The sequence below is a fragment of the Theropithecus gelada genome, chromosome 6, assembly GCF_003255815.1.
Source record: "Theropithecus gelada isolate Dixy chromosome 6, Tgel_1.0, whole genome shotgun sequence".
Lineage (NCBI taxonomy): Eukaryota > Metazoa > Chordata > Mammalia > Primates > Cercopithecidae > Theropithecus > Theropithecus gelada.
Window position 1 is genome coordinate 337,588 of NC_037673.1, and position 136,289 is coordinate 473,876.

At 52.3% G+C, this 136,289-nt stretch overlaps 2 protein-coding genes, 1 long non-coding RNA gene and 2 pseudogenes across 3 annotated transcripts; 1 reads left to right on the forward strand and 4 right to left on the reverse strand.

Annotated features, from left to right (window-relative positions):
- Positions 1-25,774: 25,774 nt before the first annotated feature.
- LOC112625741 lies at positions 25,775-26,382 on the reverse strand (annotated as a pseudogene).
- An 8,436-nt stretch (positions 26,383-34,818) lies between these two features.
- CEP72 (centrosomal protein 72) lies at positions 34,819-70,571 on the forward strand. The gene is made up of 12 exons (XM_025388166.1): positions 34,819-34,987; positions 42,062-42,189; positions 43,479-43,671; positions 47,874-47,982; positions 52,911-53,089; positions 55,428-55,640; positions 57,374-57,675; positions 58,827-58,962; positions 60,118-60,314; positions 63,900-64,026; positions 67,209-67,320; positions 70,010-70,571. Exons 1-12 carry the CDS (start codon positions 34,906-34,908, stop codon positions 70,173-70,175), a joined length of 1,944 nt encoding a protein of 647 aa, XP_025243951.1. The 5' UTR covers positions 34,819-34,905; the 3' UTR covers positions 70,176-70,571.
- An 8,469-nt stretch (positions 70,572-79,040) lies between these two features.
- LOC112626318 lies at positions 79,041-80,463 on the reverse strand. The gene is made up of 2 exons (XR_003119863.1): positions 80,265-80,463; positions 79,041-80,231 (listed from the first exon to the last, which is right to left on the reverse strand). It is a non-coding gene; the product is annotated as an uncharacterized LOC112626318 (long non-coding RNA).
- Positions 80,464-80,612: 149 nt separating this feature from the next.
- TPPP (tubulin polymerization promoting protein) lies at positions 80,613-108,903 on the reverse strand. The gene is made up of 4 exons (XM_025388284.1): positions 108,786-108,903; positions 95,066-95,380; positions 83,283-83,436; positions 80,613-82,668 (listed from the first exon to the last, which is right to left on the reverse strand). Exons 2-4 carry the CDS (start codon positions 95,374-95,376, stop codon positions 82,474-82,476), a joined length of 660 nt encoding a protein of 219 aa, XP_025244069.1. The 5' UTR covers positions 95,377-95,380; positions 108,786-108,903; the 3' UTR covers positions 80,613-82,473.
- An 11,219-nt stretch (positions 108,904-120,122) lies between these two features.
- LOC112626643 lies at positions 120,123-121,180 on the reverse strand (annotated as a pseudogene).
- Between the last annotated feature and the right edge of the window lie 15,109 nt (positions 121,181-136,289).

The window sequence follows — 136,289 nt, forward strand, 5'->3', positions numbered from 1 at the left end:
TTCAAAGAAATGATCTAAGATTCCACTTTAAGAAGTTTTAAAAAGATAAGCACATTGAATCCAAACTAAAGTCAATAAAGACAAAAGCTGTTTTTTGAACAGGTTAGTAAAATTGATAAAACTACGACAAGACTGATCAAAGAAAAACTGTAATAATCAACTACCAATAAAACTCTGACAAGACTGATCAAAGAAAAACTGCAATAATCAATTACCAATGCCAGGAGAAAAGAGAAGACATCACTACAGACCCTACAGATGTTAACAGGAAATATCATAACATCACTAATTATTTTCTGCTGATAAATTTGAGAGCTTATGTAATGAATTCTTCTGAAAATAAAACTTACCAAAATTGACACAAAGTGGAATAGAAAACTTGGATATTCCCATATCTATTCAATAAATTAACTTGTCATCAAAAACTTTTCCAGAAAGAAAACTCCAGAGCTAGATGATTTCAATGATGAATTTTATCAAATAGTTGATGAAACAACATAATGTCAATATTTAATAAAACATTTCAAAACTTGGGAGAAGGAAAGAGAAGAGAACCATTCCTAGCTTTTTATGAGGCCAGCTTAACTCTGATGTCAAAACATGGCAAAGACATTATAAGACATGAAAATTACAGATCAGCATCCGTCATAAAGATAGATCCAAAAAATTGTAAACAAATTATTAGCAAACTGAATCCAAAAACTTATAAAAAAGATAATACATCATGACAAAGTAGGGTTTTTCCAGGAATGCAAGATGAGTTTGGTGCCTGAAAACCAAACCAATGTAACTCACCACATTGATGGAATAAAGGCGTAACCATATGAAACATCAATAGGAGCAGAAACAGCTTCTAATGAAATTCAAAATCCACGTGAGGCAGAAGCTCTTGGCAATCGAAGGCATCATGTATAAAACCTACACCCACATCATACTCAATGGTAAGACACCAGGCGCTTCTCCCCTAAGACCAGGGACAAGGCAAGGAAGTGTACTCCATTTCCACACCACCATTTACTCCAGATTGTAGCTGGACAACAAAGGGAGAAAAAAGAGGAAGAAAGATTGATTGGGAAAAAGTAAAATTATCTCTAATCACAGATGATGCAATTATTTACAAGGAAAATTTTAAGGAGTCTTCAGAACTACTGGAACGAATGTGAGATTCACAGGGTCTCAGAACATAAGATCGGTACAGAAAAATCAGTTTTGTGTCTATATACTAGCAGCAAATAATCTGAAAGTAAAAATTTAAATTATTCAGTTTGTAATACCATCAAAACCATAAAATACTTATGACTAAATTTAGCAAAAGACATCATCTATAAAATGTTGCTGAAAGAAATTAAAGACCTGAATAAATGGAGAGACAGCCAACACAGATTAAAACATTCATTACTGTTATGATGTCAAATTCTGCCCAGATTCAAATACAGTTTCCAGACAATCCCGAATATGATCCCAGCGGGTGAGCAGAGAAGGGCTGAGTCCAGAATGGGGAGTTAGATGAAGCTGGGGTGAGGGTGAGCAGAGAAGGGTTGAGTCCAGGATGGGGAGTCTCAGGTGACCTTGATTTTTAAAAACCAGTCCTTTGAGAAGAACAACTCATGGTGCCAGGCAGCGCTGTAGCTCCTCACGGCTCAGCCTGGGACCCCTGGCACCCGGGGACTGTGGCCACCGCCCTCACATAAGGACACCGAGGCACCGAGAGGTCATGTGACCTGGCCAGAGCCGCACAGCCAGATGGAGGCTGGGCTATGCGGGGACGCCACAGCGTGCTCTGACTTCACACACACAAATGTCACCACTTACATTTTTATTTCCCTGTCACTGTCTTGTTTCTCAAAGGACTTAAGGAGGCTCATGGCAGCGCAGGTAGGCAACTATGTTGAGTTCTCTGGCTGATCTCGGCCTGTGGCCTCTCTGTAAAGATCCAGGGTCCTGGGAGTGGCTGTGGTAGCATCTGAGATGGCCCTGGCATGGGCCGCCTCAGATGCTGGCCTTGGCTCAGGGGTGGCACTGGCCTTGGCTTAGGGGTGGTCCTGCCCTTGGTTCGGGGGGTGACCCTGGCTTTGGCTCGAGGTGTGGTCCTGGCCTTGGCTCAGGGGGGCCCCTGGCCTTGGCTCGGGGCATGGTCTTGGCTTTGGCTCGGAGGGTAGTCCTGGCCTTGGCTCAGGGGTACCCCTGGCCTTGGTTCGGGGGGTAGTCCTGGCCTTGGTTCGGGCGGTAGTCCTGGCCTTGGCTCGAGGGATGGTCTTGGCTTTGGCTCAGAGGGTAGTCCTGGCCTTGGCTAGGGGTGACCCTGGTTTTGGCTCAGGGGGTGGTCCTGAGTGCTCCCTCCACAGCCCTCTTCCTGATGTGGCTTCAACCTGCCCAGTCCAGGTTTGGCCCCAGCTTCCCGTGAGCTCCAGGGTAATCCCTGTGCTGGCTATGATAGGGACATCTGCCCCAGTGGCCTCCAAGTCCTCCCCTGCCCAGAACTCCTCACTTGGTTCCGGGGAGCGCTGCACACCCTGTGCCTCCAGGCAGAACAGGGTTGTAGGCTTGCAGGCGGCCTCAACCCAGCCTGGAGCTCCTCCACAGCAGCAGGGCCACGGCCCACTTGTTCCCTCACACCCAAGGCAGAGCTGGGTGCACAATAGGTGCTCAAAGGTGGCTTCGCTTTGCAAATAAGAATCTTTGGCAAAGCCCCAGGATCCGTGCAGGGGCCCGCCAGAGTTCACCGCATGAGAGCACAGGTGTTAACCCAGTGCGTGAGCATCCTTTTAACATGATCCTTAAGTTGGTAGCAGAATTTCCTTCTCCGATAAGCTCTGCCGTGTTTTGAATTTCGTCCTGCCTCCCGGTGTGTGTTTTAAAGATCTCTTTACGTTTGCTCTGCCCAGGTAGAGCATTCATGGAATGCCAAGACCAAGGCGCTTCCTTCTTTGCTCTTAATTCTTAAATTTGGCTGGTATTTAATATTTTCAACTTTCAAACATTCACACGCGGATCTTTACTAACCTAGATCAGATTCATTTGTGTTCCTGGTTCCTACAGAATTAGAAAAACAGGAAGAGAATGAACAAAGTAACTCATTTCCGGGGCAGATTCCCCAACCCTGTCTTCACGTTTCAGCTGTGGATGGCAGGGCCTGTCTGCGTGGTGCAGACCCGAGCTGCCCAAGTCACCTCAGAAGGCGAGAGGATTCCGGACTTTTGCGGCCACAGCAAGGACACGGGTGGGCGGGGAAGCATGGGATTTGAGGAGGGTGAACACACGTACACCATGCGTAGTTGTAAGTTTTCAGCACGTTTACATCCAAAGTCACTTAGGAAATTAGTAACTTTGTTATTGGAGGTAAATGTTCAAGCTGCTGGTTGGACCTGGCATTTTGTTGTTGAAGCTCTAGATGGAGGCACAAGCAGCCGGAACTCAGGGACAAAACCCTCTGCCATTTTCAGTTCGTGAGGAAAACAAGCCACAGACAGACAGGAAAATGCAGCTTGGTGCAAAAGGAAAAGAAAATGAATACAGAGATGAGCGCATACCAGACCTGTTTCTGAAAGGAAGAGTGAAGAGCAAAACCTTGGCAGGGCTGACCTGGCCAGAGGCTGGGCAGGTGCTGCTGGTTTCTCTTCATGCCTCCCTAGGTTGAAGCTCCTGGTATCACCCACCTGCACTTGATTACTTTCTAGAGACACAAGCAGAAGTTTTATAAAGAGTGAGGTACTGGTCTACTTTTTGTTTTCTCTTTTGTACCTCTCTGAGTAAAGGACGCTGAGCCAGCATCCCCACAAATGCTGAACGTATACTGAGCCAGCATCCCCACAAAGGCTAAATGCATGCCGAGCCACCTTCCCCACAAACGCTCAGTGCATGCCAAGCCACCATCCCCACAAACTCTGAATGCATGCCCAGCCAGCATTACCACAAATGCTGAATGCAACACACACCTCAGTTGGTAGAAGCCATTAGTCTGCATTTCCGGGACAATGGGAAAAAGTGGGTGTGGCCTGGGGATTGGCTGATGTGAGGGAATCGTGCTTGTTTGGGGCCTACCGTATTGGGCTCCATAGGAAACAGGACTTATTCTTTAGAGACATTTGCTCTGCTGAGTTCCCAAGGGGTCTGATGGCATGCTGTCTATAAGTCGACCCGGGTCCCTCCACCAAGATAATAGGTGAAGTAAACACGGCCAAATGTGAGTGTGTTAGAGTGGCTGGGTGCGGGGTGGGCTGGCTCTCTCTGCCTCCGTGTATGTTAGAAACTTTCCATAATTAAAACTTTCTGGCTGGGTGCAGCGGCTCATGCCTGTAATTCCAGCACTTTGGGAGGCAGAGGTGGGTGGATCACCAGAGGTTAGGAGTTCAAGACCAGCCTGGCCAACAAGGTGAAACCCTGTCTCTAGGAAAACACAAGGCATGGTGGCAGGCGCCTGTAATCCTAGCTACCGGGGAGGCTGAGGTGGAAGAATCGCTTGAACCCGGGAGGCGGAGCGGAGGTTGCAGTGAACTGAGATGGCGCCACTGCAATCCAGCCTAGGGGATGGAGTGAGAGTCCATCTCAAAACAAAAACTTTCTTTTGCCCTCTGTCCAGTGGATGCAGCCAGACCCTGGCATAGAGGCTGCCTCCCTCTGTCCCCTGGTTCCCTTGTGTCTGGAATTGGTTCCTTCCAGTGGGTTCTTGGTCTGACTTCAAGAATGAAACCGCGGACCCTCGTGGTGAGTGTTACAGTTCTTAAAAATGGTGTGTCCGGAGTTTGCTCCTTCAGATGTTCAGATGTGCCACAGTTTCTTCTTTCTGGTGGGTTCGTGGTCTTGCTGACTTCAGGAGTGAAGCTGCAGACCTCGTCAGTGTTACAGCTCTTAAAGGTGGCGCCTCCAGAGTTGTTTGTTCCTCCCGTCCTCCCGTCCGGAGTTGTTGGTTCCTCCGGTGGGTTCGTGGTCTCACTAGCTTCAGCAGTGAGCCTGCAGACCTTCACCATGAGTGATACAACTCATAAAGGTAGTGCGGACCCAAAGAGTGAGCGGCAGCAAGACTTACTGCCAAGACCAAAGAACAAAGCTTCCACACCCTGGAAGGGGACCCTGGCAGGTTACAGCTGCAGGTGGCCAGATGTTATTCCCTTATTTGGCCTCAGGCACATCCTGCTGATTGTTCCATTTTACAGAGTGCTGATTGGTCAGTTTTACAGAGTGCTGATTGGTCCGTTTACAAACCTTTAGCTAGATGCAGAGTGCTGATTGATCCGTTTTTACAGAGTGCTGATTGGTCAGTTTTACAGAGTGCTGATTGATCCGTTTTTACAGAGTGCTGACTGGTCCGTTTACAAATCTTTAGCTAGATGCAGAGTGCTGATTGATCCGTTTTTACAGAGTGCTGATTGGTGCATTTACAATCCTTTAGCTGGACAGAAAGGTTCTCCAAGTCCCCACCTGATCCAGAAGCCCAGTCCGGTTCACCTCTCACTACCTTCTGCAGTTTCCCACCATCGGCAGGGCTGCACGTTGACCACCAAAAGCCCGGGCTGGCCACCACCGCATCTCATCCCCTGCCTTTCCCGCCACTTTCCTTCACCCACACTCACTTCTTAATTGTGCGGCTCTCTGTGTCTATTTTGCCTCTTCAAATGCTTTTGACAGCTAAATAAAAGTATGTGTTTCCTATGTCAGCTTTACCCAAGAAGCACCCACGACTGGGGATCACTCTGCCCTTGGTACAGGTGTCTCTGGCAGCGGGCAGCCCGCCTGTTCAGGGCCGGCAAAGGCTCCAGGTGTTGAAGTGGTAAAATCATGAAGCTGGCCGGCCCATCTCTTACCCCTGCTCTCCTGTGCCGCTTCCTCCTCAGGCCACCCCAGCCAGCAGCCTTGCTATAAAGATTTTCCGAGGGGTCCAGCAAGACTGTGGCTCTCACTCAATTACTTCGCGTTGCCCACTCCTGGTGCCCTTGGACACCTGTGGACAGAGAGTGGGAGAGGCAGTCCTGAAGGAAATTCGAGGAGCTGACACCAGGAAAAAGGCAATGGATGCTGGGCTGGCAGACACAGCATGTGTGTCGTGATGGTGAGGGGTGAAGAGGAGTCACTCCAGTGTGAAGCACATTATCTGAGAACTCTACGAGTGAGCACAGGGCTGCGGGGGGCTGGGGTAGTGTGTGGGAGGTGGAACAAGCAGGGGATGTGTCAGGAGCTTTCCCTGCAGGTGGGCAGTAGCAACTGACGAAGGCTTGCAAACAGAGGCAAGTGTACATGCTGGGGAGGTCACTCTGACTGCCAGAAGTTTATAACATCAGCAAGTGTGCAAAGCTTGGCACCTGGTAAACCTTTAATAGATGGATGAACAGAGAGGTGAATGGGTGGGTGAGTGGGATGGTAATGAATGGGTGGATAATGGATGCATGGATTGCATGGATGATGGATGGATGATGAATGAATGAATAAATGGGTGGATAAATGGGTGAGTGGGTAGATGGGTGGGTGGGTTGGTGGATGGATGAGTGGTTGAGTGGCTGGGTAGATGGAAGAATGGGTGGGTGGGTAGATGGCTGGGTAGCTGGATGGATAGGTGGGTGGATGGGTGGGCAGGTGGATGGATGGGTGGCTGGATGGGTGGGTGAGTGGGTGAGTGGATGGGTGGGTGGGTGGATGGATGGGTGGATGGTTGGCTGGGTGAGTGAGTGGATGGGTGGACGGATGGGTGGGTGGCTGGGTGGGTGGATGGGTGGATGGATGGGTGAGTGGGTGGATGGATGGGTGGATGGTTGGCTGGGTGGGTGAGTGGATGGGTGGACGGATGGGTGGGTGGCTGGGTGGGTGGATGGGTGGATGGATGGGTGAGTGGTTAAGTGGGTGAGTGGGTGGATGGATGGATGGATGGGTGGGTGACTGGATGGGTGGATGGATGGATAGATAAATGGGTGGGTGAGTGAATGGATGGATGGATGATGAATGGGCGGCTGACTGGCGGGGTGAGTGGGTGGGTGAGTGGCTGGCTGGCTAGGTGGGTGGATGGATGGGTGGATGGGTGGGTGGGTGGATGGATGGGTGGCCAGATGGATGGGTGGCTGGGTGGGTGAGTGGGTGGATGGATGAGTCGCTGGATGGGTGAGTGGCTGGGTGGNTGGATGGATGGGTGGATGAATGGGTCACTTGATGGGTGGGCGGGTGGATGGATGGATGGATAAGTGGGTGGATGGATGGGTGGCTGGATGTGTGGGTGGGTGGATAGATGGATAGATGGATAAGTGGGTGGATGAATGGGTGGGTGGATGGGTGGCTGGATAGGTGGGTGGGTGGATGGGTGGATGGATGGGTGAATGGATAAATGGGTGGGTGGATGGATGGATGGATGGATGGATAAGTGGGTGATTGGATGGGATGGATGGATGGATGGATGGATGGATGGATGGATCGCTGGATGGGTGGGTGGATGGATGGATCGATGGATGGATAAGTGGGTAGATGGATGGGTGGCTGGATGGGTGCGTGAGTGGATGGGTGGGTGAATGGATGGGTGGCTAGAAGGGTGAGTGGATGAATGGATGGCTAGAAGAGGGAGTGGATCAATGGATGGCTAAAAGGGTGAGTGGATGGATTGGTGGCTAGAAGGGTGAGTGGGTGGCTGGATAGGTCAGAGAGTGGGTGGGTGGGTGGATGAGGGAATGAACAGGTTGAATGGTTGGACTCAGGGACGGATGAGAAGGCAGTGAGGCATGAGGAGACCATGGACTTTGACAACATGCTGATTTGACCCTGGCCGTGTCACTCACTGGCTGTCCCATCTGAGACAGACCTGCAGCTCTTGGGTCTCCATCTCCTCATCTGGAAAATGGGATAATATGGCCGGGCGCGGTGGCTCAAGCCTGTAATCCCAGCACTTTGGGAGGCCGAGACGGGCGGATCACGAGGTCAGGAGATCGAGACCATCCTGGCCGACACGGTGAAACCCCGTCTCTACTAAAAAATACAGAAAACTAGCCGGGCGAGGTGGCGGGCGCCTATAGTCCCAGCTACTCGGGAGGCTGAGGCAGGAGAATGGCGTAAACCCAGGAGGCGGAGCTTGCAGTGAGCTGAGATCCGGCCACTGCACTCCAGCCTGGGCGGCAGAGCGAGACTCCGTCTCAAAAAAAAAAAAAAAAAAAAAAGAAAATGGGATAATATTTCTGCCCTGGCAGGACTTGATGTAAAGGTAACGGGGTTATGCAGAGCCTGGCACCCAGCAGGTGACTGAACACGGGGGCAATGGCACTCCAAGAGTGCTCTGCTCCAAACGCAGCACTGGGGGGTGGGGCATGGGGGGGAGGTCAGGGTGTGTCCCCGCTCCCCCCCATCAGCTTCAAAGGCAGGACCCTCAATCACACAGAACTCTAGGGAAAGAGCCTTGGCCGAGATCCCCTCCATCCAGAGGTGCTGAGGCTGTGCCCCTGAAAACACACATACTGAAAGTCAATGTTAGAGGTGGTCTAAATCTCATCCTGAAAAAACTCCAGTCAGGCGTGGCAGCTCATGCCTGTTATCCCAGCATTTTGGGATGCTGAGGTGGGTACATTGCTTGAGCCCAGGAGGTTGAGGCTGCAGTAAGCCAAGACTGCACCACTGCACTCCAGCCTGGGTGACAGAGTGAGACCCTGTCTCAGGGAGAAAGAGAGAAGGAAAGAAAGAGAAAGAGAAGGCAGGAGGGCAGGAAGGAAGGAAGAAGGGAGAGAGGGAGGGAGGGAGGAAGGAAAGAAGGAGAGAAGGAAGGAAGGAAAGGAAGGAAGGAAGGAAAAGAGAAAGAGAAAAAGAAGGCAGGCAGGCAGGCAGGCAGGCGGGCAGGCGGGCAGGCGGGCAGGCGCAAGCTCCATGCAGTATCATTAGGAAAAGAAAAGGTGAAGCGTAGTTTGTTGTGTGAAATCTTTTGTGTAAGATGGGAGGAGGGTGATGAACTTGCACAAGCGTTCACTTGCATTTGCAAAAGTAATTCTGGAAGCCTGAACATGAAAGCAACAGGCACAGAGTCCAGAAGGTGTGAGAGCTGTCAGGGGATGGGGCGGCAGTGGGAGTTAGGCTGCTGACTGCATAACTTTTTACTGTTTGATTATCAAGTCACACAAATGCATTGCCTTTTGTTAAAATCAAAGAAAATTAAAACCGCATCTTCCATTTGAGGGAGCAGTTAGCAGGGGTTGAGCCACTAAGGCACGGTTCACTGCACTTTCCGCTGAGCCCCTGGGGTCAGGGCCCTTTCCTGGCTGATCTTGCACCACCCCCTCAGCTTCTGCTGCAAGGTGGTGGGGGTGGGGAGGGCAGCGTGTGAGGGTGCGGGCAGCTGTGACTCACTGTTTAGAATCATTTCTCCATTGACACCCTCACCTTCTGCGTCCATCCTGATGTCCAGCTGCAGCAGCTCAGTGGGCGCCTGCCCCTTCTCTGTAGCTCCCACTGGCCCAAGTGCCCTCTCTGTGCCCGCTCTACAAGGTGCTCAGCCCTTTGGCTCTGCAGGGGCAAGCAGAGCCTCATAAATGCTGAGCTGACTGTGGGCTGCACATTCGACAGCATCTTTTTGTCAAAGATCCTGGTTTCATTGGCCAAGTGGTGCCCAACAGGCCCCCTGCCCTCCTGGTGGATGGCATTTGTGGTACAGGTGCTGGCTGAACATCCTCAAGCTGGCATGGTGCCAGGCCTTGGGGGACAGAGTCCTGCCCATCCCTGCAGAGACCTGATCCCGGGGCAACCAGACCACGGGAGGTGCCCTGGACAGCCTGACTGGGTCAGAGTCCTGGGAGACTGGCTGGGCACCGTGCAGGGTCTGCGGCACCTGGGGCTGCTGTGTGGCCTCTGGGTGCTGCAGCTTTGGGGACAGCTTCACCCCTGAGACCCACAAGGCAATGACATCACTCCATAGGTGTTTTTAGAAAAATTAGTAGACTTTATTTTTAGAGCAGTCTTAGGGTTATGGTGAGCAGGAAGACAGAGGTTCCCATGTACCCCTCCCTCCCTCCCTCCCTTATTAAATCTTACGTTTGTGTGGAATGCTGGTTAGACGGATGAGCCAATATTGGTAAATTATTATTAATAGACATTGCACCTTATGCAACAGTACACACTATTCTGAGCTAATGGGTGCTCTTACTTCCTGGGCCTTCCAAGGCTGCAGCTTCTCAGGGTGGGGTGGGGCCCTCTCAGTACCCCACCTTCCTGGAAGAGTGTCTCAAACATGGAGACACAAGCGTTGAGCAGACTCACCTGATCAGGATGCCAGGCGCCCGGCTCCTGCCCCGCCCCCACCTGCTTGTGAACTTACTCTTCCGGATCCTTCCAGGCCACCTTGCAGTGCACAGAGCAGGCCCTGACACATGGAGGTGGTGTGTTCCATATGTGGAGGTGGCACGTTCCATGTGTGGAGGTAGCATGTTCCACGTGTGGAGGTGGAGTGTTCTGTGTGTGGAGATGGCATGTTCCATGTGTGGAGATGGCATGTTCCATGCCAGGAGGTGGTGTGTTCCATATGTGGAGGATCTGTGTTCCATGCATGCAGATGGCATGTTCCATACGTGGAGGTGGCCTGTTCCATACATGGAGGTCCTATGTTCTGTATGTGGAGGTGGTGTGTTCCATGCATGGAGGTGGCATGTTCCATACGTGGGCTTGCCTGCAGAGCTCTGCACAGTTCACACAGAGACTCAGGTGCATCCCTTGCTGGTTGGCTCATCCGGACAAGGCAGTGAAAACCAGGCCCTGGATTTATCAAGAGGGTGGGAGTCCGGGGTGCGGCACAGACCCTTCCGGTCTCGGCCTGTCTGTCCTTCCAACATTTGTCAGGCAGCAGACAGGGCTGTTATGGGAAAGACGGAAGCATGGTCTTGCAGCCACCGTGTCCAGTAACAACCTCATTCCATCACATTTGCTGGAGAACACGCTCCTGTGAGTTGCCCCAGAGCACAGCGGTGGGTACAGCCAAGATTCTAGCCTAGTTTTACATCTTGCCCCAGCGGCCAAGCCTCCTGATACTAATTGTTATTTTTGTCAACTGTCTTACATTGTTTTTATGGACGCATCATTCACACACGTGTCTTCCTGCAGAACACCTGCCAGTGCTGTGCTGTGTTTCTGCGACACGTCAAAATGTTGTGTGGGCAAAAATGAACTGGTGACAAAGATGTTCTGTTGAGGTTTCCTATGAAATCTTTGGGGGAGGGCACAGGTGTGAGGCCTTCTGTGTCTGTCAAGGCATCAGGGTCAGAAATGATCATGATGTTTTCAGTCTATAACCTTGAAATAAAAATGAACAAGGAATCATACCTGTTCCCAAATCCACAGAATGCCCCAGGTTGCTCCCTGCACATGTGTGAAATGGAGCCCAGGCTGTGCCTCGTTCTCTGAGCAGCAACCCTGAGGTGGCAGTGGACTCACAGCCCATCCAGGCTGGAAAGTAGAGGGTGTGTGTTATTCTCGGCACCCACCATGCCCACAACTGTCAGCACATTGGGGGGTCATCCTGCAGTTCACCAGCTCTGGAATTTTCTGCCTCAGAAAGAGGAAAAGCATAACTCCACACTGTCTGACACTGAAGCCTCCAGGAAGGCATCCTCAGGAGTGCCAGGCTCAGCAGATGCTGCTTTCTCAACCATGAATTCGAGTCAGGTGTTTTCTCGATTTCAGGATGCTGTGATCTATGTCCTTGTCTTGCAGTGACACCATTGCCTTGCTAAGTCATAAATAATGTGATCGGGAACACATTTTGGCTTTGAAGACAGAAGCTCCCAAACCATCATTCAGATGCAAGAGGGAGAGGAAGGCATCAGCTGCCCACATAGTTCACGCCTCCACCTCGGCTGCACCCTAACTGTCCTGTTGAAAAGTGTATCCATTATCCATGGCTGTGTAACAAATCCGCACAGCTCAGCAGCTTGAGCGACAAGCACTCACCATCTCACAGTTTCTGTGGGTGAAGAAACTGGGAGTGGTGTAGTTGGGTGGTTCTGTCTCAGGGGATCTCACATGGCTGCTGTCCAGCTCATGCCTGGGGCTGTGGTAATTTGAAGGCTCGACTGGGGCTGCAGACCTGCTTTTGAGGTCTCTCGAATGAGTTTGGCAGGAGGTGCTATTAAAATATCAAAAATAATGGCAAAGACTGCAATTAGTTTTGCACCAACTTAATAGTTTCTCTCCTTAAGTATCTCCCAGAGCCAGTGATGTGAGAGTGAGCGTGGAATGGAGCCATGGTCTTCCACAGCCTGATCTCAGAAGTGACACCCACCACATCTGCCACTGTCATTTGGCATGGGTCCAACCTAGTGTGATGAGAAGTGAATACCAGGGGGCATGGAGGCATCGTCAGGTTGTGGCACCATGGAAGCTGCTAGCACCAAAGTGGGCATATTCAAATGCATTTCCTCTTGAAGTGGTTTTTTCTCATGCTGCTATAAAGAACTGCCTGAGACTTGGTAATTTATGAAGCAAAGAGATTTAATTGACTCACAGTTTCACAGGGCTGGGGAGACCTCAGGAAACTTACAATCATGGTGGAAGAGGAAGCCAACATGTCCTTCTTCACATGGCAGCAGCAAGAAGAAGTGCAGAATGAAGGGGAAGCCCTTTGTAAGACCATCAGATCTTGTGAAAATCACTCACTATCATGAGACTAGCATGAGGGTAACTGTCCACATGATTCAATGACTTCCCCCCAGGTCCCTCCCATGACATGTGGGGATTATGGGAACTACAGTTCAAGATGAGCTTTAGGTGGGGACACAGCCAAACCATATCACCTCTGTTGTAAACATTTACTGGCTGCCTGATGTATTTCTAACGTGTTGAATTCTATAGCAAAAAGTCATATATCTGACAAGACCTGAACAATTATGCTGTTTAATTTTCCAATTTTGCTGCAGAAGGAACTTGCCTAAATAAGAGGAACAGTGACTTGCCCAAGATACAAGACACAATTAGCTAGTGATAGAGTTGTTATCAGAATTTTTGTCTCTAATTCCCATTTCTATTTCAGTCCACAAAATTCCAAAGGAAAAAGCACAATCCTTGCCTTTAAGAGTCTGAAAATATTCTTAGGATGATAAACGCTTTTTAAATAAGTTAATGAATCATGGTTATAGTGTTTTCCATAAAATCTCAGAGTTTCCTGTAACCAAACAAGTGAATGTTAGGTATAATTAGATATGTTCCCCCAATATCCTAAAAGAATTTTCTTTTAAGAATGTTGATGTGTTGTCATGAATATATTATTTATATTAGAAAATATAGATTACCATTTTAGTCAATAACAGGTTGTCATGAACCCCACGTATCAGTGAGGGCACAATCAAGAGACAGAAACCACAGCAATTATTTGAGCGCAGAAAACTGAAATGAAGGATTGTTAAGCAGGCTTGGAGTTTAGCAGGTAACTAAAAGATATCTTGAAGGCAGAGGCTACTAGAGGAAGCTACTATGCCTGTGGCTGGGGGAACAAAGGGAAAATATTGGAACTACTACTGTTTTAAAACCAAGAACTCTGACAAGGGGCACCTGCCAGCTTTAGCTGTTGTCTCTGGGTTCAGAAGAGGGGCCCATGTCAGGTGGAGGTTGCATTTCATCCACGTTTCCATGGAGGAGACATAAAACTGACCATTTTCTGAAAAGATTGTTTTTTCCCCCTACTGCTTTACCAGCATCTTTGTGGTTCTCTCAGTTTTGTTTTATTTTGTCTTTGTTATAAAAATAGCTTTATTTTAACTTTGTTCTTGAATAATATTTTTACTGGGTGTAATATCCTAGGCTGGGAGTTATTTTTTCTTTTTCACACCATTTAAAGATTTTATTGCATTGTCCTCTGGCTTCCATTGTTTCTGCTGAGAAGTTGGATGTCTATCAAATTTTTGCTCCTTCTAAAGTAATCTTACTTTGTATGCTGGTTGCTTTTATGATATTTATTTTTATTTTGGCTTTCTGTAGTTAACTGTAGTGTGTCTAACATGTGGATTTCTATTTATGCTATCTATTTCACTGGAGATTTTTCCCTTCAAATCTTGTATCATTTTTTAAAAAAATTCATAAGTTGGACTTCACCTTTCTCCAGTAACTCCTTGGTTAGCTTAATAATAGACCTTCTAAATTCTTTTTCTGACACTTCAGGGATTTCTTACTGGTTTGGATCCATTGCTGGTGAGCTGGCATGATCTTTTGGGGGTATTAAAGAATGTTGTTTTGTTGTATTACTCAAATTGTTTTTCTGGTTCCTTTTCATTTGGTAGACTATGTCAGAGGGAAGATCTGAGGCTCAAGGGCTGCTGTTCAGATTCTTTTGTCCCACAGGGTGTTCCTTTGAGGTGGTGCTCTCCCCGTTCCCCTAGCGATGGGGCTTCCTGAGAGCTGAACTGCAGTGATTGTTCTGCTCTTCTTGGTCTAGTCACCCACTGGAGCTACTAAGCTCCAGGCTGGTACAGGGGAGTGACTGCACAGAGTCCTGTGACGTGCTCTGTCTTCAGGTCTCTCAGCCACGCATAGCAGCATCTGCGCTGGTGGAGGTGTCAGGAGAGTGAAGTGGACTCTGAGGGTCCTTGGTTGTAGTGTCGTTAAGTGTGCTGGTTTGGTAGAGGTTGGTCTCCAGTCAGGAGGTGGTGCTTTCAAGAGTGCATCAGCTGCGGTTTTATAGAGAAGATACAAGTTTGTTCTAGAGCCTGCAGGAAATTATGTCCTTTGTCTTCAGCTACCAGGAACAGTAGAGAAAGACCACCAGGTGGGGGCAGGGTTAGGCATGTCTGAACTCAGCTTCTCCTTGGGTGGGCTTGCTGCAGCTGCTGTGGGAGATGGGGCGTGGTTCCCTGGTCAATGGAGTTATGTTCTCTGCTGTGTCAGACAGGTCGCCAGGGAAGTGTGGGGAAGCACTCAGTGACAGGCCTCAACCCACTTCCACACAGCCAGCAAGGCCAGTCTCACTCCTGCCACTCACCCCCACCCCCAACAGCACAAAGTCTCAAAGTCTGTCTCTAGGCAGTGGGTGAGCAGGGCTGCAAACCTGCCCCAGGCTACCTGCTTCCCAGCTGAGAAAGTAAGCAGAGTTTTAAGGCTTCGTGCCTCCCCACCTAGACACACCAGCGGTCTGGGAACACTAACCCAGCATCAGGGACGGGGTGTCCTGGAGTTCCCAGATGACTTGGAGTTGGGCTGCAGCCCCTGGCAGGCTGGTTGACCTCAGTTTACTTTTTATGCCCATGAAGAGCTATATAGGTTCTCTTCTCAAGCAGGGGATACAGAGCAGAAACTTTATTCCTCCTGGGTGTTTGTGCCAACACTTGTCCCCTGACCCCAAAGTACTTTCAAAAGGAAGGTGCTGATTTTTAGCCACTGCTCCTGGAATTGGCATGGCCCATAGAAGGCATGTCCCCAGATCCCAGGCTCACCCACCTACAGTCACATTTCTCTTCCCTCGCTACAGGCCAGGCATCTCTACACTACTTGGTTGGTTTCCAATGCCTTCAAGCATATGGTTCTATTTTGTCCAAGTGTTCCAGTTGTCCTTGGCATCTGGGTGGGTATAGATGACCTAGACTTCCATTTTTGGAAGTGGAATTTCCTGGGTTGATTTGTTTTCCAGTTTAATATATAAAGAGGCACTGTGGGCCATGTGCGGTGGCTCACACTTGTAATCCCAGCACTTTGGGAGGCTGAGGTAGGTGGATCACCTGAGGTCAGGAGTTTGAGACCAGCCTGGCCATCATGGTAAAACCCTGTCTCTACTAAAAATACAAAAATTAGCCGGGTGTGGTGGTGCGTGCCTGTAATTCCAGCTACTCAGGAAGCTGAGGCGGGAGAATCATTTGAACCAGGGAGGTGGAGTTTGCAGTGAGCTGAGATTACACCACTGCACTCCAGCCTGGGTGACAGCGAGACTCCGTCTCAAAAACAACAACAACGAAAACAAAAAGACACACCATGCATGTCCCTGGCCCAGGGCAGAAGTCACAGCCCAGCCTTTTGCCATTAGACACTCTGTTCTGCGACATGTCCCACTAGTCCCACACATTGCCCAGGCCAGATCTTTACTGACCACTGGAGCCACCTTATGGCTGCAGGATGTGGCTTTGCTGACGTTCCTGTGGAAGAGGCACTGCCCCATCCATGGGCCACCCTGTGCTGTGATGGGGAGCCTGGCAGCTGCACTCACACTCAGGGTGGAAAGCAAAGCCTGACCCCTCATTTAGCTAGTGGGACTCAGGAGCAGACCATTCACTCATTCAATTCTGTCCATGCTGAAGAGACCCCAGACCTCTGGCGAGAGGCTACAGAGCCTCTTGCTTCCCTCAGAACCTCTCCTGGGGACAAGTTCCTGCTGTCCCTAAGCCAGCAATGAGGCTGAACCAAAAAGCAATGTGGCCAGGCCAGGGAAACCTTCTCTTCATGACCAAGAAGTGGGAATCTGCATCTTTGGCCAAAGCAGGCCTATGGGATTTAAGGACAAAGAAGCTAAATAAACAAAGAAAAGGTGTGTGTATGTGTTTCCTAGGACTTCTATAACAAATTATTGCATACTGCATGACTGGAAACACTGGAAGTGTATTCTGTCACTGTTTCAGAGACCAGAGGTGTAATTCAAGATGTCCACAGGACCATGCACCCTCCAAAGGCTCCAGGGAGGAATCTTCCTTGCCTCTTTCCCTTTCTGGTGTTGTCCACAATCCCGGGTTGTCCTTGCCTTGCAATAACATCCCACTATGCTGGCCTTCCTTCTCTGTTTGCCTGTGTGTCCAAATTTCTCCCTCTTATAAGGGTGTCATCATTAGGCTCACTCCAGTCCAGTGTGATCTCATCTTATTTAATGACATCTGCAAAGACCTGATTTCCAAATAAGGCACTGGGAGTTGGGATTTGGACATACCTTTTGAGGAGGGACACAATCGTACCCACAATAGCGTGCCTCCTCTTTTGCACAAGCTGGGGAGTGGTTCCCTCTCTCTGGACCTGATACTGCTCTTTCCCCAAAGGTCATTGATAAGTCAACATGCTCCCTGGGGCTCATGTCAGCCAGAGAGGGCAATTGATTTCTAACCACCTGTCAACATCTGCTTTACCCCCTGGGCTGAGAGCTGAGTTTCCCACAGTGACAAGTAGGTGATAAAAGACAGGTGTCCAAGTGTTTGCTGGAGAAAAAGCATTGGTTTAACTTATTTAATTAGTTCCAGAGAAGCAGTCAGACAGAAATGACACATCCTCTACAGGGCACAATAATCCAGACTGCAATTTCTCATCAGATGCTGTGCAGACCAGGATGTGGAAGAACATTGAAAATGAGAAACCAAAGGAAGCACCAAGCCAGAGTTGTGCATCTGCAAGAATTTCAGAAATGGAGGAAAAATCGACATGAGAATACCCTTCAGAAATGAAGGACAAATCGAGGCGAGAATACCCTTTGGAAAAGGACAAATCGAGGCGAGAATACCCTTTGGAAAAGAAGGAAAAATCGAGGTGAGAATACCCTTCAGAAATGAAGGAAAAATCACCCTTCAGAAATGAAGGAAAAATCGACATGAGAACACCTTTTAGAAAAGAAGGAAAAATCGATGCAAGAACACCCTTTGGAAATGGAGGAAAAATCAACGTGAGAATACCCTTCGGAAGTGGAGGAAAAATCGACTTGAGAATACCCTTCAGAAATGAAGGAAAAATCGAGATGAGAATACCTTTCAGAAAAGAAGGAACAATTAATGTAGGAGCACCCTTCGGAAATGGAGGAAAAATCAAGGCGAGAATACCCTTCGGAAATGAAGGAAAAATTGATGTGAGAACACCCTTTGGAAAAGAAGGAAAAATCAAGGCGAGAATACCCTTCAGAAATGGAGGAAAAATCGACACAAGAATACCCTTCAGAAATGAAGGAAAAATCGAGGCAAGAACACCCTAGGAAATGGAGGACAAATCGAGGCGAGAATACCCTTTGGAAATGAAGGAAAAATAGACACAAGAACACCCTTCAGAAAAGAAGGAAAAATCGAGGTGAGAATACCCTTAGGAAAAGAAGGAAAAATCAAGGCAAGAATGCCCTTGGGAAATGGAGGAAAAATCGAGGTGAGAATACCCTTGGGAAATGGAGGAAAAATCAAGGCGAGAATACCCCTCAGAAAAGAAGGAAAAATCGACTCAAGAATACACTTTGGAAAAGAAGGAAAAATCGAGGTGAGACTACCCTTTGGAAATGGAGGGAAAATTGACATGAGAACACCCTTCAGAAATGAAGGAAAAATCGAGGTGAGAATACCCTTTGGAAATGGAGGAAAAATCGAAATGAGAATACCCTTTGGAAATGAAGGAAAAATCGATGCCAGAATATCCTTCAGAAAAGAAGGAAAAATCGACGTGAGAATACCCTTCAGAAAAGAAGGAAAAATCAACACAAGAATACCCTTTGGAAAAGAAGGAAAAATCGAGGCAAGAATACCCTTCAGAAATGGAGGAAAAATCGACATGAGAACACCCTTCGGAAGTGAAAGAAAAATTGACGTTCTCCAGTGAGGATGCACTAAGATAATTTGTAGCCAGGACACCTGGTTTAAAAGATACTAAAGCAAGTACTTCAGCCTGAGGGAAGATACCAGAGGAAAACCTACAACCCCAAGAAGGAAGAAAGGGCAAGACAAACAGTAAATATCCAAGGAAACACAGCATACTATTGTTCTCCTCTTTACCCCGAGTGACTTTCTTGCTCTGAGTCTATTTTGTCCAACATGAATAGAGCTGTTTAAGGATTTTTGTGTAACTGATGTTGGTCTGATAGGTCTTTTCCCATCCTTTTACTGTGAAACAGTCTATATCATTACATTTAAAATGGATTTCTTGTAGACAGCATGTAGATGAGTCTTTAAAGTACATATGATTGTTGAAAGTGACAATGAACAACATTGTGTGGTGGAATTTTCAATATGTGCAGACGTGATACAATGACTGTGACAAAGGGCACAGTGAAGGGGCCTCGGTGGGGACAAGATCCCAGCATTCCAGCCAGAAGTGGTAAAATATTAATTCTGCATAGACTGGAAAGGTGAGGAGGAGTTAGAATGTATATTGCAATCCTTAGAATGATAATACACAGAGATAGAATTCAAGGAACCATATAAATCAAAATGAAATACTACAAAATATCCCAATAATCCAAAAGAAGGCATGCAAAGGGGAAAAGAGGAAAAAATCAGAGGCACCAAATAGGGGACATGCAAGAAATGCTGGACCTGAATTCAGATGCATCAGTAATAAATATAAATGTAGATGATCTAAACATACTGACTAAAGGCAGAAATTATCAGACTGGGTAATGGCAAGTCTTATCTACAGGCTGTCTACAAAAACCCTCTTTAAATACAACATATAGGCAGATTAAACGTAAAAGGATAGAAAAAGATATGCCAAGCAAACACCAATTAAAAAAACTGGAGTGACAAAGCAGATTTCAGAGGAAGGAAAATTACTAAAAGAGGGACGTTGCATAATGACAAAGGGTCAACTTCCCAAGAAGACCTAGTAATCCTAAATACATAAGCACCCAACAACAGGGCTTCCAAATACACAAGACAAAGATGGTAGACCTGAAAGCGAACAGGCAGCTCCACACTGGGATTGGTGACCCCAACATTCCCATCTCAGTAGGCTGGGACTGCCATGTCAAAATACCACAGACTGGGGCCTTAAAGGGCTAAAATTTGTTTTACTTGTTTTCTCACCATTCTGGAAGCTGAAGGACCAAGATGAAGACTAGTGAGGTTGACTTCTCAGTGTTCTCACATGGTAGGGGTTGACTTCTTGGTGTTCTCACATGGTAGGGGTTGACTTCTTGGTGTTCTCACATGGTATTTTTTTGTGCTGGTGTGGAGAGTGAACGATTCCTGGCTTCTCTCCATCTTCTTATAAGGACACAAGTCCTATTGAGTCAGGCCCCCTCATATGACTTCTTGCAACCATAATCACCTCCTTACAGGCCCTGTCTCTAAACACAGTTACATTGGGGGTTAGGGCTTCAACGTGTGAATTTTGTGAGACACAATTCAGTTCATAACAACTCCTCTCTCAGTAGCTGATAGAAAAGTGGACAGTAAATTAGCAAGGATGTGGAAGAACTGACCAGCTCCAGGAACCTACTGGACCCAACTAACATTTATAAAACGTTCTGCCAAACAACATCTACATACACTTTCTTTTTGGTCATAAAATGCATGTGAACAAATTTACAATAACAAAAAACCTACAATGGAGTGAAACTGGAAATCAATAACATGAAAATGCCTAGAAAACCTCCAGATAGGTGGAAATTAAACAACACACTCGCTAGACAATGCAAATGTCGAGGAGGATGACTCAGAAAACTGGAAATCACTTGAACTGAATGAAAATGAAAAATACAATATAGCAAAATGAAACAGGGCTTAGAGAGAAATTTACAGAACTAAATGCTTATATTAGAAGCATTTAGTTAGAAAAGAATGAAGAAATGCTAATACTAAAAACAGAAGAAAATTATAAATCAACAATCTAAGCTTCCACTTTAAGAAATTATAAAAACAGGAGTAAATTAAACTGAAAGCAGACAGAAGGAAGGAAAGAGTAAAGATAAGAGAAATCAATGAAATAGAAAACAGAAACACAACAAAGAAAAATCAATAAACTAGAGGCTGGTTCTTTGAAAAGATCAGTAAAATTGATAAAGCTTTAACCAGATTGATTAGTGAGGAAGAAAGAGAGAGAAATTACCAGTATCAGTAATGAAAGAGGATATATCACTATTGACCCACAGACATTAAGAGGGCAAAACACGAACATTATGAATTACTCTGTGCACATACATCTGACAACTTTGAAGAAATAAACCAATTCTTTAAACGCCACAAACTACCAAAACTCGCTCAACAAGAAATAGATGGCCTGAACAGCCCTTTTGTATTAAAGTAATGAAATTCATAGCAGAAAAACTTTCTGAAAATGAAAATTCCAGACACTGACGGTTTCAGTAGCAGATTTTATGAACATGTAATGAAGAAATATTACCAATTCTGCACAATCTCCTCCAGAAAATAGAAGAGAAACACTTCCCTACTCATGTTATGAAAACAGGATTACTCCAGTGCCAAAGCCAGACAAATGACAGTACGAGAAACAAAACTACGTACGAATATCTCTCATGAACATAGATGCAAAAGTCAGCAATATAGAAGAACCAGCACAAATTGTGACAGTAGCATGCAAGGCTAAACATTTGAAATTCAGTCGGTACTCTCCACTGTATTGACAGACCAAAGAAGAAAACACACATGATCATCTTCAATGATGCAAAAAACAGTGACAAAATTCAAGACTCATTCATGGAAAAAGTCTCAGCAAACTAGGAGCAGTGAGGAACTTCCTTAACCAGATGGAGCGTATCCATTAAAAACCCGCAAATGATATCACGCATAGTGGTGAAAAACTGGATACTTCCTCCCTAAAATCTGGAATGAGAAGAGGCGGTCCCCACTCCCATCCCTGCCAACATCATCCTGAAAGTACCAGCTAGTGCAATAAAGCAAGAGAAGGAAATAAAAGGCATTCAGACGGCCGGGCGCGGTGGCTCAAGCCTGTAATCCCAGCACTTTGGGAGGCCGAGACGGGCGGATCCCGAGGTCAGGAGATCGAGACCGTCCTGGCTAACACGGTGAAACCCCGTCTCTACTAAAAAATACAAAAAATTAGCCGGGCGAGGTGGCGGGCGCCTGTAGTCCCAGCTACTCGGGAGGCTGAGGCAGGAGAATGGCGGGAACCCGGGAGGCGGAGCTTGCAGTGAGCTGAGATCCGGCCACTGCACTCCAGCCTGGGCAACAGAGCAAGACTCTGTCTCAAAAAAAAAAAAAAAAAAGCATTCAGACAACAAAGGAAGAAAGAAAACCATCTCTATTTACAGAGAGCATAATTGTTTATGTAGAACATTCCGAGGAATTTACTGGAAAAGACAGACAAACCTCACCGATAACTAGTCCATGAGTTCAGCAGTGTCGCTGGATACAAGATCAGCACACACGTGTCCACAGCATTTTTATCTAATAACAGAGAACACGTTGGAATTGAAGTTTAAGTCAGTCTCACTGACAGCCCTGCCAAGACAACGAAACACAAACACATTTAACACAACGCAAGTAGATGAATAATGGGCAAAAGAGGGAACAACTCATTCACCAAAGACATTTGCATGGCAGATAAGAACATGAGCTGCTCGACATCGTCAGCCACGAGGGAATGATCATCTACACTACTCTCTGATCCGAACTATAATTATCTGTGGGTGGATTAGTGAAAGAAATCAACAATACCTGCTATGCTATGTTCCTTTAATTTAGAAAAAGGCAAATATGAAAAACATGATAACCTCAATTCTGAGTGGGGTAAAGGCAAGAGTATAAAAATTTCTTTGTACATTTATCTGATTTATTTTATTTAACACACAAGGAGACAACCTTTCTCTATTTTAAATATCTCAATAAAGAATCTTTACTTGGTAAAAAAAAAAAAAAAAAAAAATACACTACTGGCGTGTGGAACCATGACACACCTCTGAGAACAGCACAAGGAAAAGGCAACACATGGCCACACCCAGCGCTGGCGAGGATGTGCGGCAGCTGCTCCAGACAACAAGGTGGCAGTGTATTTTAACATTATGTCTACGCTTCCCTCGGGAGTGAGCAACCCCCGCCTGGACATGCACTCTGGAGAGATGAAAGTCTATTTCACGGGAAAATCTACACATGACCGTTTATAGCGGCCTCACTCCAGGAATTAGAAAATGAACCGTTTACTTGAGGCCAATGAATATTCACCAAAACAACCAATCAACTGACAAATGTGTAAACAACAACATTGAGACCTACGCAAAACAAACAATACCTGCTTACATATTTTAACTGTTTGCCCGTTTTGCCTCTGTGGACTTCCATTTCAATTCTTCATCCTTCCAATACCTACGACTGTTTTTATTTAAGGTGTTAAATGAAACGTTTGACTGATCAAATAACTGATATGACATTTATCTTACTTTACTTTTAAAATTTCAACTTTTATTTTAGTTTTAGCAGGCACCCGTGCAGATTTGTTACATGAGAATATTGCGTGATGCTGAGGTTTGGAGGAAGCGTCCCATCACCCAGATGGTGAGCATCATACCTGAAGGAAGTTCTTTAATCCCCATCCCCAACCCTCCAGGAGGCCGCAGTGTCTTTTGTTCCCATATTTTTGTACACGTGTCCTCAATGTTTAGCTCCCACTTGTAAGTGAGAACATGCCGTATTTGGTTTTCTGTTCCTGCATTAATTTGCTTAGGAGAACGGCCTCCAGTTGCATCCATGTTGCTGCAAAGGACACATTTTCATTCTTTTCATGGCTACATAGTATTCCACAGTGTATACGTACCACATTCTCATTCTTTTCATGGTTGCGTAGTATTCTACGCTGTATACCTACCACATTCTCATCCTTTTCATGGCACGGCTGCACGGCACTCCACGGTGTATACCTACCACGTTTTCATCCTTTTCATGGCACGGCTGCACGGCACTCCACGGTGTATGCCTATCACGTTTTCATCCTTTTCATGGCATGGCTGTGCGGCACTCCACGGTGTATGCCTACCACGTTTTCATCCTTTTCATGGCTGTGGCTGCGCGGCACTCCACGGTGTATACCTACCACGTTTTCATCCTTTGCATGACTGTGGCTGCGTGGCACTCCACGGTGTACACCTATCACGTTTTCATCCTTTTCATGGCATGGCTGTGGCTGCGCGGCACTCCACGGTGTACACCTATCACGTTTTCATCCTTTTCATGGCATGGCTGTGGCTGCGTGGCACTCCACGGTGTATGCCTATCACGTTTTCATCCTTTGCATGACTGCGCGGTACTCACGGTGTATACCTACCACGTTTTCTTTATGTAGTCGTCTACTATTGATGGGCACCTGGGTCGGCTCCATGTCTTCCTATTGTGAATAACACTGTGATGAACATATGTGTCATTTTGGTAGAATCCTTTATTTTCTTTTGGGTATATACCCAGTAATGGGATTGCTAGGTTGAGCAGTAGCTCTGTTTTAAGATCTTTGAGGAATCTTCAGACTGCTCTCCACAGGCCTGGGCTAATTTACATTCCCACCAGCAGTGTGTGAGCATCACCTTTTTTCTTTGGCTTCACCAGCATCTGTTGTTTTTTGACTTTGTAATAATCGCCATTCTGACTGCTAAGCTGGCATCTCATTGTGGTTTTGATTTGCATTTCTCTGATAATGAGAATTTTCTTATACTTGTTGGTCACTTGTATGTCTTCTTTGGAGAAGTATCTGTTCCCGTCCTTTGCCCATTTTTTAATGGGGTTGTGTTTTGCTTGTTGATTTAAGTTTCCTGTAGATGCTGGATATTAGGCCTTTGTCAGATGCATAGTTTGCAAATATTTTCTCCCATTCTGTAGGGGTCTGTTTCCTCTGCTGGCAGTTTCCTCTGCTGTGCAAAAGCTCTTTAGTTTAATTAGGTCTCACTTGTCTTTTTTTTTGTTGCAGTTGCTTTTGGGGACATAGCCAGAGTTCTTTGCCAACGCCAACGTCAAGAAGAGCATTTCCTAGGTTGTCTTTCAGGATGTTTATAGTTTGACATCTTGCATTTGAGTCTTTAATCCATCTAGAGTTGATTTTTGTCTATGGGGAAGGGTAAGAGTCCAGTTTCCTTCTTCTGCCTGTGACTGAGCTGGTTATCCCAGCACCATCTCTCGGACAGGGAGTCCTTTCCCTGCTGCTTGTTTTTGTTGGTCTTATCAAAGATCAGATGGGCATAGGTGTGCAGCTTCATGTCTGAGTTTTCTATTCTGTTCTATATGATAATGAAACCAAATAAATGTCTCTGCTCAGACACCTTCTGACAAGGTCTGTGGCGCCCACCACCACGTTAGGGCCGCAGCCGCCTGCCCTATGTGCCTGGCCAGGCTCTGCCCAGTTTCCTGCAGCTGCGCCAGTGTGTGCTGTGACTCGTGCTCCTGGTTTGTCATCTGCCCCCTCAGTAGACACCATGGCCCTCAAGCTTTCTCCGCTCCATGACCAGCACCTGGGATGGGACCAGCAGTGCCTGTGGCTCTGGATTCATGCTTGTTGAAGGACTGACTGAACAGAGCCTCCCTTACAGAAGTGATCGGCGTGGCCCTCCCTGAGTCCCGGCCTCGCTCTGGATACCAGGGAGCAAGGCGGTCAGGGATCAGAGGCTGAGGCTGAGATGCTAGAGCAAGGAGATTGCCTGGGCGGGGGCTGGCGGGTGTGGTGGAACTGCAGGTTCTCTCCTTGACCTGCCTGTGGGGGAGCCTTTCTCGGCCCTCTCTCCGCTGGTTTTCACCCTTCGGCGTTTTTCTCCCTGGTGCATGCCATGCCTTGCACCCCACCCCAGTGATCCAGGAAGGGGACGTGTCGGCCGAGTGAGAGACAATTTCTGAACACTCTGTGAAGTTGGTGAGAATTCAGGTGCCTATCGGCTGGGCTCCACCTGTGCACCAGGTGTGGCCGCCTCACTGTGACTTCAAAGGACCCCAGGGAGGAAGGAGGCTCCCAGCTGCACACAGGTGAGTCAGTCCCATTGTTCTGCGTGTCTGAAAAATCAATCGGGTCCAAAGTAAAAATATTTATTTAATGAGCAGAAATGTATGGCCAATCGGTTTTTAAAGGATATTGCTTCCTGCTCCTTGATACTGAAAAGGGGCCTTTGACAAAATTCATTTGCAGGGATTGAGTTCTGGGTGAAATAAGGACAGAAAATAGCACAGCACCCACCAAAGACAGCTCATTCTCTTCCTTGGGGTGCTGGGGGACATGGACGCCCCTCAGGGGCAAGAAGATCCCAGCGGGAGGACACTGGGCACTGCGTGAAGTCTCCCCTGGGAGCCCCAGAGAGGGGCAGGCGACGGCCCTGGGTGTCCCTGGGTCTCCCAAACGCAGGCCTGGGCTTCTCTTGGAGGAGGACTCCACCCTGCAGAAAAGAAGGGTCTGGGTCAGAACCCAGTGAGTCCGGGGCTCCCTCCGCCTCCTTCACTCCCTGTGAGATGGGCACGGAGCCTGGTGGTTCTCGGCTGAGATGGCACCCTCGCGGCACCTGCCGGGGACATGCCTGCTGGCCACCACCGAGCTCTTGCAGCTCCGGTCTGTGGACAGCACTGCCCCGATCCCCACAGCTCGGAGAACCTGTGGTGCGTTTTGTAGCGTCAGCATTTGAGTACTGGGTCTGCTGCGCTCCCTTCCTAGCGCGGCTCCCCATTCAGCTCCTTGCAGGCGTCAAGACCTTGCTGCATGGCTCCTCTTCCAAAACCCACAAGGTTCTGAGTTCCTGGGGCTTTGTCCCCCTAGTCTGTGGCTGCCGCAGGGCCTCCTCCTGGACCAGCCCGAAGGGCACATGGGGATGGCGCCTCAGGGCACAGACGTCCCGAGGACCCCAGGAGCGGCCGTGTCCTGCCTCTTGGTCCCTGAGGACCCTGGGCCTTCCTGGCAGTGGAGGCTGGTGTCTCCCGCTCTGTCCAGGTGCAGAGCGAGGACCCAGGACTCCGTGACGGTTGTAGACAAGGCTCTCCAGGCGCCAGGCCTCAGGTCAGAACAGGACTCAACTAAATGCCTTCGGAGCTCTGGGTGAGACGCGCAGCACCCGTCACAGTCAGTCTTTGTGTGTTGGGGTGTGATGGAGACGATGTCTCAGCCCTATGTTCTCACCAGGCTGTGTTTGGGACGTGTCAGCTTCCCGTGACTGCTGGAACAAGTTACCCCAGCTTTAGGCTCCCCGAAGCCTCAGAGATGAGGAGCAAGCAGCTGCAGGTCCCCAAGCCATAGTGGGGTAAGCCTGGGACTTGGCAGAGGACGCCAGGTTATATCTGATGCTGGCCCCTGGTCCTGATCAACCTGTGTTTAACAGCAGATGGCGGAAAGAGAGGCAGAGGCGGTGTACTAGGCCGTTCTTGCATTGCTATAAAGAAAACCTGAGACTGGGTAATTTATAAAGAAAAGAGGTTTAATTGGCTCACGGTTTTGTAGGCTGTACATGAAGTATAGTGCCAGGATCTGCTTCTGATGAGGCCTCAGGAAGTTTCCAATTGTGGTGGAAGTTAAAGGGGGAGCAGATGCATGGCGTTGTGAGAGGGGGGCAAGTCAGAGGGAGGAGACAGTTCTCATTGTGAGAGGAGAGCAAGTCAGAGGGGGGAGGCACCTCACATTTTGAGAGGGGGAGCAAGTCAGAGAGGGGAGGTGCCTCACATTGTGAGAGGGGGAGCAAGTCAGAGGGGGGAGGTGCCTCACATTGTGAGAGGGGGAGCAAGTCAGAGAGGGGAGGTGCCTCACATTGTGAGAGGAGAGCAAGTCAGGGGGGGAGGTGCCTCACATTGTGAGAGGAGAGCAAGTCAGAGGGGGGAGGCACCTCGCACCTCACACTTTTTTGAAAAAGAAATTGAGATGGAGTGTCATTCTGTTGCCCAGGCTGGAATGCAGTGGCATGATCTCAGCTCACTGCAACCTCTGTCTCCCAGGTTCCAGCAATTCTCCTGCCTCAGTCCCCCAAGTAGCTGGGATAACAGGTGCACACCACCACACCCAGCTAATTATTTTTGTGTTTTTAGTCAAGACAGGGTTTTGCCATGTTGGCCAGGCTGGTCTTGAACTCCTGACCTCAAATGATCCACTCGTCTCAGTCACCCAAAGTGCTGGGATTACAGGTGTGAGCCACTGCACCCGGCCACCACACACTTTTAAACTACCAGATCTACCAGAGTGAGAACTCACTCGTCACCAACGGGATGACCCATGCCATTCATGAGGCACCCACTCCTGTAATCCACTCCTCCTCCAGCCCCCACCTCCAGCACTGACAATTCCATTTCAACATGAGATTTGCGGGGACAAACATCCAAACCATATCGCGTGGGCTCAGGAGGCAGCAGCCCTGGAAGATGCCAAGTGCCTGGGAGGTCAGAGAAAGATGCTGGAGTTCACGGGTGCCACGTGCAGGCGCAGCTCCTGCCAGGTGGCTGAAGACGCGGCTCCAGGTGGTGGCAGTGCCTCGGCCCCATCCCTCCTTCCTGGGGAGAGGGTCACGGCTCAGTGCCTGAGGGGCTGGGGGGCTTTTCTGAGAGGGGTGCATGCCCGCCTGTCAGGCACTTTCGGAAAAAGCTGGAAACCAAGATTTCCCTGAGAAGTCCTGGGCTTTCCGGTGTTGGAAACTGCAGGAAACAGCTGGCCTCTACCTCCCCACAGGGTCCAGGAGAGAATTTGTTCTGGACAAACCCCTGTAGGCCACGTGATTGGGGCACCTCTGACCTCGCCCAGTGCCATACCCCCAGCTGAGGCCCGGCCCCTGCTAGGGAGTGGTTCAGGGATGTGGGGCCTGGCACTGGTCCGCAGGCCTGTGGGAGCCCTCTGGGCCCCTGGCAGAGTGGGGCAGCAGTTGGCCGAGGACTGCAAGGGCTGAGCTGTCCTGACCCAGTCCTGCGATAGCAGAGCCTCCCACCCTGCCTCGGGGCTCCTGGACATCTCCTGCAGCCATGCCACTCATAGCTGGGCTCTATGCATGCTGTCAGTGCAGCCCCAGCAGCCCAAAGCGGTTCACAAGCTCCCAGACCGACTGTACCTGCTCCAGGGCAACTCCTATGAGGGTACTGAAACTTCCCATCATTACAGGGCTCCGGCCCACAGCCGTGGTGATGCCCCTTCCCCACACCAGCTCCTGCAACTGGAAGGCTGCGGGCCACTCCCTCTGAGGTCTCTCCTTTCCAGACACAAGGGCAGGAGTCAAGGGCAGTGGCAGCATCCCCCAAAGATGTCGATGGATGGTGTTTCAACCTAAACCGGACAGCCGCAGTCTCTCCCTGGCCACACAGCGGGACAGAGACCAGGACACAGCGGCCCACCCGCTGCCCTCACACTCCCTTCCTCCACGGTGTGAACTAAACTGCCCACATGGCCTGTCACTCAGACAAGGCTGGAAGGTGTGGCCCCACCCCCTCCTAAGACGTTATGATGCAGGGACCCCCAAGCCCACCCTCAACTGTGCTCACCTGAAACGGCCCAGCAAGGGCTACGCGTGCCTTCCCATCTCACATTTGGGAAGGTTAGTGGGTAAAATGCGATATTGACAGTTCTCAAATATTGATGTTGATCTTAACTGCTAGAGATACCGTGAGGGAAAAGAGCGCTTTTGTTCAACATTTATGAATGGATAAAGGAGGAACTGAAACCAACAAAGGGGCGGCTGGCCCTGGACCAGGTTTAGGAGCTGTGGGCAGGGTGGGCCGGCACCTCCTTTCCTCTCGAGAAGGATGTGAGCAGCCGGTGGCTCGTACCCCCTGCCTCCTCAGCCTCGTTCACGCCTCTGCACTACCCGCTGGGCTCCTGCCACCCAGGGGTGTGGGGAGAGGCCTTGGCGTGGGATAGAGGGCCACGTGTGGGTGTGTGACGGGTACTGGTGGATGGAGGTCCACGTGTGGGTGTGCAACTGGGTGTGAGACTGTGTGTGGGTGTGTGAGCGTGTACATGAGTGTGCATGTGCTCGTACACCTGTGTATGTACGCAGTGTGAGCAGGTGTGTGAACTGACTGTGCTGTGGCTGTGAGCGTGTACACACGTGAACTGAGCGTGACAGTGCGAAGGTGTGTGCCACGAGTTCCACTGGCCACATGAGCACAGGCGAGGCCGCTCTGCTAGCCTGTGGATGTCCAGCCTGGCCACGCTGGACGCCCGTGTCTTCTTCTCAACACAGGGTGGAGAGAGGACAATGCAGGACGCATCTCTGAGCTTGGCTCAGGCGCCCAGCGGCAGCTGGGGTTGGGTGCAGCCGCTCTACGTAGCCCTGGCTTGGATGCTGTGAGCTGGGTGGGCCTGGGGTGAGTGCCCGTCCCTGGGGTGGGTGGAGACCCCCATTTCCCTCTTAAGTCCCCTCACTGCACATTGAAGCCTCCTCCCACCCCCACTCCATTTAAAGGTCAGAGGCGGCCCCTCAGGCTGCACCTCCAGCCCTCCTCTCTGACCACGTGGGTCTCCCTGTTTCCTTCCGCTGGCCTAGTCTCTCTGTAGGGCCCACTGAGCCTGCAGTCTGGGACCCACAGGCTTGAAGATTGAGGCTCAGGGCCTGGGAGCCTCCCTGGAATGTTCTAGAAAGCTATGGAGGGGCACCTGTCGGGAAGCCAGCACACGGAGAGCCTCTCCTGCCTGGGTCCTGCCACAGCAGCCTGGGCCTGTGGGCCTAAAGAGCTGCTCCAGACTTTAACTGGGTCTGAGGGCTGGTGCCCTGTGAGGAACCCAGGTTAGAACCTGGGGACAGAGGCCTCCATTAGTCCTTGGGAGTGGCAGGTAGCCCATGGGGTCATTGTGATCATGGTGCGTCATGGGAGCGTGTGCTGGGATGGGGAGGGGTCGTGGTGATCATGGCACAACGCACTTTCCTCTGGTCTAGGTTTAGGGATGCCAGCGAGACCCGCTGAAGCGTTGGGGCCCCACCCGAGGTGAGGCGTGCCCAGGTCTGGGGACTCCTGTCTTGGGGCCCCTCCCAGGAGAACCAGCCCCCTCCTCTGGCAGGAAGTCCCCAAAGCCGTGGAGGAGCCCTGGGCCCACAGACAGCATCCCTGCTGCTGGGGACCTCAGGCCTGTGCAGGTGCCGCTGCCACGGGGCTGATGGGGCCCAGCCCAGCTACCTCAGCCCCTGTCTCCGCTTTCCAGGCTTCTCCGCGGCTCTCTGCTTTTGCGGCCCCACTCCAGGCCAGAAGGCTCCCGTGCCTCCATGGATCTTCACGATGTGGACAACCAAGGTAAGCACCGTGAGGAAGTGGAGACAGACACAACGTTCAGCCGCAGAAGACAGGATAATAAAGTTGGGTTTGGTTTATGATCTAACGTGACCATTAAAAGTGTTTAATAAACAACGTTGAAGACTACATAGTGGCAGATACATACGGCAATGCTCAGCATAACCTCATGACTGTCAATACACACAGGCTTGAGAAACACCTGCAGGATACATGTGGGCATGTTAGTGTGGGTTAACTCAGTAGGGCGGCATATCAAATCTTGGTGCCCTTCTATAGTGTCTATGTTTTCTTTTCTTTTTTTTTTTTTTTTTGAGACGGAGTCTCGCTCTGTCGCCCAGGCTGGAGTGCAGTGGCCCAATCTCGGCTCACTGCAAGCTCCACCCCCTGGGTTCACGCCATTCTCCTGCCTCAGTCTCCCGAATAGCTGGGACTACAGGTGCTCGCCACCACGCCCGGCTAATTTTTTGTATTTTTAGTAGAGACAGGGTTTCACTGTGTTAGCCAGGATGGTCTCCATCTCCTGATCTCATGATCCGCCCGCCTCAGCCTCCCAAAGTGCTGGGATTACAGGCGTGAGCCACAATGCCCAGCCTGTAGTGTCTATATTTTCTACAGTGAAGCTGGGATACTTGCATTGTTTTCAAAGTTCCCATCGGCACTTCCATCACATCCCTGTGTGGTTCTGTCCTTGACCGGCTGCCCACTGAGGTCCCACTCACCCCTGCCCTGCCCTGTCTGGCCAGCCAGGTACCTGCCCAGGAGGAAGAGGCTCAGTGTTTGGGGCCTGTATTATGCCCTGAAAATCCACTGCTGTTGAGTGAGGGCCTATGAGGCCTTTAGTTTGCTGCTGTGTACTTCTGAAGAGCTGGGATGCTCTCCACTATTCTCTGTCTCCTGGCTGGACAGAGTTCCACTCAGTGCACACCAGGAGCAGTGATGGGGCTGGGGGTGTGAGGGCTCAGCTGTGCCCTGAACTCCTTCACAGTCTTGCAGGAGCGGTCATGGAGCCATATCTGGGTTTGCAATTTTTGGAAAGTTACGTGACAATCTGCACTCAGGAATGCTGAGTGCTCAGCAGGCCCCATGAACGGTGATTAAATATGACGCTGTGTGTCCCACAACCTAAGGGCTGTGGCAGAGACCAGGAGGGCCATCAGCTCCCACAGCTCTCGAGTCCAACTCAGGGCTCCTCCTTGCTGACCTCCCTGGATTGTCGGTGGAGACAGCCATCCTCCCACAGAGCACCTGCCTGAGATGGGCCAGGCTGCCGTGCCTTGGCTCTTGCTGCACATGCTGAGATCAGCACAGAGGCACCCTCGGACACCAGCATGCCCTCGGGTTTGCCGCTTGTCAAATATCTGATGAGGCAATCTGGCCAAATGTGCTCTAACACCACTGGACCAAGAGAACGTCCTGGGCTGACCAGATGCAGCCTTGCATCCTCCATCTGCCACCATCCACTGTGTACACCCCCTGCACACACCTCTGTACACACTCCCCCTGCATATAACCTCTACACACAGCCTGTGTACACTCCTGCACATATCCCCTGCACGCACCTCTTGCACACGCCTCTTGCACAATCCTGTGTATACCCCCTGCACACACCTCTGCACACACACTCCCTGCACATAGCCTATGCACACAACCTGTGTACATTCCCTGCACATATCCCCTGCACACACCTCCTGCACACACCCCTGCAGACACCTCCTACACACACCCTGTGTATACTCCCTGCACACACCTCCATACACACTTTCACACACCGTGTATACCCCCTGCACACACCTATGCACACATCTCCTGCACACACCCTGTGTATACCCCTGCACACCCTCTGCACAAACCTCCTGCACACACTGTTGCACACACCCCCGCACATAGTCCCTGCACACACCCTGCACAGACCCTGTGTGCATCCTCTGTACACACACCTTGTGTATACTCTCTGCACACACCCCCTACATGTACACCCTCTGCACACTCCTCCTGCATACACCCCATGTACACCTTCTGCACACACTCCCTGCACACATTCTGAGTACACCTACTGCACACCCCATGTACAACCTCCGTACACACCCGCTACACACTCCCCTACACCATCCACACACACTCCCTGCAAACATTCTGAGTACACCTACTGCACACCCTGTGTACAACCTCTGCACACACCCGCTACACACTCCCCTACACCATCCACACATAATACCTGCACACAACCCCTACACACTCCCTTACACCATCCACACACACTACCTGCACACAACCCCTACACACTCCCCTACACCATCCACACACACTACCTGCACACAACCCCTACACACTCCCCTACACCATCCACACATACTACCTGCACACAACCCCTACACACTCCCCTACACCATCCACACACACTACCTGCACACAACCCCTACACACTCCCCTACACCATCCACACACACTACCTGCACACAACCCCTACACACTCCCCTACACCNCTCCCTGCACACATTCTGAGTACACCTACTGCACACCCCATGTACAACCTCTGTACACACCCGCTACACACTCCCCTACACCATCCACACACACTCCCTGCAAACATTCTGAGTACACCTACTGCACACCCTGTGTACAACCTCTGCACACACCCGCTACACACTCCCCTACACCATCCACACATAATACCTGCACACAACCCCTACACACTCCCCTACACCATCCACACACACTACCTGCACACAACCCCTACACACTCCCCTACACACTTTCCTGCACCATCCACACACACTCCCTGCACACACCCCCTACACACTCCCCTACACCATCCACACACACCCCCTACACACTCCCCTACACCATCCACACTCCCTGCACACAATCTGAGTACACTTACTGCACACCCCGTGTACAACCTCTGCACACACCCCCTACACACTCCCCTACACCATCCACACACACTCCCTGCACACACCCCCTACACACTCCCCTACACCATCCACACACACTCCCTGCACACACCCCCTACACACTCCCCTACACCATCTGCACACAACCCAGTGTACAGCCCCTGCACACACCTTCTATACACACTCTGTGCACACACACCCGTGTACACCCTCTACACATATCCCTACACACTCCCTGTGTACACCCTCTGTGTATACCCTCATCTACTACCACCATACGTACCCCCACTACCCTGCCTTGTGTATCACTCCCCAGGCTGTGAAATACCAGGGACGTTGCCAACGAGCTGGTCTAATCTGAGGTGAGGGTTTCTGGGTGCCCCCTAGACACCAGGAGAAAGGCGGGGAGGGGACACCCCTAGGGCTTTGGACTCACTCCACGAGGCGCTGGGTCACAGTGGTACAGTGACACAGTAGATGTCCTGAGCGGGATTAAAGTCTTCCCAATGAACAGGCTGAACTCTGTCTTCCTTGAAAGCTCTGTAGAAGGACCTCACAGGGATAAACACAGGGAGACCCTCCAGGGCGCGGTCAGCCATGAGCCACAGCGCTGGGCCGGTGACATCTCTGGAGGTTCTGGGGTGGAGAAAGACCGGCTGTGGGGAGTGACTGGCTGGGGAGCAGCTCAGCTCCCGCCCACCTCTGCGAGGCCCGGGGCTGGACGGGAGGTGCAGCAGACAAGGCCCCGGGCGGGTACTGGAGGGTCTAGAAGGGTCCCCGCGTGGGGGTCGGGTGGCGGGGAGTCTAGGAGAGTCGGGGATCCCCGGGGCGCGGGGTTCAGGGTGGGAGCGGAGTGTGAATGGGGAAAGGTCCCCACGCGCACCAGCAGCCGCGATTCCACCGCGCCTACTCGGGCTTTCCCCGGGAGGACACGGCGTGTGTCAAGGACCCGGGCCTCGAAGGCGGCCGCGCCCAGTGAAGCCTAGACGGGGCGCTATCTGGGGCGGGGGCTGGGGTGGCGGAGCCTAGTGCCTGGGAGAACCGCCATTCAGGAGACCCCCCCCGGCCAGGCTCTTGGTTCCGCCCACGCAGGTCCCGCCCCCTAGCCCGGCCCCTCTCCCCGCCCCGCCGCGCAGGCCCCGCCCCGTCCCGCCAGACTCTTGGTTCTGCCCACGCAGGTCCCGCCCCCTCTTAGCCTTGCCCACCCCGCCGCGCAGGCGCCGTCCGAGGGCTCCGTTTGAAACATGGCGCGGGCTGGTCAGCGGCTGGTGCTGAGCGAGGAGGCGGTCCGGGCGAAGAGCGGACTAGGGCCTCACTGCGACCTGGGTGCGCCAGCGGGCGGGGGTGCAAGCGTGAGGGTGGCGGGGGGTGGGTGCCGAGCTTCCCGGGGCGGCCGCGCCTGGTTGCCTGGGCGGCGGACCGTGGGCAGGTGGGGCGCCTCTGCGCAGGCGCCGCGGGCGTCCGGAACGGTCTCGGGCGGGAGGGCGGGGCGCGCGCGCCCAGGTGAGGACCCCGCCCCTCGTGCCCAGGTGCGGCCCCTGCCCGCGTTCCGGTCCCGGAGTCGCGGCTCCTGCTTGTCTATCGGGTCATTGTGGTACCGTGACTGGCGGTTATATCCGCTGAGGAGAGAGAGCCAGCCTTGCTCTCCAGGAGCACAGCCCGCCCTCCCACTGGGGACCCCTCTCCCGGGTTCTCCTGGGCCCATTATGCTGATGGTTGGGCTTGGCCTTCTTGAGGATGTTGGTGGCCGGTTGCCTTCTTTTTGGCCTGTTTTTGTCTGGTTTTGGCGTCAGGGGGAAGCCGAGCTCATAAACTGTTGAGAAGTGTTGCCTTCTCATATTTAGAAGAGGTTCTGTAGAGTTTGTGCTCGTTGTTTGAATGTTTTGTGGAATTTTCCAGTGAAACCATATGGACATGTCAATTTCCGGTTTTGAAGCTTTTAAATGACCAATTCTGTATCTCTGGTTGTCAGAGAACCGTTCGTATTATTAGTTCACCTTGAGTCTTGGCTGTGTGGGGTTTTGCAGAGTTGGCTTATTTGAGCTAACTTGTGGAGTGTGTGTGTACAGTTGTTCCTGGGGTTCTGTTCTTAGCCTGTGAATGTCTCTGTGTGGTCTGCAGGTGTTACTGGACCAACAGGTTCAGTCAGGTGCTGTGGGGCCACAGGCCAATACACTGAGACAGCAGGGTTTGCAGCAGAGAAAGAGTTTAATGCTGGCAGGAGCCCAGCAGGGAGGTGGAAGGAGGCCTCAATCCATCTCCCCAAGGAGATCTGAGCTGGGTTTTTTGGGTTTTTTTGAGACGGAGTCTCACTCTGTCGTCCAGGCTGGAGTGCAGTTGCATAATCTCAGCTCATTGCAACCTCCACCTCCCAGGTTCAAGTGATTCTCCTGCCTCAGCCTCCTGAGTAGCTGGGATTACAAGCGCACGCCACCAAGCCCGGCTAATTTTTTGTATATTTAGTAGAGACAGTGTTTCACCATGTTGGCCAGGCTGGTCTTGAGCTCCTGATCTCAGGTGATCCACCTGCCTTGGCTTCCCAAAGTGCTGGGATTACAGGCATGAGCCACCACGCCCAGCCTGAGCTGGGGTCTTGAAAGGAACAGGATTGTGAGGGGCTGGAAAATTGATGTTGTCAGTTGGTCGAGGTAAGGGCCATGGAATTATCAGGGTGTGGAAACTGCATTCTTTGGTGAATCCGCTTGTGGGGTCCTTTAGACCAGTTGGCATCAGTCCCCAGGTCCTCAAAGAATATCTCAAATGGAAAACTTAATGTTTTATAATGTCCAATAATCTGTAGATTAGTTCTCTGTAGAGTGGTTAAGGGGAACAGTAACATCGTGACAAAGTCCATGTGATCCTGAGGCAGTGATTTCTGATTTTTAAAATTTCGTTCTTTCTGCTTGCTTTGCATTTATTTTATACTTTTTCTAGATTCTTGAGGCAAAAATGTAGATGATTGGTTTGAGACTTTCTTATTTTCTATTATAAATAGTGCCACAAGTTTCTCTCTAAGCACTACTTTATCTGTATCCACAAATTTTGTTATGTTGTATTTTAATTTTCATCCAGTTCAGCATATTTTAAGAATTTCCCTTGATACTTCCTGTTTGCAATGTGGTTTTATTTATTTATTTATTTATTTATTTATTTTTATACGGAGTCTTGCTCTGTCACCCAGTCTGGAGTGCAGTGGCACAATCTTGGCTCACTGACAGCTTTTTTTTTTTTTATGTTTATGCCATTCTTCTGCCTCAGCCTCCTGAGTAGCTGAGACTACAGGCGCTCCCCACCACGCCTGGCTAATTTTTTTTTTTTTTTTTTTTTTTTTTAGTAGAGACGGGGTTTCACTGTGTTAGCCAGGATGGTCTCAATCTCCTGACCTTGTGATCTGCCCGCCTCTGCCTCCCAAAGTGCTGGGATTACAGATGTGAGCCACCGCGCCCGGCCTGACCTGTGGATTTTTAAGGAGTATGTTTTTAAGGTTCCATGTGTTTGGAGATTTTCCTGTTGTTTTTCTGTGTGATTACATTATGGCTAGAGCATAATCTGTATGATTTTAATTCTTTTAAATTTGTCAGGGTTTGTTTTATGATCCAGCATCTGGTCTATATTGTTGAATGTTCCTGCCTCAGCCTCCCAAGTAGCTGGGACTACAGGTGCCCACCACCATGCCCAGCTAATTTTTTGTATTTTTTTTAGTAGAGATGGGGTTTCACCGTGTTAGCCAGGATGGGCTCGATCTCCTGACCTTGTGATCCGCCTGCCTCTGCCTCCCGAAGTGTTGGAATTACAGGCGTGAGCCACTGTGCCTGGCCTTCTTTACAGTTTTACAGTTTTCATCTGTCATCTCCATTTTGCTATTAAACTGCTCTTGTGATCTGTATGTTTCTCTGTTCTGTTATTTTTTCTTCATTCCACGATGCTCTAGGTTTCTTTCTTTTGTCTTTCCTTTATATTTGAAAAAATGTCTTCAGCGATTGTCTTAGGACAGGTCTGCTTGTGACAGATTCTCTTAGTTTTTCTTTAGAGTTTTTTTTTTTTCTTGAATGTGTGTGTATTCTGTTGTTGAGTGGACTGCTATGTAAATACATAAATATCAATTAGATCCTGTTTGTTGATGGTATTGTTCAATTCTTCTGTATCCTTGCTGATTTTCTGTCTAGTGACTCTATTAATGACTGAGAGAGGGGTCTTGAACCCTTAACTGTACTTGTGGATTTGTCTATTTCTTTTTTCACTTTATATGTTTTGAAGCCCTGTTATTTGTTGAATTGAATATCTAGGATTTTTATATCTTCTTAGTGGACTGACCCTTTTAGTATATGTAGTCTTCCACTTTTTTTTTTTTTTTTTTTGAGACAGAGTTTCCTCCTTGTTGCCCAGGCTAGAGTGCAGTGGCACGACTTTGGGTCACTACAACCTCTGCCTCCCAGGTTCACACAATTCTCCTGCCTCAGCTTCCCACGTAGCTGGGATTACAGGCACCTGCCACCACGCCCGGCTAATTTTTGTATTTTTAGTAGAGATGGGGTTTCGCCATGTTGGCCAGGCTGGTCTTGAACTCCTGACCTCAGGTGATCCACCGGGCTCCCAAAGTGCTGGGATTACAAGTGTGAACCACCGTGCCTGGCTCTTGGTCCTCTTTTTTCCTGGTAGTTTTGTTTGTTGAGACATCTGCCTTATTTGATATTACTGTAGCTTCTTTTGATTGGTTTTTGCATGGCATATCTTTTCCTATCCATTTACTTTGAACTTTTAACCTACCTGTATCTTTATATTTGAAATTAGTTTCCTGGTTCATTATTTTTATTTACTCTGCTAATCTCTGTCTTGTAGTAGTGTTTTAGGCCATTTACATTTAATATAATTGTTAAATATTAGAACTTAAGTGTGCCATTTCATTGTTTTTTGATTGTTTCCTGTGTTTTTTCCTTCTGCGTCCCTTTTCCTGCCTCCTGTGACTTACTCGAATATTTTTAGTATCATAATTGATTTATTAGTTATGTTTTGGTGTATGTCTCCTTGTATGGTTTTCATAGTGGTGGCTATACAAATTACAATATACTTATGTAATTCAGCACAGTTTACTTGTACAGACATTTTACCACTTCTGAGTGAAATATGGAAACTTTATCACCATTTAGGTCTCTATCCTCTCCCCTTTACAATTTAGTTGTCTGAAGTATTTTCTCTGCATACCTTGAGAACCATATTAATATTATGATTTTTTTTAAAACACCTAGCCTTTTCAGTAACTCAGGAGGAAATGTATTTATCTGTATGTTTCTCTGTTCCGTTATTTTTTCTTCATTCCACGATGCTCTAGGTTTCTTTCTTTTGTCTTTCCTTTATATTTGAAAAAATGTCTTCAGCGATTGTCTTAGGGCAGGTCTGCTTGTGACAGGTTCTCTTAGTTTTTCTTTAGAGTTTTTTTTTTCTTTTTTGAGACAGAGTCTCACTCTCTCTCCCAGTCTGGAGTGCAGTGGCGCGATCTCAGCTCACTGCAAGCTCTGCTTCCTGGGTTCATGCCATTCTCCTGCCTCAGCCTCCCAAGTAGCTGGGACTACAGGCGCCCACCACCATGTCCAGCTAATTTTTTGTAATTTTTTTAGTAGAGATGGGGTTTCACCATGTTAGCCAGGATGGTCTTGATCTCCTGACCTTGTGATCCACCTACCTCTGCCTCCCGAAGTGCTAGAATTACAGGTGTGAGCCATTGTGCCCGGCCTTCTTTACAGTTTTAAGGTTTTCATCTGTCATCTCCATTTTGCTGTTAAACTGCTCTTGTGATTTTTTGTTATTGTATTTTTCTTTGAAATTTCTATTTGTTTCTTCTTTATATCTTCTGTTTCTTTGCTAAGACTAGTTTTTCCTTTGTCTCAAGTGTTTGTAGTTGCTCTTTGAAGTATTTTTTATGAGAGTCACTTTAAAATCCTTGTTAGACCTGAATTCTGTGTTCTCTGTTGGTGGTATCTGTTGATCGACTGTGTGTTCTCATTCAAATTGCCATTTTTCTGATTCTTGGTCATTTTTTATCGTATTGTGGACATGCTGGGTATGATGTCATGGGGCTCTGCTTCCTGTTTAAATCCCATTACTTGAGAAGATTCCTCACTCGAGCCTGCTGGGTGCAGCCTCATTGCCGGGACAGTCGTGGGGCTCCTGCCTCACCCACAGGCTCTGGCAGACCCTACTGGCTGGGAGGGTGAAGGGCACCACCTCGTTCTAGCCAGCCGGGACAGCTGTCAGGATCCATTCTCACACCCCAGTGCTGGCTGCTACGCAAGGCCAGGTGGACGAGGGGTGTTTGTGTGTGTGTGTGGTTGTGTGTGTGTGGTTGTGTATGTGTGTGTGGGTTTGCTTGCAGGAGGGCTGGTGATGTGAAGAGACTCTGTCCTGCCAGGCCCCTCCTGGTCCTTTGGCCATCGAGAGCAGGCTTACGGTTTTTGGTCTTTTGGTGTTTCTGGGCTGCCAGCTTCTGTGGCACCCGGAGTGGGATGTGTAGTAAACAAACATAAACAAAACCCCAGAGTCAACCCAGGGCCTCAGTGCTGGGTTACCTCTCGAGTGCCGAGGCCCGTGGCCGGTTGGCTTCTGTTCATTGCAGTCGGCCAGTGCTTGTTCCATGTATTTTCCTCCAGGGCGGTGGGTCTGATACGCGAGAGGAGCAGGGTGAAATGTGTCCCCTCCATCTTGCCTGGAACTGGAGGAGCTCAAACCAAATTGTAAATTTAATCAGAACATATTCTGGTTGGGCGTAGTGGCTCATGCCTGTAGTCCCAGCACTTTGGGAGGCTGAGGCGAATGGATCACTGGAGGTCAGGAGTGTGAGACCAGCCTGGCCAACGTGGTCAGGAAACCACAAGACTGTCACGGAATGCATGAGCCAAAAGTCACTGCACCTTGTCCCCTCCTGACACTGGCCTGGTGGCAGGGTGTGGGGGACAATGAGCTGCTTGTCCTGTGTGCCTGCAAGTGGGGCAGAACCACGCAGCGTCCTGCTGTTTAGCTGCGTCTGAGATGATGCCCGAGGGCTACGTGAGGAAACAGGGAAACATGGGGTTTTAGTAGAAACGCCATCTCTACTAAAAACACACAAATTAGCGGGATGTGGTGGCACGTCCCTGTAATCCTAGCTATTCAGGAGACTGAGGCAGGAGAATCACTTGAACCCAGGAGGTGGAGGTTGCAGTGAGCCGAGGTCACACCACTGCACTTCAGCCTGGGCAGCAGAGTAAGAACTCCATCTCAAAACAAAAGCAAAAAACCCAAAACGTATTCTAAAACATAAATAAATGTTCCTGGGAAAGTGTTGATGTATTCAGATCTAAACTGTCTTTTTGATTATGGAAACTTTGATCTTGTAGTTAACGTTGATCTAATGACTGCTTATGAGTGCACGTTGCAGAGGCTTGCAGGGTGCATGGAGCTTGCACAGCCCGACCACAGGTGTAAGAGGAGGACAGCAGACAGGTTACCCGACTAGTGGGTTTCGGATGGTGATGGCTGCAAGGCGTGACAGAATTGAGCAGCTGGAGTGGAGGCAGGAGATGAATTAGGGGGGTTCCTGGGGAGAGGTGGTTTTGGAGGCAGTAAAGGTGGGAAGAAGCGTGTGGCCTGGAGGTATTGCAGAGATAAACATAAGCTGAAACTTCAGGTACCTTCCTTGCTCGTCAGTGCTGATAGTCCAACTCCAAAGGAGTTGTACTGGGTTCTAGGTGCCTTTTTCAGATTACGAGGATACATACCTCTCTAAGAAAAGCTGAAAATACAGAAATGTGCAAGAGGGAAAGTAAAGGGATTTATTCCACAATAGGACACGTGTTAACATTTGTCTCTCAGTCTTTTTACGTGTACTGTTGGAGGAAGAAATGTTTTGAATGACCCTCGTCAGGCACAGGGAGGAAGGCTTTATTCAGAGCCATCGAGGTGGGCCTGGGGTCACAGTGCTGGGATTTTGCAGTGAGGGAGAGAGATGGAGCTCAGCTCCAAGTACAGCAGCGACCAGGGGGAGTTCATAGCCGAGGATGAGGGCAGGGGCAGTGGGTGGAAAATGACTGAGAGGACACATGAGGAGGAAGGGGATTTGGGCTAAACCGACTGAACGGTATTATTGCGAAAGAGCGGCCAGGGTGACCAGACACCACCTGTGGGATCTGGGGATAGGGAACCTGAGCAGATACTGAGGCTGGGGGTTTTGGCCACACTAAACTGGACTTTACAAGGAAGGGCGCAGATGGCCGAGGAGAAGATTCAGGAGCCTGAGTAAAGTTGAATTAAACCAAGAATCTGTGTCAGTGTCTCCTCTATATCCAAACACCAAGAACTTGACCTTTATTATAATAATTGTTTTCAAAAGAAAAGATTAAAATCTCATAATTTTTTTTAAATTCTTAGCTAAGCTTCAGTCATTGTCTATTCCTGGAACTTACCAAGAGAAGATTACCCACCTGGGACGTTCTCTGATGAGTTTAACAGGTCTGAAATCTTTGGATCTCTCACGCAACTCCTTGGTTAGTCTGGAGGTAAGTTTTGGTCTCTTTCTTTTTTTTTTTTTTTTTTTTTTGAGACGTAGTTTCGCTCTTGTTGCCTAGGCTGGAGTGCAATGGCATGATCTCGGCTCACTGCAACCTCCACCTCCACCTCCCAGGTTCAAGCAAATCTTCTGTCTCAGCCTCCTTAGTAGCTGGGATCATAGGCATGAGCCACCATGCCCGGCTAATTTTGTATTTTTAGTAGAGACAGGGTTTCTCCATGTTGGTCAGGCTGGTCTCAAACTCCCGACCTCAGGTGATCCACCCGCCTCGGCCTCCCAAAGTGCTGGGATTACAGGTGTGAGCCACCATGCTCAGCTGGTCTCTTTCTTAAAAGAAAATTTATTACTATCAACATCGGTGGAAAGCCCATTCGCAGCAGAAGCGGCAGAAACGGCGTGTGTTTTGTAACCCTCTGCTTACACCTGTAAACCGTACACTTTGGGTTGTGTTTTTTTGTGTTTACCGTGGGCTACATTTCATACACATCACGTTACGTTGTGTTGTAGCTCTCTGATGGTGATGGTTAGATCTTTAAAGGAAATGAAATGAGACCCCAGAGACTTACTGAGTGGTAGCACAGTGGGCCTGGAGCTGCCTCTGGGCCCCTGGCAGGGTCACCCTGCGGGGAGACGCCTAGGTGGTGGTGAGGGGAGCTGTGCACAAGTGCCATGGCCTGAATGGCCCTGACAGAACCGTGGGATGCACCTGCCCTGAGCCTGGTGCCTGAGCATTATGGAGGCCGCATCTGCGTGGCCTGATTGGCCCTGACAACACCATGGGATACGCCTGCCCCGAGCCTGGTGCCTGAGCATTATGGAGGCTGCGTTTGACACCAGCTTGGGAGGCTGCTCCAAGTCAGATGCGGACCCTGCCCAGGCTGCACCCAGTGCTGCCTCCTCTTTCCCCCTTCCCAGGCCTCAGCTTTCTCATCTGCGAAGGGCAGACCCTGACAGTTCTCACCCTGTAGAGCGGCGTGTGGATTAAATGGAATTGTGTGTGTAAATCACTCAGCTTGGTGCACACTGAGGCCTCAGTAGAGATTAGCTGTGCTTAGTTGCATCACGCCATGGCACATGTGGCTTCCCTAAACGATAATCTCACCGCATGAGGCCCAGAGAACTTCATAGATGAGAACATGCTTCATTTTTCTACTTTTCCTGTAACGACATGTGTTTATTGCAAATGCGTTTAGTTGGTCAGTGTGTGTTGCTGGCTTATTTCACTGTGTGTTTCTTTTTAAAAGTGTGAACGAATTCACTGTGTTTTCCTGTTGACAGGGCATCCAGTACCTGACTGCATTGGAGAGTCTCAATCTCTACTACAACTGCATCTCCTCTTTGGCAGAGGTGTTTCGGCTCCACGCCTTAACCGAGCTCGTGGACGTGGACTTCCGGCTGAACCCGGTGGTGAAGGTTGAGCCTGACTACCGCCTGTTTGTTGTGCACCTGCTCCCCAAGCTCCGGCAGCTGGGTAGGCGTTAGGCAGGGCCGTGCGCATGCTTCCGCCCCGCGGGGTGTGGGAGTCGTCGTGGGTGTCTGTGTGCTCAGCGTCACGTGCTTGGTTCCTCCTGGAACCAGGAGTTGGTTTTCTACGTGGATGGCTTGAGTTCCTGCAGACACACAGCTCTAGTGGCCCTGTGTCTAGACAGGACAGGACTGGAAGGTGAGCAGCCTGGGAAGGCGCAGGGCTGGGGCCGTGGGAGCACAGCCCTGGACCAGGCTGCTCTGTCCTGTTCCGGCGCTCCGCGTCATGGCTGTTGGACTTGGGCATGTTCCGAACATCTCCTGTCCTGTTTCCTCGCATAGCCGCCAGGCGTCACCTCAGGTGCAGCTAAACAGCAGGACGCTGCCTGGTTCTACCCCACTTGGAAGCACACAGGACAAGCAGCTCATTGTCCCCGACACCTGCCGCTGGGACAGGGTCGGGAGGGGACCTGAAAGAAAAGGGTTTCCGTGACAGTCTTGTAGGCAGAACTTCCAGGGCCCCCACAGCTGTGCCCAGTAGGGAGGGTCTCTGGGTTGGGGCAGCTGCAGGTCACCTTCCCGTCTGCCTCCTGCCTCCCCAGAGGTATCGTTGCTGTTGCTGTGAGCACCTGGTGGTGACTCTGCTGACCCTACCCCGAGTCACAGATCCAGGAGAGACAGCTGGGGCCTCAGCCCAGGGGCACACTCCAGAGTCCATGGGGGAAGAAGAGGATGCAGGGTCTGTTACCTCAGTCCTCCTGTGTGAAGTGGGGGGATAAGAATGCCGTGTAGACATGTCGTGGTGGGGAGACCTGAGTTCATATCTGTAAGCTCCCAGACTGCCCGGCATGGCCAGGGACCTATAAACGTTCACTGGTTATTTCTGTTGTTAGGGTCAGACCTACCATGCACTGCTGTTCAAAACCTGCCCCTCCTTCTGAACCTAGGACCTTATCAAAAACAGAAGAATCACAGAGTCCCGACTATCTTGTTAGAAAAAAAGACCAACAGAATCACAGAGGACGGAACACTTTCCCCCACCGCGAGTGCCCTGAACAGGCTGTTTTCCACGGCCGTGGGGAGCGTTCAGGTTCTTTTAGAGAACTGAGATTCTTATGTCAATTTCAAGTAAACAGCAGCTGAAGGAGGCCCCGCAGCTGAAGCACGTCGGTGGGTGATGTGCCCGGCCCCTGGGTACTGTCCATCGTGTGCATTGGGACTGAGGGCCAGCTGGGATTTTGCCACCCACCAGATGAACACCCAGCGGACCTCACCCTGTCAGCCCTGTGAAGTCCGTGTGATGTCAGTGAAGCTGCACACAGGAGGTGGGAAAATAGGTGGAGGAACGCCTGAGCACCTCAGTCAGTAGACTGGGTAGGCCGTCTTTGGCCATCGTGGAGCCCATGTGGTGCCTTGTCACCTCATCACAGGGAGGACTGGCCTGTGGTGTCTTAACGGTGACGTGATCACACGTGTTTGTAAATGGAATTCTCATATTTTATTTTATATTATTTTTGAGACATAGTCTCGCTTCATTGCCCAGACTAGAGTTCTGTGGCGTGATCTCAGCTTACTGCAATCTCCGCCTCAAGCAATACTCCTGCCTCAGCCTCCCAAGTAGCTGGGATTACAGGTGCGTGCCACCATGCCCTGCTAATTTTTGTCTTTTTAGTAGAGATGGGGTTTTGCCATGTGGGCCCGGCTGGTTTCGAACTCCTGGCCTGAAGTGATCCGCCCACCCTGGCCTCCCAAAGTGCTGGGATTACAGGCTTGGGCCACTTAGGCTGACCAAATTCTAACAGTTTACACGGCACTGCTTTGCTGCTTGGAGAAGTTTCTGGAGGTGCTGGAAAGAGCTGTCTGTCAGCATGCAGCACACACACCCTCTGTTCCCCGTTTGGTGACAGTGTAGGTTAGTGGTATGGATTGAAATCTGTTTAAAGGAGTCCTCTTGTGAGAATGCCCCCGTCTGCCACAGTTTGACCATTTTTTAGTAACTAATGATCAAAACAATTTTTCTCTGACCTTCTAAAAGTGACTTGAGGAGCTGACAGTAGGCCTGGGTCTTGGTGGACTTTGCTTCTGCAGGAGCTCAGCCACCCTGGGCACTGGGGGCTGTCAGTTGGCAGTGGAAGGAGCATCGGATGGGAGGCCAGTGACTGGGGGTGCGTTTGCTGCTCTGCAAAGGCTGGGAGGCGCTCAGGGCGTCTCTGTGGCCAAAGTGAGACCTAGCTCCCAGCATCTCTGTCAGGGAAGACCCTGGCTCACCCGCTCATGTGGCAAGTGCTGGGCCCTGGACAGGCCCTGCTGCTGGCCTTCCAGAGCCTGAGCAGTGTGGATAGAGCTCTGTGCTGCAGCTCTTGGCAGCGAGGAGCGCTTCCTTGGGAGCGTGTGGCGCATGCGTGGTGTGGGCGCCTGAGAGCCTGGCTGTGCTGCCTGACACTCTTCCGACTAGAATGGTGCTGTGGCTTTCACAGTGGACCCCCCAAGACGCAGTGTCTGTTTCCAAACCCAATGAGGATTTCACTGTTTAATTGTGAGAGACATTCACGGTGGACTCCCCGAGACACAGTGTAATTGGGAGAGGATTCACGGTGGACCCCCCAAGATACAGTGTAATTGTGAGAGGCGTTCACAGTGGACCCCCCAAGACGCAGTGTAATTGGGAGAGGTTGGGGGGAAAAGCGCCTGTTTTGTGGCGTTTATTTGGCTGATTAACCAAGTGACTCATAAACACTTGAGTTTGGCTGTTTCAGAAGCTGCTGTCCTTACTCTGTGTAATTTTTGGAATCTTCAGTTCTAAATCATCGCCTCTGTCATCCAGGTTTTAGATTCAGAATCTTAGTGTTTCTACAGAGAAGGAACACAACAGTCTTCCTGCACACGACAGATGCTTCCAGCAGTGGTGCTGGCAGTCAGAGGCGCTGCGGGAACCCGGAGGTGCTGGGCCCCGGGACGGCCTCCCGCCCCGCATGGTGCCTCCCGGAGGGGGCTCAGTCCTTGGCTCCATGTGGGTCATGGAAAGGCCCTGGTGGTGGAGGAGGCAGATAGCAGGGGCCTGCGTGTGAGGTGGAGGCAGCATTTGGGGAGACTGCGCAGGCAGGAGAGGCTGGGTTTGGGGTGGAGGTGAGTTTGCATTTGGCTTCAGACATGCCGCCTTAGAATTTATACAACAGTCCAGAGAAATGTTCTTGGAGTGCGGGATTTGAAACTGACTCAGAAGTGAAGCAAAGTCTTGGTGGGCAGAGAGCTGTGCGTCGTTAGTGCGGGGCGGGTGAAGGCCGGGGTGGAAAGGTTGCAGGAGGGCAGGTCTCCTGGCGCCCGTGTCTCCTGGGGGTGTCATGTGTGCCGGTGGAGAGCGCCCCAGGTTGCAGAGGCCTCTGACTTGGCACCTTTGTGTGATTTTCAGAACTCCTCAGTTTTTCTGCTTTGAACATTATGTTGTGCTGTTACTCATTTCTTACTGTAATTATGTAGTTTTTGAGGTGTGCTATAGGCTCAATGGAGGCAGCTGGGAACTTGTCACAGATTTAACATTACGAGTAGGGGCTAAGATGTGTTGCAAGTTCCAGAGCGCTCAGGTTGGAGGCCTGGGGACCTTCTTATCTCCAGGGATTTACATAAGGAAGCTCCAGAAGTTCTGGGTGGGAGCCTGGTGGTCCCGGGGATGCGTGTCCGAGGTCTAGCCCTAAGCACAGACCCTAAAGGCCCCCTGGAAGGTGCAGCCTCACGAGCCGGGCGGCCTCCCTCCCTGGAGGCTTCTCTGGGTTACCCGAGTGTGACTTAAGAATCCCACCTCACACCCGGCGTGCACTTTAGAGAAAGGGTGTGTGTATGTATATGCATGTGTGTGTGTATACGTGTGCGTACGTGTGTATGCGTGCATATGTAAGTGTATATGCGTGAATGTGAGTGTATGTGAGTGTATGTGAGTGTGTGTGTGAGTGTGAGTGTGTGTGTGAGCTTCATCCGTGTGCGGCTGCTCCTCTGAGCAGCAGTGAGCTCTGAGGGGCAGGCGGCCTCTCGGCACCACGCTGGGCATCTCCGGAAAGCTGTGGGACCACCAGAGCCCAGCATTCCTGTACTAGGTCAGCGGGAGCAGGGCTGGCCCTGAGGGGATGGACACCCTGCCCTGTGCAGATGCCCCAGGGTGGACGCAGCCGCCCACCGCTTGCCACCTGCGCAGTCTTCTGTGGCCTTTTCTTCTAGACGATCGCCCCGTGAGAGAGAGCGAGCAGAAGGCTTCCCGACTGCATTTTGCATCAGAGGACTCACTCGACTCAAAAGAGAGCGTCCCAGCTTCTTTGAAAGAGGGCAGGTATGAACAGAAGTGCCGTGGATGCCCAGAGTGTTTCTGACTGGCCTGCTGTCAGGAGGATTAACTGAACGTCGTTCGCTGTGTGCCAGTCCTCCAGGGGTGGACGCCAGGAGGGAGGAAAGCAGAGCCCGGCTGGTGGGGACTCAGTGGAGGTGGGACGGGGCCTCTCTCCCGTTCTCCGCATTGCTAGGAGTTATTTCTAATATTGAAACTGTTGACTAAGGTGATATGTGTGAAATCAACCCAGGAAAGGGCTTGTCATGTCCCTCTTCCCACGGCTGCAGTTCTCACGTCTGTGGTCGCCTCTGCTTGTAGCTCTTGCTTCAGTTACTTTCTTAGCTGTCCATCCAGCCAAATCCCGTTTCTGGCCATGAGCACATTCAGCAGGACCCACCTGCCTGGATAGAGGAGGACTCCTTCCTCCTCCACCTTTTCTGTGACGGGGCTGGGATGCGCCCTCCTGTCTCCCTCCCCATGGCTGGTGCTGGTGAGGCCACCTCCGGGGACCATGGGCGTGTGTGTGAGCCGGGCCTGCTTCCCCTTGCAGCCCCAGCCCTGCTGCCTGCATTTCTGTGTTGGGTTGATAGTATCTACGTGTATCCCAAAACCCTAGAGAGACTTTTTTGTTTATGGGTTGATTCAAGGGGCAGAAATCAGGGGACTCTGTCTGCGTCGCCGTGGGAAGTGGTTGGATTATACACTTTCTTGAGCGCTGTTTGTCTTGTCTGAAGCTTTTACTCAAATCATTTTTTTTCTTGTGTGAGATGCTTTCACTCATTTTAAACTCCTAGTGCAGGGGTCAGTCAACCTTTTTGTGTGAATGTTTTGGGCCCTGGAGGCTGTGTGACCTCTGTCCCATCTTCTTAGCTCTGCCTTGCAGGGCGGAGGCAGCCATTGGCAGTATGGAAGCCAGGACGCTGTGCCCGTAAGATGCCTGCCCACAGCGCAGGCAGGGGCCCGATTTGGGCCATTCTTTGCTGACTTCTGTTCCAGTGTCTCCGAAATGGCTCTGCATCCTCAGGATCTCCTCTTCCCTCAGATACCCGCCCTGCAGCCTGCACCCACCCCATTTCAGACCAGACCAATTGCTGCCTGGACAGCGGCACTCTAGTACCCGCACCTTCTGCTCATGCGAGCCGTGCGGGAGAAGCTGTTCCGTGCCCCTCCTGGCTGCTGGTGGTCTACGCAGCTGCTGGCGTTGTCTGTCTCGGAGGGCCTCCCTCCAGCCTTGCTCTCACAAGCCGTCGTCCCCTGTGTCTCTTCACAGAATCTCTGCTCCGTGCCTGTCTCTCTACAGGTTTCCCCTTCTTAGAAGGACACCAGTGATCGTGGATCAGGGCCCACCTTAATGGCCTCATGGTAATTTGATTGGCTCTGTAAGACCCTGTTTCCAAGAAAGGTTGCATTCCGAGGCACTGGGCTAAGGACTTCAACATGTCTTTGGGGCAGAGGGTGGGGGGTGGCACAGCGCCAGTCCTGACACCTGGAATCCTGCACGCTGGCTGTCATCACTTGTTAGTTCCATGAGGTTTTCTTGTGGATTCTTTGTCATTTTTCACATAGAAAATCATGTCATCTGTGGACAGTTTTATTCCTTCCTTCCGAATCTGTATACCTTTTATTTCCTTTTCTTGTCTTACTGCCTTATCTGGGGCTTCCAGCATGAAGTTGGGAAGTCTGGTGAGAAGGAACGTCCTTGCCTCATCCCCAGTCTTGCTGGGAGCATCTGGTTTCCAGCGTAGCCTTGCGTCTGCTGGCCGTGGACGATGGGTGCTGTCTTCATGTGGAGAAGCCTCCCTTCTTCTCCCAGTTTGCTGAAAGGATTCATCGTGAAAGGGTGTTAGATTTTGTTAAATGCTTTTTCTGCGTCTATGATGTGATCTTGTGATTTTCTCCTTCAGCCTGTGGCGTGAAGGATTTTCAAACGTTGAACCGGGCCAGGCACAGTGGCTCACACCTGTAATCTTAGTGCTTTGGGAGGCCAAGGTAGGCAAATTGCTTGAGGCCAAGAGTTTGAGACCAGCCTGGACAACATAGCGAGACTCTGTCTGTAAGAAAACTTTTTTTTTTTCAATTAACTGGTTATGGCGGTGCGTGCCTGTAGTCCCAGCTACTTGGGAGGCAGGAAGACCCCCTGAGCCTGGGAGTGTGAGACTGCAGTGAGCTATGATGGCACCACTGCACCCTAACCTGGGTGACAGAGTGAGACCCTATCTGTAAGAGAAAGAGGAATAAATGTTGAGCCAGCCGTACATACCTAGAATAAATCCTACCTAATTGTGGTATGAATTCTGTTGGATTGTTGGATTCAGTTTGCTGATTTTTTTGTTGAGGATTTTTGCATCTGTATTCATGAGAGATGCTGGCCTGTGGTTTTCTTGTATTGTCTTTGGTTTTGGTTTTAGGGTCATGCTGACCGCATAGAATGAGTTAGAAAGTCATCTCTCTGCTTCCATCTTCTGGCAGATACCGCAGAGAATTGGTATAATTTCTTCTATACAGTGAGCCCATCTGGCCTGGTACTTTCTGTTTTGGAAGGTTATTAACTTGACTTGATTTCTTTAATAGAGCCCTCTACAGTTTGTCTGTTCTGGCAGATTGTTTCTTTCAAGGAATTGGTCCACCTCATCTGAGTTGTCACGTTGGTGGGCACAGATGTGCATCACATTCTTTCGTTTCCCTTGTAATGTCTCTGGGATCTGTGGTGATAACCCCCCTCTTTCATGTCGGTTATTCGTGTCTTCTCTCTTTTTTCTTAGTTAACATTTCCTTTGCGTGTTACAGATTTTGAACTTTTGGATTAAGGCTGCTAAACCTGTACATGGAACTCAGGCTGGCGTTTCCACAGCTACTCTTCAGCTGGCAGAGGGGCGTGGACGCGGCAGGTTAGAGTGTCAGTCACGGTCTGTACTGAAAGCTGGCTGTTTTCCTGCACAGTTGCTAGCTGGGTTCTGAGTTCCAAAAAAGCTCATTCTGATACGTTTTCTTGTTTTTTATGTAGTTGCTTTTTATGGAGTGCTAGAATTTGGAGCTCTTTTCTCTGCCATTTTTTGCTGACACGACTCCAAATACATTTTTATTCTGATTTACGAGATCGTTTCAAATTTTTTCTCTTTTATTGTAATACACATAGGAATAAAGGAAGCACTTATTCCGCGTGGTTGGAAATGCTGTGTTCTAGTAAAAAAATACCTTATTAGTATTTTACTTGGCTTCAGATTTACTTGTATTAAAACTTTACAGTAGTATTTGATTGGTGTAAAAGTCACAAACTTCACAGAAACTGATGAAAAGAAAGGGAGTAAAAGTCTTCCCCCACCGTTCACGCTGCTGACCGTGACCAGCAGCAGCGTGTGGGTGCACTTTCCTGCTTTCTCAGGGTGCGTGCAGACACGGAGCGCCACTTCACGTAAGATTACTTGTCGTACCACACGCGACTTTAACCTCTAGATGATGAGAACAGAATATTCTTCATACCGAGTGGCACAGACACGAGGGTTAGTGATTGACACGCCCCCGGGTCGTCTTTGTGGACGTTCACAATCATTGTGTCCTGGCATGAAAGCCTCAGTCATGGATTTTCTCACTTGAGATTGTCCACAGTTCCCGTCTTTGATCATCTGAAGAATGAATTATCATGGAGATGAGAGTTCAAGATGACGTGGGTCAACGTCCGTATCACACAGAGGAGGTGGGGGACGCTTACGGAACTGTGCTCAGTGTCGGGCTTCAGGGAGGTCTGGCCCCAGGACCCAGGCCCCCTTCTTTGTCCAGCGCTCTGGAGAACTCAAGTCACAGGCCCCGGGGAGTGGGACTGGCCTCGGGTGGACCAGGTGTCGTATCATGAGCCGCTCACAAAAGCAGCGTTCCTGGTCACTGCCCTTGGGTTTGTTTTGTGTGGACATCTCTTAACTGCCTTCGTTAGAAACAAGGTCCCCTTTGAGCACATTCTCCTCTGTATAGAGGGTCACCATGCCAAGGTGGGTCGTATTGTGACACACCTCCGATTTCAGCCATTATGGAAACATTTTCCCTGAATGTGAAAGTGGGCATTTGGAACACTTAACTTTCTTGATCACGTGTATCTCCTTGTGGATATGCTAGGAAAAGCGTAATTTGAATTTTAACCTGCCAAGACATAGCAGAACAGAACCTTCCAGAACTTTAATTTTTGAACCAATCCTAGTGGTGTTCTGTCCAGTGCTGGGATTTGGCCCAGTCCTGGTGGGGTCTGTCCAGTGCTGGGATTTGGCCCAGTCCTGGTGGGGTCTGTCCAGTGCTGGGATTTGGACCAGTCCTGGTGGGGTCTGTCCAGTGCTGGGATTTGGCCCAGTCCTGGTGGGGTCTGTCCAGTGCTGGGATTTGGACCAGTCCTGGTGGGGTTCTGTCCAGTGCTGGGATTTGGACCAGTCCTGGTGGGGTTTGTCCAGTGCCGGGATTTGGACCAGTGCTGGTGGGATTCTGTCCAGTGCCGGGATTTGGACCAGTGCTGGTGGGGTTCTGTCCAGTGCCGGGATTTGGACCAGTCCTGGTGGGGTCTGTCCAGTGCCGGGATTTGGACCAGTCCTGGTGGGGTTTGTCCAGTGCTGGGATTTGGACCAGTCCTGGTGGGATTCTGTCCACTGCTGGGATTTGGACCAGTCCTGGAGGGGTTTGTCCCGTGCTGGGATTTGGACCAGTCCTGGAGGGGTTCTGTCCAGTGCTGGGATGCTGTCATGTTATCACGTGACCTGGCCGTTGCTCACCAGTCGTCCTTGGTGAGTCCCTCTTCAGCATCACCGCAGTGGAAGCAACAAGACCCGCTGCCCCATGGTTGCACCAAACTGCTCCCCTCGGAGACCATGCAGGTATTTTCCTTCGCGGGGTCTGTGTGGGCCGGAGTGTACGGCTGGCTTGAGTGATGCGGATGCATTTGCTTTTCCTTACAGACCGTGCCGCCCCAGAGCTAAGTGCACCGAGGCCTTGGCCAAGCAGAGCCTGGTCATGGACGCGGATGACGAGGCAGTCCTGAACCTCATTGCAGAGTGCGAGTGGGATCTCGGCAGGCCTCCCGGGAGCACGAGCTCCAGCCAGAAGGAGCGTGAGGCTGACTCTCGTGGTTCCCAAGGTGCGCTGCTCACCGCCAGGAGGCCAGTGGGGCCACGGGCTCTGGGACGTGGTTGCCACTGGCCTTGGAGTGCACAGTTGCACTTTTCGTGGGACTTACCTTTAAGGGTAGGATCTTCATGATGTCTTTGTGTGCTTTCGAATGCCAGCCATTTGGACTACAGATTTATAAAAGGACAAAGTTAACGTACTTGAGTATAGTCATACTGCATGATGGGTTAAATTGTGTCCTGAGATCACGGGAAAAGGCAAACTGTCTACAATAGACAAGAAGCCTGGTGTTCTGTGGCAGGTGGGGCTGACGTCTGCGGCAGCCGCAGGGGGCAGAGTCACTGAGCTTGTGGGAAACCCTGAGCTCAGGCTGCCGCGTGTAGACCTTCAGATCCCAACACGGGTGTCACGGAGACTCCATCGCCCGGCAGTGCCGCCCTCCACTGGGACGTGCTGATAGACTTTAGCTTCATTTATTCCACCTCCATTGTGAGTTTCTGAGAACTTTTCATGGAAGCGACAGGTGGAGACCTGAGTTTGGGCTGAAATCTTAGGTTCATCTGTGCCAGGACATCTGCCCTGTGGCAGCAGTGCCCGAGCCGCATCCTTGCCAGCACTGGGTGCTGAGTCCTTTAATCCTAGCTCCTCTGTCAGGGGGTTGTGGTACCTGCTTATGGCTTTAATTTGCATCCTGCTGCTGTTGAAATACTGGCCGTGTCTGTCTCTTCTTTTCTCTCCAGGCCTGCCCACCTTTGTTCTGGGGTTGCTTCTCTTAGTATGGAGTCCTAAGAGGTCTTTGTGGTTTTGACACAAGCCCTTTCTCAGGCACAAGTGCTGCCAGTTTCCTCCCTTCTGTGGCTTGCCTTTTCATGTTTGGAACAGTGCTTTGAAGAGCACAAGTTTTAATTTCAGTACAGTCCAGTTTATGAAGAGCACAAGTTTGTTTTGTGTTTTGTTTTTTTCGAGGTGGAGTTTTGCTCTGTCGCCCAGGCTGGAGTGCAGTGGCGCGATCTCGGCTCACTGCAACCTCTGCCTCCCGGTTTCAAGTGATTCTCCTGCCTCAGCTTCGCGAGCAGCTGGGACTGCAGGCACCCGCCACCACACCTGGCTAATTTTTGTATTTTTAGTGGAGATGGGGTTTCACCATGTTGGCCAGGCTGGTCTCGAACTCCTGACCTCAGGTGACCCACCCACCTCAGCCTCCCCAAGTGCTGGGATTACAGGGTAAGCCACCACACCCGGCTGAAGGGCACAAGTTTTAATTTCAGTACAGTCCAGTTTTTGAGTGCTTTCTTTTGATGGTTTGGGCTTTTGTGTGCCCTGTAAAGGAAGCTTTGTCCACCGCATGATCATGAAGATTTTCTCCCGTGTTTCCTTACAGTTGTCCCATAGTCTTAGTGTCTAGGTGTACAATTCACTTTTTGGAGCTTTTGTGTGTATTGTGAGTTAACGAGTCAAGACATTCCCCCTACATGTACAGTTGTCTGTTTGTATCCATTGGTTTTGAATCTCTGGAGTCAACCAACTGTGGATGAAAACTATTTGGAAAAAAGCAAAAAAAATTACAATACAGCAATTAAAAAATAATACAGTATAACTATTTACACAGCATTTATTTATTCTGTATTTTTGTAGAGATGGAGTCTTGCTATGTTGCCCAGGCTGGATTCAAACTCCTGGGTTCAGGCGATCCTCCTGTCTCAGCCTCCTGAGCCTCCCGGACTGCCGGCACGCACCACCGTGGCCAGCTACGGTAGCATTTATGTTGTGTTATGTATCGTAAGTAGGCAAGAGATGACTTAAAGTACACGGGAGGATGTGTGCAGATTATACACAGATACGCCATTTCACGTAAAAGAGTTGCATGTCCTTGACTCTTGCCATCCCTGGGGGTTGCCCGGAACCAGTCCTCTGTGGGACTGAGGAATGACAGTACATCCAGTTGTTCTGTTGCCTGTCATTTACAGAAGTACATTCAGTTGTTCTGATGCCTTTTGTTGAAAAGACTCTTTTTCCTCATTTAGTTACTTGACACTTTTGACCTGAGACTGTCTGGACTCTGTCTTCTGTTTTGTGCATCATTTTGTCTGACTTTGCTCCACTTCATGCGGCTTGATTCTTGCTGCCTTGTCCTGAGTCACGCAGGCGAGTGGTGCCAGTTCCCAGTTCCCAGCTCTCCTGTTGTTAGGAGTCACTGTGGATTCACTCCGGTGTCACCAGTATGTGATTAACCCCTCAGTCTAACAGATATCGTATGCTATTCAGAAGCTTAAAATGTAATTTTTAATGAAATAAAAATTTTACAATATTTTATGAAATATTTTATTTACAATATTTTAATAAAACAGAATCCAGACATCTATTGAGCCCGCAGTTGGTACAGTACCAGTGTGGGGACTCCGGGAAGCAGGGCCGCGAGACAAGGAGGAGCAGCTGCAGAGGTTGCCGTCTGGAGAAGACACCATGGAGCCGGCCCTGTGGAGAGTTCCCGCCACCTTACGGAGCAGAGCTGGAGGCCTCCCGGCCTCCCGGGCCACACATGTACTTCACCCCAGACCCAGGTACTTACACGTGTCTTAGTCTGTTTTCTGCTGCTGTAACAGAAAACCGCAGACTGAGTAATTTATGAAGAACAGAAGCTTATGTGGCTCGTGGTTCTGGAGGCTGGGAAGTCCAGGAGCACAGTGCTGGCACCTGGTGCTGGTCCTCCCGTGGCACAGGTGGCAGCAAGCTCAAGACAGAGAAATGGAGCCAGGCTCATCCTTTATTAGGACCCCAAACCTGCAATACAGCATTCCTACCTCCCTGAGGGCTGGCCCTGTGACCTGATCACCTCTTAAAGGCCCTCCACTTAATACTGTTACAATGGCAATAAGTTTCCAACTTAGGAACTTTGGGGGATTCCTTCAAACCGTAGCAACATGAAATCCCTGTCAACTTTTATTCCCTTCAGTTCCTTTTTAAGTAGTTAAATATTTTTCACAATGTTTGCTTTTACTATGAAATTTCTCCTGTTCTCTTTGTATTTGTTTGTGGAACCCTCCAAAATGTCTTTGGAAAGAATGCAGCACATTGAAAGTTATAATCCATTCATGGTTTAGATTCATGGTTGGTAAATAGGTGCTTTTTCTCTGCACGTGTGTGTATGCACACCCTCCCTCTTCCCTACCCTCACCCCTCACCAACGCACACACACTTTCTTTTATGTGTATGGGCCTAGGTTATGGCTGTAACTACATTTTGAAAATCAAAGGCGAGAAAAGTTAGCCGAGAGCGTCACGTGATACCATGTGATGCTCACCTGTGTGGAGTAAGTATCAGAAAAGCTCCTGCCGCAAGCAGACTGGACACAGTGGCTCACGCCTGTAATCCCAGCATTTTGGGAGGCCGAGGCAGGCGGATTATTTGAGGTCAGGAGTTTAAGACCAGCCTGGCCAACATGGTGAAACCAGGTCTCTACTAAATATAGAAAAATTAGCTGGGCATGGTGGCAGGCACCTGTAGTCCCAGCTACTCAGGAGGCTGAGGCATGAGAATCGCTTGAACCCGGGAGGTGGAGGTTGCAGTGAGCCGAGATGGCACCACTACACTCCATCCCAGGCAACAGAGCAAGACTCCATCTCAAAAAAAGAGAGAAGCCTCGTCTCGAGTGACCCTGGCACCTCCTGGAAGCTTGCTCGTGCCCGGCTGGTGAGGAGCAGGGGACTAGCCAGGTCGTCTGTCAGCCGCTGCAGGACGTGGTGGGTCATCTTGAGTTGTGCAGGCTGTGGTGGAGGCCAGGGCTGTGCCCGTTTGGTGCCTTCTCCTGCCTTCATTGTCCTTCCACAGACAAGTTCACCCTCCCCTGGGGCTTGTGTGTCCCGGGGCCTTCATGGTCAGCACTGTGCACAGGACCCACCACTTTATGGACCGTTGAGTCTGTCGCCTGTCTTCAGAGATGGATGTGTCCTTAGATGTTGTTTGGAACGCTTTGTTGAAGCATATTGCATGTCAGTCATCACGGGGTGGACACGCTGAGCTGGGCGGTCCCTGTCTGCTTCATCCAGACTCCCCCAGAGTTCGCGTGTTAGCACGTGTGCTCCAGTGTGCCCCTTCCTCCCTCGGCGTGTGTCTTTGTGCAGGTGGACGGATGTATATATGCACGTGGATGGGTATGCATGTACATCTGTAAGTGCGTGTGTGTGTCCGTGTGCGTATGTACATGGGCACACGCATGCCTTTTAAAAGTTACAGTGCCGAACACTGCACCCAGAGAATTTGGCCTGACGCGGGCCCCGTCCTCTCTGTATTGCAGACTCCGTGGATACTGAGGACTCGGCCTCTTCTCAGAAGTTGGATTTGTCAGCGGAAATGGTGCCTGGTTCCCTGCCAGCCCCCGGAAAGTGCAGGAAGCGAAGAATGCCTGGTGGAAGATTCCAGGCATTTTCGGACCAGGAGGGTCTCGGCTGCCTGGAGAGAACTCACGGGTCCTCCGTGGCCGAGGAGAGCCTGAGCAGACAGAACAGCTCAGGAAGCAGGAGTGGGAGGACCTTGTCTCAGCCTGAGGCCTCAGAGACTGAGGAGCAGAGGTCTCGGGGCATGACCGACACCAGAGAGGTGAGAGAAGGGCTGAGGGGCAGAGGCCCACGGTGCCCTGTTCCTAATGTGGGGGTGGTACGGCTTTGGCAATGCCGTGATTACGCCTATGGCACTGGCCGTGTCCCAGGATAAAGGGAACCATCACACTTAGGTTTCCAGGGCGCTTGCTGCTGGGTTTTGTTGGACGTGTGCCTCTGTGCCACACGTTGCCCCTGCAGTGCTGTTCTGAGTGGAAGCCTGTGGTGGAGAGGGGGGACTCTGCCTTACGGCGTACGGGGCGTTTGTCTCCAAAGTTGGAATCGGGCATCTTGGCCGGCTGAGCCACTGATGACCCTGTCGTGAAGGGAGGATCCTGGAGGTCGTTGTGATGAGAGACCAAGTTCCTCCATCCTCAGGGTGGCCTAGAGGCCGGGGGGACAACTGGCACAAGCCCAGTCAGAGGTGTTGAGACACACCTGCTGTAGACACGCGCGCAGACCCCCCAGAGGGGAACAGGCAGGGGCTGTTCACTTGGTGCTTACCACAACGAGGGCTTCAGACTCCCGGGCAGGCAGAGGAGCGGGAAGGTGCGGAATTGTGGGACGGGGAGGGAGGCATGGCTGGAGCTGGAGGCGGCTCCCTAGCAGCACGGGGTGGGGGGTTCTAGAGCTGGGTGGGGCGTGTTTGACGTCCCCGGCAGGTCCTGAGCTGGAAGGGAGGCAGAAATGGGGGAGGCGGGTGGTCTGTTTCAGGGTTATTGTTTGACTCTGGGCCGTTGCTGGGGACAGCGTCTGGCACGCTGCCAGCCTGACCGTGGGCGCCTGACCGTGGGCTGCTTCCAGGGCGGCTCCCTTTCAGCGCAGGCTCCGACCATGGCCTGGGCGTGTCTTCCGCTTCCCTGTCTGGGTTGAGGGAAGGAGTCTGGGGCCTGCTTGAGTTGGGAGTGTGTGGGCCCCGTCCTGTTGTGTCATCGAGACCTCACTCATCCAGGACCGGTGCACCTGGCTAAGCCTCACTGGGCAGGCACTGCTACGCCGCCCTCCACCTGGCTCAGGGCTGGGGCCTCACAGCACCTGCCCTCCCCTCTGTGGTGCGAAGGCATCGCAGGGTGTGCTCGGGGCACCTGCTGGCATTCAGGACCTCAGTTACCACACTGACTCACTGGCCTCTTGATTTTGTTTCCATCACAGCCATCTCCTGGGTCACGCTCGGCTCTACCCGGGAAGAAGACGACCCTGCAGGCGGCACTCCTGGAGACGCTCTTGGACCTGGTGGACAGGAGCTGGGGCGGCTGCAGGTCCCTGCACAGCAACGAGGCATTCCTCAGTGAGTCAGGGTGGCCGCTGCTCTTGCCCTCCAGGCAGCGTCTGTGTGGGTTCTGGGGTCCTCTGCATGTGGTGACCTGAGAGTCATCTCAGCCCCAGGTGTCCTGTGTCCCCTCCCACACCTGGGCCCTCCCTGGCAGTCTCCGCCTCTCACAGTGGCCAGGGCTCTTGGGAGGCACCACATGGGCCTGGGCCTGTGTGTCCCCCGCTGTGGTCTGGGGTGTTGGGGGACCTGTGACCTTGTTTTGCTCAAAATGCTGTCCAAAGGGGCTTGGTTCTGAAGGTTGTGTTCACGTGGGGATTTGGAGTTTGGAAGCTGCTCAGCATCTTCTCCCCTGACGTGGACATGTGGCCTGTGCTGGGCCTGGACTGCAGAGCTTTTGGTCGGGGTGGGGCCCAGGAGGGTGGTCCCTCCCCAGAGAGGACTTGGGTCTGTTTGATTCTGCCAGGCAACCCGTACATGAGCACAATGGGGCCTCCCTCATCCGGGGTCACACTGGGAGACCAGGAGATGCCGCGTCCCTGGGGCACCTTCTCTTTGTCCTGCAGCCTGGGGTGTGGCTGTGTGTGTCCCTCAGGAGCCTTGCCAGTATGCTCTCCCGGCAGACCCTGGGCACAGCTCTGAGCTGAGTGCCCCTCGCAGTGTCGTAGCCCCTCAGCTCCTAGAATGAGGACGCCCTGCAGTCGAAGCCCACCCGGACCCCAGCCCCGTAAACCTCCCCTCTCCCTAGGCTGGTGTCCTGCAGGAGCCTCCTGAGCTTGTCGTTGGTGGCAGGGGGACTGTCCCAGGCCCAGGCCACTGTCCCAGTGTGGGGTTGCCAGCTGGCGTCCGCACTGTGGTTTCCACACAGGGGCGGCTGGTGCTTGTGGAAGACGCAGCAAGTTGCAGCGGTGCCACTGAAACCTTGAGACGCAGCGGCCCCTATTTGCCCCTTTTCTTGGGGTTACCTCTTCTCTTTCTTCAGTTCCCACCCTGCCCGTGTGAGGACGCACAGAGCCTGAGGTGGTTTTGTGGCGCCAACACCCCGTTGCCCCCTCCCTGCCTGCCGTCTTTTTGAAGCATCGTCTGTGAGATTCAAAACATACTGAGCTGATTTTGTTTATATGTCATCTTTTAAGCCTGAGTGCTAATGTAATATTTGATTTTCACTCCTAGCTCAGGCAAGACACATCTTGTCATCTGTTGAAGAATTCACAGCGGCTCAGGACGGCTCTGCGACAGTGGGTGCAGACGTCGGCTCCCTGGCTCTGGAGAGTAAGTCCCTGCAAAGCCGCCTTGCTGAGCAGCAGCAGCGGCACGCCCAGGAGATGAGCGAGGCGACAGCAGAGCTGCAACGCACACGCCAGGAGCTGGTGAGCCCGCCCTGGCGCCGTGTCTGTGTCCACGTGACTGGGGGAAACACGGCTTTGACTTCCAGGAACGAGGGCAGCTCCTTGAGGCCACATTGTCCCAACCGCCATCTCTGCAGCCCCACGTCTGCCCTTCCTGCCCGGGACCCGGCCACCCCCAGGAACGTGGCCTGCCCTGTCTCACAACAGACCTGGAGCACTTTGGAGACAGCCGTGGCGCTGGCCACCTTCTCTCCTTGGAGGGGCTGGGCTGGGGAGGCGGGCAGGGGTGACGCCAGCTGGAGACGATCTTTAGACCCCGTCCTCTGGCGCAGTCTCCCCCGTCCCCTCCCGAGAGGTCCAGTATACCAGGTGATCGCAGGGTCCCTGCTGCTGCCCTGCCTGTGCGTCCTCCCCTGGACCACCGGGCGCTGCTGGGCGCTGTGGGAGCCAGGCCTGGATGTGACTTTGTCTTGCTGACCCGTCTCTCAGGGCCTCGAATTGGAGACAGCTGAGGCCACTCTCCTTTTACGAAGGAGATGACGGCCAGTGTTCCGTGGTGAGCTGGGGCTACAGGGCAAGTTACCCCAAAATGAACAGCTGAAAACCCACGTTTATCCCCTTGGATTTCTGTGGGTCGGGCCTGAGGCTCGGCTCAGCTCAGCCAGGCGCGTCTGGCTCCGTCTCAGCCGTGGGCCAGGGCCACCGTCTCGTCTGAGGCCTCATGGGGCAGGATCCTCCCAGGCTCCCTCCACACTGCAAGGGCCTCCCCATGGGCTGCTGGCATCCTCAGGACAGGGAGCTGGTGGTCAGAGAGCCACACCCAGACAGAAGCCGCCCTCCGGGAGTCCTGGTGTGAGGGCAGAGCCATGTGAGGAGGTGCACACCCAGAGGGGCCTTGTTAGCCTCTGTAAAATGGGAGTGAAGTCGGCCCGGAACGGCTTCGAAAACTGCCTCTGAACTTACCTGACAAGTACATACTATCTGTTTCATGGGAACCTACATCTCAGAGATCCCACACAGCGCTTCCTCTTTAGAGAAGAAAAAGTACAGATGACAAAACAACACAGGCAGTCTCTGATTAAAGGCACGTGCCCTGCCCACCCCCACCCCCGCCCCCGGCCGGGTCTGGAAGCCTCAGCACGTGGCCTTCATCTGGAAGCCTCTGTTTCAACACACGTGGGTCCCCATCCCCCTGTCCAGAAGCCTCAGTATTTAAACACACGTGGCCCCCGTCTGGAAGCCTCTGTTTAGACATACGTGGCCCCCCATCTGGGAGCCTCTGTTTAGACACACGTGGCCCCCGTCTGGAAGCCTCTGTTTAGACACACGTGGCCCCCGTCTGGAAGCCTCTATTTGAACACACGTGGCCCCCGTCTGGAAGCCTCTGTTTAGACACACGTGGCCCCCCATCTGGGAGCCTCTGTTTAGACACACGTGGCCCCCGTCTGGAAGCCTCTGTTTAGACACACGTGGCCCCCGTCTGGAAGCCTCTATTTGAACACACGTGGCCCCCGTCTGGAAGCCTCTGTTTAACACGTGGCCCCCCGTCTGGAAGTCTCTATTTAAACACACGTGGCCACCGTCTGGGAGCCTCTTGTTTAGACACAGGTGGCCTCTCCTCTGGAAGCCTTTGGATTTAAGAACATGTGGCCCCTTCTCTGGAAGCTTCTGTATTTAAACACACGTGGCCCCCGGTCTGGAAGCCTTTGTACTTAACACACGTTGGCCCGCTGTCTGGAAAGTGAGCTGGGCGCCATCACCGGTGATGTCTTTTCTGTGGGATGCAGCCGGGCACACCCCTTGCCCTTCTGAGCCTGAGACCAGATGGAGCCGACAGGTGGAGCCCGAAGGTGTGCTGAGCGCCAGTGTCACCAGGGGTGAGAGTCACGTGCAGCTGTGGCTGCTGTGGATGCCTGCTTTTTCACCCTCTGCAGTTTGCCCAACCCTGTCCCTTGGGGCAGCCCTGGGCCACAGGACAGAGCAGCCCCGGTTCCCTGTCAGGACGAGTGATCGGAAGGAGCTGGCAGCCCCAGGCCCCGCGGGTAAGGAGCAGTCAGTACAGTCAGGAACCCCGCAGAGGGAGCAGCCAGGCAGGCTGGTGGGCGCTGCCTTCCAGGGAGGCGCACATCTGTCACTCCAGAAGCACCCAAGTTTACTCTGCCACGTGAGGACGCTCATCCCTCGGTCGAATCAACCTTGAACGTGCTTCCTTCGGAAGCTGCAGTCCAGTGTCCTGAGGCAAAGGTGGCCCCACTCCCAGCTGCTGTGCCTGGCACGGCCTCCGAGGCAGATGGGCTGCGCCCAGCCTGGGTGCAGTCGGTCCTCTGTTCCCTGCGCCTGCTGTGGCCTAGACTCCAAAAAATAAAAATTAAACAATTAGCTAGGCGTGCTGGCACACTCCTGTCATCCCAGCTGTTTTGGGAGGTAGAGGCAGGAGGCTCAGGAGTTGGGGGCTGCAGTGAGCTGTGATTGCTCCACTGACCTCCAGTTTGGATGACAGAGTAAGACTTTGCCTCAAAGAAACTAATGAAAAAGAGCTGGGAGCTCACAGCCCTGCCTTAATTGCTCACCGCGTCCTTGGGAGGCAAAACCATGAGACGTGATGCTGCCAGGAGCTTTCTGGACGATCCAAAGCACCGCGCGGAGGGCAGGTCGTGCTGGTTGGCACCACTGCAGCAGACACCTTGGCAGAAGCTGTGAAATGAAGAACTGGCCAGGATGAGCCTGAGGGGGACGGTCTCAGACCCAGCAATCAGCTTTCACCATGGGCATCGGGGCCTGGCGGGCGCGTGCATGTTGAGGGGGCTGTCAGCGGGTGGGCTCGCTGAGCGGAGGACAAAGTGGAGACACCCCCAGCACGAGGCTTCTGCTGTACAGACTCAGGCGCTTCCTCCCCTGGTGGCAGTGAGTTGGGGTCTGCTCAGCACACCCGGCCCCAGGATGTGCCTGCTGGTGCCTGAGAGAGCAGCAGCCTGGTGAGCCTGGATCCCTGGGGACCCTGGACGCAGCTGCTGGCAGCTTGGATGGCTCACACCTCACCAGGCACCCTGGGGCCGGGGAGGGGCAGAGGCTGCCGTGTGGCTGCAGGCATGGCCCTTTCCCCTCCTTGATGACAACTCGTCCTGTGCTCTGGGTCTTCTCCATACTTTGAGGATGTGAAAGGAGCTAGAACAAAAGGGGATTCCTGCAGGACCACCTGTGCCTGACACTGGCACCAAGGCCTGGGACCCACGGTGTCTGTGAGGGCGTCCTGGAAGAGGCAGGGCTCCCCCAGCCACCACCGGCTGCCCTGCCCTGCATCAGGCCTGCGGGTCCTGCTGGAGCACATGCCTCAGGGAGACTCGGGAGTGGGGCTTTCACGGGGCTGGGGCGCTCCTTTCCATCCCTCTCCTCACTCGCCCCCTCCCCTGAGGGTGCTGCAGGGCTGGGCAGGCGGGCTGGGGGCAGGGAGATGTGCCATGAAACCGAATTATTGCCTTTTGCATCGTGACTCCAAGTATGCAGAAGGAACCCTCTGGGGATTCTCAGAAGGTTTCAGTTTTATTTTCTATACACATTTTACTGAATTTGACTTGTGCATTTTAAGTGTATTTTCTGTGTCCCCAGGATGATTTGAGACAGCATTTAGATAAATCTTTGGAAGAGAACAGTAGCTTAAAATCGCTTTTGTTGAGTATGAAAAAGGAAGTGAAGAGTGCAGACACTGCAGCCACGTTAAATTTACAGATTGCTGGTAAGTTTGGTCATTTTGTAAACTGTAAGCGTTCAAATGTGCCTAGGTAACGAGGAAGGCGAGCAGCAGCAGACGCAGTTGGTAAGTGGGGAGCCGAGTCCCTGCCTTGCTGGCTGGCATGGAGGCTGCCTTGACCGGAGTTTATGGCACACACGCATGTCTGGGGCAGTCCTGGCGTGGATGTGGGAGGCAAGGCCACCTCTGTCCTCACCCTGCCTGGCCGTCCTCCCCTCAGCACAGGGTGTCAGAGCTGCAGCTGCTGGAGCGGCCTGGTCACTGTGGGATTCGCTGCTCCTGTCTGGCGTCCTCCCACGGTTATGCTGCCGTCGAATCGGTGAATGAGCCTGTTGCCCAGCGTCTCAGCGTTACAGATTAGGGTTGCATTTCTGGTGAACCCGTGTTTCTCCCGAGCGGGCCTGCTGTGGTCACTGTTTCATCCAGATCCAGATCTTTCTCATTTCCCTCTCTTCACTTTTTTTGTTCTATTTTGCTATTTTTACAAAAGTGTGTTCAGTATTTCAAGTTCAGATACCTGGATTTTAAATAAGGAAGTGCCGATGGAGTCTGCTGTCCATGGTAACCTTCTCGGTGTGGCATGGAGTTTCTTGGAAGTTTTAACTCATACTTCCCTGAGAATGACCAGTGGAGCATCTTTTCCTGGTCTAACCTCTCAGGGCTCACGGGCTTTTTCTTAAAGTCCGGGTAGTAACTGTTTCAGGGCGCGTGGGCCTCATGGTGTCTATCCCAACCAGCCGCGGCCTTTGTGGCAGGGAGGCAGCTGCAGATGAGGCCTGTGGCCGCTCTGTCGTCTGGGGCAGCGTCTCCTCACATCTTTCGCCTGTTGGTTTTTATTGGGTGGTTTTATTGAGTAGTAAGAGTTCCTTAGAGTCTTCTTTTTTATTTACAAATTTTGCTTTTCTATCTTCTGTTTCTTTAAGACATTGTTATGTTTAAAACAGGTCCTTGAATAACTGTTCATTCAACATCATTTCGTCGGAAAGGTGATGAGAAAAACCATCAGTTCTCTGCCCGGGAGAACTGTGTGTGTGGCTTGCTCTCCCGGCTCCGTGGTTTCTCTGGGGGCGCTGGTGTCCTCCCATGCGCCGAAGCCGTGCACACCAGGGCGTTGGCGTGTCTGACCCGTCCCGTCCCGAGTGAGCGCAGGTACGAGCCGCCCGCCGTGCGATGACGTCTGATCAGGGCTGGTCCCCGCTTCACGCCCTGAGCCGCTGGGATGGGCTGCAGCAGTAAATTATGATCTAACTTGTCTATTACTCGGTCTTAAATGTATGCATTGCTTCCATTTATTTTAATGTTTACTATTAGAGGTGTTTTGGTCTTTGGCGGTTTGGTGATGTTCTTGTCACTAGAAATTGCTGTGGGAGCGTCACTCTTGCTCCCGTCGGCGGCCTGTGTGGATGGTGAATTCGGCTTCGTTCTACGGTGGTTGCTTTGCTTTGTGGCTGTTTCCGGAACCATCAGCACGAAGCGAGGACTTGCTGGACTTTCCCTTACACTCCTTCTTAGCAACTTCACTTGCCGTGTGAATTTTTTATTTCATTGCTAATTCTTCCCCGAGTTCAGACCTCTGTTTTCTTACATTTCTGATTGTGACTTACGTTGTTTTTCGTTTCTTCTGTCATTTCCATTTTGTCTTCAGCTTATTTTGAAACAGTGGTTCTGGTGTGGGTCCATTCTGGGGGCGTGGCTTTCACTGTGGTAGGGCTGTTCTTGTGCCCTGACCTTTTGCCTTACAGAAACTGGGATTTGGCTTCAGTACTTTCTGCTTCTTTTTACATGAAAATTATGCTTCTGAATTTCAAGGAGGCAGGGTCAGGGCACCTTTTCTGACCTCATGGATCAAGGATAGGGCAGTCTCCTTTTGGGGATCCTTAGGCCCTGTTCTCTCCTCCACCCTTCTCTGATGCCGTCGTCCTGGTTGACCTTGACCCTGACCCCACACCAGCTGTTCCTCTTGGTGCAGGCTCTGTTGTAGAAGGGACCAGGCAGGTCAGCTCTGGGGAATCGCAGGGCTGCCTCAGCTTTTCCAGACTGCACGGGGGCCCCTGGCTTCACCCTCATGGGAGGGGCAGGGCTGTGGTTTCCTGGTTGGCCCACTGGGTTTCCCAAGAGGGCAGGGGCACTTGGGGGCTGTCCCGTTCTCAGAGCTGACGGCCACGGCCACCCCCTGCTGATGGCTGCCTCACCCCCGCAGAAGTGGACGTGATGTGTGACTTGTGGCCGTTGGGGGTTTGTCCCAGCCTCTTGTTTTTGGGGTCCCAAGGCTTCCTTGTCCCTGGGATGCTGTAGTGTTGTCCTTGGGGTTCTGGTTTTGCCATCTAAGGACTCTTGGTTTGACCACCATGGGGACTGCAAGGTCCCGAAACTGTGCCACCCTGCGTTTCCTTCATTCCTGCCCTCGGTGAACATGTCTGTGGACATAGACGCCACGTGGCGTGGCCTTTACACTGTGGATGCTGCTGCGGCACTGCTGCCTCGTGGGTGAGAAGAGCCTGCCATCGGTGTCACCGTCACCTTTGCCCACCACCTTCCCCCCCCCCGGCTCTCTCACTGCCTCTGTCATGTGTGGTTTTGCAAGAGTGTGTCTACGTGTGGGTTTATTTGTATCCCATGTTTGGATCTGGGGAGCCACTAAATAGTATCTCTCTTTTCCTCTTGCGCTGGAAATCCAGAAACAGGCGGGAATTAGTAGATGGAAACCAGCCACATTTTCAGTCACTGATGGATGCAGAGTCAGAGGGCACTTGGGAGACCTGTGGCCACTGTGGGCTGCTTAGTGCTTTTCCCGAAACCCACAGGCCCTCCCTTCAGGGGTAGAGTGTGCTTCCTGGTGGAGGAGAAACCAGCAGACAGGCCAGTGGAGGGGCTGCCAGCCAGTGCTGCCTCTCCCTGCCCTCACACAGGGATGTGGCTCCGTGGGGGCCTGTGGAGGGCAGACCACACAGCTTCAGCCTGGGGAGGGCCCAGGGTAGAAACAGCACAGGGTGGGGCCGTGGCATTCATGCTCGCCCTGTCTTTGAGTCTCGTTAAAACTGATCTTTTCCAGCTATATTCTTTTTCTGGTAACCAAGATCTAGTTTAAATGTAGAATTGTTTTCATTTGCAGAATGCAGGAATGAGTTTTACTAAATAATGGTACTTTTTATTTCTTTCTCTTTCAGGACTTCAAACAAGTGTGAAGAGGCTGTGTGGTGAGATTGTGGAACTGAAGCAGCACCTGGAGCACTACGACAAGATCCAGGAGCTCACGCAGATGCTGCAGGAGAGCCACAGGTGCCTGCCCATGAGGCTTGGGTGGGCCCCGGAGGGGAGAAGGCCCAGGCACAGGGAGGGTGGGGCCGGACTGGGTCACACCCAGAAGAGGAGCAGCCCCTGAGTCTTGGCCGATGATATCCAGGACCCACTGCTGATTTGAAACTTCCATAAACTTTCCTCTCTGAAAACTGAGGCCCTTCCTGCTGTTGGATGTGTGAGGCATGGATCATGAAGTGTGACCCATGAGGTGTGACTGTGAGGTGTGGATGTGAGGTCTGACCATGAGGTGTGACCATGAGGCATGGACTGTGAGATGGGACTGTGAGGTATGTGACCATGGGGTGTGGGCTGTGAGGTATCGACCATGAGCGTGAGGTGTGACGGTGAGGTGTGACTGTGAGGGGCGTGGACTGTGAGATGTGACCGTGAGGTGTGACTGTGAGGTGTGGACTGTGAGATGTGACCGTGAGGTGTGACTGTGAGGTGTGGACTGTGAGGTGTGACTGTGAGGTGTGGACTGTGAGGTGTGACTGTGAGGCGTGGACTGTGAGGTGTGACTGTGAGGGGCATGGACTGTGAGATGTGACCGTGAGGTGTGGACTGTGAGGTGTGGACCGTGAGGTGTGGACTGTGAGATGTGACCGTGAGGTGTGGACTGTGAGGTGTGGACTGTGAGATGTGACCGTGAGGTGTGGACTGTGAGGTGTGACCGTGAGGTGTGGACTGTGAGGTGTGACCGTGAGGCGTGGACTGTGAGGTGTGACCGTGAGGTGTGGACTGTGAGGCGTGGACTGTGAGGTGTGACTGTGAGGTGTGGACTGTGAGGTGTGACTGCGAGGCGTGGACCGTGAGGTGTGGACCGTGAGATGGACCGTGAGGTGTGGACCGTGAGGTGTGACGGTGAGGTGTGGACCGTGAGGTGTGGACCGTGAGGTGTGACTGTGAGGTATGGACCATGAGGTGTGGACCGTGAGGTGTGACCGTGAGGTGTGACCGTGAGGTGTGGACCGTGAGGTGTGACTGTGAGGTGTGGACCGTGAGGTGTGACTGTGAGGTGTGACTGTGAGGCATGACTGTGAGTTGTGACTGAGGCGTGACTGAGGTGTGACTGAATTGTGAATGTGAAGTGTGGACTGTGAGTTGTGGACTGTGCGGTATATGACCTGCATGCAGTGTGACCAGGGGAGACAGGCACATGAGAGATGGTCGGGCATGGCGGGGCAACCTGGTTCCCCTGGGCAGCTGTGCTTCCCCCTTCACTGCAGTTCGTGTTCAGTTGGAAACATGGAGATTTCACCTTTACTCCCTGGCTATAGGGGGATGGTGAGAAGGGGGCTGGGTGTGAGGGGATCTTCAAGGCAGAATCTTAGTTCGTCTTTAAAGAATTGTGTGCTGGGAAGTGGTTGGAAGTTGGGTGCAGAAAGGAAGAGGCGAGCTGCTGGAGGAGGCAAGGACAGGTTGCTCTGGGCGGTTTTGTGGGTGCTATTGTGTGAACCCGTGTTCCTGTGGCCTCAGCAGGGAAGGCTGCTCTGGTCAGTTCCTCCCCCTCCCCCTCCCATTCCCTCTTCCTTTCCCCCCATCTCCCAATCCTCCTCCCTCCCCTAGTCCTCAGGCTGAGGCTGCCACACTCACCTGGGTTCGAATACAGTCTGGACATAGGTGTAGCCAGGCTCTGCCCCTTCCAGGATAAAGGCCACAGACCCCCGTGGGCCCATCACAGTTAAGTTATAGAGGGGAAGGGTCCTGAAAAGACTGGGCCAAGAGGAGTTGCAGCGGCGCGGAAGGAAGGGGACTGTGGCAGCCATGGGTGCAGTGCACACAGTCGTGGGCAGGGCCACGTCACTCCCTGGAACCTGGCAGGCCTGTCTGTGGCAGGTCAGGGTGGAGTTGGGGGTCATGCTTCTTGAGCACTGTCCTGGATGTGGACAAGGTAGGGTCACAGCTCCCAAACACGGTGGGATCGGGCTTCTGCCCCCAGGATGCATGCTGGCTTCATCCAGTCCTGGCCTGTGGCTCTTTTGGTGTTCAAGCAAACAGGGCCTGGCCCTGCACAGTGGTCCCGTCAGTGGGGTGCCCATCTCTGCGGCTAATGTGGCCGAGGTCAGTGGGCCTTGCCTTGTCTAATACTTGTAATGCCCTGAGTGTTCTCAAGTCATCGCTGACTGGGTGAGCAGGGCAATTTGGAAATGACAAAGTTGGTAAAATGCAATAGCACTTTATTTCTAAAATAAAAATAGTCAAAAGCATTAAAAACTAGGACTCTTCTATTACACTATTACGATGTCAAAATTATTATATTTGACTGGGAATTAGAAATATTTCAGTCCCTGTATCCTTTCTAGAATTAGAACATTGTTTCGCTAGCCATGAAGTTTATCATCCTCTTCTCATAAAACTGGGTGTAGCTGGAATAGCAGAGGCGCCATTCAGTCACTCATTAGCCCGTTCAGCTCATTCGTTCATTCCATAGGTGTGAGCAGCACCTCCAAGGCTGCTCCCAGGGGTCAGGGCAGTGGTTGGGAAGGGAGGAGGCAGGTGGGTGGTCGCCAGTGGGACACAGAAGGTGATGGGGCCACAGAGACAGGTCTGTGTGCAGGGCCAGGGCAGCTTCGTGCCCGTGCAGGGAGGTGGGCAGGCCCAGCAGGTGAGGGCGACACCACTGGAGAGGACGGAAGTGCCAAGAAGCCACTTCCCTGTCGTTCTGCAGCTCCCTGGTCAGCACCAATGAACACCTGCTGCAGGAGCTGAGCCAGGTGCGGGCGCAGCACAGAGCCGAGGTGGAGCAGATGCACTGGAGCTACCAGGAGCTCAAAAAGACCATGGCCCTGTTTCCACACAGTAGCACCAGCCAAGGAGGCTGCCAGGCCTGCTGACTCCTGCCGAGAAGCTGGGCCGCCCCTTAAGCTTCCTGCTAAAGCGACATCGTCTGCACCTTTGTCCTTCTTTACTGAGTGTACTGGCTGGCAAGAGTTCTCTCTTCTGTTTGTAATTATTTAGGATTTTTGGAATGTATTCAGGGCCTGTAGCATGGTTTTCTAAAGCACTTCCTAAAATGATATGATTACTCCAAGCCCTTTGCATGTTTTCAGACAAAACACATTGACATATTTTGAGACAAACTGACCATTAATCTTTTATCCAGTATCCTGAGATGAAGTAAATGCAGTGTTTTACTGCCTGATGTGAAAGAGAGCTATGTATGATCATTAAAGAAAATAATTTTCTGTGTAACAAGCAATCTTTAATAAACGAATACATTGTTCTGAAAAGTTACTTTTTAAGTGGCTGTATACAAATTGTAACTGAGTTTGTCATTGAGTTATTTTATAGAACAAGCTGTACACCATGATAGGTGAGCGGGAATAATTAAGTTCGAAGACTTAACACAAGTAACACTTATAGATGTGGGGGAAAAAAACCTTGAAAATACTGTCTTATGATATTAACATATCACAGCAAAAACATCTACCCAAGCCCTGGCGCGCTCTTTTGTTTGCAGTGTAGTTCTGAAAATTACATCATAATAGGACACTAGATTTTTAGTTTGGAAACTTCGTATCTTATGTCATACTTGCTGTGATTGGTAAAACAAGGTCATTTTTTAAAAATGACGTTTAACTGATATTGGGAAGAATGAGCAGGCCTAAGAAGAAAATGCTGTGTGCTGGCCGGGCGCGGTGGCTCAAGCCTGTAATCCCAGCACTTTGGGAGGCCGAGGCGGGCGGATCACGAGGTCAGGAGATCGAGGCCATCCTGGCTAACACGGTGAAACCCCGTCTCTACTAAAAAAATACAAAAAACTAGCTGGGCAAGGTGGCGGGCGCCTGTAGTCCCAGCTACTCGGGAGGCTGAGGCAGGAGAATGGCGTGAACCCGGGAGGCGGAGCTTGCAGTGAGCTGAGATCCTGCCACTGCACTCCAGCCTGGGCGACAGAGCGAGACTCCGTCTCAAAAAAAAAAAGTGCTGTGTGCTAGCTGTGTGTGCGCGCGCTTGCTGTGTGTGTGTACTTGGTTTGTGTGTGTGTGCTAGCTCTGTGTTCATGTGGTTACTGTGTCAGCTGTGTGTGTGCACTTGCTATGTGTGTGCTAGCTGTGTGTGCTGTGTGTGCACACTTGCTGTGTGTGTGCTAGCTGTGTGCGTGCACTTGCTGTGTGTGCTAGCTGTGTGTGTGCACTTGCAGTGTGTGCTGTGTGTGCTTGTGTGTATGCTAGCTGTGTGTGTGTGTGTGTGTGTGTGTGGATTGTACCTCTAGGGAAGTCAGAGGTGGGACTCTGCTGTCTCTTCCCCAAAGAGGACTTGCTGGTTTTCAGGCTGCCCTCTTGTGTCACCTCTATCCAGTTGTGGTCATAACTCAGCAGGAAAATGTGTCATACCAAATTTACTTTCTGTAGGGTTGGGATGGGGTTGTCATCACATAATTTATGTATGTAAGAGTATTAGAAGGTGTTACTATTGATCCACCTTAAGCTTATAGATGCTTGCCTCGTTTGGGTTTCATTGAGCTTCTTGGACCTGTGAGTTCATATTTTTCATCAAATTTGGCAGAGTTTCAGCCACTATTCATATTTCTTTATTTCTTGTCTGACCCCGTCTCTCTCTCACTCCTCCCTCCCTGCCCCTGTCTGGGGGCAGCTTTCTGTTAGACTGTGACACTGTCTCACGGTCACTAAACTCGATGCTTTTTCATCCTTTTCTCTCATCCTTTCCTCGACGGTTTTATTGTCCTGTTGAGAGGCTTCCTAATCTTTTCTTCCACTTGCCTAATTTGATGTTAAGCTTGTATAGTGAATTTTTTATATCAGAAATTAGATATATTTTTAGTTCTAAAATTCCATTTGAGGCCGGGCAGGGTGGCTCACACCTGTAATCCGAGCACTTTGGGAGGCTGAGGCAGGAGGATCACTTGAGGGCGGGGGTTCGAGGCCAGTGTGGCCAACCTGGCAAAACTCCATCTCTGCTAAAAATGAAAACTAGCCAGGCGTGGTGGTGCGCACCTGTAGTCCCCAGATTCTTGGGGGGCTGAGGCAGGAGAATCGTTTGAACCCGGGAGGCGGAGGTTGCAGTGAGCCGAGATTGCACCACTGCACTCCAGCCTAGATGACAGAGCAAGACTCATCTCAAAAAAAAAAAAAAAAAAAAAATCCATTTGATTCTTTTTATTAGTTTTATATCCCATTATTTTCATGTTTCCATTAACTCCTTAACCTCGTTTTTAACAGGTTTACTAGACATTCCCAGCTGTTCCAAAGTGGTTGTACCAGCAGGCCCGGCTGCTAGTTGTGTGTGACCACGTCTGCCGGTCCATGTTTTCAGCACCCATTGCCTGAAGTATTAGCCCCTTCACTCTGGAGGGTGTGGGGTAGACCTCCTGGTTTCATTGGCTTCTCTCTGTTCAGCACCTTTTCACAGGTTTTCCTGTTTGTAAAGTACCTATTCAAGTATTTTCCCTACTTTTCTATTGGATGGTCTGTCTCATTTATTTGCAGGTGTTATTTATGATTCTGGATAGTAGTGCTTTGTGAGTTACATTTGCAAACAGCTTTTCTTGTCTTTTTACTTTAATGGTGTCTTTTAAGATAAATTTTAAACTTTAATGTGGCCCAATATATCAATATTTTGTTTCATGATTAAAAGCATTTTGGATACTAATTTTTAATAATCTTTACTCTGCCTTAATCATAAAGATACTCTGTTATCTTCCAAAAGATTTTACAGTTTTGTATATTTTGGATTTTAGATATAGATTCTACCCAGAATTGATTTTTGTGCCTGTTTTGAAGGTTAAGGATCCAGTTTCATTGTGTTGCAGACATAAGCCCAGTTTTCCCAGCCGTGGCCGCTGAAGATGCCTTTGTCAGGATGATTCCTGTGTCTGTTTCTGCATCTCCTTGTCTGTCTCTGCCGATACCACACACTCTCGGGTGCATACTTCCATCTTACGTTAGGATGTCTTGGCTGTTTTTGACCCTTTACATTTCATACATTTTAGAACTAGCTGGTTGAGTTGGGATTTTGTTTGGGGTTGTATTGAGCCTGTAGATCAACTTGGAATCATTGACATACTTGCAATACTGGGTTTTACAAACCCTGAATACGGTATCTGTCTCTCCAAATGATAGCTCTCCTTCAGCGGGTGTTAATACAGCCTGATACTTTTCACAGTGGTCTCGTATGTCTTTTGTTACATTTAATCCTAGGTCCTTGTTATTTTGTGATGCTGTTTTTAAAAATGTGCTTGGATTTCATTTCCTTTATGTGTTGCCATTTCATGGAAATTCAATTTTTGTGTATTAATTTGTATCTAGCAATCTAGTAATTTTAATCATTTGCCTGTAGCTGTTTTCTCATTTTTAGGCACACAGTCATGTTTTCTATGAGTAATGGGGTTTCTTTCCCATTCCCGTTACTCTGGATTTTTACTTTATGTTTTTATTTTTGTTTTGTTTTTTGCTTCTCTACACTGGTCGGAACCCCTAGTGCAATGCTGATTAGAGGTGGTAACAGAATGGGCATCGTTGTCTTCTTCCTGATGTTCAAAGGGGTGATAAATTCTCACCATTTATCCACTTGTAATAGATTTTTTTTGTTTTAAAGCTGCTTCTGTCAATAATTCGCATCAAGAATGGATGAATTTTATCACTTTTTCTGCAACGATTGAGATGACCACATGATTTTTATCATTTAATGTATTGATGTGGTTAATGACCATAATTTGCTGCTGTTAAAAATAAACCTTGAATTTCTGAGATAAATCCAACTTAATAATTACGGATTTTCTTTTACATACATATTGTTGTATTTGGTTTGTTAATATTTTGTTTAGCATTTTGTGGCCCAGCTATACCACCTACCACCTGTGTTCGGGCCCTGATTTCCTCGTCTATAAAATGGGGAAATAGTGCCTTCCTCACAGGGTTGTTGTGAAGGTAAAATGAGTTAGTATGAATAGAACTCTCGGGCAGCGTCTGGTGCATCCTGAGCACTGGGTCGCTGCGTGCTCTAATACAGCGGTTAGTATCTCTCTTCACGGGTGACGGCCACTTACGATTTTCCTTTGTAATGCTGTTCTTGTCAGGATTCGTGTCTTTACACCACCATAAAATGAGCTACATTGTGCATTCTTTCTACATTCTCTAGGAGAATTTATTTAATATTATAATTATTTCTTCCATGGATGTTTAATGGAATTTTCTGGTGAAGTCACTTGTGCCTGGACCTTTCTTTGTCAGGAGGTTTGACTACTGATCCAGTATAACTCAGTGTTCCAGGATGTGGCAGAGCTGTTCACACAGACCATCCTTATGTCCCCCTTGCCTTTACGCTGCATATCCGTGAGTTGGGTTGGGCCGTGTGACTGCTGAGCAGCAGCCTGTGCGTGGGACTGAGGTGAGTCATTTCAAGGCCAGAGCAGTGGGAGCTGGCGTGTCGCGTTGATAGCTTCCCTGCCAGTGACCTGGGCAGCCGCATCACAGGATTAGGAAGCCAGTTTGTCTTCTGTTGGAAGAGATCTCTTGTTATTCCCGAAGTTGGACGTCGTGTGAGTAATAAATTTTGTGTGTCCGGCCACTGAGGTGTCGGGTTTTCTGCTGTCGCTGGCAGTGACTTCCCCTAAGTCGCAAGGCTGAGCAGGCTTTCCATTTCTTTTGGAGTTAGTTTTTATATGTTATGTGTCTGTAAGAATTGGTCCATATTGTCTTAATTTTCCATTTTGGGGGATATAACACACATAATTTGAATGGCTTCAGCATTTGAAGTTGTGTGTGTCCCTGTGGCAGAGACGTAGGGACAGTTGTGTCCCTTCAAGCAAGACCTTGCTATCCAGGGGCAAGGAGCGTAGGGGCAGAGACCATCTCTAGCCGCCATGCTGTCAGGCTGTGCCTGGGCTCTGGAGCTGAGGACACACTCTGGAGCTGAGGGCAGCCGGTGTCCAAGCAGGCAGGGCCTGGACCTAATGCGAACCACAGGGAGCTCCCTAGCAGGCCATCTCCAGAGCCTCCCTGAGGCCTCCTGGCCACGCTGCCTCCTCCCCTTGCGCTGTTCAGGGGCATTCCTCATCAGTGAGCCTCTTGTGATACAAAGGCCACCTCAGCATCTGCCTCCCGGGGACCCAGCCCATTCTTGGCCATTCTTCATATTCGTTGTTTGAACTTTCTCTTCAGTCCTTTCAAAAAAACACCCTTTGCCTCCATTTTCTTTTCAATTTCTGATCTGATCTATCGTTAGCCATGCTGAAATAACAAATAAATATGGGTTAAAATATTATTTTATCGATTTCCCTGTTCTGTTTCTTTCTCTTGTTTTATCAGTGAATCTGATTGATCCGCCATCTAATTAGTTTTAATCTGCCATCTTATTTTGTGCTGTTTGTTCTATTCCATGATTTTTTCCCTCTCTACTTTTGCCACTTTTAGATGATCTGTCATCCCACATGTCCCTCTGCTCATTTGGAGACTGTGTACTCGCTTCTGTTCTGTTCTTACGGCATGTGTGCATTTAGTCCGTGTTCTGACCCACCCCTGGGGTTCCTTGAGCGCAAGACGCGCGTCCCTCCCCATGCTCCTGTTCTGCTCACCTGTGGGGGTTCCCAAGTATTTTTATGGGACATTTTAACCTCACAAAGTATTGATATAGTCACTGTTAATTTGGAGTTATTGACCTATTTATTCTCTCTGCTCCACTTTCTTCACAAACCAGACATGCCATTTGAGATCACCTTTGCTTTCTGCATTTAGAATTTCTCTTAACGTCTGCTGCTGGCAAATTCTCTTTTCATTGTCTGAAAATGCCTTTATTGTATCCTCATTTTGGAAAACTGTTTCACTGGGCTAGTATCTCAGGTTGGCAGCCTGTGATGACGTCGCCCTGTTTTGGGGGCTACGGTGGTGTTCACAGTGTTCATGTCTCATGTCCATTCCCTTTGAATTAGACCCCACCCAAGGCTGCACCAGTGCTAGACCAGGACTCACAACTGACAGATGGCTGGTCCGCCTGCTCCTCCTTCACAGTCCTCCTGTCTAGATGAGGAAGCGAGAGGCTCCGTTAGGCAAAGGGGATACAAGGCTCTCAGCCCTGTGAGCTTCAGCCCAGTGGAGGCACTCAGCACACTCCCTACCTGGGGCCCCTCCAGTACCCATCCCCTGTTACCATCTGTTACAGATATGTGTGCTCTGAGGAACAGAGAAATCCACGTTTTAAAACACCTTTATTTGTCACTTTACCAACTGGACACACAATGTTAATGACAGCAGACACACAGGGGCATGTGCACACAGACATGAGCTGTTTCACTACAGGTTTGCAAGCCAGGCTCCACAGCAAGTCCAACAGGCGACACCACACGCCTCTCACCTGCAGAAGGGACAGCACAGCCACCCCACCCCACAGACGTCCCCAGTGAGTGCGGTTTAGACGTTGGCAGAAGTGCCTTTCAGAGTCAGAACAGCCATGACACGGACATCACCTGTCACACTGATAAAGTGATACGCTCAGTACTCCCTTATGTTAATCACACAGTGTAAAAATATATTGCACATATATATATATAAATTTGTTTCCCTTTCTTGAAAAAAACTTAGTACAAACTAGTAGTTACACGATCCCTTTCAAGTTTCTCTTAAGTTGTGCAGATTTCCTTTGTGGTTTGGCTTAGTTTAGTTTTTTAAGAGGTCAAAAGAAAGAAGTCAAGCATCTCGCTGTGCCCATTATTCCCCATCACAGGCCAGGGGACAAATGCCACACCCTGGACCACCAGAGCTCACAAAGTGCTCAGTAGTAAGAGGAGGAAAGAAGCAGGTTCAGTGTTTGAAGGATGTTCTGGCCTATTGATAACATCACCGTCCAGCCTCATCGTCCCCCTGTGCCATCCCCTCATGGTGTGTGGTGTGGGGTGGGAGGGTGGCCAGTGCACACGTGATTGCCCACAGGAGGAGATTGAGCTGGGCCAGGAGGGACAGATAAGTGTCCAGGGCCAAGGCGTCTCCATCTCAACTCCTCCCCACTCCAGTTGTACAGCAGAAGGAGCCACAGGCATGTGTGAACACACAGGACAGGCCCTGTGCCAACAAAACACCATTCACAAAAGCAGGCGGCCACAGCAGCCCAGGGCGGGGGCCGGGGTAGGAGGTGACGCCCACGCAGGGCTGCTGTGGTTGGCCCTGAGCTGGCACCCCTGGGGTCTGGGATGGAGCGGCACCGACAGGCAAGTGGGGCGGCCACAGGACATGATGCCAGCCCAACTCCACCATCTGTGCCCAAACTTGGGACAGAATATTAGAAGGTGTAAAAATAGTCCAGTATAAACATATATCTTCTGCTACAATATTTTAAACATATAATTTGAACTTTAATTTTGGTAAAGCTAACTGTTATGAACACTACCTGGTTGCTTATCCTATAGCAGTAAATAAAAATGAGTAAGTACTCTGGTGTGAACAGTCTTCTCAATGCGCTCCCTCTGCCTTTCTCCTTTCCTGATGCTGACACACGATCAGCGCTGTCCTCCCAACAGAACCTGTCCCTCTCTCCTGGTGTCACCCCCAACAGAACCGGTCCCTCTCTCCTGGTGTCACCCCCGACAGAACCGGTCCCTCTCCTGGTGTCACCCCTGACAGAACCTGTCCTTATCTCGTGTCACCCCCAACAGAACCTGTCCCTCCTCCTGGTGTCATCCCCGACAGAACCTGTCCCTGTGTCCTGGTGTCACCCCCGACAGAACCTGTCCCTATCTCCTCTTGTCACCCCCGACAGAACCTGTCCCTCTCTCCTGGTGTCACCCCCAACAGAACCTGTCCCTATCTCCTCTTGTCACCCCCGACAGAACCTGTTCTCTCCTGGTGTCATCCCCGACAGAACCTGTCCCTCCTGATGTCACCCCTGACAGAACCTGTCTCTCTCTCCTGGTATCGCTCACCGACAGAACCTGTCCCTGTGTCCTGGTGTCACCCCCGACAGAACCTGTCCCTCTCTTCTGGTATCACCCCCCGACAGAATCTGTCCCTATCTCCTTGTGTCACCCACCGACAGAACCTGTCCCTCTCTTCTGGTATCACCCCCGACAGAACCTGTCCCTATCTCCTTGTGTCACCCACTGACAGAACCTGTCCCTTTCTCCTGGTATCACTCACCGACAGAACCTGTCCCTTTCTCCTGGTATCACCCCTGACAGAACCTGTCCCTGTGTCCTGGTGTCACCCGACAGAACCTGTCCCAGTGTCCTGGTGTCACCCCCAACAGAACCTGTACCTCTCTGCTGGTGTCACCCCCGACAGAACCTGTCCCTATCTCCTCGTGTCACCCCCAACAGAACCTGTCCCTATCTCCTTGTGTCACCCCCGACAGAACCTGTCCCTCTCTCCTGGTGTCACCCCTGACAGAAACTGTCCCTTTCCTGGTGTCACCCCCAACAGAACCTGTCCCTCCTGGTCACCCCTGACAGAACCTGTCCCTCTCTCCTGGTGTCACCCCCGACAGAACCTGTCCCTCTCCTGGTTTGCAGGCTGTGCAGTTTCTGTTATTCACAAATACACATTTATTTTCTGTTGAACCATGGTTAGTAGAAGCTAATTGGCAGTGCATAAAAACATGCAGAAGAGAACACACACCTGCCTGAATTCACAATATTCAGAAACTGACTGAGGAAGATGCACGGGTCTGTTACGTGCAGTGGGGCTGCTGTCCAAACAATGTTCTGTGTTTGGAGGCGGCACACAGATGCAATCACAGATTCCACAGACAAACTGTAACTGACAATGGTGACCACTATGCCCTCGTGACTTAATTTTTGCTACCCCTCCTGGCTAGGTGACAGAAACGGGAGCAGAGCGGGTGTTTTCAAAGATTCGCTTTGGAGCCGAGTGGAGAAGGGTGCTCTCCTGGCTCCCGCATGTCTGAGGAAAGCCTGGGGGCCGTTGAGGGAGGGTGGGACACTGGGGAGGCCGTGCCTCTGACTCGTGGGCACCAACCCTGGAAGTGTGGAGGGAGAGCGGGGGTGTGGGGCCTCTCCCTCCAGGAGCCCACGGTGCTCCAGGCTAGGACGGGCTGGGTGCCACAGCAGCCTCGATCTCATTCACGAAACCCACAGGGGCGTCCTAGGGTTCGGAATGCACGCCACGACTTCCCTCAGAGTGAAGGGTCCGCTTCTGCGAAGGAGCTCACCTCCAGGGGCCACGATGGGAGCCATGAGCCCCGCCGCTCCGGTCACTCCAGCCAGGTCTGGGAAGGGCTGTGGTGAGTCGGTGCTGGCCGCGTGGACGAAGTGCCCCGTCGGTGACAGGGCCTGTTCCCTGCGGGGTCGGGTGGTGCCCAGGCCGGGTGGAGACGCTTCTCGTGCTCAGGGCCGGTTTCTGGTGTGCTCCCGATGCGCTTGGTTCTTGAGGCCATTCTTGTCTGAGGCCAACCAGTGACCAGGAGTTGGGGTCCTGGTGCCTCTCTCCTCAGTGTCCCTCGTCCCCACAGACCGCAGCAAGGCCTGGCGAGCCTCTGTGCCTGCCGCGCGTGTGGGGACCCGCGGACCCCAACCCGCCTGTCCCTCCGTCCTGACCCGGCGCCAGGCTCAGCTCCAGGGCAAGGTCCTCTGGAGTCACGTTCGTTCTGTGTGACTTGGCTGTGACTGTGGGGACCGGGCTGCCCATGGACAGAAGAAGGAGAAACGCAGCCTCAGACCAGGAGACGCGGCCCAGGGTGGAGCCGCGCTGGGGCCAGGGAGGCCGAGGACGGCAGCAGTCCGAGGGTGTAAGGGTGCCAGGGTCCTTCGGGTCTCAGGCTTCAGGACCTGGGGAGCCGCCCTGTTCGGTGACCGCTCGTCCTCGGCCTCTTCAACACAAGGGCTTTGGAATTGTGATGGGCTGTGATCGGCCGATCCCGGTGACTCGCTCGTCTGTGATCGGGCGATTCCGGCGACTCGCTCGTCTGTGATCGGCCGATCCCGGTGACTCGCTCATCTGTGATCAGGCGATTCCAGCGACTCGCTCGTCTGTGATCAGGCGATTCCAGCGACTCGCTCGTCTGTGATCAGGTGATTCCGGTGACTGCTCGTCTGTGATCGGCCGATTCCGGTGACCCGCTCGTCTGTGATCGGGCGATTCTGGCGACTCGCTCGTCTGTGATCAGGTGATTCCGGTGACTGCTCGTCTGTGATCGGCCGATTCCGGTGACCCGCTCGTCTGTGATTGGTGAGTCTGGTGACCGCTCGTCCTCGACCTCTTCAACACAAGGGCTTTGGAGTTGTGATGGGCTGTGATCAGGCAATTCCGGTGACCGCTTGTCTGTAATCGGACGATTCCGCACTGCACATTCAGAGTTGTTTTCAAATGTTTCCGTACATTAGTTCTGCCTTTCACACGTGGTCCAGCCAGGTTCAGTGGGGGCACAGGGCTGGGCTTGTGCACCCCCCGCCTTCCCCAGGCCGGTGAGGTGACATCCTAAAGGAGCCACGAAGCCTGAGGTTCATTTTTCCTTGGTCTTTATTGCCAGACACCATGAACTTCCCAGCCCTGCCATGAGAAGCTGCCTGCCAGGTCCTCCCCATCCTCAGGTTGGGGTCTACCTGGGGATGAGCCTGCGGCAGTCTGTTGAGGGGCCTCGGAGACCCCCAACTTTCAGCAGACCATGCTGTCTGGGAGCTCCAGCCCTGCGGCTCCTGCTCTGCTCAGGTAGGGGGAGTCCTTCCACAGGGCTGTGGCCGCAGCAGGTACACCCTTGGGAGTCAGGGGAGGCAGGTGGTGCTCATGCGTGCCAGTGAGGGAGGGGGCCTCACCATCCTGTGCTGTGAGCCTGGCCCTGGGCAGCCCCCTGCCCTGGCCAGAGCCTCACCGTAGCCACGGGCTAACAGGCTCTGGAAGCCTTTCCCCAAGACTGCCGCAGGCTCATCCTCAGGTAGACTCCAGAACCACAACCCAGCAGGTCACACGCGTGGCTGTGGCTGTTTGCGTGCCAAGGGACAGTGGCAGTGCGCCATTGTGACAGTGGGTAGCCACACCCTTCAGCCTCCCCAGGAGGGAGCAGGAGTGCCAGCTTCTCCCCAGGTGCAGATAGGCAAGACCAGGCCGCCTGGGTGTGTCCTGGCAGTGTGGAGGGTCCTGGATGGGCTCTGCTTGGCCGTCTGCTGGCAGAGAAACCCCCACAGACACTGCAGGCTTGGGGGTCCTCCCTGGTGTCCTGCTCTCCACAGGGAGGGGCCGGGAGAGGTGAGGCCGAGTCATTTCAGGAGAGTTGAAGAAGGCGCTTGGGCTGTGGCAATGGGAGGTCTGCAAGCAAGCAGGGTGCAGCTAGTGAGGATGGGCAAGCAGGAGGGCCGGGCAGAGGCCCTGTCACGCAGTGAGGTGAGGAGTGTCTCAGCACTTCGTGTCTCTTGCCTGGCAACACCACGGGGACCAGACATTCCGAATCTTCCTAGACCTGCTCTGAGAACACAGGCAGCCACCGCGTCTACTCAGGAAAGCAAAGGGAACTGACTCCACCCTCACAGTCCGGGCCACTGTGGTCAGCCGGGAAGCCGCCCACTGCCCCCCCATAGCTTTCCTTTTTCCGACGTTGCCCTTGGCACAGAGCTGGCCTGTAGGCATGTGTGCACACTTGTGTCCATGTGACCGGCTTCCCCACACATGTGCCAGGTGCCCAGCACCCCCGCCAGGTGGCCTCACTCTGCCCTCTGCCCAGGAAAGCGGGAAGGCCCTGTGGTGTCCACTGCATGCAGTACAGGTCTCGGGCCCCACAGACACCTCCCATGTCTGGTGTGGGGCCAACTCCGTGTTAGTTGCCTGCTGGTTGGGATTAGCTCCTGCCACCCTCAGGGCTCCTGGAAGGTGTCTGCCAGTCAGGAGGTCAGCACAGCCTCCTGTTGCCATGACAGCCAGCTCCTTTAAAACACCCCTTTGACCTGCAAACCACGTGCCCAATGTGATGTGATCCGGGAGACACTTTGGAAACGGTTGAGGAAGCAGGTGTATAAGGAGGGTCAGTGAACTGGGGCCCAAACCTGGTTCGAGAGGGGAGTGCTGGGGGCATCTGGCAGGAGGAGGGGCAGGAGGGAGGCCTGGGCCTGGCCTCCCCCCAGCCCCCTCTGGGGCACCCATCTGAGTTCTGCCCGAGTGAGCACAGGAATGTAATGAAGTGCGAGGTGACAGAGTCCCTGCTCCGGGGACACCGGCAGTGCCGCGGGGCATGGAGCGGGGGCTACTTGCCCCCTTGCACCTTCTGGTCATAGGTGCCCGCGTGCTTGTAGCCAGACACATAGCCTGACTCGTCCACCAGGTCCACGCGGCCAGCCTTGCCCTTGCCCTTGCCAGAGGGGTCGAAGCGCTCCTTGTGGGAGCCCGTGAACTTGGTGGTGTCTGTGAGCCTCGACACTGTGGGCGACGAGATGGCTTTCTGCAAGAGGAGCGGGAGGAAGGGGACAGGTAAGTTGCCAGCAGGTGAAGTGGCTGTGCCCTGTGCAGGTCTCCCAGCGGTGGGGCGGTGGGCAAGGGGCAAAAACCCTGGGATTTATGCCCCTTTTAATTTTAATTCTTATTTTTACCTCTTGTGGCCCTGGGGCAGGCTTGGGCCTGCAGGGTGCCACGACCCTAACAATTGCCCCGGTCCACCTGGTGTTTATGCAGCTGGGGACCCCACCACCTGCACCCTCAGAGGGAAGGGGCTGTCAGGACAGCCAGGCCCCACCCTCCAGGCTATGGCCCCCCAACCCATGCCCCTTTTGACCAAGCCTCCCCAGACCCTACCCCAGGCCACGCCCTCCCGACCACGCCTCCCAGGACCCACCCCACCCCACCAGGCCAAGCCCCCAATCCATGCCCCTTCTGACCACACCTCCCCAGACCCCACACCAGGCCATGCCCTCCTGACCACGCCTCCCCAGGCCCCACCCTCCAGGCCACGCCCCAATCCATGTCCCTCCTGACCACACCTCCCCAGGCACCACCCACCTGCCAGGCCCCACCCCCAGCCCCCCTCCAGGCCCCGCCTTCCATCCCCGCCCTACTCACCGTCACCCCTGAGATAATGGGCGCCTTGCCCTCAATGAGCCTGTGCACCTCGCGAACCGCCTCCTCGCTGCTCTTGTCTTTGAATCGCTTCTTGGCGAGCTCCTCCAGTGCCTCCTGGAACTGCTCAAAGGTGATGGTCCGGCAAGACTTCCCTCTGCAGGGGCACAGGCAACTTAGGGCTGGGCGCAGGCCGGCCCAGGGCTGCCCGCGCCGGCGTGGGTCCGAGCAGAGCTGGGCGGCCATTGCCCAGCAACTCACAGGCTTCACCCGCAGGCGGCCGCCCTGGTAGCACTGCAAATCCAAACTGTCTTGGAAGAAAGCTTGGCGGAAGCAGGTCCTCTATAAAGCTGGATGCTCACACGGCCCTGTAGGCCGCTCTGACACTGGGTGCCTGTGGGTCTGCACTCTGCTGGGGCGGTGGGGGAGGCCATTAGGGAGCAGAGCCCACCTCCTCTTCCGGGGGCCACCACAGCCCCGCCCAGCTGCGCCAGGAGTTGGAGGTCCTAGGACCTGCTGGGGCCCCCGCTCTGCCTGTGTGTGTTGGGGTCCCAGGTGGAGGTGTCCCCCACACAGGAACATGGTTAGGAGGGGCCGCCGCCCCCCGCCCCGGACACTTGGTAGCATGGGCACAGGCCCACACTTCAGACCCCCTGGCTCCAAAACCCGCCAGGCGGCCCGCTGTGCCCCTGCGCTGCCCTGGCCTCAGAGGTGCAGAGCCAGGTGCGGGAGGTGTGGTGAGCAGCTCCTGGTCACGCAACACAGCTGCATCTAAACACACTCCACACCTTACAACATCCTCCCACCACAGGCCATTCAGGCAATTTCAGAGGGTTCTAAACTGACGCTTGGTCTCTTATATAATAATTCTAATTAGAAAACATTTTTCTCCTCTGATCAGATCTACCACAACTAACCCAAAGTAGGGTTTTTCATTGTTTAAAACAAGAGATCCTGTGGATGAGGCTCAGTTCTGCAAAAGCCACCTGCATTTCACCAGGGAAGCCTCTGGAACAGCGCGAGAAGGGCTGCACCCAGCAGGTCAAGCATTCCAAGGGCACTCCCAGCGGCAGAATCCACCACAGTGACCAAGATTCAGGAGACAAATGACCCATAAAACCCCAGCAAGCCTTTCCAGAAGTCAATGAACAGAGGGCCTAGAATAGCCAAAACGATTTCAAGAAATGAGAACAATCAGAGGACTGACTACCCAACTCCAAAGCTCATCCAGGCTTCACTGCAAAGTGGCAGTGACGTGGGCATGGGCACACTGCCAGCCCCGCAGCCCGGGGAGTCCGGCTCAGCCACACGCATGCCGTCCGCCGATGTCCACAGGTGCAGAGGCAAGCCAGAGAGAAAGGACTGCCTCTTCCACAAGTGGAGCTGGAGTAACTGGCGATCCCTGTGCAAATTAAAATGCACTTTGGTCTATACTGCACACTATATACAAAACTAACTCAAAATAGAGGACAGTCCTAATTATGAAACTAAAACAAACTTCTAGAAGAACACCAAAAGAAGATCTCTGTGACCTGGGGTTAGGTGAAGATTTCTTAGAAATGGCAACAAAACATGGCCTATAGTGGAAAAAATGGATGAACTGGACTTCATCAAAACGTTCGGAACTGTGCTCTCAGAAGATACCCTTAAGACAATGAGAAGACAAGCCACAGAGGAGGAGACATGCCTGAGAAAGGACTTGTCTCTGAGATACACGAAGGAATCTTAAAACTCAGCAGTGAGAAAAAAATTCCACGTGAAAAGACGGGCAGAATATTTGAAGCAGCAATATTCAGAGAAAACACGTGCATGCAGGCAAGCACAGGGAGAGGCGGCCGCCATGGCGCCCTCAGGGACGTGCCGACAGACAAGCACACGGAGAGGCTGCCGCGTGGGCGCCCCCAGGAAAGTGCCGACAAGTACAGGGAGAGGCGGCTGCCATGGTGAACCCAGGGAAGTGCGGACAAGCACACGGAGAGGCCGCCGCGATGGCGCCCCCAGGGAAGTGCGGACAGACAAGCACACCCAGAGGCGGCCGCCATGGCGTCCTCAGGGAAATGCCGACAGACACATGGAGAGGCGCCGTCATGGCGCCCTCAGGGAAGTGCGACAGACAAGCACAGGGAGAGGCGGCTGCCATGGCGCCCCCAGGGAAGTGCTGACAAGTACACGGAGAGGGGCTGCCATGGCCCCTCAGGGAAGTGCCGACAAACACACAGAGAGGCGGCTGCGTGGGCGCCCTCAGGGAAGCGCGGACACACAAGCACACGGAGAGGAGGCAGCATTGCTGCCGTCAGAGAAGTGCGGACAGATAAGCACAGGGAGAGGTGGTCGCTATGGCGTCCTCAGGGAAGTGCCGACAGACACATGGAGAGGCGGCCGCGTGGGCGCCCTCAGGGAAGCGCGGACACACAAGCACACGGAGAGGCGGCCCGCGTAGGCGCCATTAGGGAAGCGCGGACAAGCACGCGGAGAGGCGGCTACGATGGCACGCTCAGGGAAGTGCGGACAAGGACACGGAGAGACGGCCCGCTTGGGCGCCATCAGGGAAGTGGGGACAGACAACCACACGGAGAGGAGACAGCGTTGGCTTCCTCAGGGAAGTGCGGACAAGGACACGGAGAGGCGGCTGCGATGGCGCCATCAGGGAAGCGGGGACAGACAAGCACACGGAGAGGCGGCCGCGTTGGAGAGGCGGCGGCCGTTGGCGCCCTCAGGGAAGTGCGGAGGGAAACCACAGCCAGACCCTGCGCACCCTCCGGGGAGCACAGACAATCAAATAAACGAACTGCCAGCACCTCGAGCTGAGCAGCCGCCGGGTGGGGGGCGTCCTCACCCACAGCCGGCGGAGCAGCATGGCAGAGGCACTGTGGACAGCTTCTGTCACAGCCAGAGAAGGCCCAGCAGTCACGTTCCTGGGTCCTTGCCCAAGAGAAATGAAAACGGAGGCTCACACGTAAATGCAAATGTTTACCACTGTTCTGCTCGTCATCAAACCCCAAACAATCCAATGCCCTTCAGTGGCTAGACCACAGTGCTGTGATGCGTGCGCACGTGGACGGCACCGCACCCCTGAGAACAAGCCCAGGATAGGCACCCCACGCGGTGGGTGCCAAGTGGCCAGGCTTGGAGCCAGACATGCAGGTGCCGCTGGGTGGTTCCCAAACCCCAAGGCGGATGCTGTGTTTAAACAGCACCTGAGGGTTCCCACACACTTTTCAGGCGTGTCCTGAAGACACAACAGACACCATCAGGAACCACACTGTGCCAGAGGAGAAGAAATCCCACTCAGAAACACACCAAGCGCTCGGGGTCCCACAGCTCCGACCCCCACGCCTCATGGGGTCCCAGGGAGGTGAGCGGAGGCCTCACGCTGTGGCCAGAGGGGGCTATGGGGAGACAGAGCCCCGGGCGGGGCCTGGACTGCTGAGGACAGCCAGGCAGGGCACATTCCAGAACCGCATGTCACAGGATGCTGTTGTTCAGCGGCATCCCCAGGGGGCGCTGGTGAGCCCGGTGAGCCGGAGAGGCCGTGAGCCACTCCGTGGCTTGGGGGTGCACAGTGTTGGGGGCAGGTTTAGCCCCTTGACGCGCTCAGCCTGGACACCCGCACCATTCCCTGTGGTGCTGGAGGAGCCAGGCCACCCCAGGCAGCCCAGCAGTGCCTGGAACTGACAGTGCCCATTGGGCCCTGTGGGGGTGTTGACTCTCTGGGGCCCTTGGGGCCTCTCTGTCAGTCCCGGACCATCAAAGGCGCTCTCTCTTCTATTCACACCCTGCCCAAGCTGACATGCGGATGCCAGGCCTGACTGCCAGCTTGGTGACCAGTGCTGGGGCACGCAGCCCTTTCTGACTGCCTCGGAGCCAGGCACCACCAGCATGAGTCACTCGGCAGGGAGGGGGATGGCTGAGGGGGCTCCCCCATCAGAGGCGACATTCAGATCGGGACACCTGCTTTGCCTGTGCCCCGAGTGTCTTGGGGAAAGGGCGCCTGGGTCTCTGCTCCATGCTGGTGGGGAGCTCTCCCCAGGAAACCCAGGTGCCCCTGCCTGGGGCAGTCCTAAGAGTTCTAGAACAGTGGTGCCTGCGTCTTCCCCAGAGACACTTAGTCTGGTTGCCTGGCTCTCCCGACACAGAGTGGGCCTGTTCTCCAGATACCAGGGTGCTGGAGGAGCCTCCGAGTGCAGAGCTCAGCATCTTCATTGCCCATGTGCTCCCCAGCCCCGCGCCCTGCCCGGAAGCCGACCCAGCCGGGCGCTGCCACTGCTCACACACGATGCCCTGTGGGGCCTGGACTTACTTCCCAGGCTCTGAGTCCCCTGGCCTCTTGGCCTGGCTCGGTCTCTCAGGGGACACTGGGACCCGGCCTGGGGCCTCCGGGAGCTGGGCTCAAGCCAGGACAGCCCTCTGAGGACCGAGGCCTGTTCCTCCGGGGCGGATGTCACAGGCACTCCTGGCTCGGGACTATGCATCCAGCACCCTTGTGAATCAGGAATGCCCTCCCAGGGTGACCTCTCTGAGGCGCAGGGGCCAGCGGGTGGGGTGACAGCTTGCTGCTCGGGTTCCAGAGAAAGCTGCCAGCTCCCCCTGGGCTCTCTCAGCCTGCAGCTGCTGTGGCTGGAGTGCCCTGTCCAGAGGCTGCCACAGGTGGGAAGCTGGGGGCTGTGGAGGGGAATCTCAGGGCAAACAGCCTCTCCCTGTACTTAGGCGAGTCCAAGAGTGAGGGGCTGCGGCTCTCCTAGGGCACCAACCTCTGGGATCTTCCATTAGCTCCTGAGACCTGAGGAGGCTGAGAAGGAACCCCTAGCTGGTGGGTCCCGCGGGGGCAGTGGGGGCTTCTGGGGAGGCTCCTGCCTGGTAGAGACATGGCCTCAGGGGAGCCCTGTCTGGCATCGCCATTGTGCACGTCAGCTCCGAGTTCTCACTGCTCCAGGAGGGTCCAGTGGTCCTGGTCCTGCAGGACCCAGCATGGGGGCCCCCTGCCTCCCCCAAGCCCCAGCAGGATACAGAGGACCTAGAGCAAAGTTTCCTGGGGCCGGCCGTGGTTGGTGGCAAGCCCTCCAGGCCCTGCCCATTCTCCCCTGGCAGGTGACTCCACCAGTAGCTGAGCACCTGGGGGCAGGTGAGGTGATGTCTGGCCACTTGGGAGGGCTTTCCCCCTTATCTCTGGAAACCGGAGCCCTTCCTGCACCCCACTCAGCTTAGCCGATGGATGACAATGTCCACTGGGCCATGGCAGCTCAGGCCCTAGGGTGGGCTGAGAGCCAGGGCCCTCCCATTGCTGCACCAGCTCTAACCCCAGGCAGGACCACCATGAAGCCCCCACACAGCGGGTCGGTGGGGTGCCTGAGGTCCGGAGGTCTGGCTACTGAAGGTCCCACCCTACCTGAGGGGCCGCCTGTGATCCGCCCACTGTTTCCCTCTGAGTGGGACACCCTAAGATTCCTCCTAATTTTGCGTTGCCGCCAGCCTTTTTGTTTTCCTGGGAAGGGGTGGGGGTGGTGCATGTGTGGTCACCGCCCTGTGGATGTCACCAGGAAGAGGTGGCCCTTGGTGGGACGTGGACTTGGGGCCCAGAGGGACCCCGGGCAGATGTGAGGGGCCCGACCTTCTCTAGGGGCCCTCAGGGGCTGGGCTGCCTCCATCTGCCCTAGTCTCTGCCCTGGCAGGGCTTGGGTCTGTGCACCTGAGGTCAGTTTCTGGCTGTTTGGAAGTCACCCTCTCACATGACCTGTGCTGCCTGGCCAGGCTCATGGGGCAAAGTGGACAGCCAAGGCCACACCCACCACTGGCCGAGCACCACACAGTGCACTGGGGAGAGCAGAAGAGATGGGTGCTTGTCACCATGCAGTGCACTGGGGATTGCCGGTACTGCACCTGCAGGTCACAGGAGCCACAGGCCTTGACTGCGAGGCCACAGTGCCACGAGCTCATGAACCCTCAGTCACAGACGCACCCACGGTCAAGGGACACCCCTGCCAGGGGCTCCACTCTGCAGAAGCCACTGTCATCCTGCACTTCCAGGGGTGGCCACTAGAGGCTCCCCAAAGACAGAACTGGCCGGAGGGCTCCAGAGCTGCCAAGCACCAGCCCGGGACAGGGTGGCGCCCACAGTAATGGAGGGACAGGGTTGGGTGTGGGGAATGCAGCCCACCCTTCCCCGGGGCTGGGTACCACGGGGGAGGGGGAGGGGAGCAATGCTGCCCTGAGGCTCCTGGCCCTTCCAGGGAAACTGACAACTGCTTTTCTGAGATGGACAGACAGGAGGACATCACACACAGCGCTCTGAGGACCTCACCTGCCCTGTGGTGGCTGCCCTCCAAACACGCAGTGACCTGGATTCTCTCCAAACCTGGGTCTTGCTCCTGGGAGGTGGCTGGATCGGCTTCCGTACTGGGAACAGTCTGCAGACTTTAGGACAAAGTGTCCTGCCAGCTCTCCATGCTCGGGGTGACCACAGACCCCAGTGCTGGCTGGCCTGGGGGGTGTACCAGGCTCAGCAGTCCTCCCCATTCGGGGTGACCACAGACCCCAGGGAGCCTGGCCCTGCTGTTCTCAGGCCCCCACTGGCCCTGGTTTCCTCCTAACCTGCGTCCAGGTATCAGTCCCCCAAGCCAAGCCACCACCCAATCTCCGCCTAGGTGTCTGCAGGAAATATCAGTGCATTTACTTGGGAAAACACACCACACCCAGCACACAAGCGTGGGCCCTGGGGGAGGCTGGGGCTCCCAGCGAGCTGAGACCCCAGCCCAGCCCTCCTTCCTCTGCCTCATCAGTTGGGTGCCCCCACCTGGGCTAGCTGGACCCACAGGGGGCCCAGTGAGCAAGGCTGGCAGACCCTTGTCCAGAGGCTGGTGGTGTTTGGTGCAGGTGGGGAGGCAGCGGCTGAGCCTGACCCCAGGGGTCCCGAGGCACCCATGGCATGGGCCCCTCCCCAGGCTCGAGGAGGTGCCAGAAGATTCACTGTCCATGGCCCTACTGGGCCCCACTCCCACCGCTTGTGGTCCGATCCCGCTTGTGCACCTCATGCCTCCATTAATTAATATTTTGAAGCTGCCAGTGCGTGCTCTTTGCAGGAGGGAGTCATTGTCTGGGTTAACGGTAGTCTTCAACAAAAACCTGGCATACGGCTGCAAGAAATTTGTTTAAGATTTAACACATAGTAACATCAAAACAAACAAGCGCTGCCATGGCAACGAGGACTAAACAAAGGCTCGCAGATACCCCGAGCTGGCGCCACGCCGGTGGAGCCATGGCAACCTGCCCCGAAAACAGAAATCGGTGGACTTTTTCTCTGCAAGTCCTGTCAGAGTCAGCAGCTTTCTGCGGTACCTAAGGCCACTTCCTCGCGGTCCCCAGGCTCCTGAGGGAGGCAGAGGCTCCCACAAGTGACAGTGGGCATCCCCCTCTCCAAAATGCAAAACAAAAGCAAGCCAATACCCCTCAGGCCTGCTGCCCACCACCCCTTGCTTTTCCTGGAGATTAAAGGAAAATCTCCAGTGTCGCCAGCCCCTCCTGGTGGCCCTGCCCCCCTCTGTCTTCCTGAGACAAGTGTGTGAGTTTAGGCCCCTTGCTCCTGCACACCTGGGAGGTCAGGACCCTGTGCCAGGATCACAGGGACGCCCCCCGAGGGGAGTCCAGGCTGCAGGAGGGAAGGACAGTTTGAGGGTGGGAGAGATGTGGAGGCAGTCCTGGGGGAAGCCCGGGGTCACAAGGGTCTGCGGCTGCAGGTGAATTGGGAGGCGGGGAGGTCAGAATCCCTCAGCCTCCCCTCAGGCCAGGGTCCCGGTCCTGGCCACCTGAGCTGCTGCCCACAGGACAATCTGCCACACGGCGCCCACCCACAGTGCCCAGCCAGCCGACCAGGCTGCCCAGGACTGGGTCTCAGCCTCAACCCCTCCCTGGGCTCGGGCCACAGCTGTCTGCTCCCCCAGACCTTGACCCTCATGGCCAGCCAAGGCTGGCACACCCCAAGGCTGGTCCCAGGTTCTGCACTGAGGAGGTGGCCGTGCTGGAGCAGGGGGCCAAGCTTTAGCCCCCAAGTGCCTGAGCAGCTCAAGCCCTGGCTCTGGGAACAGGCCCAGACCAGCTGGGGCTCCTCCGGCCTTCTGGGGTGCCAGCACCTCCACGAGCAGGGAGGGCTCCCATCATTCTCCAAATGAGCCACAGCCGCCAAGCCCCAGTCACCACAGGGAGAGCTCTGCATGTGTGTGCAGGTGTGTGCAGGCGTGTGTGTGCACATGTGGCCATGTGCACGCACACATGTGCCATAGTTTGAAGGCCACTTTCTGCAGAAGGAATCATACCTGGCACCATACTTGGTGTGTCCGGGCAGCGCCAAGGCTGTGCGCATGGGGCTGGCCCTGCAAGGCTGATGGCCCCTGGAGAGGCTCTTCCCACCTCCTGCCCAGCCCTTCTAGGAGCTTCATCCACAAGCACCGTCTCCACACTGCTTTGCCCTGGGTCTGCTCCTGTGTATCCCAGAGCACACATTGGGCGGCACAGAGGGCACCCAGGGACTCGTCCCAGACGCGCCCACATGCCCAGGCCTGCTGAGGAGCAGCTGCCAGGGGCCAGGAGCACGGGGCTGGGATCCACGAAGGGGCTGGGTCCCCTCCAAACAAGGACACCTGAGGGGGAGGAGGAGCACTGGGGGACACATGGGCCCTGGCGGCCAAGGGGAGGAGCCAGCCCTGCCAATGTCCACACAGGCTCCAGACACCATGGCCGCTCCGCGAACCCCACCTGCCGCTGTATGGGCTAAATATAGCCAACCCAGTTTCCCTCTCCTGGTCTGTGTGCCTGGGACACGTCCCTTGGCAAAGTGAGTTCTGGGCTCAGGACAAGGGCACTGTCTGTGCCAGAGGCTCTGGCCCCCGGCCTCCTGGGCACAGCGCAGGTCAGTGCCGCCTGCCCATGGCTGTTGACCCACCAGAGCGGCCCTGGTCACCAGGACCTGCCAGCAGCTGGCTGGGGGTGTCTACACAAGCCTACACTGCATAGCCCGCTGCTGCAGGAGGCTGCAGGTTTCCAGCAGGGATGGCGGCTGGTCTGTCTTCCAGGCAGCAGCTGGCACGACAAGCCCTGTGGGTGATATGGGAGCCCCAGCAAGCCTGTGGGAGCTGCCTCTCGCCAAAGAGCCCACAAGTGGGGTCTGGACCTCTGAGTCAGGTGCCAGTCGCCTCAGCCACAGTACCATTGGAGGTGCGGCCCCGAGAGTCAGTCCACGAAGGATCTGTGGCCGGGGGTGCAGCGTGTGGGGTGCAGTGTGGCCAGGGGTGCAGCACAGGCAGGTGTAATGTGGCCAGGGGTGCAGTGTGGCCAGGGGTGCAGCACAGGCAGGTGTAGTGTGGCCAGGGGTGCAGTGTGGGGGGTGCAGGCTGTCAGACGGACCCTCGCAGGCCAAGCCCCAGCCCTTGTCGGGGCCCTTCTGGTCCCCTTGCCCTGGCAGGCTCTTTGTGCCTTCCTGGTCTCCAGAGGCCCCAGGGATGAGTGATCCTGGGTTAGTATGGGCTCCAACCACCAAGGTGTTGGCAAATGATGGCCCTGTCCAAGGCTGGGGAGCACAAGGCTACATGACTACCTGCCCAGAGGGGCCAGCCACAGCCTCCTCTCACACCGGCCGATGGCTAAGCCCATGAGGACGCTGAGGCTGGGAAGCCACAAAGGAGGTTGGCAGGGGCCACTGGGTCTGGACAGGGTCAAGGGTGAGACCAGCTTGCACCCGGGTCCCCGGATGGACCCTCCCCTCCAGTTTCTCTAGGACTGAGGCTGCGAGCTGTCAGGACGACGAACAGGACTTGCTGGCCCTGGTTGCCCCTGCCATCCCCTAGAGCTGGGGGAGTCTGCAAGGCAGTCAGCTAGAGAGAAGATCCGGGTTCAGGCATCCTTTTGAGCGGTTTCATGGCTTTTCTGGCATAACTTTCTAAACTCAAAATGCCCTCAGATGCACTCAGATGTGCCGTACACAACAGGAAGCTCACCAGGACATGCACAGTCCGGGAACACGCACGACCCAGGAGACACCCAAGACCCAGGGGACATGCATGACCCGGGAGACATATATGACATCGCCACAGACCACAGCAGAGAGAGCACAGCTGCAAAGGCCACGGTGCCCATCCAGAGCTGGTAGATGGGTGCTGACTCCGCAGAGGTGGGCCCCAAAGCCTTCAGCATGGGGGCATCTGACCCACGGCCCAGCCCCTTGCAAAGCCAAGGCGCCAAGGGGGAAGGCAGCAGGAGCTCTGAGATGAAAGAGTAATGAGGTTGTGGCAACGTAGGAATCTGGCCGCAAGTGGACGCGGGTGCAAACCGCCAAAATAAAGCCATTTCTACACAGATGGACAGGACAGGGCTGGACACGGGGCTGGGGGAGAACCACTGCTTTTCTCAGGCGCGATCATGGTGGGGTGTCGGGACATGAGGTGAAATGTGCCGGGGTGGGTGAGGGTGCCTCAGTGTGCTTCCCGGCAATCATCCAGGAGAAAACAGGCAACGTGTGACACAGCAACAGGTGTGTGCACACATGACACAGAAATGCACGTGCATATGTGCACACACGATGCAGAAACATGCACACACGTGCACACACGATGCAGAAACGCATGCACACGTTCACACATGACGCAGTAACGCACGGGCACACGTGCACACACGACAAAGAAACACATGCACACCTGCACACACGACGCAGAAACACACACACATGTGCACACAGGACGCAGAAACACACGTGCACACGACACAGAAACGCATGCACACGTGCACATATGACACAGAAACACTTGCACACGTGCACATACGACACAGAAACACGTGCACACATGCACACACGACGCAGTAACGCACGGGCACACGTGCACACACAACAAACACGCAGACGTGCACACACGATGCAGAAACACACACGTGCACACAGGATGCAGAAACGCACGAGCACACACGACGCAGAAATGCGCGCACACGTGAACATACGACAGGAACACTTATACATGTGCACACATGACAGAAACACGTGCACACGTGCACACAGGACGCAGAAACACGTGCACACATGACACAGAAACGCACACCCACACATGCACACACGACGCAGAAACGCGCACACATGCACACACAACGCAGACAAAGCAAACGGCATGATGCTGTTTTGCAGTGATGGCCAGAGCCGCATCCTTGGTGCCCTTTGCTGTTTCGGCACCTGTGGGAATCCCGGGGCAGAAGTGGAGCAGCACAAAGGCTTTGGGAGGGGCTGGGGGACACCTGAATGGCCAGCTCCATGCATGGGGACACAAGCATCCAACCTCTGAGACTCAGCCCCTGAGTCAACCCATGGAGGGTCAGGAACTCTGCCTGCTAGCAGCCAACTGCCTCTCCAGGCTTCAGGCAGGCACTGTCCCCACTCCTGGGGAGGCCCAGTGATCCCAGCCACAGCTCCCTGACTCTGGAGAGCAACATTCACCCTGAGTCTGCTCCGAGGCCAGACAGACCCTCATAGGCCACCTCCCATGCCAAGACCCCGCACGACCATGGGGCCAGGAGGAGCCAGGGCTGCCGCTCAGGACTCGGAACCGAGAGGTCCTGGAATGCCCGGACCCCTGCTTCCCGGAGGCCCAGATGGCACATTCAGACTCCCACGTCTGGGCTGCTTCTGAGAAGGGCGGGGTCTTGAAGCACAACCCCCTCGACTCCCCATGGCCCACTCCCCACAGAACCCACCCGGGGGCTCAGGGTCACAGACCCAATGAGCCAGGTCCCTCAGCCCGTGAGCCCTGCACACTCACTTGATCTTGCTGAAGACGATGTCCACGTCGGTGACCGTCACGTTCCTACCGTCGATCACCTGGCAGTCCTTGCACAGCTTCGACCAGTTCTTGCCGTGCATCTCCCTCCCCGTGGCCCTGGTGTCCCCGTGCACCGCAAAGCGCCGGAAGGCCTCCTCCAGGGCACTGAGCTCGGGGGCTGCGGCTGCACCCTCACCGGCACCCTCCGACTCCAGCGACAGCCTCTTGGCCGCCCGGTCCTTCGAGGGGTCCCCCGGGGACTTGGGAGGTGTCCTGTTGGCAGCTTTGGCGGGCTTCGCCTTGTCAGCCATGTTGCTGTGGAGGAAGGAGAGGAGAAAGGTGTCACCCGGGCCATGTCTCAGCTGACCTGGGTGCAGCCCAGGAGACCCACCATACCAACGAGCACCAGGACGTGGCTGAGACAGGCAGGCCCTCCCGGGGCGACGTGGCAAGGGCTGAGACGGGCAGGCCCTCCCGGGGCGACGTGGCAAGGGCTGAGATGGGCAGGCCCTCCCGGGGCGACGTGGCAAGGGCTGAGATGGGCAGGCCTTCCCGGGGCGACGTGGCGAGGGCTGAGATGGGCAGGCCCTCCCGGGGCTGGGCGTGAGGCCCCTCAGACCCTCAGAGCCAGCTGCCCTGGAGGCACGCGTGTCCAGCTGCCAGGCAGAGTGGAGCCAAGCAAGGCCTTGCCCACTTGCCGTCATTGGGCCAAGGACCCCCTAAGTCAGATAAAGCCAGCAGCTTTATGGTGGGAGCTGAGCTGGGTGCCAGGGGCTCCAGGCCGAGGAGGCTCAGGGTGTGACTGGCAGCATCACAGTCCATCCCGGGTCCTCCCCACCGCCACACTTTTCCACTGCCCCTCCTGTGGACGCCCGCTCTGCAGCTCTGGGGGACACCTGAGGACCACACCCTCCCCAGGGTCTGTGAGGGGACGCCTTCCTCCGGGAGGGTCCACAGCGGTCCTGCGACAGCGGCTCCCACCCCAGTGCAGAGCCTCTGACCATAGATGGAGCTTTGGGTTGGGGGGGTGTGCGTGGTGGCCCTGGGAGCACCTGAGGATGCTCTGCCCAGGTGCCCTGGGCCTGCCGAGCCCACGGTGCCCCAGCCAGGGGAGGGGACTGCGGGTGTGCAGGGTTGAGGCAGTGGTGGGGTCATGGGCATCGGGGCGCAGGGACGCCCTCTGGACTTTGCAAGGCGCCCACCCCCAGAGCAGGCGGCTGGGCCGTGGGGTTGAGAAGACTGAGGGGTGCCGCTCAGGGAGGGTTGGGGGACGCAGGGCTACGCCACAGGGCGGGGCTGCCGAGGCCACCTCCCCACCACGCATGGTGAGACCCAAGTCAGGCCCTGAAAGACTCAGAGTGAGGTGCTGGGCTCCACACGACAGCCGCTTCCCCAAGGGGCCCAGACGCCAGGTCGGCCCTCAGCACTGCACTGAGAGCTGAACGTCTCCACGGCCCACAGACACAAGACCCCGTGGGAGGGTCTGTGCCGAGGACACAGGTGCATGTCCCAACCCTGGGACTCAAGGAGCCCTCTCAGATCTGGAGTTCTCAGCACCAGTCATGGCCAAAGTGTGGCTCTGTCATCCTGGGGGTCCTGAGTGTGGTCCCTGCTGACCTTGAGATCCCACAGATTCCCCCAAAACAGCTGGAAAAAAATCCAGGGCTGCTGCCTACACTGAGGACCTTAAGGGCCTCAGGCCCCTCCCATTCACCCCTTTCCTGGAAGGCACCGAAAATGCAGATGCCAAACCAGCGGAGGACGCAGGGGCAGGACCCAGTCGGGCAGGACCACGTGGGGCAGGATCCCGGTGGGGGCAGGGCCGCGTGGGGGCAGGATCCCGGCGGGGACGGGGCCGCGTGGGGGCAGGATCCCGGTGGGGGCGGGGCCGCGTGGGGGCAGGATCCTGGGGGTAGAAGGGCTGGGTCAGGTGTCCAGCCAGGAACAGTCTCCCGTTTTATCGCTGACACCATTTCTTTGTCTGAAACAGGAGCTTCTCACAGGCCTGGCCTGTGTTTCCACTGGGCCTCTGCAGCAGGGGACGCTGGGCAGGAGGAGCGGTTGGGAAATTCCCAGAAGCAATGGTGGGTTTTGTGAGCACCCAGAACAGTGGTGGGCGTGTGGGTCAGAGGAAAAGAACCTTCTGGCATGCTTCAAACTCAGGGCTGCGTTCTGTGGTCTTATCTCCTGTGGGGACGCGCCTGAACAAAGACCCTTATTCACACGCCTCCGTGAGTCATCTGAGAACCTGCACCCCGTGGGACCCGCCTGGGAGCAAAGGGATGAGGGAAGCCCCTCGGAGCCGCCTTCAGGGCTCACGCAGGACGTCCCACCCATCAGCGCGTGCTTTGCACGAGTTTTTAGTAAGCTTGGAGGTTGGCCTTGGAAGGCTGAGCGGGACATAAAGCGTCCTGCCCTCGTGAGGCCTTCAGTTGGGGCAGGTGATAAACAAATAAACAAGTAATGAAACATCAGGCAGCGAGGAGTGAAGAGGAGAAACTGAGGCAGGTCAGAGGGAGGCCAGCAGGCAATTTCAGACCCGGGGGAAGAGGACGCGCGTGAGCAGAGATGCGGGCAGGCGGGAGTCATGGTGCGTGAGGACGGTCCAGTGCACGGCCCCTGCGCCCAGGTACCCCTGCACCCCTGCTGGGCAGGTACCACCTTCACTGGGCTCAGCCCCTCTCAGCACAGCAACAGCATGAGATGGCACGAACGAGAGCACTGTGGGGGCCGCAGGGCAGAGGGCAGAAAGGAACAGGGGTCAGGCCATCGCCAGATCTACTGAAGACGGACACTGGCTTCAAACGTTCTGAGGACAAATGCTTCCCGCCGGGACTTGGATCCCCTCGTCCACTGTCCCCACTCAGGCTGAGGGGAGGGAGGCCACCTGCAGTGGGTGTGAGCTCAGAGACGTGGCCACACCCCCTGCGGAGGTGCTTGGTACTGGGCTTCCCAGGAAGACGAGGGTGACAGCCGTCAACGGCCGAGAAGAAGGAGTAGATGCAGGAACCCACGGCCGTCGCGGGAGGGCCGAGGACCAGGCCCAGGCAGTTTTGGAGGGAAAAGCGGAATCCGTCCCAACTCAGCCCCAGCCTTTCTGCACCAAGGCGTGGAGCGGTGCCGACCTCAGACGCCGGCTGCCACAAATGCTTCCAGAGCCGGCTCTGCGTGGGGTGCACGCTCAGGGATCTCACACGGGGACTCGCCTCAGAGCCCATCTGAGCTTTGCTGTTCTAGGTTCTTGTAGTTTTGTTTTACCTCAAAGAGGCATTAGCTTAGCAAACTATTTTTTAAAAGGTTTTTAAATTAAAATAGACAGAATGAATCAGGCGCGACGTGCTGCTGTGGAAGACAGCCAGGCTGCTGCTGGGTCTGGAGGAGAAGGACGCGGCTGCCAACCCCGAGCGGCAGCAGAGGAGACGGGAGTTGCACTGTCTGGATCGCTTCACGAGACCCATGTGCTGTTTCCACAATGACGGTAATAGAATACATTTAATTTAAGAGAACGTGGAGGTGTCAGAGGGACGATGAGCCTGGGCGGGCACCTCTCCCTTGGCGCTCACCACCAAGTGTAGTATGCAGCTGTGCCAGCTGCTTCTCCTTGGATGGGCGGAGGCCAGGCGTCCTCCACTTTCCCACAGTTTCTGGACGCAGCGCACCTGAGCCCTGGGTGCAGACCCTCACACCGTTTCCCCCGGAGGCTCTGCTCTGTCACCGTGAGGGAAAAGAAGGTTGTGTAGCAGAAGAGACTCCAGGAAGACAAACTGCTCACCCAGGGGTCAAAGGACAAGCTCCCAGGCATGCACCCACCATCTCCAGATGTGTGCCCTGAGCCCCCAGGGGGTTGCTCTGCACTCCCAGGCCTGTGCCCACCATCCCACATGTGCCCTGAGCCCCAAGGGGGTCACCCTGTACTCCCAGGCCTGTGCCCACCATCCCAGCTGTGCCCTGCACTCCCAAGCCTGTGGCTTGCATCCAGGTGTGCACTTGCACCCTCTCCCGCTGGCTGGTGCCTCCCTGGTAGGAGGGACGTGCCCAGCCCTGCCCTGACCCAGGTTCCTGCTCACAGCACATGCCCCTTCCCTGGCTAGACCCCACTGGAGCCCAAGTGGGGCCTGGCCAGGACCTGCTTGGAGGCTGAGCACACCCCACTCACGCCCCCACCCCCAGGGCCTCCCCAGGGAGTCAGGAGGATGGCGCCTATGGGCTCACCCACGGGTGGGCCGCACGTTGTTGTACAACTGGCATTTTCAAAACAGGCTTGGAGAGGGCAGAAGACAAGGGCAGAGGTGGTACCACAGACCTCAGAACGGCGCAGGCAGAGGCAGACCCCAGAGGGCGACTGTCCTGGGGAACAAAGCATCCCCGCTGGCCGGGAAACGCCTGCCCCAGGTGCGTCGCCAGCTCCAAGGACTTGGCCGCCCAGGCGGGGCTTCGTCCCAGACACCCCAGGTCACCGTGCCCCCAACCCCATGGGCTGTCCCTGTTCCCAAGAGGCCCCACAGAAAATCAGCTGGGCCCAATTTGTCAGAATGAATCTCCTGGGAAATACCTTAAGACTGGATGCTGGACTGCCTGAAGCCAAACTTACAGAAAAGCTGACAGAACAGAATTGACAAGGCTGGAGAAATAGCAGCCGGCCTCTGATCACAGAGCTGTCCAGGGGCTGGAAACCCGGGTGCCCACGTGGCATCAGTAAGCAGGGCCAGGGGCAGTCACTAGGACCGACCACGGCTCTGTCACTAGGAACAGGGGTCTCTCACTAGGACCTGGGGTCTGTCAGTCACCAGAGCCGGGGCCTATCCCTTGGGTCTGCAGCCTGTGGCTAGGACCTTGGGTCTGTCACTAGCGCCAGGGGTCTGTCCCTTGGGCCTGGAGCCTGTTACTAGGGTCTGGGGTGTGTCACTAGGGCCTGGGGTGTGTCACTAGGGCCAGCTGCTGTTTTAAAGGTAGCAGCAGCCTCGGTGCTCCCTTGTTCACTGCCCACGCCCACGGGGGGGTGGCGCCGACAGAGCCCACACCACCGCTCTCCACGTGGATGACTGTGGGGTGGCTGAGCCTTGCTGGCAGAGGAGGCTGGTGGACAGGCCATGCTCACATCAACAGGAGTGCCGGGTCAGAGGTTGAGGCAGGAGCCACAGAGCCAGTGGGAGCCACCACCCCTCTCAGCTCATCACCCCTCCCTGGGGCCTGAGACCCCAGAGTTAGCCCTCGGCCCTGCTCAGGCTCTGGCCTCCCTGGGAACCTCTGTCCTGGTCGCAGGTGTCCTGCAGGCCCCTTGGGTTGTGCTGGGCTGGACCAGGCCGGGGGTGACCTCTGAAGCTCCACCTGCCTTGGAGAAGCCACCAGCAGCTTCTCCAGCTGCACCCGCTGACCCAAAACAAAGCTGGCAGTTTCTGAGTCTGTGCACTTCCCCCTGCAGCGGAAGATGCAGGATGATCAGCCGCTCAAGCCCAGCGTCCCCAGGGCACACTCGAGAGCACACCCCACCCAGAGGCCAGGCAGGTGCACACGGCCAGGTCTGCCCCAGGGTGCCCGTCCAGAGAGGTCACAGTCCTGAAAGGCCACGGTCCTGAGAGGTCCCCATTGTGAGAGGTCTCCAGTCCAGAGAGGTCGCCAGTCCTCAGAGGTCACTGTCCTGAGAGGTCACTGTCCTGAGAGGTCACTGGTCCTGAGAGGTCATCAGTCTTGAGAGGTCACTGGTTGATCCTGAGAGGTCACTGGTCCAGAGAGGTCATCAGTCTTGAGAGGTCCCCAGCACAGAGAGGTCACTGTCCTAAGAGGTCACTGGTTGATCCTGAGAGGTCACTGGTCCAGAGAGGTCGCTAGGATGGGGTCTCCAGGCCTGGGCTGAGGCTCTGCCCCAGAGAGGACCTGAGGTCGGGCTCCTGCTCTTCAGGGACCCTGAGGGCCAGAGCCAAGCCCAGGCTGAGTGCAGTCCCCAAGGAAGTGGTAGGAGGAGGGCAGGGCCGAGTCCTGTGGCAGTGCCCGCAGCACACCACACTTGGACCCTGGTCGTCTCACGTGGCGTCCTCCGGCCATCCTGCACGGGGCCATCGGGACCCCTGCCACTCACCACAACCGCGTGGCCTCAGACCCGGGCAGGACAGGGCAGGCTTCACACTATCCTAAGTCCCATGGGGTGGGAGGGACCCTGCACAAGGAACCTTCCGGTAAGGGGGGCAGGGGAGCAGGGGCTGCGCGGCCCCGGCCACCTCCAGTCACTCTCAGCCCTCAGAAGAAGAGAGACGGGTGCACGGGAGCTTCTCGGGGCCAACAGGGTGCACCCAGCACCCAGCCCCTGGTGCCCTCTGCCTCTGGGAACCACATCTTGGCCCCCATCTGCAGGATGTGGTCCCCGCAGCCCTCAGCATGGCCACTTTGGGGACGGCCACCGGAGCCCATCTGCACACAGGTGTAGGGATGAGAAGGCGGGGAAGTCACAGAGAAAACCCTCCCAGGCTACAGAGCAAACCCCTTCTGAGTGGGAGACTCAGGATTAAGGATGACAGGGAGACACAGGAGGGAGGATGGAACATTCCAGAGCACTAGGGCCGAGCATCCAGGCCACAGACGCCGGGGCCGTGGGCACCAACTTTGCCACCGAATGGCCACCGTGGGACGGAGGTGCAATGGGGCTCCCGGACTCTGCAAAGGACACTGCAGCGGAGACTCATCCTGGTCTGAGATGGCTGTCCTAGGCCCAAGTGAGGGTTAAACCACATCCCCAGCCAGTGCCCACCACCCACGCCAACACCATTTCTCTAAAGCACCACACAGGACATTCCGACAACAGAGCATCCCAAAACGGAATAAAATAGATCCTGGCTGGCTCATCCCATCAACCACGTCCGAGACTCGGCAGCTGCAGATACTGTGGGGCAGGCCTCCATTAAAGGCATATCCCATGGGGACAGCCAGGGCTCTCACGGGGGGCACAGCAGGTTAGAGAACACAGCTGGGGCTCTCATGGGAGGCACAGTGGGTTACAGGAGAAAACAGCCGGGGCTCTCACAGGGGGCAGAGCAGATTACAGGACACGGCAGAACCAGGGGCTGGTCCCTCATCCAGCGCAGCTTCACTGAGCGCCAGACGCACGAGGACCATGCCCCACCCCAGCCCAGTCACTGCCCTTGGGTTGCCCTCTGGGCTCCAGGTCCAGGGCACCTGCAGGCAGCTGAGACCAGGCCAGCTCTGGGCCAGCGGTGGCCCCATCTAATCCCCAGAACCTGTGAATGCAACCTTGTTTGGAGAAAGGATCTGGAAATGAGATCATCCCGGATTATCCACGGCTGAGCCCTAAATCCAATGGTGAGTGTCTCTACCTAGAAAAGGCAGAAGAGAAGACACAGAGAAGAGGAGAAGGTGCTACAGGCTGAATTCGTCCCCTCCAAAATCCACACTGGAACCTAATCCCCATTGTGGTGGCATTAAGAGTTAGAGTCTTTGGGGGATGAGACTGAGCTATGGGGGCCAGGTTCCGAGGAATGACTGAGTGCCTTATCAAAGGGCTAGAGCATGAGGACATGGCAACCAGGCCCTGTCTTGGAAGCAGGGAAGGGCCCTTGTCGGACGCCAAGCCTGCTGGTGCCTTGATCTTGGACCCTCCAGCCTCCAGAATTGTGAGAAGTGAACATATCATTTCATAAATTACCATGCCTGGTTTTGTTACAGCAACACCCACGGACTAAGACAGTCGCCGTGAGGCTGGGACTGGAGTGACGCAGCCACACGTGCAGGACAACTGGAGCCACCAGGAGCTGGAAGAGGCAGGGAGGGTCCCCCCAAGCCTCCAGAGGAAGCTGACCCGAGATGCCTGGACACTGGGCTTCTGGTCTCCAGGACCATGGGGGAATGCGTTCCTGTTGTGTTAACCCCGGACTGTGTCAATTGTCAGCGGCCTCTGGACACAGTGACACAGTGGGTGGGACCAGAAGGCTCAGCATCCCTAATGGGGAACAGAGTCTGCGGAGGCCCTCAGGTGGCACTGAGAGGCCACAGGGGGCTCCAGAGGCCCCTGGGGGTCTGCTTAAGCCAGGATGGGTGTTAGGCCAGGGCTGCCAACAGCACCTGCCTTCTGAGACCCATCCAGCCTCTAGTTGCCCATTTTTAGGTGGAGAAAATGAAGGGTGCATATGTGGCTGGCGTGAGGAAAAGTCAGTTGATGGGAATTTGTTGATTTAAGGGAAGGTTCAGCTGTGTCTGCATGCTAAAGGTTGTCCTCCAGATCAGATCGAGAAGCCTCATGAAGGTTATGCAAAAGAATTTCTGATGTCCTTGGCGTGGGGGAAATTTGTTACATGGACACAGAGAGCCTTGGCCCGCAGGAAAAGATTCTTAGAAGGCACCAGATTAAAAGAAAGGACTTCTGTTCATTGAAAAAATGTCATCAAGAGAGTGAAAAGGCAAACCCTAGGGTAGGAGATGTTTGCTACACACCACAAATGTTGGCTTGTCTCCAGAATATATAAAGAACCTGTACAGATCAATAAGAATTCCATACACAAAGCGCAGCTGGCTTGAAAAGGCCCCTTGGGGATGGGGTATCCAAGTGCCCAGTGCTCGGCGGGAAGCACTCAGCTTCGTTAGTATGACCAGGAAAATGCAAATCATAAGACTTCCACACAGCCTTAGAAAAGGCTAAGATATTGCAAAGGCTGACAGTGGCAAGTGCCAGCAAGGACACGGGCCAACAGGAAACTGTTTGGGTGAATGGCTTCGACCCCTCTGGGAACTGCTTGGCATCATCTGATGAATGTAAAGACACACATGATCCTGGATCCAACGGCTCCACTTCCAGATTGACCCAAGAGACTCCTGCCCACGTGCCCCAAAGAACATCCCAGGAATACCCACGACAGCTTCATCCCTAGTTGCCAAGAAAGGGAAACCGCGTGGACAGGCGCCTGCTGCCAGTATGGTGGTCTGAAGGACAGCGGGCATCCCCGTGAGAGTGTGGGCAGCATGAGCGCGAGTGCCTGGGGCTCCTCGACGCAGTGTGGACGGACCACTCGTGCACACTGTTGACCACGGTGAGCCGGCACAGCAGAGTGCCCACTGCGTGGCTTCTGGTTAAACGTTAAAAACACAGGCAAAGCCAGAGCACAGTGCTCAGGAATTGGTGATTCGATGAGAAAACAGACAGTGAGTAAGACCCCATCCCACTCCCGGAACACGAAGAGAGGCAGCCCACAACGACTGGCACTAGAACTGCAGGTGGACTGTGCCAGGTGCCAGCTGGGGCCCTCACAGCAGGCGGCCTGGGGACACGTGGGCACTGGCGAAGGTGGCAGGAACAAGCCTGGTGGGAGGTGAGGCTGAGATGAGCTTCACCCCAGTGGCTCCGTACACGGCCCAGGCTCCTCTGGCACTGAGAAGGCAGAGGTGTCACCCCGCCGAGGAGCAGAGGAAACCGGCACTTGGGCAGCCTTAGGAGAAGTGGGGGCTGGTGTGCACAGGAGAGGATGGACGCCCCAGAAGCAGCCACGGTGGCCAGGTCACCTGTGAGACACCATGGGTGGGAGATGCAGGTGGCTGTGCACAAGGCAGAGGGTGCTGGGAGCTCGCCTGTGTCATACGTGAGGGCACTTGGGCCAGGGCCTGGGTTGGAAGCCATGTCCAGACCCCATACGGGTGCTCGCTGCTCCTGTCCCCACTGACTGATGACTGATGGCCAGAGGGAGGCAGCGGGTGTGTGAAGTCGCCTGGCAGGTGCGGCTGTTGGTGGCATTCCTTAGGCAGAGGCCACTTTGGATATTTGTGAACAAATGAGCAGGTTGGGGTTACAGGTTATGGAATCTGGGAAATGTGGTCTGTGATGCCATGCGCACTGGGGGATCACGTGGAGCCCACATGGGTGGGCACCTTTGATCATGCCAAGAAGTCAGACGTGGGACACAGAGCCTGCCCGGAGGAACGCATGCACCAATCCCTTCCCTGAGCCACACTGAACGGGGAAAGGGTTCCAGGTGGCCTTCACTACTGGGCTTAAAGAAAGGTTAAGAACCTCCCTTCCCTTCCAGAACCTCACTTTTCAACGACGTCAGCACAACTGGGGTCCTCAGAGGAGGCGCTCACCCTTCCACGATGGAAGGGAGAAGCCCGGCTTTCTGAACGGATGAGGCTGCAGAAGGCAGCTGGTATGATGAAAAGACAGAAAGCTTTGCCTGCTTCCACTCTTTTGAAAGATTTTTTATATTTCTTCCCCAAAGAAAGTCACGCATTTGGACATTCAGACATTAAATTACAATTCACAATTAAGTAGTGCTTAAGTTAAAGGAGAAACATAGAACCCAGAACAGTCTTAATTTGCGTATCAGAAAATAAGATTTAGGGACAGCTGATGTTTTTCTTAATTCTTTTTCTGAGAACCGCGTGCCACTTTCCTGCGGGGTGCTGCCCTTCCCCAGGCGTGATTCCAGGGGGCTGCAGACCACAGAACCCGCCCTTCCCCTGGATCCAGCAGGGCCAATCAAAGCCATTCCCAGGCAGAGCCCTGCAGCACTGGGGAGGGGCTGCCCCACTGAGGAGGTGCTGCTGAGTTGATATGCCCTGGAGGCCCTGGCGGGGAGACGGCCTGGAGGTGAAATGGCCAGGATGGGGAAGCCCTGGAGGGGGGAAGTCCTAGGGAGGGGTAAGCCCTGGGGGAGGAACCCTGGGAGGGATGCCCTGGGGAGAGGGAAATCCCCTGGTGGGGGGAATGTGCTGGGGAGGGGGATTTCCCAGGGAAGGGGATACCCTGGGTGGGGATGGCATGTGCAGAGGAAGCCCTGGGTGGGGGGTATTCCCTGGGTGGGGGGATGCCCTGGGTAGGGGGGATTCCCTGGGTGGAGATGCCATGTGGGGAGGATGCCCTGGGTGGAGGGATGCCCTGGGTGGGGGGGTGCCCTTGGTGGAGATGCCATGTGGCGGGGATGCCCTGAGTGGGGGTAGATTCCCTGGGTGGAGATGCCATGTGGGGAGGATTCCCTGGGTAGGGAATCCTTGTGGACGTTGTCCTGGGTGGTGGAGTCTTGGGGAAGGAATGGCCTAGGGGGTGGCTCTGGGAGGGGGTGGCTCTGGGAGGTGGATGTCCTGGGAGGGGGATGTCACCTTAGGGGGAAACCCTGTTGCCAATGCCCTAGGAGGGAATCCCTGTGTGAGAGATTATCTGGGTGGGGGCTGCCTCAGGTGGGGGATCATCTGGGTGGCAGCTGCCCTGGGTGGGGGACCATTTGGGTGGGGGCTGCCCTGGGTGGAAGATCATATCAGGGGCATGCGGTGGGTTACGGCCCTGTGCCACCCCCTAACACACACACACCAAGAAGAAGGTGGTCTCCCTAGGAGGAGGATCCATGCAGGGCATCTTGGGGTTTGGCTCGTGGATGCCGGGAACCAGGTCTGAGCCCCAGATGTGGCTGGGCCTGACCCACGCAGCTCCACCCCTTCCTTCCCAGGAAACACGTTTTGCTCAGCAATAGGAACTAGGCGTGTGTAGATTCTGCTGCCTGATCCTGGCTCCTGGCTAAGGGTTTGTGGGCTCAGATGGACTTGACACCCAGCCGCAACCCTCCTGGGCGCAGCTTTCTGGCTCCCCCAGCCCAGGCAGAGGCAATGACTGACTCTCCTCACCCAGAGTGTTTTCCCGAAGGCACTTCTGCCTGAGGGCACCAGGCTGGGCCAGGTACTGCAGGGCGCTGACCAGCACTGGCCTGGGGCCCCCGAGAGCCCCAGATGGCATCCCTCTCACACAGTCCTCCTGTCTCACCACCAGCTATAAATAGACTCGGCTCTCTGCTGGCACGGCGTCTCCCAAGGAAGCTTTTAATTCTCAGCGTCCTCTGCAGGGAGTGGCTCCCACAGGCCTGAGAGGGAACAGACCGCCTGCTCTCCAGAGAGCTCCCCAGTCTCCATCTGCGATGGGTGATCCTAATTTTCTTTAGGAAGTTCTCCCAAGCCCTGCATGTGGCGCTTTGGCCTTTGTGCCCACGGAGGCCCCCTGCAGCCCCTCCCTCCAGACCCTGCCCAGCCCGGTGCACGAACCCTGTTGACCGATTCCCAGGCCTAGGGCAGCCACTGCCAGTGTGAGGCTTGCAAATTAGGGTAGAGGGGTCAAAAGGAAGCCCCTTTTAGACCATTTCTATGAGCATTTCTATGCGCATTTCCACAATGAGCATTTATAACCTTGTATAATCGTTAAAACATGTATTGCAACTTCAGGGAATTCGGGAAGATGGACCAACCCCAGCTGTAAGATGAAAATGCACCCAGTGACCAGGGGAGCTTCCTCCAGGAACGCAGGGTCCAGTCCCCATGACTTCATGCTTTGTGAAGATGCAGAGCGAGTTCATGCCGGCACCTTTGGGAATCAGGGATCCCATTAGAAACCATGAAAGCTGCAGACCCCTCCCGGGAAAACGCACACACCCTCCTGGAGCTCGCCTTCTGCAGCCGCTCCTGGAGCGCGCCCCTCCCCCACAGGCCCTCCGAGGATCACGTGGTGGGGAGGCGCTGGCACCCAGCTGCTGACAGGCGCGAGAGCCCAGTTCAAGGCGCCGGCATCAGGCTGCAGCTGCCTCACTCCCCTCCACTTCCTGCCCCTTCCAGGCCTCCGTCCAGCCCCATCTCCTAGTCCCAGGCCACAGGGAGCTGGGTCACCTGCCAGGGGCAGGGGCTGCCTGGGCGCGGGGGGAGACCTCTCCCCCAGAGAAGTCTGGCGGGCAGGGGTGGCCGGGGTGGGCTGAGGGGCCCAGTCCTCTATGGGTCTCCCAGGGGCCCTGCACGCAGAAGAGCCAATAAACATGCCAGGTGGATCAGCGGTGACACTGAGAGGGAACGCAAACCCCCACCCAAACAGCAGCCCCCAAACCCCATCCAAACAGCAACCTCGCCACCCCCATCCAAACAGCAGCCCCCAACCCCCATCCAAACACCAGTCCCCCAACCCCCATCAAAACACCCAAACCCCATCCAAACAGCAGCCCCCAACCCCCATCAAAACACCAGCCCCGCCACGGCCGGGGAGGGACGCGCTTAACCGAAACCGCAGAATAAAGGGCTCCTCAGATCCTCGGGCGCTGCTCCCAGGGGTGCGGGAAGGTGTCCCGGCAGCGCCTCTCCATCGCCACAGGCCCGCGGGCGGTAGCCAAGGCCCGGGGAAGCCCGAGGCGCTGCGGGGGACGGTCTGACACCCCCACCTGCCGGGACGCGGTGGTGTCAGGACCCCGAGACGGCTCATTCTGGGCCGTTTCTATGGCCCGGGATCTCTCAAAACCCGCCGTGGGCTGTGGCTTCATTCCAGCCCTCCACGCCCTGATTTCCCACGCCTCACATTGGCGGCGGCCTCCTAGGCCTGGGAATAGGGAGACGGTTCGAGTCCCGGGCTGGGGAGGGCCTGGAGGGAAAGGCTGCAGGGGCGTCCCCGGCAGCGAAGAAAGGCCAAAGCGCCAGGCGCAGGGCCCGGAGACGGTGACAGACCTGTCCCTGGCGCGGCGGACGGTGACCCCCGCCCGCGGCCTTTGCGAAACCTCCCTGCCGCCTCCGGGCACCTAGCGCGCTGCGCCGAACTCCGGGCATCCTAATCCGGGGGCGCCGGGACGCGCGGGACGACCCGGGAAGGGGGCTCGGGTGAGCGCGGGGGCAGGGGCTGCGGCTCAGGTGGCTGCTGGGGCTGACGGGCCCAGTCTGCGCCCCCGGGTGTCCCCGCGCCGCGCCCGCAGGACCGAGCCCCGCGCCCGCTTACCTTGGAGACGCAGCGATTGCAGCGGCGGCGCCTCCGCGACTCGGCCGCGCGCGACCTGGTGCTCAGCGGAGCGCTCCCGCCGCGGCCCCGCGCCAGCCGGTCCCGCCCAGCCCCGCCCCGCACCGGGCCCGCCCCCGGCCCCCAACGTCCCGTGCCCGCCCCAAGCCCCGCCCCGCGCGCTCATTGGCAGCCCCGCCCCCGACGCCCCACCCGGCTCGGGGAAGGCGCGGGGCGCACTGTGGCCTCTGCCTTACAAGGCCGGCTCCGCGCAGGCCCCGCCGGCCACCGGGTATCCGCTCAGCGCAGGGCGCGGTCGACCCTCGGGCCGTGGGAACCGCTGGGCAGGGTGCGGCGGGGCCCCTCACCTGGTTCTGGGCCCCCCCGGGGACGACCGGACCCCGATCTCTGCGCCCCGCAGGACGCCCGTGGACGGTGCGGCGGGGGATGGATGAGCGCGGACGCGGCCTCCTGGGGTGGGGTGGGTTGGCGGCGAGGGGCGCGAGGACAGTGCTGGGCGACCCCCGACCGCGTCCAGTTCTTTAAAGAGCTGCAGACGGTGCAGGGAAGCGGCAGAGCCGGGCTGTGAAGGTGCTCGGACCCCAAGGCTGGGCGCAGGCCGGGGACTGGGCGCCCAGGTGGGGGCACCGCGGCCGGGGGTCGGCCTGAGCAGGGAGCCAGGTCCGTGCCGGGCGCGGAGCGCAGCTGCCTGGGACCGGGCCGCCTTTCCCGCAGAAGCGGAGAGCAGAGCGCGCACCCCCGCACTCGGCCTCAGCCTCTGTTCTCCCTGCAGGGTGCCCGTGTGCAGCGCCACCATCCCGGCAGCTCTTCTAATCTCGCCTTTCTCGGGGCACCTGCGGCCCCGCGCCCCTAGACAGGCTTTGCGGAGGGGGCTCATTCTGCCCGGGGTTGACCGGCCCTCCACAGGAGTTGGCTCCGCACAAGGTTCTGGGCCGAGCTGACAGGGCGGTTCTGTGGTGCCGGGTGCTGGGACTTGAGGGGCACAGGGGCCCCTGCCTTGAGGAGGCCGAGGCACAGCCCCCCAGGAGGAAGGGGTGCCTCTGGTGACTTCCAGCTCGACTGTGTCTGGTGCAGCTGAGCTCCTACCCCAGCCCCGACTCTGTCCCTGCACCAGGTGTCCAGCAGGCCCTGGAGCCCACAAAGGCAGCAGGGGAAGTTGGGGTGCTGGGCAGGGGGTGCTGAGGCCTCAAAGCCCGGCGGCTTGGCCCCCACCCACCCCACGGTGGTCTCGGGCCCCACACTTCCTCTCCTCTCCTGTGGTTTCTCCTTCCACTCAGAACTGACCAGAGATGGGCTTCTGTGTAATTCTTCTGAGAAATTCCGCACTCAGAGCAGGGAAGTTGGGAGACCCCCAAAGCTGTGCGGCGGCCAGGCTGCGGCTCCTGCTTCCCTCCTGCTCGGGCGGGCTTGACTGCCTTCTCGTCCCGCGGAGCCCGGGGCGCCTCCCCCTCGGGCAGTTCCTACTAACAGCATCAATGAAATAATGAAATGATGTCTCCTTGGTGTGTTCTTACTGTCCTATTAGGCACAAGGTGACTCTTCAGTGCATTTTTCGAAACCTGTACAAACTCTCTTGACATAAACGCAGTGATTTTACAATGAAATTGCAGTGGGAGGTAACGTCAGGCTTCAGAGACAGACATGGTCCTGGAGCCTTTGTGAGGAGAGGAGAGGCAGGGGGCGCGGGGCGGCGTCCAGGGGGCTGAGCGAGGTCTCAGCAGGAGGACAGAACTGAGCCTTGGGCTGCCCTGGCCCCTGCGCAGGACACACAGTGACCGGGGCTGGGGTGGGCACCTGGTTCTACCGTCGGGAGTCGGGTGTTCATGGAGTCTGCTTCCTTGTCTGCGGGTGAAATTTTGGTTTGGGGTCACGGATGTTATTTCCCAGCGGCAGTCGGTTCAGTCAGCACTTACTTACAAAATCACCAGAAACGGGGGCACAGGATCTTGCCCAGTCGGGAGAGGTGGATCCTGATTCGGGACTCCAGGCTCTTCACCTGGCCATGGCTGCCTGTCCAGTGGCCCTTCCTAACCCCCAGCTCTGGCTACACCGCCAGACCTGGATGGCCTCCATTTACCCTGCAATTACTGAAAACTGACGCACAGCCAATGATGTCATCCACGCACAGTGTCCCGTTATGTTTCCTGGGCTCCTGAGAAAATCACTACAAATGGGTTGAACAATAGGGGTTCCCTCCTAAGGCTTAGGAGGCCAGAAGTCCGACATCAAGGCCTGTGCGCTCAGGAGGTTCCCACCTCTTCCAGCTTCTGTGGCTCCAGGCGGTCCTGGGCGGTGGCCCCATGGCTCCACCTCTGCCCCTGTCCTCACGGGGCCTCCTTCCCAGAGTTTGTGTCTGTCTCCTCCTTTGCTTATCAGGACACCTGTCACTGGATTTAAGGGCCACCAGGATAAGCTGGGATAATCTCAAAATCTTTAATGGAATTACATCTACAAAGACCCTATTTTAAAGGTCTTACTCTGAGGTTCTGGGTCGATGTGAATTTTTTGGGTGGGGGGCACTACCCCCGCAGCACCAAAGCTTTTCCCAGCTCCACCTGTGGCGCCGCGCCAGTGACCAGCAGCGTTCACCGAGGCGCCTGCCTGTGGCTGTTTCCACGGCTTTCTGCACAGGTTCTGTGTCCGCAGTTGGGAGCACCAGGCCAGGCAGCTGTCACATAGGAGGAGGCCGGCTCTCAGGGACAAGCCCCTGCTGCCCAGCACCCTCGCCCACCCTGGCTGGGTTTGGCGTTGGGTTTTGTGGGCAGAGGTTCAGGCTGACAGTGGAGGTTGGGCAGGGCAGACACAGTGTGGTGGGTAGCACTGGAAGCCCTGGGCAGAAGCAATGGCGGAAGATGCTGGGCCATCCGGGTCTGCAGTGGGAGACCAGTCAGGACAGGAGCCCAGGTCCGTTGGGAGGCCCCATGCTGAAGATGGAAGCACAGGGAGTAGGGGGAGGAATGGACTCCTGGGGACAGAGAGCAGCAGACATGAAAAGGCCTCTGATGCCAAGTGTGGGGATGCGGGGTCCCAGCAGCTGAGGTGGAGCCGCTCCCACCAGGCCTGCAGCTGGACCTGTCAGGCGTCCACCCACCCCTGGCAGCTGAATGTCCTTTGATGGCCTATGGGCTGAGCAGCTTCTTTGGGCCCCGTGGGGGTGTGGCCCATAACAGGTGAGCAGTCACGGCCCCTTGAGAACCCTAAGCAGCTCCTGTGTGGGTCCTGGGCTGGGGACAAGCTACAGCCTGGGTGCATGGGGCCTGAGGGGGTGGTCAGTGTGACACCTGTCACTGAAGGAACGACGTGCCTGCCTGGGTGTGGGGCCTGGGAAGGCTGATGGGGGTGTTGAAGCCGCTCCCACGGGTCCTTGGCAGCTTAGGTAAAATGTCTGCGGGGATGTGTGTGTGCACGTGAGTGTGTGTGCACATGCATGCGTGTGTTTGTGTATTCCTGTGTGTGAATGTACACCTGTAGGTGTGAGTATGCATGCTGGTGTATGTCGGTATGTGTTCAGCTGCGTTTTCAGCTGTGTGTGTATTTGTGTGTCTCTGTGTGTTTGCACAGGTGTGTGTCTGCGTGTGCTTGTGTCTCTGTATGTGTGCATGTGTTTGCACCTGTATGTCCACCTGCCTGTGTGCCTGTGTGTGGATGTGTGCACATGCCCGTGTCTGTGTGTTTGCGTGTGTGTGCACGTGCCTGTGTGCCTGTGTGTGCCTGTGCCCGTGTGTCTTTGTGTGTGTGCATGTGTATGTGTTTGCACCTGTGTGTGTGCACGTGCCTTGTGTGTTTGGGCTATGATTGCATCTGGTTATATTGTTTAAAGAAGCCAAGTTCAATTTTGGGGTTGGAATTGCTGTGGAACATGGAATGAAAGTGCAGGTTCTGGGTCTTGCTGCCAGGGAGCGACTCTGACTCCACTATCACACACCTGTGACCCAGAGAAGGGCATTTGAGCCTTGTGGCCTCACTGTTGCCACTGGCCAGATGCTGATGAGGAGGGGAAGCCACATGGGGGGTGTTCAGCTCTAGGCAGAGCTGCTTGGAGCACATTCTTAATATGCCAGCCATTGCTACCTCAGTTCCACAGCCGATGCTAGGGAAGAAGGATGCGGGGACACAGCAACAGGACAGTGTGCTGGGCAGAAAAGATGTGGACGGGAGCCCATGCCTGGCAGGACCAGAGAGAGGATGGCGTCGCAGAGCTGAGGGCTGCAGAGAAGGGGGGCGCTTGTGTCTGCAGTGGAGAGGACACACCCCAGCTGGCCAGGGCAGGGGCGGAGGCCCTGGGTGTGGCTGTCAGAGGCAGTGGGCAGTGAGCTCTGTGAAGCCGAGATGGCTCCAAGCAGACCACACGGAGCCTGGTTCGCTTCTGTCCCTGCAATTGTTTTCCCCGCTGCCGGAAGTGGCTTCACTTGTGTGGATGCCCTGCACTCAGCCCAGGACTAGATGGATTCACAGCCAGATTCTACCAAACATATGAAGAACTAATACCAATCCTTCTGAAACTATTCCAAGAAATTGAAGAGGGGGGATATCTCTCTAACTCATTCTATGAGGCCAGTATCACCCTGAGACCAAAACCAGACACAGACACAACAAAAAAAGAAAACTCCAGATCAATATCCCTATGAATATAGATGTAAAAATCCTCAACAGAATACCAGAAAATAGAACCCGACAGCACATCAAAATGATAATGCACCCTGATCAGGTAGGATTTATCCCAGGGATGCAAATCAATAAATGAGACATGGCACATGAACAGAATTAAGGATAAAACCCATATGATCATCTAAATAGATGCAGAAAAAGCATTTGATCAAATTCAGCCTCCCTTCATGGTAAAAATTCTCAAAAACTAGAAATAGAAGGAACATGCATCAACATAATAAAAGCCTTACATGACAAATCCACAGCCGACATCATACTTAACGGGGAAAAGTTGAAAGTATTCCCTCTAAGAACTGGTATAAGACCCGGATGCCCACTTTCAGCACTCTTATGCAACATAGTACTGAAAGTCCTGGCCAGAGCAATCAGGCAAGAGAAAGAAATAAAGGGAATGCAAATTGAAGAAGAAGGAGCCCAAACTCTCCTTTTCTGTTGGTGAAATGATATTCTGTATAGAAAACTCTAAAGACTTGTATTAGTCCATTTTCCCACTGCTGGTAAAGACATGCCTGAGACTCAGTAATTTATAAACAAAAAGAGGTTTAATGGACTCACAGTTCCACATGGCTGGGGAGGCCTCACAATCATGGTGGAAGGCAAAAGGCAGATCTTACATGGCAGCAGGCAAGAGACAGAATGAAGGCCAAGTGAAAGGGGTTTCCCCTTATAAAACCGTCAGATCTCGTGAGACTTATTCACTACCATGAGAACAGTATGGTGAAAGCTGCCCCCATGATTCAATTATCTCCTACCAGATCCCTCCCACAACACATGGTAATTATGGCAGCTACAATTCAAGATGAGATTTGGGTGGGGACACTGCCAAACCCTATTGGTTCCACCAAAAAACTCTTAGATTTGATAAATAAATTCAGTAACATTTAAGGATACAAAATTAATGTACAGAAATCAATAGCATTCTTATACACCAATAACAATCTGGCCAAAACCAAATCAGGAAGGCAATCTCATTTATTATAGCTACAAAAAATTACCTAGATATATATTTAACCAAAGAAGTGAAAGATCTTTATAAGGAGAACTACAACACATTGATTAAAGAAATCATACATGACACAAACAAATGGAAAAGCATCCCATGTTTATGGATTGAAAGAATCAACATTGTTAAAAATTATCATACTGTTCAAAGGAATCAACAGATCCAACACAGTCTCTATCAAATTAGAAAAAAAATCCTAAAATTTACATGGAACCCAAAAACAGCCCAACTAGCCAAAGCAATCCAAAGCTAAAAGAACAAAGTTGGAGGCATCACATCACCTGACTTCAAATTATATTACAAGGGTATGGTAACCAAAACAGCATGGCAGTAGTACAAAAATAAACATATAGATTAATGGAACAGAATAGAGGACTCAGAAATGAAGACACAAAGTCCATAAAAATATATATTGAGGAAATGACACCCTTTTCAATAAATGGTGCTGTGAAAACTGGATTGGCATATGCAGAAGAATGAAACTGGACCAATACCTCTCACCATATACGAATGTTAACTCAAGATGGATTGAAGACCTAAACGTAAGACCAAAATCTATAAAAATCCTAGAAGAAAACTTAGCAAAAATTCTTCTGGACATTGGCCTAGGCAAATAATTTATGACCAAGTCCTCAAAGCAATTGCAACAAAAACAAAAATAGACAAATGGAACTTAAACTAAAAACCTTCTGCACAGTGAAATAAACTAACAACAGGGTAAATAGACATGGGAAAATAGTTGCAAACTATGCATCTGACAAAGGGCTAATATCCAGAATCTACAAGGAAGTCAAACCAAATAAGCCCATTAAAAAGTGGGCAAAGGATATGAACAGACATTTTTCCAAAGAAGACACAAAAGTGGTCAAAAAACATGAAAAAATGCTCAACATCACTAATTATCAGAGAAAGGCAAATTAAAATCACAATGCGATACCATCTTAGACCAATCAGAATGGCTATTATTAAAGTCTAAAAACAAGAGATTTTAGTGAAGATGTGGAGAAAGGGGAATGCTACTGGGAATGTAAATCAGTATAATCTTTCTGGAAAACAGTATGGAGATTTCTCAAAGAACTAAAAATAGAACCACTATCTGGTTCAGCAACTCCACCACTCGGTATATACCCAAAGGGAAAGACTTAATTATATGAAAAACCACCTGCACTTGTATGTTTATCACAACACTATTCACAACAGAAAAGATAATGGATCAACCTAAGCATCCATCAGTGGAGGACGGGTTAAAGAAAATGTAGCATATACACAAGGTAATACTACCCATCCATAACAAAGAATGAAATCATATCTTTTGAGCAACATGGATAGAGGCCATTATCCTGAGTGAAATAACTCAGAAACAAAAAGTCAAATACCACATGTTCTCACATATAAGTGGGAGCTAAACAATGTGTACACATGGACATATGGAGTGGAATAATAAGACACTGAACACTCCAAAAGGTGGGAGGGTGGAAGCGGGTGAGAGTTGAAAAATTACGTATTCAGTACAATGTTCACTATTCAGGCGATGGGTACACTAAAAGCCCAGATGTCACCACTATGCAATATATGCATGGAAGAAATCTGCACTTCTACCCCTTACATCTATAAACACTTTAAAACTCTGTTCTTAAATAACTGCATCTCAGAATGAGATTTTATCTTATCTGCATCCCCGAATAACATTTACCTAGGTGTGGATTTCTTCTTTTTATTTATGCAGCTTGTCATAATTAACTCATCATATACCTGTGGATTTGTGTCTTTTGTCAGTTCTGTGAAATCCTCAGGAATACTGATAGGACTCCAGAAATATCCAACACCAGAGAAGGCAACAATTTTTGACATCTAGTCAGAAATATTATACATACAAACAAGTGGGAAAATAGGAGCCATAAGGAGACCAATTAATCTATTAAAACTGATCCAGAACAGACACAAAGGCATTAAAACAATATCAAAACTGTATTCCACATACTGTAAAAGCTAGTTTGAGGCACGGGAGATATAACAACACTCTGGATCACTGTTCTAGAGGTGAAAGCTACAATGTGTAAAATAAGAACTGCACTGCATGGGATTAATGGCAGATTAGATATTAAAGAAGAAAAGATTATTCATCGTGAAACCATAGTAATATGAACTATCTGAAATGAAACCAAAAGAAAAGAGGATTAAAAAAATTAAGCCAAATAATCTGTAATCTGTGGGACAACTTCAAGTGGCTTAATATATATTTAATTGAAGTCCCTGAAGGAGAGAAGAAAACACGAGGAATGAGGGTAGTGCATTAAAAAAGATGTTTGGGGCCGGGCGCGGTGGCTCAAGCCTGTAATCCCAGCACTTTGGGAGGCTGAGACGGGCGGATCACAGGGTCAGGAGATCGAGACCATCCTGGCTAACGTGGTGAAACCCCGTCTCTACTAAAAAGTACAAAAAAAAACTAGTCAGGCGAGGTGGCGGGCGCCTGTAGTCCCAGCTACTAGGGAGGCTGAGGCAGGAAAATGGCGTGAACCCGGGAGGTGGAGCTTGCAGTGAGCTGAGATCTGGGGACTGCACTCCAGCCTGGGTGACAGAGCGAGACTCCATCTCAAAAAAAAAAAAAAAAAGATGTTTGGAAAAATAATGACTTTTTTTTCCAAATTTGACGTAAACTATAAACCTACAGATGCAAGAAGTTGAATGCACCTCAAGCACAAGTACCATTGAATAAAATTACATCATGTCTCATTACAATCAAATTGCTTAATCCCAGTGATAAATAGAAATTTTAAAAGCAGACAGGAATAACTGTCAGACAAAATATGTAAAGGGAAACACTGGTCCATCCCATAGAAGTTATTTGAGACTTGTTGAAGCCAGCAAGCAGTGTTTTGGGCAATATTCCTTATGTGACTAAGGAGAACGCACATTTTCTATTAATAATAAATGTGCTTCCAGTTCCACTGCTGTCCAATAAATCAAGCCTGTTGATGGTGTTGTACAAATCTATAGTTTTATTATTTTAAAAATATGGTTGACCTAACAGTGATTGAGAGTGGCACTGAAAACTTCCACGAGTGATAGTGAATTTCTAAAAATTATTCCCTGTAGGCTCTGTGTTTGCTTTACACATTTTCCATCAATAAAAACATCTTTTTTGATGTCCCATAGTGTAGGATTGTTGGTGGTAAACTTGGCTTTTATTTATCTGAAAATATGATTAATTTGCTCTTTTTCCTAAAGATAGTGTTGCTGGATACATAATTCTAGGTCAAAAGTGTCTTTTGTTGTTGTTGTTGCAACATGATTTATCTATCTACTGTTGTTACGATTAACACATCTGCTGTCTAATTGCTTTCCTTCTGTGGATGATTTGTTGTTTCTTTCTGGTTGTTTTTAAAGTTAGATTTTCTTTTGTGTTCCGCCTTACCCTACAATGTATCTAGGCCTGGATTTCTTATTTTCATTTGTGCAGCTTGTCATGAATTACTCATCATGAATACCTATGGATTCAGGTCTTTTGTCAGAAATTACCCGGGTTCAGTTATTTCTTTATAGCAATGCAACAATGGGTTCATTCAGAAAATTGGCACTGAGGAGCAGGACACTGCTATAAAGATACCTGAAAATGTGGTAGCAGGTTTGGAACTGGGTAATGAGCAGAGGTTGGAAGACTTTGGAGGGCTCAAAAGAAGACAGAAAAGTGAGGGAAAGTTTGGAACTCAGTGACTTAATAAGTGGCTGGAACCAAAATGCAGATAGAAATATGGATAATGAAGGCCAGGCTGACAAGGTCTCAGATGAAAAAGAGGAAGTTATTGGGAACTGGAGCAGAGGTCACCCTCCTGTGCCTTAGCAAAGAGCTTGGCTGCATTGTAATTGTGTCCTAGTGATCTGTGGAAGTTTGAACTTAAGAATGGTAACCTAGGGTGTCTGGCAGAAGACATTTCTAAGCAGCTAAACATTCAAGAAATGGCATGGCTGCTTCTAACAACCTGTGATCAGATATGGGGATATGGGAACAAAGGAATGACTTAAAGTTGGAATTTATACCTACAAGGAAAGCAGGGTGTAAAAGTTTGGAAAATTTGCAGCTTAGCCATGTGGTAGAGAAAGGAAAAAATGTTTTCAGGACAGGAATCCAAACAGGCTGCAGAGCAACCACTTATTAGAGAGATTTGCATTGCTAAAAGGGAGCCAAGTGCTAATATCCAAGACAATGGGAAAAAGACCTTGAAGACATTTCAAAGATCTTTGCAGCAGCCCCTCCCATCACAGGCCCAGAGGCCAGCAGAAAACAATGGCTTAATGGGCCAGGTCTAGGGCCCTGATGCCCTGTGCAGCCTGGGGACACTGGTACCTGTATCCCAACTTCTTCAGGTGGTTCAGTGGTGGTTCAACAGTCTCCAGGTACAGCGTGGACTGCCGCTCTAGAGGGTAAGCCTTGGTGGCTTCCAAGTGGTGTGAAATCTGCAGGAACACAGAACGCAAGAGTGAAGGGGGATTGGTGGCTTCCCTCTAGATTACAGAGGATGTGTGGGAAAACCTGGCTGCCCAGGCAGAAGCCTGCTGCAGCAGCAGAGCCCTCACAGAGATACTCTACGAGGGCAATGCTGGGAGGAAATGTAGGGTTGGAGCCCACATAGAGTCCCCACCAGGGCACTGCCTCATGGAGCTGTGGGTAGAGGGCTTCTGCCCTCCAGACCCCAGAATGTTTGATCTACTGGCAGCCTGCAGCCTCAGCCTGGAAAAGCCACAAGTATTCAACTCTAACCCATGAGATTCGCTGCAGGGGCCACAAGCTGCAAAACCACAGGGGTGGAGCTGTACAAGGCCTTAGGAGCCCACGCCTCACACCAGTGTGCCTCATGGAGTCAAAGAAGATTATTTTGGAACTTTCAGGTTTAATGTGTGCCCCGCTGAGTTTCGGACTTGCTTGGGGCCTGTGGCCTCTTTCTTTTGGCCAATTTCTTCCTCTTGGAATAGGTATGTTTGCCCAGTACCTGTACCATCATTGTATCTGTTGTATCTGGGAAGTCAATAACTTGTTTTCGATCTCACAGGCTCATAGGTGGAAGGAACTCATCTCCAGGGGAGACTTTGGACTTGGCATTTTGATTGAGTTGATCCTGGAATGAGTTGAGACTTTCAGGGACTACTGGGAAGGGATGTTTGCATGTTGCAAGGTGAGTTGGACACGAGATTTGAGGGACCAGGGGTGGAATGATATAGCTTGGATGTTTGTCCCCTCCAAATCCCATGTTGAGATGTAATCCCCAGTGTTGGAGGTGGGGCCTGCTGGGAGGTGTTTGAATCATGGGAGCAGGTTCCTCATAAATAGTTTAGTGCTATCCCCTTGGTGATGAGTGAGTTCTTGCTCTGGTAGTTCACTTGAGATCTGGTCATTTAAAAATGTATGCCCGCCCCCCAACCCCACCACTCTCTCTTGCTCCTGCTCTCACTGCATGATGTGTTGGTTCCCAACCTACCTTCTGCCACGATGGAAGCTTCCTGAGCCTCACCAGAAGCCAAGCAGATACCAGCACCGTGCTTCCTGTACAGCCTGCAGGGCTGTGAGCCAGTTAAATCTGTTTTTTTTTTTAAATAAATTACCCAGCCTCAGGTATTTCTTTATAGAAACACAAAACAGCCCAATGCATGTAGTAACTTATAAATATATTTAGAAAACGGATTATCTTTTAAAATATGACTACAGACTAAAATGCAGAGTTCATTAAAATACAGATGATGACTGTGGTTCTCTGGTCTTCTCTTGACTCTTGTTGTCTACTAAGATAAGAAGTCTGGGCTAGGCTGAAGAACTCAGAATCCAGGTCTGGGGTTTCGCAGTACTGTGCTCCCATTTCTCAGTACTGCGCTCCATCTCTCAGCACTGTGTGCTCCCATTTCCCAGTACTGTGTTCCCATTTCCCAGTACTGTGCTCCCATTGCCCAATACTGTGTGCTCCCATTTCCCAGTACTGTGCTCCCATTTCCCAGTACTCTGCACTCCCATTTCCCAGTACTGTGCGCTCCCACTTCCCAGTACTGTGTGCCCCCATTTCCCAGTACTATGCTCCCATTTCCCAGTACTGTGCGCTCCCACTTCCCAGTACTATGCTCCCATTTCCCAGTACTGTGTGCTCCCATTTCCCAATACTGTGTGGTCCAATTTCCCAGTACTGTGTNCAGTACTGTGTGCTCCCATTTCCCAATACTGTGTGGTCCAATTTCCCAGTACTGTGTGCTCCCATTTCGCAGTACTGTGTGCTCCCATTTCCTAGGACTGTGCTCCCATTTCTCAGCACTGTGCCCACAGGTGTGAGCCAACGTGCCCGGCCCATCAGCTCTTCTTGAGCAGCAAGAGGCCCTGCAGCTGGCTGGCTGGCTGGACAGCACAGTTAAGCAGGTGGCCGCATCTCTGCAGTTGCTGGCAGCCCATCGTCCTGGAGATGTAACCCCGCCTGCCAGGCTTGCTCTTCTTTGGTTGTGATGAAGATGATGACAGTGATGGATGCTGGGCTCTGAGGGTCCTGGTTCCTTCGAAGGACATACAGGGGCCTCTGAGATGATGGGCTCTGGCTGCTGGCCTGTGGCATGTGTAGGAGCAGGAAGCTTTGCAGGGTAGACTCTCCAGGCAGGACCTTGATGCAGGGTGGGGTTCAGGGTGGAGACTGGATCACAGGGCACCTCCGCTTCTGCAGGACAAAACAAAGTCACTCTCTGAGCAGCCACCAGGGAGGGAGCTCAGCTCTCCTTGTGATGGAAAACCCACCAGTGGCTTTTACCCCACCCTCTTCCCTGGAGAGGCAGGGCTGGCTTCCAGGAGGATCATCACCTTGGCTTAGCCCCACTTCCCAGCTGGGTCTAGTGAGAGTCCTCCTGAGCAAGGCTCCTGCCCTCCCCATCCTTCCAGAAAGCTTAGAGATGAGTGCATCACAGACATAGGCCATTTTCTATTGTTCTTCTTGGGAAATGCATCTTTTTGAAAGACAACCCATCTTTTTTTTTTTTTTTTTTTTTTTTTTTTTTTTTTGAGATGGAGTCTTGCTCTGTCGCCCAGGCTGGAGTGCAGTGGCCGGATCTCAGCTCACTGCAAGCTCTGCCTCCTGGGTTTATGCCATTCTCCTGCCTCAGCCTCTCGAGTAGCTGGGACTACAGGCGCCCGCCACCACGCCCAGCTAGTTTTTTTGTATTTCTTTTAGTAGAGACGGGGTTTCACCGTGTTAGCCAGGATGGTCTCGATCTCCTGACCTCGTGATCCGCCCGTCTCGGCCTCCCAAAGTGCTGGGATTACAGGCTTGAGCCACCGCGCCCGGCCAAGACAACCCATCTTTTATCACTAGATATTTTAAAAAATATTTCTCTGGCCCGGTGCGGTGGCTCACACCTGTAATCCCAGCACTTTGGGAGGCCGAGGCAGGTGGATCACGAGGTCAGGAGATCGAGACCAGGAGATCTGGCTAACACGGTGAAATCCCGTCTCTACTAAAAATACAAAAAATTAGCTGGGCATGGTGGTGGGCGCCTGTAGTCCCAGTTACTTGGGAGGCTGAGGCAGGAGAATGGCGTGACCTGGGAGGCGGAGCTTGCAGTGAGCCGAGATCATGCCACTGCACTCCAGGCTGGGGTATAGAGCTCAATATATATATATATATAGACAGAGAGAGAGAGAGACTCTGTCTAGAAAATATATATATACATAGATTATATATATATTTCTTTGTTTAGGGCATTTATCAATTGAATTATGTTGTGTCTAGAATTTTATTTACCCTTCTTGGATTCACTGCACTTTATAAATCTGTGAGTTGGTGTCTTCTAACAATGTTGGCAAATTCTCAGCCAAATCTCCTTAAATACGACCTCTTCCCAATTTTCTCTTTTCTCTTTCTGGGACTCTAACTAAACATAACATAGTCTTCAAACTGTATTCTCATTCATGTTTTCGACATTTCGTATTTCTGTCACTTTGTGTCTATTTCAGTAATTTGTTCAGCTCTAGATTCTAGTTCTCTAATTCACTTTTCAATTGTGTCTAATTTGTTGTCAAATCCATCCATCAATTAAAAAAATTTGTATTAGTTTTATTTGGTATTTTTCTCATTTGTATTACTTTTATTTGGTATTTTTCCAAATCTGCTTGGTAATTTAAAAAATAGTTTTCTGTTCTCTCCAGATATTTTTGAGTTTGTGTTTTCTTTATGTTTTGGTCAGCCAAATTCAATATCTGAAGTATTTGTGTGTCTGTTTCTACTAAGGTTTCTGTTGCTTCTCACTCATAGTGCTTTGTTTTCATGTGTGGTGAGTATTTTTCATTAAGAGTTGCTCATTTGCTTGTAGTTTTATTTGTGAGAAATCTTTGAGCCTTAGGATGAAGGTTTGTTACTCAGAAGGAATGATGCTTGGCCCCTGGGAATGATCAGTGCAGAATCACTCTACATTAAACTCTCTGCTTGGGGAGTTTCGGTCACTCACCTCGCACACAGTTAGGGACAACCTGTTGCTCCAAATACTCGGCAGGGTTTTTTCTCTCTTTCCTTCAGCTCTAGGGCTTGAGATGACTGATCACTCCTGATTTCTTTGCGGGTGGAGAAGTGAGTTGCTTCTACTTTGCCACTGCAATGAGGGTACCGCCATCTGGGGGTGCCAACTTTAAGAGATTACTGATTGGCTTGCCATTTTGGCTGTGCTCTCAGCTTGATCTTCTCTTTTTGTCTCTTGTAAAGCTGAAAATGAAGTTCACCAGGTTTCCCAAACGCCCTCGGGGCAAAGGCCAGCTGCACTCCCCACTGGGTTTCTCTCTGGGTTCCTCTGTGCCTTCAGCCCCAGCCTGAAAATTCCTTATGTCGCCTCAGTTCATTGATGCCTTTAAGAATACTTACCCTCACACTCACATGGACGCGGACACACACGCGCACACACCCCCTAACTTCTCGCATTCACATGTACACGGACACGCACACGCGCACACACACAACCCTAACTTCCTCGGACACGCACGCACACACACAACCCCCTAACTTCCTCAGTTTTCAGAGCATTGTCCGATCCTCGTAAGTGACTTGCCACATGACTAGAACCTCAGGCTTCATATCACTACCTTCTTTCTTTCCCCTCCCTTTTCCCTTTATGCCATCAGTCTGTATTCCACGATCTTTAAAATCTACCTTAAGTCCTTTCTGGGATTACATAAAAATCAGACAACTCTCTTAGCCATCACCTCCTTTTCTAGAGATAGGAGTGACTGACTCCTACCCGCAGGCACTTTGAGAAGGGGAAGGCATACTGAGGAAGTGTTTCATGTGGGCTACAGTAATTCACAACTATAAGATGTTATCACAGCCAACATTTGCTTAAAACCTTAGTGGTGAATATTTTTTTTTGAATGAGGCTAAATCATTTCAAAAGCACCCTAGGAAGACCACATGCTTTAGAAATGATTTAGCCTCATTCAAACATAATGCAAATGATAAAGAATGTGACCTGAAATTGTCCATAACTTCAGCAGACAAGCTGTGGTTGGTTGAGTTTGAGCTTCCATAAAACACACTGAACCATCTTGTTTCAATCACTAATCAAGCTCTGCCATGGGAACTTGCTCTTTGCTATGGTTTGGACATCTGACCCTTCCAAATCTTATGTTGAAATCTGATCTCCAGTGTTGGAGATGGGGCCTCACAGGAGGTGTTTGTGTCGTGGGGTGGACCCTTATGAAGAGAGGAAAGCCGTCCCTCTGAAGGGAGTGAGTTCAGCTCCAGTAGTTCTTGCTCTAACCAACCCATGGGCTCTTGTAGAAAAGGGCCTGGAGCCTCCTCCACCCCTTCGCCTCCCCTCTCTCCATGTGATCTCTGCACATGTCAGCTCCCTTCACCTTCTGTTGTTAGTGGAAGAAGGCTGAGACCATCACCACATGCGGGATTCCATCTTGAACTTTTCAGCCATCAGATTCACAAGCCAAATACATTTTTTTCTTTATAAATTACCCAGGGTCAGGTGTCTCCTTGTAGTAACACCAATGGACTAAGACACCCCTTGTGTCCATCACTGTTAGCCACTGTTGCTCACGGCAGGGAGTCCACGGCTCCATTTGATGCTCACATGGAAGGATGTCCACAGCAGCTGTCAGTTGTTTGCAGATGATTTTCAAGTTGACGCATCAGCCAAGTGTCCAGCTCCACTTCTTGGGCTCTGCTACTCCTCAGCCGTTTCACTGTTGCACACAGAGGGAATGGTGGGAGAAGCACGTAGAATCAGGTGCTGTTCTGTAGACATTCTACATGAACTCAAGTTGTAGCTTCTTAAGTTTGTCCTCCACATGACTGAGACAGTTTTTTACAGCACCAATTTACTTCATCTTTCCTTGAAAGATTTTAATTTTGCAATTTCATGGTCAGTTTCTTGCAATCTTTCCATATCTCATTCAGCTCCCCTTTGATCTCAGGGGATTTGTTTTCTCATCTCAGCTTGTCTCCAATTATGATTTTGGTCCTGCCTCATTAAGCCCCTGTGCTATGCATCTCAAACACTGTTTTTCTAGAGAACAATTTTCCTAGGTTTGCTGTCTCTCTGGGCTTTCCTAGTGATGTCTATTCCCAGTTCTGCAACATTTTCACAGGATATACACAGAACCATCAGTCCTGCCCTCTTGTCCTCTAGGGTGCTGGTCCGGGCTGTGCTGCTGGGAGACCTTGACCTTCCTCAGGGCTCCAAGGCACCCAGCCAGCTGTGGGAAGCCGCCTGGAGCACAGGAACTCTGAGGATCCCAGGGCTCTTGATGTTTTCCCCGATCACAGGACTTTTCTTGTATGGATCATGCCTTTGAGGATTCAGGGTGCCCTATATCCTTTTCCTGTCCAGCTAGTTTTTGGGAGGTGCCTCTCTGAAGCATTGTGAGAAGGCAGGTACTGAATGGTAGAGTTCAGGGTGAAAAGGAGCTTGCTTTGCCTTGGAAAGCACAGGTAACAGCTTAGAGAAAGGGTTGAGGTCTCATTTTCAGGTCCAAACATGTCTCGTGTTTCTTAGCTGAGGGGATATAGAAGTGGAGGGAGAGCATGCTCCTCTGTTTTCAAGTGCTCAGGTTTCCTATTCTGATGGCAGAGCATGGCTGGATGGTTTGCCAACTCATGTGTATGCCTCATAGCAAATTCCTTTAGCCTTCTAGTGAGTAAACTTTCCCCCTGATTCTGGAAGTCAATGATCATTTGTTTCACAGTTAAATTTCACTGCATTCTATGGATCGTCCTAAAGGTTTGAGCAGAAAGCTCGGATAGGTAGGGCCAGAGCCTTCTAATCAGAAACCATCTGAAAATGGCAGGTGTTCATTATTTAAAGTTCTTAGATTAGTACAAATGGGCGAAAATAATTCTTAGTTTAGACTTAAAGGCAAGTATGAAAATGAGCGGTCTACCATTTATACATTGTTTACTGCCTAGAAAATAAAGATGAATTGATATTTTCATACCTCGTCTGCCATGCACTACTTCTAAAGATGGACACGTGGCTCACATTCTGGGGTTACTGTTGACATCAAGAGACAAGGAAACAGCAAGCATCCTAGCCCTTGAGTTTGCACTGGTGATTTTTTAAAGAAGATATTGCACTCTCTAGAGAACCAAACCTGGGCAGATTTCAACATGACCCGCATGCCACATATCGTACCTGAACCTCAGTCCTCACTTTCAGCACTGTCGGGTTTCACGGGCTGTCTTCTTTCTTGTTGCAGCCTGTTTGCAGTATTCAGAAAGAGAAACAACAGAGAACGTGTGATGTAATATTTGTTATACTGCCGAAGTGGACAAAATGTGTCACCGAGAGTACAGTTTAGAGATGAGCTTGTGACGGGGGCAATCGCTTCACCTCTCTGAGTTTCGGAGCCTTCGTTTTTGTGAAGATGGTGATAAGACCGCACTGCTGGAAGAATGTTGCTGTTTTCTTCTGCATGTGTGCTGACACAGAGAGATAAAGCGTGTTTTCCCTGATCAATAAGAGGGTCTTGTGGTAGCCAAGGAGGCTAGTTTGGATTTCTAGCATGAAAAGCGGGGAAATATGGGCCCACAAGAGGTCATCCCATGCCTGGCACCTTCTCACAACTCTTGCTTGATTGTGGCGAGTTCTGGCTGTCAGGGAGCCTTAAGTGTTTTTACACCCACATCTTGGGTACAGGTGTTTTGCTCTCTGCCCTGATGCGACACCAGCCCAGCCAGCCAAGGACTTGATGGTTTATGCGTGCTGGCCAGCTGGCAGGAGAAGTGACTGTGTTGCTGCCCAGACTCTGCAAAGGTTTGGAGTTTGGGCTTATCTTAACTTGCAATGCTGAATATGTCAGGAATTAGAGACCAGAAATGTGCAAAATCTTGCTTTGAACGTTTTTGAAAGACCCACAAGCAAAAAAGTCACTAGGAGACTTCTAAATCAAAACAGTGTATCTATCACATGCTATAGTCTCCCTTCTCTGATCCAATCCTTAAAAATTATAATCGGCCGGGCGCGGTGGCTCACGCCTGTAATCTCAGCACTTTAGGAGGACGAGGCGGGCAGATTACGAGGTCAGGAGATCAAGATCATCCTGGCTAACACAATGAAACCCCGTCTCTACTAAAGAATACAAAAAATTAGCCGGGCGTAGTGGTGATCGCCTATAGTCCCAGCTACTCAGGAGGCTGAGGCAGGAGAATGGTGTGAACCCAGGAGGCGGAGGTTGCAGTGAGCTGAGATTGCACCCCTGTACTCCAGCCTGGGCAACAGAGCAAGACTCCCTCTCAAAAATAAATAAATAAATAAATAAAAATAAAATAAAAATTATAATCAGGATATAAATGGATCCATAAATGAGTAAAGACAGGACATCAAAGAAAAGCAAGAAGGGAAACCTTTGTTGGATCAGAAATGATGACTCCTAGAAGGAAAGAATGCAAATGGAAGCCGATGCAGAAGGCACTGGTCAGGAGTGTGCTGCAGAACCTGGAAGAGCCCCCCAGGAATCGCCAGTGAGGAGCAGTGGATGCTCCGCTGGGCAGGGCTCCTGATGGGACAATTAGCTGGGGGACTTGCAGGCTGAGCAGCCAGGCAGTGACTGCTGCCGCAAAACTTCCCAAACCATAGGCAACAATGGGAGTGTCTGCCACCAGATTATTGCAGTGGGCGCAGTAGTCTTAGTAGACACAGAAAAGTGCAAGGAAAAAATGTACAGAAGGAAGTGACAGGACTCAATAAGCAAAGGAGAGCTAAGGTACCACCAAACTAATCCAAAAATTACTGAGAATAAAGAGAAAATAAAATATTAATTTGAAATGAAAATAAAAGCATGGCAAAGTATGACAGGTGAAATGGTGGAGGACTGTGAAATGCAGGTTGGTGGGGAAGAATGTAGATAATGTTGTAAAACTGTGTTTAAGTCTGTATATAAAAATGCAGAAGTAGTTTACCTAAGGACAAAATGGTATTGTAGGAAGCTACAGAGGCTGGTCCTTCCACTGGAACAACCATTGAGCTATAAAGAGCAATTGCAATGAACTATTTGGAAACTCTGGAACCTAGTCAGGCATCTATGGGAGAATGCTTGAAGAAAGAAGCTGGGCCTGGTGTGGTGGCTCATACCTGTAATCCCAGCACTTTGGGAGGCTGAGGTGGGCCGATCACAAGGTCAGGAGATCGAGACAATCCTGGCTAACACGGTGAAATTCCATCTCTACTAAAAATAAAAAATAAAAAAATAAAAAAAAAAAGAAAAAGAAAATTAGCTGGGTGTGGTGGTGGGAGCCTGTAGTCCCAGCTACTCAGGAGGCTGAGGCAGGAGAATGGTGTGAACCCGGGAGGTGAAGCTTGCAGTCAGTGGAGATTGCGCCACTGCACTCTAGCCTGGGTGACAGAGCAAGACTGTAAAAAAAAAAAAAAAAAAGAAAAGAAAAGAAAAAAGAAAGAGAAAGTAAGAGAGAAAGAAAGGAAGAAAGAAAGAAAGAAAAAGAAAGAAAGAAAGAAAGAAAGAAAGAAAGAAAGAAAGAAGGAAGGAAGGAAGGAAGGAAGGAAGGAAGGAAGCAAACAAGCAAGCAAGGAAGGAAGGAAGCAAGGAGGGAAGGAATGAGAAGCTGCTGGTCCTTTGTGAGTGGTGGACATGAGCCAGCTACCACCTCCATTTCTTAGTCTTGCTGTGCCTATAAGAGTAGCAACCCACATTCCTGGAGCAGCTGGCTGATGTCAGAGTGAGCATCAGGGACCTCGTCCTCAAAAAATTTGACGTGGTACATTTTGGTCAGTCTGGTAGTGCCCTGAGGGATCAATATGGAGACTGCCTTGGTTTTGATCCACTTGGCAGCAGTGGCTTCCTCCGGCAGCATCCATTGGAAGATTTAAAGAGACAGACCTTCCCCCTTGTTTGTAGCTGGATATTTGAGGAAATCTTTGGTAGTTCACTAGCTGGTCATAGAGATAAAGGAAGAGCAACTTCAGTGACAAGAAATACACATTTTGCAAAACCAGTTTGAAAAAGTCAGAAACTGATGGATCCAGCCTTTAACAAGAGAAAATCCACAGTCCCAGAGGAATAGAAGCACTTGATTTTTAGAGTTACCACATTATGATACTCAGAATATCCAGTTTTTAACAAAAAATTATAGAATATATAAAGAAATAGAATAATATGGCCCATTCACAGTAGAAAAAACTTGGCATAAACTATGTCTGTGAAAGCTCAGACATTTAAATTACTAGCCAAAGACATTAAATCTGGTGTCTTAAATATTCTCAGTGAACTAAAGGAAGTCACTGACAACTAAATAAAATAGGAAAATTACATATGAGCAAATTAGATTATTAATAGAGATAGAAATTATACGTTTTTTAAAAACCAAAAAGAAACTGGAGCTGAAAAGTACATAACTGAAATAAAAAGTTCATTAGAAGAGTTCAACAGATTTGAGCAAGCAGAAGAAAGGATCAGCTAACTTGAAGACAACTGAAATTATCCAGTCTAAGGACCAGAAAAAAAAAGCATGAAGGAAAATGAACAGAGCTTGAAGGATCTGTGAGACATCATCAAGGGTACCAACATATGTAACACAGGAGTCTCCAAAGGAGCAGAGAAAAGGAAAGAAGCAGAAAAAATACAGTGTTCCCCCATTATCAGCAGTTTTGTTTTCCACACTTTCAGTTACCTTTGGGCAACCACAATAATTCACAAGTTTTAAATTGTGTGTAGTTCTGGTAGCATGATGAAATGTCATTCTGCCCTGTTCTGTCCACCCAGGACACAAATCATCCCTTTGTCCAGCATATCCATGCCGTATACACTATCTGCCCATTAATGTACAGGAAAAAAACATACTGTATAGAGTTTGGTACAATCTACAGTTTCCTATACTTACTGGGATTCTTGGAACGTATCCCCCACAGATAATGGGGGAACAGGAGACCACTGTATGTAAAGAAATAATGGCTGAAAACTTTCCAAATCTAATCAAAGAAATGAATCTACACATCCAAGGAGCTCAGCAAATTCCAAGTAGGCTGTACTCCAAAAGATCTATGCCAAGACACATTACAGTTAGATTGTCAAGACATAGACAATGAGAGAATTTTGAAGGCAGGCAGAGAGAAGTGACTAATCACAATCAAGGGGTCCTTGATAAAATTATCAGGTGATTTCTCAGTAGAAACTAAGGAGGCTCAAAGGCAGTGGGGTGACATATTTAAATGCCCTGTAGGGGGAAAATACCTGTCAACCAAGAATTCTGTATGTGACAAATCTATCCTTCCAGAATGAAGCAATAACTAAGACATTCTCAGATAGACAAAAGTTGAGGGAATTCATTACCAGTAGACCTACCCTAAAAGAAATGTTAAAGAAATTATTTAGTCTTAAATGAAGAGACACTAGACAGTAACTCAAAACCATACAAAGAAATAAAGAATATCAGTAAAGAAATAAAGAACATAGGTAAATATACAAGTCAGTAATATTGTACTTTTGGCTTGTAACTCTTTTTTTTCTATAAAATTTAAAAGTCAAATGTAGCCGGGCGCGGTGGCTCAAGCCTGTAATCCCAGCACTTTGGGAGGCCGAGACGGGTGGATCACGAGGTCAGGAGATCGAGACCATCCTGGCTAACACGGTGAAACCCCGTCTCTACTAAAAAATACAAAAAACTAGCCGGGCGAGGTGGCGGGCGCCTGTAGTCCCAGCTACTCGGGAGGCTGAGGCAGGAGAATGGCGTGAACCCGGGAGGCAGAGCTTGCAGTGAGCTGAGATCCGGCCACTGCACTCCAGCCCGGACAACAGAGCGAGACTCCGTCTCAAAAAAAAAAAAAAAAAAAAAAAAAAAAAAAAAAAAAAAAAAAAAAGTCAAATGTATAATACAATAACTATAAACACTGTTAATAGATGCACACTGTATAAAGATGTAATCAATGACAACAACAATATAAAGGGTGAGGGATGGAGATGGATAAAAGCAGTGTTTGTGTACTATTGAAACTAAGTTGGAACTGACTGTAGTGGCTTACATCTGTAATCCCAGCCTTTGGGAGGCTAAAGTGGGAGGACTGCATGAGACCAGGAGTTCGAGTCCAGCCTGGGCAATGTAGTGATACCCCATTTCCACAAAAAGCAATTTAAAATTAGCTAAGTGTGGTGATGTGTGCCTGTAGTCCTAGTTACTTGGAAGGTTGAGGTGGAAAGATTGCTTGAGCCCAGGAGTAGGAGGTTGCAGTGAGTTAAGACTGTGCACTCTAGCCTGGGCAACAGAGTGAGTCCTGTCTCAAAAAACAAAACTAAGTTGGCATTCAGACTAGGGTGTTATAAGTTTAAGACATTAATTAATATCCCCAATGTAACCACTAGGAAGATAATTAGAAAATGTACAAAAAAGGAAAGAACAAAGGGATCAAAATGGAACATTACAAACATTCAACCAAAGATTTTTTAAATGGGCAGGAATTGAGAAATAAAAATATATATGATATATATATGATATGATAAATATATATGATATATATATCTTTTTAAATTAGAAGTCAGAGATTGGCAGATTGGATTTTTAAAAAGCTAAAGTGCCTGTGGACAAAGATGCTGAGTTAAAGGAGGTTGTCTTCCCTACCGAGTAATGGAGAAGCTCCAGGGCCCCAAGATACGGTGGGTCCCAGGGGAAAGGGGGAGGAGTGAGGATGGGGTTGGGATGTGAGGTTAAGCACAAGGGTGGTAGCTAAGTGTCCATATATGGAACATGTTGCTGATTCCACACAGCAAGCAACTAGCCTCTGCTACCCCACAGGAGATAAGAAGGATCTGACGTCAGGACACCAGAGGTGTGGCAGGTGGGAGAATGGGGGACGCGCTGGAAAGGAAAGAGTGGGGCTAGTGACCATAATACTGAATAACTAGAGCCTTTAGTGGGAGAGAGATGAAGTACTTACTTCTCAGAACTTATGAAGCTATGGGAAGTAAGATGATAAGAAATTAGTGCAGGGATAGATAAACTGACGAGTGGAATTGACTACACAGCCCAGAAATAGACTCAAATATGTGCATAAATGGAGCTGAGAACAGAGGTAGCTTTTTATGCCAGTGGGGAGAGGACCTGTTCAATGAATGGAGCTGGAAACAATACAAATTCATAGAGGAAAGAATGAAGTTAGATCTCTACCTCACACCATACACTGAAATCAATGAGAGATAAAGACTTGGCTCACAAAATCAAAACTTAAAACCCTTAGTAGAAATAATAGATGGCTATCTTTTGGATATTTTGGTGGAAAGATTCATTAATCAAGACCAAAAAGCATTACTTATACAATATGTATAAACATGACTATATTGTAATGCATGATCTGATTTCTAGAATGGTGTATTAAATTAAACATGGAATTAAACTGCACATGGACAGACTCTAATCTGTAATTCACCCAACTGACAAAAGGTGTGTATAAAGAATATATAAAACTCATATAAATCAATGAGAAAAGCACGAAGAGTCCAATGGAAAAATGGACTAGAGACATGAGCAAGTGCTTCATGGAAGAGAAAACTCGCATGGCTCACATGTGTTCAGATTCATTAATAATCAGGAAAATACTGGAGGAGGCCACAATAAGCCACCAGTTCACACTATTCGACTGTCAGTTCCAAGTGTGGAGAGGACACGAAGCAATAGGACTTCTTACACCCTGCTGTGAGAGTGTAACATGTGCAACACCTTTAAAAAACAGTGGCCTTATCTCTGAGAGCTGGACATTCTAGCAATTGCACCACTAGGAATAGCCCCGGGAGAAATGGTTGCACTTGTACAACAGGAGATCCGTCAAGATTGAGCTGCACAGCTGGGTAGCGAAAAACTGGAAACCGTCTCCATGCCCAACCATAGCAGAGCGGGTAATTAAGTGCGGTATGGGGATGGAACAGCCACAGAAGTAAATGCGAACAGATTACAGCAACACACGGTATGGACGGACCTTGGCAATTCAGTATTAAAAGAAAAAAGTGATTCCCCAAAGACTCCAGATATTACATACATACAACGTCCTTTCTGTAAAAAAAAAAGAAAAAGTTACCAATGTATTGCATGTATGTACTCTTTAGGAATATACATCTATATCTATATAGATATCTAAGGAACAAAATTTAAAGGCAAGCAAGAGAATGAAGAACATGAGCGGGGTGCAAGGACTTGGAATGGGGGCCCTGACAGCAGACAAAGATGATGTCAGACTCTGCTTTTGTTTTTGGTGCTTCCTCCATTATCATAAATAAACAAAATACAGAGTCAGTGAAGGAAGCAGGTCACTCAGATCAAGGATGAATCAGTGTTCCCACCCAGGATTGGGATTAGTGTGACTCTGGGCACCTGGGATCCAAAACAAGGGGAAAGAGGCAACCACCATACCATTCACTGGGCATCCCTAAGCCAGACCCTGGCGGTGACGTTCACAACTCCAGGAGCTCACACATGACCTTCTTGGGAAGCGATACTAATATACCCCATATCCTTGTGAGGAATAGGGGCTCAGAGTAGATCAAAAACTTATGAGGTTATAGAACCAGCAGCATCTCCACACTGGCCTAGAACCCAGGTCTGTCTGATGCCAAAGTCCAAATGCAGGTTATGGTGCCAATTAGTTTCTGATCTCTCTGCTAAGAGGAGCTTTGGATTCCTGCAAAGAGTGAGAGAGGGGGACCTGGGATGCCTCTGGGGGATATCAGAGCAGCAGGATCAGACGCAGGTCCTGGACTGAGCCTGCAGCTAAGAGAAGCAGCTCACAGGCCGGGTCTGGGGGTGCAGGCCAGTTCCCATCAGACTCTCAGTGACTGTGGCCACTGGAGTTAAGGGCCAGGGTGTGACCTTCCATGGTCAGAATGGGGCTCTCCTAAGTGGAGTGAAAGACAAACCTTAGATCTTCAGGTGGGTCCTTCTGAATCTCTGGGGCCACAGAAGGAAAACTGGGCACTGCAGCCCAATGGGGATGGGAGGTGTCAAGTTGTGCAGCCTCCCTCTCGCTGCGCAGCCTCTTGGGAGGGAGCGCGCGGGACGTCTGTGAGGACCTGGGCCCTCAGCCTTACACCCTTTGCTGGGTGTGTGAGTGCTCAGCTCTCAGTGCACGGAGACAGCCCGATGGTAGCTGCATCTGCCCTCCTTTCCTCTCCGAGCTCCTCTGCTCTGCCCGAGCTGACCTCCGGGTGTGGGTCCAGGCCTGCCCACACATCCTGTGCTGTGTCCTCAGTGCTCCCAGCCCTGCCCCACTTGCAGGCTCCCTCACTCAGTTCCCCTTGGACGTCTGCAAGTGTCTCCAACACACTCCCATGCTCCATCGTATTTATTTATTTATGTATTTATGTATTTTGAGACGTAGTCTCACTCTGTCACCCAGGCTGGAGTGCCGTGGCACGATCTTGGTTCACTGCAACCTCCACCTCCTGGGTTCAAGCAATTCTCCTGCCTCAGCCTCCCGAGTAATGGGATTACAGGAGCATGCCACCAAACTCCGCTTTTTTTTTGAGATGGAGTCTTGCTCTGTCGCCCAGGCTGGAGTGCAGTGGCGTGATCTCGGCTCACTGCAAGCTCTGCCTCCCGGGTTCCCGCCATTCTCCTGCTTCAGCCTCCCGAGTAGCTGGGACTACAGGCGCCCGCCACCACTCCCAGCTAATTTTTTTGTATTTTTAGTATAGACAGGGTTTCACCGTGTTAGCCAGGATGGTCTCAATCTCCTGATCTTGTGATCTGCCGTGTTGGCCTTCCCACATGCCCCATTTTTTGACCATCAGTAGAATGGCCATAATTTAAAAAATAAAGAAAGAACAGATGTTGGCATGGATGTATTGAAAAGGGAACACTTTTACACCGCTGGTGGGAACGTAAACTAGTATAACTACCATAAAAAACAGTATGGAGATTCTGTAAAGAACTAAAGGTAGAACTATCATTTGATCCAGCAATCCCACTACTGGCTACCTACCCAGAAGAAAAGAAGTTATCTTAAGAAAAAGATATTTGCCCTCACATGTTTATAGCAGCATAATTTGCAATTGCAAAAATATGAAAGCAGCCTAAAACAAATCAGTGGATAAAGAAAATGTGACATATTCTTGTGATCTGTACATATGTACATACCACAGAATACTACTCAGCCATAGAAAGGAATGAAATAGCGGCACTCACACAACCTGGGTGGAGTTGCGGACCATTATTCTAAGAGAACTAACTCAAGAATGAAAACCCCAACATCATACTGTCTCACTTATAAGTAGGAGCTAAGCTATGAGGATGCAGGCATAAGAATGATGTAATGGTCTTTTGGGACTCAGGGAGAATGGTGGGAGGAGGGTGATGGATAAAAAACTACACATTAGGTACAGTATACACTGCTTAGATGGTGGGTGCACCAAAATCTCGGAAATCAACACTAAAAATCTTTGCCATGCAACCAAACACCTTGTTCCCCAAAGTTCACTGAAATAAAATAAAAATAAAAAGTATAACTAGGCCGGGCGTGGTGGCTCACATCTGTAATCCCAGCACTTTGGGAGGCCGAAGCGGGCAGATAACAAGGTCACGAGATTGAGACCATGCTGACTAACACGGTGAAATCTGTCTGTACTAAAAATACAAAATATAAACAATTACCCGGGTGTGGTGGTGGGCGCCTGTAGTCCCAGCTACTCGGGAGCCTGAGGCAGGAGAATGGCATGAACCCAGGAGGTGCAGCTTGCAGTGAGCCGAGTTTGCACAACCGCATTCCACCATGGGCAACAGAGTGAGACTCCATCCCAAAAAATAAAAATAAAAAAATTATAACTACATAAGCAAAGAGTATTGGAGGATATTTGTATAACCCTAGAGTAATTAAGGCTTTTTAAAGCAAGACAAAAGGAAATGTTGTCATATTTGGCTTCGGAAAAGTTCACAACCTCTACACTGTGAAAGATCCCATAGGGTTCCTAATATGCAAAGAGTCACTATGTTTGATAATCCAAATAACCCAACTGTTGAACGTTAATTCACACCAGAAAAGTGGTAAAATGGTCAAAACATGAAGAAATCTTCAGTCCTAATGGTAGTAAGGAAATGCATATTAAAATATTACATATTTTCTTTGAATAAAACTAAACATATTGTTAGTATCTCATGCCGAAAAGAGTGACAGGGTTGAATGAAGTGTGAACTGCTCCACCCTTTTGGGGAAGTCATCAGAAAGAGTCTGTGAAGACGGAAAATGCACATGCCCTTTGACTCTTAGCCTCCAAAATAAAGCGACCTGCACTGCACAACACTGGCTCAAAGACGCTTCCTGAAACCCTGTTTGTGAAGCCAACCCTGGCCCTGCTGGGTGGGGCTCCAGGGTCA

Bases quoted from the DNA above. Each gene is read 5' to 3' on its own strand.
- CEP72 (XM_025388166.1), top strand. From the start codon at position 34,906: ATGGCGCGGGCTGGTCAGCGGCTGGTGCTGAGCGAGGAGGCGGTCCGG. The intron at 42,190-43,478 runs GTAAGTTTTGGT...TCCTGTTGACAG, and splicing joins ACTCCTTGGTTAGTCTGGAG to GGCATCCAGTACCTGACTGC. The intron at 47,983-52,910 runs GTATGAACAGAA...TTTTCCTTACAG, and splicing joins GCTTCTTTGAAAGAGGGCAG to ACCGTGCCGCCCCAGAGCTA.
- TPPP (XM_025388284.1), bottom strand. From the start codon at position 95,376: ATGGCTGACAAGGCGAAGCCCGCCAAAGCTGCCAACAGGACACCTCCC. The intron at 83,437-95,065 runs GTGAGTGTGCAG...GTGCCCCTGCAG, and splicing joins ATCGTCTTCAGCAAGATCAA to AGGGAAGTCTTGCCGGACCA. The intron at 82,669-83,282 runs GTGAGTAGGGCG...CTCCTCTTGCAG, and splicing joins CCATTATCTCAGGGGTGACG to AAAGCCATCTCGTCGCCCAC.